General features: G+C 37.6%; 5 protein-coding genes and 2 long non-coding RNA genes across 29 annotated transcripts in view; 4 read left to right on the top strand and 3 right to left on the bottom strand.

Moving 5' to 3' along the window:
* The window catches only part of LOC113718851 (probable metal-nicotianamine transporter YSL7), a 4,508-nt gene extending 4,194 nt beyond the window's left edge, over window positions 1–314 (top strand). For all 3 annotated transcript variants that reach the window (XM_072072868.1, XM_072072867.1, XM_027243774.2), the window contains exon 7: window positions 1–314. This exon is cut by the window's left edge and continues 1,034 nt beyond it. In XM_072072868.1, coding sequence (XP_071928969.1) covers window positions 1–67 — 67 coding nt within the window. In that variant the 3' untranslated portion in view covers window positions 68–314.
* A 20,063-nt stretch (window positions 315–20,377) lies between these two features.
* LOC140021624 (uncharacterized) lies at window positions 20,378–26,301 on the top strand. The gene is made up of 2 exons (XM_072072896.1): window positions 20,378–20,613; window positions 20,694–26,301. Exons 1-2 carry the CDS (start codon window positions 20,378–20,380, stop codon window positions 26,299–26,301), a joined length of 5,844 nt encoding a protein of 1,947 aa, XP_071928997.1.
* A 9,619-nt stretch (window positions 26,302–35,920) lies between these two features.
* Window positions 35,921–43,538, bottom strand: LOC140021616 (uncharacterized). 10 transcript variants are annotated; one of them, XR_011825521.1, is made up of 7 exons: window positions 43,092–43,537; window positions 42,937–43,004; window positions 41,685–42,756; window positions 40,294–40,345; window positions 39,574–40,096; window positions 38,330–38,454; window positions 35,921–36,621 (listed from the first exon to the last, which is right to left on the bottom strand). It is a non-coding gene; the product is annotated as an uncharacterized lncRNA (long non-coding RNA). The 10 variants fall into 10 exon arrangements; XR_011825522.1 differs by having other exon boundaries at window positions 42,633–42,756; window positions 43,092–43,533; XR_011825517.1 differs by having other exon boundaries at window positions 41,685–43,004.
* Window positions 43,539–44,872: 1,334 nt separating this feature from the next.
* On the top strand, window positions 44,873–83,063 carry LOC113719143 (probable inactive ATP-dependent zinc metalloprotease FTSHI 5, chloroplastic). Of its 2 annotated transcripts, none has more exons than XM_027244223.2 (19): window positions 44,873–46,213; window positions 46,947–47,418; window positions 49,902–50,102; window positions 50,214–50,507; window positions 50,632–50,901; window positions 52,117–52,206; window positions 52,304–52,435; window positions 55,723–55,896; window positions 57,117–57,238; window positions 59,647–59,848; window positions 61,610–61,738; window positions 62,349–62,531; window positions 75,129–75,248; window positions 76,337–76,522; window positions 76,603–76,677; window positions 78,884–78,943; window positions 79,579–79,686; window positions 81,533–81,613; window positions 82,662–83,063. In XM_027244223.2, the coding sequence occupies exons 1-19, from the start codon at window positions 45,120–45,122 to the stop codon at window positions 82,728–82,730; spliced, it is 4,062 nt and encodes a 1,353-aa protein (XP_027100024.1). In that variant the 5' UTR covers window positions 44,873–45,119; the 3' UTR covers window positions 82,731–83,063. The 2 variants fall into 2 exon arrangements, 1 of the variants encoding a protein (XP_027100024.1); XR_011824988.1 differs by having other exon boundaries at window positions 44,927–46,213; window positions 79,247–79,686.
* Window positions 83,064–84,998: 1,935 nt separating this feature from the next.
* On the bottom strand, window positions 84,999–87,445 carry LOC113719144 (uncharacterized). 4 transcript variants are annotated; one of them, XM_027244224.2, is made up of 3 exons: window positions 87,183–87,445; window positions 85,516–86,802; window positions 84,999–85,399 (listed from the first exon to the last, which is right to left on the bottom strand). In XM_027244224.2, exon 2 carries the CDS (start codon window positions 86,553–86,555, stop codon window positions 85,524–85,526), a length of 1,032 nt encoding a protein of 343 aa, XP_027100025.1. In that variant the 5' UTR covers window positions 86,556–86,802; window positions 87,183–87,445; the 3' UTR covers window positions 84,999–85,399; window positions 85,516–85,523. The 4 variants fall into 4 exon arrangements, with proteins under 4 accessions (XP_027100025.1, XP_071927818.1, XP_071927819.1 ...); XM_072071717.1 differs by having other exon boundaries at window positions 85,516–86,696; XM_072071718.1 differs by having other exon boundaries at window positions 85,522–86,607.
* Window positions 87,446–88,780: 1,335 nt separating this feature from the next.
* On the bottom strand, window positions 88,781–113,450 carry LOC113719145 (uncharacterized). 8 transcript variants are annotated; one of them, XR_011824986.1, is made up of 9 exons: window positions 112,960–113,450; window positions 112,224–112,601; window positions 110,951–111,010; window positions 110,459–110,856; window positions 105,451–106,750; window positions 103,412–103,503; window positions 102,559–102,688; window positions 89,524–89,599; window positions 88,781–89,357 (listed from the first exon to the last, which is right to left on the bottom strand). XR_011824986.1 is itself a non-coding variant. In XM_027244229.2 (9 exons), exons 1-9 carry the CDS (start codon window positions 113,201–113,203, stop codon window positions 94,027–94,029), a joined length of 3,042 nt encoding a protein of 1,013 aa, XP_027100030.1. In that variant the 5' UTR covers window positions 113,204–113,448; the 3' UTR covers window positions 93,860–94,026. The 8 variants fall into 8 exon arrangements, 7 of the variants coding, with proteins under 7 accessions (XP_027100030.1, XP_027100031.1, XP_027100033.1 ...); XM_027244229.2 differs by lacking the exons at window positions 88,781–89,357; window positions 89,524–89,599 and adding an exon at window positions 93,860–94,673 and having other exon boundaries at window positions 105,451–106,320; window positions 106,528–106,750; window positions 112,960–113,448; XM_027244230.2 differs by lacking the exons at window positions 88,781–89,357; window positions 89,524–89,599 and adding an exon at window positions 93,860–94,673 and having other exon boundaries at window positions 105,451–106,314; window positions 106,528–106,750; window positions 112,960–113,448.
* Window positions 113,451–130,983: 17,533 nt separating this feature from the next.
* The window catches only part of LOC140020954 (uncharacterized), a 5,764-nt gene continuing 2,379 nt past the window's right edge, over window positions 130,984–134,368 (top strand). Inside the window, exons 1-2 of the long non-coding RNA XR_011824912.1 lie at window positions 130,984–131,605; window positions 132,666–134,368. The exon at window positions 132,666–134,368 is cut by the window's right edge and continues 2,379 nt beyond it. This is a non-coding gene — a long non-coding RNA (uncharacterized lncRNA). The remainder of the gene's footprint in view (window positions 131,606–132,665) is intronic.

Raw genomic sequence — 134,368 nt, 5'->3', positions numbered from 1 at the left:
TATACTTGCTTTGGCAGGTCTCAACGCTCCTATTTGCATGAAATTTACCTCTGCTTCTGCCGCCTGAACCCTGATCAATTGGCGACAACTACTTACTACTCTAGATGAATTTGGTCAAGTTGTACATAGTTTTTCTTTTTTCTCGTCCCCATTCCTTTTAATTTCTAGGTTTCCTTGCTGGGCAAGGAGATAAGTTGAAGTTACTTTTTACTAGCTAGCTTTGGAAGCTTTATTGACTGTGAAGAGCAGTATACATTCATCTAACTATTAGCGTTATTGGTGACATAATTCAAGCAGAAATTGATGTTTAGATATGGTTTATTTCCACTCTTTTCCACATGATTTCTCAAGTTCCATCGGATTCTCCTCGGCCCTTGAATTTTCTTGAATCCTGTCACATGAAAATCGTTGAAACCACAAATTGGAGAACCAAATTGACCATAGAGCTCCAAAAAAAAGGGTTACATATCACAGGAATCTGAACCAAAACACCGGACATGGTGCCTTTGCCGTTGCCTATCGTGAATCTTTCCCTCTCTATGTCCTTTCAATCGCGGGGTCTCTCTAACTGGTTTTGTTAAATTGTGGAGGCGCTCGATTTAGTTTGAAGGAAAATAACTTCAGTAAGTGGTGGACTAGGTACAAGTAAAATATTTTCCTCAGAAATTATTGTCCTCTGAGTTCAAGGATTTATGCAGAAGTTTACCTCATTTCTGCCAGGCATGATTGGCCTTCCTACAAACATCTCCCCTAGAAGACATCCCAATGCCAACTCCATAATCAGTAGAACCCAGAAGAAGTTCTGGAGCTCTATACCATAATGTTACAACTCGGCTTGCTAGAGGCCACTTCGGTTTAGGCCGATAGAAGTTAGCAAGTCCAAAATCTGCGATTTGAAGCATTCTATCTTTATCGATTAGCAAGTTAGATGCTTTAACGTCCCTGTGGCAATGCTGTAGACCTGAGAGCAGCTGCTGCAGCATGTAACTCTTGACCTGCATCAAGAAATATTTAAGTGCCCAATTTCATGAACAAGATATTCTTAATTCTCTTAATTAGGAAGAATGAATATATCCCACTATCCCAGTCCTGTCATATTCTGTTTCACATTCTGTTTGTGTACTAGTAACTTTTTGACGAGTAATAGTCATTCATTCTTTCTGTAATACAAATTTTTTCAGAACCATGCCTTGTAAATTTTCCAAGTAATATACTGGGAGAACGTTCACTTTAAATATTAAAGTTGTTTATATGGCTCCAAAAAGCTACCCCCAAAAAAAAAAAAAAGAAGTTTCTGATGATAACTTGAGTTGCTAAATGCAGATTATCCGACCTGTGGCTCTGGAAGCCTTCCTTCGGGGCGAGATATGATTCTGGTCAAGTCTGACTGCGTGAAATCAAAGACCAAATAAAGACTATACTATATTCTTGAAGTGGCCAATCCTTCAAGCTTAATAACATTAGGGTTTGATGGTTTCTCTTGCCATAAACTTCACACTCTCTGGTTCTGATGTATCGAAACGGATCTTTTCTAGGGCAACTATTTTTCCATTGTCCCTATCTAGAGCTTTATACATGCGCAGAGGCCAAACAACGGAAAAACGTTATTCATGATCTTTTCTGCTCCTTCATAGCAATTTTGTAAACAACCATCCATCACCTTCAAAGATGAATGGGTAGATATGAACAGACCTTGTACTGTAGTACACTTTGTTTCTATTAGAAAATCATGCTTGAAGAAATATAAAATTAAAATATAGCCACACTCAAATGTCCAGGAACTAGAAAGTAACACAGTAATGCCATTTTACTTGAAGAGGACAAAAGTTAGCAACTTTACATGTAAAAGACAGCACTGTACAATAAATGAAGCTTATATTGAAGAAAAACACCATTTTAGTCTTGATTCTTGAACAAATGAAACTCAACTTCCATATTTTATTTTTCTCTGCTATACTGACCTTTGCAAGTTTATCATAAGAATCAGCACTCTATGGAACCAAGACAGCAAGGACATCTCTAGGAATGTTATCAACAAGCCATTTAGGCCATCCTTCAATGAAATCATCCCAGCAATCTGCTTAATACTAATCCTCGGCGAAATATTCCCACCATGATCACCTTCTTTCTCACCTTCTCTACTGATTTTTCTATCTTCTCCACCCTCCATTTATCCCACCAGCCACCTTCTCAGCATTGTCTTGAGGCCTCGAATCCCTCTTCAAATCCTTAATATGCACTACTTTTGAACCAACAACAATAACTCTCTGTTCGCGCCACTATTGCCAAAATAACTTCAGTAAGCGGACTAGGTAAGTTGTTTTCTATCCTTTTGAAGTAAAATATTTTCCTCAGAACTAGGTAACATATCTAATACACTAACCAGTCAACTACATCTAAAGGTTTTAGCAGGCCAGTAGCTTTTTCTTCAAGGATTATAGCATGCAGTCAATACAAAGCCAGAAAAGACCAATCAAAAACTAGATACAAACCAAGGGTAGACTCAGCTATTTATACCAATTTAACCCGATAATTAAACAGTGACAACATATAAGTCACAGCACAATTAACAATAACATGACAAGATTAAGACGAATTCAAGCTTCTAATTGTTCATTACGAGAACACCTGCCAGATCTTCAGGTGTCATGATTTCAACAGTCAAACAGAAAGGCACCGAAATAAACAAAACATGGTAGGAAAACTCTCTCAAAAAGGACAGTAGAGCTTTTTTTCTCTAAGAAAAGTGTTGTACCAACCAAGAAGAAAAATACCAAACCTTCTCAAGTGTCATGCATATCTCTGTGAAATCACCAGGAGCTATCCTTTTGGTAGATGCAAGTTTGGTTAACTCTGCAATAGCTTCCTCAATCTGTGAACAGTCTGCAAATCTCTGAAATATCAATAAATACATATAAGCCCTAATAACATTTATCTTCAATCATGTACTATAAAAGTTAGGAACGAAAACCTTAGGAGCTCTCATCCACCATCGCAGAGAAGAGTCAAATAGCTTATATGAGCTTCTCTATCATCAATGAAAAAGCTTTGAGGTATAACAACCTATAAATCAATAGTCCATACAGATGGCCCAGTGGCAGATGAACAAGGCTACTTCCAAAAATACGTTTTTGTGAACATACAATGCAGATGACCGTAGAAGTAACTACAGTATGAAAAGTCATAACCAAAAGTCACATGACATGTTTTCTTGTCCCTATTGCGGCTGTAATTGAAGTACTTGCATGAACTTCTATGATGTCGAATAGAGTTGATTTCAAAAAGTAACAATCCATACCTTATTCTGCTTCCAACTCTTTTTTTCTTAAAAAGTTACACAAAATAAACCATAAATACAAAGAGCAAAAGCTAGAAATGCTGTCTTTGACTTCTACAATGAATATATGTGCGCAAATGAACTTCATGCGACTAAAAATAGAAAGGAATTTTAAGATAGCACTTCATCTGAAGTTTGTAAAAGTAGTATCTCTGATTCTAGTTGGGATGATTTCGATGAGTATATAAGAGAATTTCACACTGTAGCACCTCAAGAATCTGAATTGCTCAACTATTTGGAAAAGGGTCCCAGATTGATGCAAATGCGCCTCAACATGATTTTGATTGTTTGGGTTGGTGAAAGAATAGCAGGATGACATAACCAATATTATCAAAGATGGCAATTGATGTCCTTGCTATTCCCATTACTACAATTGCTTCTAAGGCTACATTTAGCAATGGAACAAGAATGATCGATTCATAATTTCATATAGAGCAATGGAACAAGAATGATCGATTCATAATTTCATATAGAGCCTCACTAGCTCCTAGAAACAGTGAAAATGTTGATGTGTGTTGAAGATTGGTGCCGAAACCTTCATGGAGTCAAAAAGAAGATGAAAGTAAATTTATTTCAAGTTCAAGTTACTTATTTAATTTTTTTTAGTGTAGAAAGTGAAAACAACAAAAGAAATTTTACTTCATATCAAATGAATCTGATAGTTCAAAGGTGCATATCTTGTGTACGCTTTTAATTTGAATGTCTTGTTTTAGAATTTAGCATTTTTTGTACACTGTAACATAGCATCACTGTTATTTAATTACTTAAAATGTTCCACATTTTAGAAGCAAATTTTGAATGCATAGTTTTGGTCCTTTTGGAAAAAGATCATGCCGGAATTCTGGAAAGGTGCATGCTGTTGTTTGATTGATGAAGTTGAACTTGATTTTAAGTTTGACTGTTTCTTGACATTGACTATTGAAGACTTTAAGTTGAAACTTTGAACTAATTTTGTTTGTTTTATTTGTATAAGACCTGATGAATGATTGGTGATTCTACCATGTTTACTAGGGGGATGCGTGGGTGTTTGGTGCCTGTGTGATGCCCCCACTTCTTCTAAGAGTGAACCCAAGGGTATCCATGGAACGCCTGCCCAACTCTCGCCGGGATTCACTACAATCCGTAATCCAAAAGTTAGAAATACTTCAAATATTTTCAATATACATTGAAAGAACTCCAAAACACAATTAGTTAACCTTCAAACTTAATACAACTCAAAAAAATATGTACTACAGTCATCTGCTATACTACAACTTAAAATCTCCAAAAGAAAACAATTTAGTACTATTCGCGAACACTCTCGGTCTTGAACCCTGTTAAGGAAAACAAAAGCATGGAATGAGCTAAACAGTCTAGTGAGGTTTCAAAATACACTAGCATTTCTAATAAATCAAGTAAATTGAGTATAACGCACATATGGTTCAAGATTGCACATTGGCACATTAGAATGAAACAGTTATCATTGTACAGAAATAAACACACATTGAAAGGATACGGTGTTCACTTGGAACGATTTCAGTCCACTTCACCTTATAACTCCAGTGATCCCCTCGGTTTGTCTGGTCATCACCTTATCCCTCCAGTGGTAATACTCGAGTATACCGAAACGGTGGCCCAAGGTTCCAACCTACCCGACCAAACCCAGTCCTGGGTCGAGCAGGTTAGTAACCAAGGACAGGATCCAGTTCAGCTTAGAGCTTACAACATGCGCAAGTAATCAAGTAAATCGATAAACGGTAGTAGTTCATGATTAACGGTAAAAATTTATGGTTAAACAGTAAAAATTTGTCATTTTAGTAGGTCGAGTGAGATAAAGTACACACTTGTCTTAAAACGGTGGACAATTTCATAGTAGCAATTATAGCTAGCACTTAACACTTAAACACACAATAACTATGAAGTAAACATGTAGCAAAACTGTTCAAGTCACGTACACCTATAAGGAACACTCACCAATTCAAAATAAGGAATAAGTGCTCAAACAAGCATTTAAGCATCCGCTTTGAGATCCTCTTGAAGGTCCCCTTGAGCGTCTGAACAAATAATAATTGGCTATCACACACTATCACTTATAAACCCCTTGTCAACCAGGAAGATTGTACACTTGTACAATACCAAGAAAATGTCATGAAAGAGAGCCTTAATTACTTGAAAATCGAGACTCGAAAGTGGGGTTTAATAACACGAAAAAAATTGATTTCCTCCATGAAATCAAGTTTAAAACTTTCAATCAATATTAAAGGATAGGGAAGAGTTTCCAAAAACTCATTTCCCATCGAGTCGGAAAATTTCAGTTTTGCACATCAAATTTAGAAAAATCAGAACTTGCACTCAGTAGGTACAAAATTGAAAAATTTATACCGTTGGAATCTTGGTTCGGAGTACTAAAAGTTCGTAGAAGACACTTTTCTAAGATTCTAAACGGAAAACATCCAAATTTCAGCTCAAAGTGGCTGCTCTGAACAAGCAAGACAGTTTCAGTTATGTTTTTCGGCAAACTTTGGAAATTCGGCAAAATTCACAGAAAGTGAACTAGCCTCTGAAATTCATAGCACAATATGAATTCCAAACAAGGTTTCGAACACGAAAACGGAACTAAATTCGGAGTCATGAGTATCAAGATATAGTAGTTCAAAATCAGTAACTTTCACCATTGAAACAGTGAAATTTCCAGATTTGACAAACAAACTTTGGAACATCATTTGGGTATTAAAATAATCTTAGAATAACACCAAATTTGGTACAATTCAATTTCCATATGAGAAATACTCCTCTATCAAATTTCAAGTAAAAACTTGTACGGGAAGATAGTTAACAAACTACCAAATTTCAGGAAACTCTTAAAACAAATCTGTCTTCTTGCTTTCTTTTCCTTTTCAAACATTTTGCCCAATCAAATCAACTCCCATTCTATCCATTTTTGAAACCAAGGTTTTAAGAACACTTAATAAGCATTTGACAAGCAATGGACATCAAGATTTTCGAAACAAAACGTCCCAAATCAAATCTAACCAGTCGGCTAGCAAGAAGAAAGGGTTTTCCAGATTTGAAAAGCTATCTTTGAAGTGTTATTTAGCCATCGAAATGGCATTGAAAATACACCAAACTTGGTACACTAAACGGTGGTGAACTATATGTGATCAAATCATCTATGTGTGAACTATATCTCTATCAAATTTCACGCAAAAAATCACGTGGTAAAATGGTTAACAAATAGCCAAAGTTCGGGAAAATTTCAAAGCAAATCTGCTGTCCGTGGTTCTCTTTCCTTTTCAAAAGTTTTGTCCCACACAATCAACCTTTCGAAACAAAACATTCCAAAACAAGTTTGACCATTCGGCCAGCAAGAGAGAAGAAACTTTCCAGTTTTCCAGTTTTGCTGCAATTTAAAAATCAGGCCATATCTCACTCTATACAAGCTCAAATTAAGAATGGTTGGTGGTGTTGGAAACTCGGTTCCAAAAGCTATATTTCATCAGAAGAAATCATTTCCAAAATCAGTTCACAAGTAGTTCGAATTCAAGCCACAAGTTGCAGCTTTTCATCTCTATTCGAATGAACAAGCTGAACAGAACAGTCGACTTTATCAGTTCACTGCAGTTCACACAAAACGAACTAGACAGTGATTTTTATACTGTTTTAAAGCTAAGAATGTCTAGTTTCAAATGCCGTAAACGACACTCAATTTTGACTTTTGTACAAAGAGTTATGTTCAATCACAGATACACTGTTCAGGCCTTCGGATGACCATTTCCAGATTTCTTGCAGTTTCATAAATCCAAGTTTTGCTCAACCAAATCAAATGATTTTTGGTAGACATTTTATACACACCATGTACAACATATATCAACCAATTTCACAGCCAAATAACCAACAAAAATTTGAAATTCAAGCAAGAATAACAACAGGGCAGATTCGGCTATCTTGCTTCCTCTCACGGTTTTCTCTCTTTCTTTTTTCTCTTCTAGTTCCTTCTAGTAAAACAAATCACAAACACACTAACACACTCATAAACATCATGGCACCCCTCATTTAACCAAGGTGGGAGCTCATAGAACCCACTTCAACCAACCAAATCCAAGCAACAACAACAAGAAGGAAGCTACAAGCTTCAAAACCAAGAAATGAAACAAGAAAGTAAAAGCTTTGGTGGAGGTGTTTATACCTTCAAAGCTCAAGATGAAACCATAGATGAAACCAGAAATTTTTAGCCGAAACTCTCCAAGAAAAGTGCTCAAGATTGGTCCTTACTCCTAGATGAAGTGTTACTCCAAGTTATTTGCGATTTGGTGGAGGTTTGGTGAGTGAAATCAAGCTAAACAAATGGAGTTTTTCCTTCCCTTTTTCTTTCTTGTTGGTCTGGCCGAAAATGAGGGAGTGGGGAGAGAGAGATGAGGGTTTGTTTGTGTGATGAAACTTGGAGGGAAAGAATGAAATAGTAGCCATAAGTGTTGGGGAAAAAGTCAACTCTTAATAGTGTCCAATTGGGGTTTTGTACTACCACTTTCTCTCGGGTTTGATTCACTTGTGCACTAAACCTCCAATGTAACTCCTTTAACACTATAATTATTCACTCTTAGTATTCTAGTATTAAATGCTCAAATCTCTAATTAGTCGCGCGGTGTGACTTTCGAGAAATCTTCGACGCGCGAGCGGTAAAAGTTTACTTTAAACTCACTCACATCTAATCCCTCAATTAAATTTTCTTAGTCTACTATTGATCATTCTTAATTCTCCAAAGCTAATGTACTCTCGGATCGAATTTACCTCAAAAAACGTGTATTCGCTATTTCTCGCTAAACGAGCCATAGAAAAATTAAATTTGCTAACTAAACGTTTTAAAATTATAAAAGGGACATTTTTGCATACAAATGGACTTAAAACGGATGAAATAAATTACCTGGGGTAAATGGGTGAATAAATAATTAAATAAACTAGTAAAATAAAATAAAAATAAGAAAAATTTTGGGTCCTCACAGCCTGTGACTAAAGAGAATTTTTCAGTGGTTGAAGTGAATATTATTTCCATATTGACCAAGAAGTTATTTTTGATCAAGAACCTATCGCTATATATCATCAATATTTTTGCAAGGTGAGCAAGTGAATGAAAATAAGAGTAGGATAACAACGTATATTAAGTAATATTAATAAAATTGTTGCAGATAATAATGCATATTAACCGAATCCTACTTAATATGAGTAAAAGGAAATGCATGGATAATGGAGTTTAGAGGGCATTAAGCCTATTTTTGGAAGTCGAAAAGGGGAAAATGGATGAATGTGAAAGAGGAGGCATCGGAACAACCATAACCGACACTTGGACATTAAATCATCAACATACCTATGTTTTTGACTGTTCAATTGAGATGTAAATCGTGGTATACTGCTGGTATGGAAGCTGTTTCAAAGACGGGCTTCAGACATGGGAACTCATGCGTTGGTATTATTATGAGTTGTTTCAGACAATTGAATGAATAGTAGCAACGTCTCTTTATTTTAATTGCGCTATAATACCATTTCAATAATTACATCAACACATATGCTTATATAAGTTGTACCCAATGCACTAACGATTGCAAAATAATCCCTCATTCCAAAAATACCCAGATATCCTTATATTATATAGGGTAAAAAAAAACCCTGTGGTAAATTTAATACACTGCCTTCAAAACATACAATAAAACATACAATATGACACTTCATATTTTGAACTAAATTGTAAAGGTGACGAAATCCGTTAAACTTAACGGAAATGACTTATTAGAACCTAAAAAAAATTTTTATACCTAATTTTTAATAAATATACCTGTTATACCCCTTAACCCTTAATTCTCTCTAACTAGAGAATAAAACAAATGATTTTTTTGACATGTCTTTTGCTTAATTATATTAGGGCATTTTGGTTATTTCGTTCATTTCCGTTAAATTTAAGGGATTCCGTCACATTTACAATTTAGTTCAAAATATGGGGTGTCGTGTTGTACGTTTTGAAACCATCGGGGGAGGTTTTTTTGTGTATTAGGTTTACCACAGGGGCCTTTTTTGTTTTTTACCCTATTATATAAGAATGAGTTTTGGTCAATTTTGTCAAATGCTACTGTATGATAACATCTAACAATGGTTTCATTTGGTGCAATAGCTAATAAATTAAGTAGGCAAATATTTTACAAATTATTAGAAATTGAAGTTATTAACTTGTATAAATTAAGATTCTTTTTAAACTACTTTGGGAGCTTTGTTTTTGTTGAAATTGTAATAAAGTATTTACAAGGATCTTCAAAAGATAAGAATATGTTTGTCCGTATAAATTTTTGGTAGTACTAAATTTGCTATAGTTTCAGTCAATTGGTGATAAAACAACTCCAACTTCAATCGGATTTTGGAAATATTTATCTGGCATAATTTGTGGTGCAATACTAATAAAGTATGTATCTAAATTTTGCCAAGTTTGTCTGCTACAAGTTTTTTTTAAAAACTTTAGCTACAGTAACCTCAAAAAACTTTTCAAAGTTTTTAAACTATACACTTCAAAATATTTAAAAAAAAACACACTTCAAAAAAGTTTTAAAAAACTTCTACAGTAAGCTACAGTAAAGTTTTAGACAAACATCCAAAAAACTCACATTCCAAACAGGGCCTGAGGTTGAATTCTAATACTTTCTGAAGGAAGACAGGAATGACAGTTTTAACGAATTTTATTCAACCACTATGGACTACTTAATAACCATAAGTTTAGCAGAATATAAGAGAAAATAAACACATTATCAAACATAAGTTTAAGAGAAGCCATAAGTTTCATAGCAGAAGATCAAACTACCAAAATCAATTATTACATGATCACATAAATAAATCTACTTTATCACCATAGCAAATTAGCAGTACAAAGGTCAAACTACCACCAAATGAATTCTCAGAAATCAGACAATCATATATATAACCAAATACATAAATGAACAGCTCTATCACCAAACCAAATCAGTATCTCCAAGTACACACTAATACCAAAATCAATTCCAGAACTAACTACATGTATATCAAAAGAATTTAAAAGATTCAGCAGAAAGGATAAAATTTTGGTTATCTTATTCCAAATATTCCCTGCAAAACTTTTCCTCACACACATGAGGCTGACATTGTTAATGCCTTAGTATGACCTAATTAAATATGTTAACATGTGCATAAAAAAGCAGTTATACATATATCATAGATTATTTGCAAATTATGACAAATTTCAATGTAAAAAAATACAGTTTCAACATACCTTGGCTTGGAGATTTTGATTAGGAGATGTAACACTCTTCCTATGAATCCTGTTCCTACCACAAATACAAGCAAAGCAAAAAAAATACAATTCAAAAAGTTAAGTCAATTGATTGTTATGATTTGTCTTCAAATGGATGAAAGATGGTTCCAGACAATAATAACTTCGTTGAGCAAACCCAAAAACTGAGAAAAGGGGATGAACTGATAGCCAACACTTGACGCTTTAAATTTTCCAATAATTAGCATTAATTTTATCTTAACCATCCTGGTTCTACAATGGTTGGAAACGGTAATATAGCTACAAAAACAATCTTTTAACTTAGACCTTAAGTCAAAATATATGAAGTTGAAGCAGCAGAATTTGAATAGTAACACCTATCTAGCTAACTTCGTCCAATTATCCCTAATGATTGTGCCTAATAAATCATTTGCAGCAAACCTTTGAAGTGAATGGAATTTAGCCAGCCGAGAAGTATAATCAGTTACATCAAACCATGTTTTCCAACCTTTAATTTGCAACTCACCTTTATGTAATTACACCAAGACAAAAGCTATTATGAGTTGTACCAACTACTAAAAAGACTAGCACAACAAACTCACATTCCCAAAATACTCCTCCCTCATTAATTCCTTTCACTAATTACCTACTAAACTGATGGGGTGCATTTTAGTGGAATGTTTTGGGCATTATTGCACTATTATTTGACTAAATATTTAGATTAATTGGGTGGATTCTACTCAGATATGATTTTGGTGCCAATTGCAGGAGTTGATGCTAAAAAGTGCTTAAAATCAAAATTCAGAAGATTTATCGCACGTGGGGCACTTCAAGCAGTGGGGTCCGCTTGAGAAGCTGAAGAAACTTAATTGTAATAGACTTTATTTTATTTTTATTAGAGAGAGTCTTGTTTTAATTTTTGAAGACAATTTTTGATAAAGGGAAATCCCCTCCTTGAATTTCGGAGGGCCAAAACAGAAGGGCAAGGTATTAGACTCCAGTAGGGGGCCGACTTTGGGGGAGTTCTTTTTCTCATCTGACTTAGGGGTTTTCTTTTCGCCTTTTTTTACTTTCACTTTGGAGGGAGTTTTGGCCGTGGCTTGGAAGAAGGCAGGAGACAAAAGGCCGCAGTTGTTGACTTTGTATTTTGGCTTTTCTATCTTATGTGGATTGAATTGAAGAAAATCAAGCAAAGCAATCTCTCGTATGTTGTTTTTGTGAGGAAAGGAAGAAAGCAAAGAGGAGCCACAATTGTGGACCTTCAGCAACGCTTTTCATTCTTGCGTTGACCGAAGAAAATTGAAAGTGCATGCTCTCTGTACGATTAGCTTTGGAAGTCAATTGAAAGCAACCATAATCAATTGTTTCCTTTTCTTTCTTCGGTTGACCGAGGTGAACGAGGGCCAATTTCTTTTGTTTGGTTTGATTAAGGAATCGACGGCTTCTTCCAATTTTGCCCGCATGGCCTGTACTCTAATTATGGGGAACTAAACCCCTAATTCTAGTCAAGGGATTAACTGACGAATTGGTTCGGCAATTATTGTGAGATCTAAACCGTCTTTTAATTATTTCCTTCATTTATGGATAATTATATGTTCTCTGTTTTTAATTGCTATAGCCTTGTGTATGATTGGTTAGTGCGCAATAATTAATTATTCATATAGGCTATTCTGCTAATTAGGGGTAATTGAATCCGTAATTGTTCGTTATCTCTATCTCAGTAGCAACTGGCGTAACTGGGTTTATGTCAGGGGAACATACGATCTAGCTTAAACAAACCCTCGTAGCGTGTTTTTAGTTAGGATTGAGCCTTTCTAATTATTAGTGCAATCTAGAAATTAAATCCTACGGTCGTACTTAGGGTTGTTTTTGGATTAGAAAAATAGTTAACGGTCGTACCTTAACTATCGAGAAATTAAGGAAATGTTGGTTGTTTATCGCGTGCATGACAACTATAACTAATCTATTAATAAATGTTGGAATTATATTTGAATCGATGATCAGCTGCATGAACCATTTCTGAAGTATACCCTTGGCTAAAGTTCTCCCAATTATTTCTTTTAATTAATTATTTTCAACATTTGGTTTATTTAGTTAGCATTTAATCTTGAAAATCCCCATTTGTCTTGACTCGAAGAGAAATAAATTTCTCGCTAGTCCCTGAGGAGACGACCCTACTTGCCACTGTCTACTGGTTAGTGAAATCAGTTAAATAATTGATTCAGGTATATCGGATTAAGCAAACTCTTTGGGAACATGGTGAATCAAGTAACCCATTGCACACCTAGAGTCCCTGCTCCAGTACTCGAATTGGTTATTGACTGTTTCAGGTGATAGTTAGGTTTATTTATTATTATTGCACAGGTTCCGCACCTGTCAATTTTTGGCGCCGTTGCCGGGGACTGGCGTTTGAATATTTATTTCTTTTTTAGTTCAGTTTTTCCTTCTTTTGCTTGGTATTTTTGCTAGTTTATGCCTCGTTCTTCTCGCACATGTGAATTGATATACGATCCTGAGGTTGAGAAGGCAGCGCGTAGGCGAAGGCAAGAGACCAAGAGACGGAAAGAAGGGCACTTGTCTACTGCTAACGAGTCAGTAGAAGACGAATTTAGCATGACCAACACCCAGACATTAAGGGAGTTGGCTGCCCCGGAATTGACTCGCCAGCCTTTGTGCATCACATTCCTCACTTTGGCAGAAAATACAGCCTTCGAGTTAAAGTCGGGATTGATTCACCTCTTACCTTCTTTCCATGGTCTCGCTGGTGAAGAACCCCACAAACACGTCAAGGAGTTCGAGATGGTTTGCTCCAGTATGAAACCTCCTAGGGTCACTGAAGAGCAAATTAGACTGAGAGCCTTTTCGTTCTCTCTCAAGGATGCAGCTAAAGATTGGCTATACTACCTACCAGCAGGTAGTATTATCACATGGGCACAGTTGAAAAAGAAGTTTTTGAAAAAATTCTTCCCTGCATCCCGGGCTGCGAGTTTGAGGAAGGAGATCTGCAGCATTAAACAGTATCCCGGGGAGTCCTTGTATGAGTATTGGGAAAGGTTTAACAAGTTGTGCACTAGATGCCCGCAGTATCAAATTAGTGAACAACTGTTAATCCAATACTTCTATGAAGGGCTCCAATCAACTGATAGGAGTATCATTGACACTACGAGTGGGGGAGCACTGGCAAACAAGACACCGAAGGAAGCGTGGGAGCTTATCGAAGCCATGGCAGAGAACTCCCAACAATTTGACTTCCGTGAGAGCAACCCTACCCGTAAAGTCAACGAGGTAGAGACTTCATCCATTCAGTAGCAACTGTCAGAGTTGACGTCTGCTGTTAGGCAATTAGCCATGAGAGACACGCCGCGAGCGAAAGTATGTGGAATCTGCACGAGTATGGACCACTGTACGGATACGTACCCCATTTTGCAAGAGGACGGGACGGAACAGGTAAACATGGCCGGAGGCGTGCCCGCGCTCCGTAGGCAGTATGACCCGTACTCCAATACGTACAACCCGAGTTGGAGGGACCATCCCAATCTCAGTTATGGGAACAGGCAACAAAATTCATTCAAAAATCGTCCACCGGGATTCCACCAGCCATGGCAAACAAAATCTCAACCCGCATCCTCCAATTCAGGAAGCTCCCTGGAGGATATTGTCAAAAGCCTGGCCACGACTACTACGCAGCTTCAACAGGAGATCGAATCCTTGACCGCGAATACCGCGCAGCTCTAGCAGGACACCAAATCGGACAGGAAGGACCAAGATGCTCGAATAAGCCAACTGGCAACTGCCATCAACCGCTTGGAGTCCCATGTTTATGGGAAACTGCCATCGCAATTCGAGGTAAATCCCAAAAATGTAAGTGCCATGACGCTGAGGAGTGGCAAGGAACTGGAAGGGCCTAAAGTGGAAAACTCAAAAAGAAAAAGTGAGGAGGAGATAGAAGAGAAAATTGAAGAGGAAGGACGTATTCGCGAGGATCCTGAGGTAACCCCCACTTCTCCACCCACTACTAAATTTAACTTACCTCTTTTTCCTTGCAGGTTGGAAAAGACAAGGAAAGTAGAGAAGGAAAAAGAGTTTTTGGATGTGTTTCGAAAAGTGGAGATTAACATCCCCTTACTGGATGCAATCAAGCAGATACCTAAGTACGCCAAGTTTTTGAAAGATCTGTGCACACACAAAAGGAAGTTAAGGGGAGATGAGCGAGTGGCAGTGGGAGAAAATGTGTCAGCTATGCTTCAAAGGAAACTCCCACCAAAGTGTGGAGACCCAGGTATGTTCACAATTCCCTGCAAAATAGGGGGTACCCCGATTAGGAAAGCAATGTTGGACTTAGGGGCGTCAATCAATGTAATGCCTAAAACTATTTATACGTCTCTTAATTTTGGGCCATTAAAAGGCATGGGTATTATAATCCAACTAGCAGACCGTACCAATGCTTATTCCGGGGGGCTAGTTGAAGACGTTTTGGTACAGGTAAATGAGTTAGTTTTTCCAGCAGATTTTTATGTCCTAAATATGGGAGATGAAAGGGCATTAAACCCGTCACCTATTTTGCTAGGTAGGCCATTTTTAAGCACTGTTAGGATAAAAATAGATGTGAATGAGGGTACTTTATCGATGGAGTTTGATGGTGAAATTGTAAATTTCAATATCTTTGATGCGATGAAATACTCGGATGAGGCTAACTCTGTTTTTGCTTTGAGTGTTTTTGAGCCCCTTGTACAGGAAATATTTGAATTGGGAGGGGACGATGCGCTGGCAGTGGCATTGGTCAAACATCTTCAGTTGGGAGCAACTCTTGATGTAGAAATAAGTAACGAGCTATACTGTGCCGTTGAAGCACTGCATTCGCTTCCATCAATTTCTCCAAGGTATGAGCCTACTTCTCTCTTTGGACCAGAAATTCAGGCGAAATTGTTGTCTTCTATTGTGCAGGCACCTGAGTTGGAGCTCAAGCCTCTCCCAAAGCACTTGAAGTATGCATTTCTCGGAGACAATGAGACGCTACCAGTCATCATATCTGCCTACATGTCACCAAGACAAGAACACAACCTTATTCGTCTTCTTCGGGACCATAAGGAAGCGATTGGGTGGAGCATAGCAGATGTCAAGGAATTAGTCCCTCCTTATGCATGCATCGGATCCGATTTGAGGATGATGCGAAACTGGTTAGGCAGGCGCAACGGAGATTGAACCCACTAATAATGGAAGTGGTAAAGAAGAAAATACTTAAACTCCTTGAAGTGGGGATCATCTTCGCCATCAGTGCAAGTAGTCCCGAAAAAGGCGGGAGTAACCGTTGAAGAGAACCAAGAGGGTGAGATGGTCCCGGTGAGGAAACCCACAGGATGGCGCCAATGTATTGATTACCGGCGTCTGAATGCTGTGACAAAGAAGGATCACTTCCCTCTCCCTTTTATTGATCAGATGATAGAGAGGTTAGCTGGTCGTGTCTATTACTGTTTTCTTGATGGTTTTTCAGGTTATTTTCAGATCGCGATAGCACCGGAGGACCAGGAGAAAACTACATTCACTTGCCCATTTGGCACGTTTGCCTATCGAAGGATGCCTTTCGGCCTCTGCAATGCTCCAACAACTTTTCAGAGGTGTATGGTAAGTATATTCCCTGAATATGTAGAAAAGATTATTGAAGTGTTTATGGATGATTTTAGCGTATATGAAGATAGTTTTGTTGAATGTCTTGATAATTTAGCCTTAATTTTGAAGAGATGCATAGAAACAAATTTGATACTTAATTGGAAAAAATGTCATTTTATGGTGGAGCATGGTATTGTCTTAGGGCATGTAGTGTCGGCTAGGGGTATAGAGGTAGACAGGGCAAAAGTCGATATTATTTCTGCTTTACCTTACCCCGTAAGTATATGGGAAGTGCGTTCCTTTTTGGGTCATGCAGGGTTCTACAGGAGATTCATCAAAGATTTCTCCAAAATTGGAGCGCCCCTGTTCAAACTGCTGCAAAAGGATGTAGCATTTGATTTCACCGAGGAGTGCAAGGGGGCATTTGACAGATTAAATGAGTCATTGACATCGCCGCCCGTTATCCAACCTCCAGACTGGAGCCTCCCATTTGAAATTATGTGTGATGCGAGTGACCATGCCGTGGGAGCTGTGTTGAGGCAAAGAGTTGGCAGGGCAGCACATGCAATCTACTATGCTTCAAAAGCGTTGAATGGAGTTCAGCTCAACTACTCTACAACAGAGAAAGAATTGCTAGCTGTGGTTTTTGCATTAGAAAAATTTAGACCTTATTTGTTAAGTGCAAAAGTAACAGTTTTCTCTGATCATGCAGCCTTGAGGTATTTGATGACGAAGAAGGACGCTAAACCAAGGCTCATCAGATGGATTCTGCTCCTGCAAGAGTTCAACCTGGAGATTAAGGATAAAAGTGGGGCATAGAATTTGGTTGCTGATCACTTGAGCCGCTTACTGACACATAAGGAAAAGCAACCATTGAGAGAGACATTTCCAGAGGAGCAACTCCTTGCCGTTGATTCATCTGCACCCTGGTATGCTGACATTGTGAATTTCTTAGTGACTAATCAATTGCTTGCAGGTTGGCCAAAGGGCAGGAGAGACAAGTTGAAAAGTGACGCCAAATACTACATTTGGGATGACCCCTACCTTTGGAGACAATGCTCGGGTCAAGTGCTAAGAAAGTGTGTAAGTGCAGGTGAATTTCACTCCATTTTAAATTTTTCCCATTCGTTTGCATGTGGAGGACATTTTGGGCCCAAGCGGACAGTTCGGAAAGTGTTGGAGAGTGGCTTTTACTGGCCCACCCTTTTTAAAGATGCTTATTTATTTTGTAAATCCTGCGATAGGTGTCAAAGGGTGGGAAATATTTTTCGTAGGGACCAAATGTTTCAAACCCCCATGTTGTTTGTTGAAATTTTTTATATTTGGGGGATAGATTTTATGGGTCCTTTTCCATCGTCTTTTGATTTCTTATATATCCAACTCGCGGTTGATTATGTTTCTAAGTGGGTGGAAACGAAAGCCACCCATACTAACGATTCTAGAGTGGTTGCAGAGTTCTTAAAATCTAATATTTTTGTCCGCTTTGGAATGCCGCGAGCTGTGGTAAGTGATCGGGGGACACATTTCTGTAATAAGACTATCACTGCCTTGTTCCGAAAGTACGGCGTACTCCACAAAGTATCCGTATCGTATCACCCGCAGACCAATGGTCAAGATGAAGTGTCAAACAGGGAGATCAAATCAATCTTGGAGAAGATGGTGCGCCCAGATAGGAAGGATTGGAGTTTAAAGTTAGAAGATGCACTGTGGGCGTACCGCACCGCGTATAAGACGCCGATTGGGATGTCCCCGTACAGACTTCAAGATGATTTTGAGGGTCACATTTGGTCGCTTGTCATCTTCCCATAGAGTTCGAACACAAGGCGTTCTGGGCAGTGAAACAGTGTAACACGAATCTTGAAGAAGCGGGGGTTCAAAGGAAATTGCAGCTACAAGAATTGGAGGAGATTAGAAATGAAGCATATGAGAATGCCACGATCTACAAAGAAAAGAGTAAAATCTTCCATGATCAACAAGTCTCAAGGAAATCTTTTGTGGTGGGGCAAAAGGTCCTCTTGTATCACTCGAGACTTAAACTTTTTCCCAGTAAGTTACGTTCTCGTTGGATTGGTCCATTTGTCGTTTCTAATGTGTTTCATTATGGTGCAGTGGAGATCCAAAGTTTAAAAACGGAGAAAAAGTTCGTGGTGAATGGCCATCGTCTCAAGCCTTATTATGAAAGATTCGCTGTTGAAGAAGGAGCAGTTGTGCACCTCAAGGATCCAAATTATCTTGCTTGAGGGTTTCGGCAATGTCTAGTCAAAGACATTAAAAAAAGGCGCTACTTGGGAGGCAACCCAAGATTATTTGTTTCAGTTTTTGTACATTTTTTAAGTTTTAGTTAAGTGTTAGTGTCATTTAATAGTTTGATGTCTGGTGGCAGGAAGTTGGCAGTTAGACGTGCCCACGCCAAGTGTTCACGTCTAAGGGAAAGAGTTGGAAGGCGACGGTCAGAAGACTCTATACCAGTTAAGCGTGCCCACGCCAGGTGGTCACGTTTAAGGGAAGGAAATTTCCGTCTGCGGTCAGAAGACTCTACAGTAGTTAGGCGTGCCCACACCAGGTGGTCACGCCTAAGGAACTCAATTTTTGGAGATTGGTTAGAAGACTCTATAGCAATTAAGCGTGCCCACGCCAGGTGGTCACGCTTGAGAATCAAAAATTTTGATGGATGGTCAGAAAATTAGAGGGCTGTTAGGCGTACCCACGCCTAAGACACAAGTTCTTTGTTGTCTATATTTAATAAAATAAAAGGAAAAGAAAAAGAAAAGAGTGCAATAGACGAGATTGCCCTCAATTTAAAAGCAAGAAAAAAGTGAGAGAGAGAGAAAAAAAATAGATTGCCCTCAATTGACCTACTTCCTTTCTCCCTTCTTTTCTTTTTCTTTCTTCTTCCCTTTCTTTTTCTTCTTCCTTCTTTTCTCTTTGTCCGCCGCCGCACCTTATCTTACTGCCCGCCGCTCGATCTCCACCAGCCTGCGCGCCCCCCTCTTCTCGCGCCACACAGCAGCGCGCTGCCCAACCCGTGCGCCACGCCAGTCGCGCGACCAGCCCGCAACGCCCGATCTCAGGCGCGACCCATCGCTCGAACAGCAGCAGCAACGCACGCCCGAGCTCCTCTTCCGCACCACCACCGCACACATCTCGCACCAGGCGCGCAGCTCCCTCAGCTCGCGCAAGCCACCAGCTCAAGCCAACCAAGGGAGTCGCCGCAGCTCTCGCGCGACCAATCCCAGGCGCGCTCCAGCGCAACCCAGGCGCCCTCCAGCTCGCGTGAGCCCGAGCAGGCACCAGCGCGCCATCCTCTGTTCAGCTGCACGCCCGGTCACCGGCGGCCACAGCAGCCGCCATCTCCAACGCGCATGCCTGTCACGCGCCTTCCTCCACTCCGGTGGCCGCCCTGCTCTCTTCACTGTCACCCACTGCATACTCCAAACCTCCGGTGATTTCTTTCTTTATTTTTCTGTCACTAAGTAGTTGAGGCCAGATTATTAGTTCTCTATTAGCTGATGCCTGTGACGACCCCACTTTCCCCTAAGGCGAACCAGAGGGTTGGAGGGCCGTCTGCCTAGCTCTCGCCAGGACTCACGCAAGCAATCTAGCCCAAAACCTTCCGAAGAATAAACTAAATCCTCATTAACTTCAAAGATAACAACATTTAAGATAGCCAATCGACGGCTCTTAAACACTTCGCGCGTTACTTACAAGGATTAAAGCCATACCACACAAATACATATATACAAGCCAGATACCAGACTTAGGGTTACACTTTTCCAGGTTCAAGTGGCAATCCAAAATGAAAGATACAATGCTTAACTTGGAATTCATTACACACCGAAGTTTAAATTCAAGTTGTTCAATTACATTCATAGGAAATATAAGCAACTCAAATTCTTTCAAACTTCACAACCTGTAAGGAAAACAAACGAACGTGGGGTGAGCTAAAACTCAATGGTGCCCCAAAACATGCAATCAAATAAACAAATAGCAAGTACTGATTTCGATTAACGTAAACTGAGGATGCTCACCTCGGTCATCCTGCGTGTCCGAGGTGAACTCACCTCGTCCCTTATCAGAGCTCATCCGTATCTTGGGCATAACCCCTGAGCTCGGCCACTTCCCTAGCCTACCGTGTAGGTGACCTCGGCACCACCCACTTCGGCCGCACGCTGATGAGGTCACGGCCCCTGACATCACCCAGGTCCAGTGCTTTATCTGAAAAGCACTGGAGACTCTTAATGGAACCTGCTCAATACTCTCCGTCATCACACTCAGGCGGCTACAGTGTCAGAGTCAGGCCTCCTGACACGGGACAGAGCCGTAATGACCAGAGAATGGGTCCCACCAGTATGAGCTCTCCGCTCTGTCCTCTACCCTCCTATAAATACCCCACATACACTCCTAGCAAGTAAGCATACACTGTTCATTTGCTCAGACTCTAGCATATTTCTCGTTCTCATACTAACTTGATCGTCGGAGTGATCCCAGGGGTGAAGCCCCGCCATTCACTTCGAACAAGGAGGTTGACTTCGGATCCAGGGGTTCACCTCACCTCATCTCAGAGAGGACTGATTCAGGTCGGTTCAGCTACCAACCAAAAATCGCCTCTTCAATTGGCGCCGTCTGTGGGAACGAGATAGCTATTAAAATGAGATCCACGCGCTCCAGAAGCGGAAGAGTTCCCTCAACTGGGGTTGGGCAGACCTCGGGTGCCCAGCAAGACCGCATATCTGAAGAGCCAGGGTCCCAAAGGACCCAGCCCAACAATGAGGACGCCATCGCCAAGATGGCCGAGTTTGTATCAGACAACCCTAACATTTTTGAAGAGCTAGGAAGGTACCTCAAAAGGCAGGGAAAAGAAAAAGCCGAGTCTTCCAAGAGGAGACCGACGAAATCCCCTGAAGTGCCCTCAGGCGAGGACTCCGAAGATGGGCGTCTATCTCGAAGCACCTCCAGGCGAGCCTCATCCAAGGCAACCTCCAAGATTGCCTCCATCTCCCGAGCGTTTTCTCGGGGACTACTGGGAAAACGAGCCGAGGACCCACCTCGGCGTCCCGGAGGCCTAGCTTCTGATTACATGAGGGCTCCGCCCTTCACTGATGACATCAACGGGGAAATGGTGCCCCCGAACTTTAAGCTTCCAAATTTGCACACCTATGACGGCCGAGGTGACCCCGAGGATCACCTCCGCGCCTTCATCTCCGCATTCCGACTCTACTGCGTCCCCGACACCGTGATCTGTCGGGCTTTCCCCATCTTCCTGCACGGGACCGCCCGGAAGTGGTTCTGGAGTTTAGAACCGGGGAGCATTTCCTCCCTGGATGAGCTGATAGACCGGTTCATCCACCGCTTTGTGTCGTCTCGACCAATAACAAAGACTTCAGCTTACCTCTTGAACCTGCAACAGGGTCAGGGCGAGTCACTTCGCTCGTACGCCCAAAGGTTCAACGGGGAGAATGTACAGATACCTGACCAGAACGAGCAGGTAACTATTGCTGCCTTCACCAACGGGTTAGTAGCAGGGATCTTTAACACCGAAATCCATCGGCAGTACCCCCGTACACTCCGGGAGCTCTGGGAAAGAATTGACCAGGGAATCCGAAGTGAAGATGTAAATCGCATGAAGCGAGAAGCCCAAGCATCTCGTACGGGGCAAGATCCCCGGAGGAGGAAAGACACTGGCCGAGGTGAACCAGGCCCAAGTGGCACTTCAAACCAACCCCGAGACCGCCGAAGTGTCTTCGACCGGATCGTGAAAGGCAGATCGTCCACCTCGGACGCCGAGCTGACGCCCCTCAATTCGAGCCGGACCCACGTCCTGGCTGTGATGAGGCAGAATCACCTCGGCCGCAACCCTCCCGAAATTCCGGGGAGGAGAGATAAGAGGAACTCGAACCTCTACTGTGCCTACCACCGTGATGTAGGGCACGAGACTGAAGACTGCAATGACCTGAAGCGGGAAATCGAAAATTTGATCCGGCAGGGATACCTGAAGCAATTCGTCCGCAAGGATGGAGGCTTCAACCGAAGCGTCTCCCACCGGGAGAACCGAGGCCCCCGCCGAGACGACCGACGGGACACGAACATGCATTGCCGAGGTCCCGAAGACCGTAGGGAGGACAAGCAGCCCCCACGCGATGGCTCACCGGGCTACGGCCCCAACATCGCTGGGGTGATCAACACCATCGCGGGAGGACCAACGGGAGGAGACAGCCAGAACTCCCGGAAGCGGACCTACCGCCAGGCCGAGATGGAGGTGGCCGAGCCGAGCTCTCGGCTGTCCGAGGTCATCACCTACGGTCCCGCTGACCCCGTTCCTGCGGCCTCCAGCAATCATGAAGCTCTTGTGATTGAAGTCCTCACCAACAACTACGTAGTCAAAAAGGTCTACGTAGACCCCGGAAGCTCGGTAGACGTCTTGTACTACCGGACTTTCGAAAGTTTGAAACTGACCAGGGAGCAACTCACTCCTGTCAGGACTCCCCTCGTGGGATTCGGGGGACACGTCGTCCACCCGGAAGGCATGTTGACCCTGGTGGTAACAATCGGGCGTCATCCACGCTGCCGAACTGTGCCTGTCAGTTTTGCGGTGGTCAAAGCAGACTCCCCCTACAATATGCTGATAGGCCGGCCCACGCTCAATGCCTTGAGAGCCGTATACTCCACCTACCACCTGAGCTTTAAATTCCCAACATCTGCGGGGGTGGCCGAGGTAAGCAGCGATGTGGGCGCCGCCCGGGAGTGCTACCTCGCCACCATTCAAGCAGCAGTCACCCCCCGGCCCTCACCGAGGTCAGAAGAAAAGAGGCCAGCGGTCCTCTCCATAGACTGCATCGACCCTCAGAAGGCAGAAGAGCCCAACAGGCTGGAGCCCGGGGATGAGGTGGAACTGGTGGTAGTGGATGAAGCGAAACCTGACCAAGTGGTCCAAGTAGGGGCTGGACTACCCTCACCCCTGAAAGAAGAAATGATCTCCCTGATCAAAGACCACCGAGACGTCTTCGCGTGGTCCGCGGATGAAGTGGTCGGAGTGCCACCCGAGCTCATGACTCACCAACTCAACGTTGACCCACAGGCCCGACCTGTGCGACAGAAACGAAGGCACTTCGGCCCCGAACGTAGTCAGGCCATATCGGATGAGGTCGACAAGCTCTTGCCGGCCAAGATGATCCACGAAGTCCAATATCCCGCCTGGCTGTCCAATCCAGTCATGGTCAAAAAGGACACCGGTGGATGGAGAATGTGTGTCGACTTCACCGACCTCAACAAGGCCTGCCCCAAAGATTGCTATCCTCTGCCGAGAATAGACGCCCTCGTCGACGCGGCGATGGGGTATGAAATCCTCTGCTTCCTAGATGCCTTCAAAGGGTACCATCAAATAGGAATGAGTGAGGAGGACCAAGAGAAAACGGCGTTCTACACCGACCGAGGTACTTATTGTTACACCACCATGCCCTTCGGGCTAAAGAACGCCGGGGCAACCTACCAAAGGCTGATCAACCGACTCTTCCAGAATCAGATCGGCCGCAATGTGGAGGCCTATGTGGATGACATCCTCGTTAAAAGCCTCGCCACTTCATCCTTTCTGTCAGACGTGAGGGAAGTCTTTGGTGTCCTGCGAGACTCGAGAATGAAGCTGAATCCCAAGAAGTGCGTCTTCGGCGTCACCTCGGGAAAATTCTTGGGGTATCTGGTTTCCCACCGGGGAATCGAGGCCAACCCCGACAAGGTGAAGGCCATTCAGGACATGTCCCCACCTCGGAACATCCGAGAAGTCCAACGGCTGAATGGACGCCTGGCCGCGCTGAATCGCTTCCTGTCCCAATCAGCCGAGAAAGCTCTGCCTTTCTTTAAGGTGCTGAAAAATGCTGACCAGTTCGCCTGGACTGAGGAGTGTCAGGCTGCTTTCGACCAGCTGAAGCAGTACTTGCATCACCTACCAACTCTCGCTTCACCTCGGCCCGAGGAGAAGCTCTACCTCTACCTCTCCGCAGCCGACGAGGCTGTCAGCGCTGTGCTCATCCGAGATGAGGGCACCCAAGTGCCGGTCTACTACGTCAGCCGAGCCCTCCGCGGGCCGGAGACCCGATACACGCAAGTGGAAAAACTTGTGCTGGGGCTCGTCCACGCAGCTCGGCGGTTGAAACCCTACTTCTTAGCCCATCCCATCTCGGTCAGGACCGACCAGCCCATTCGGCAAATATTGGTGCGACCCGAAGCTTCTGGTCGCCTCACCAAGTGGGCTGTCGAATTGGGAGAATATGACTTGTCCTACGAGCCACGCACCGCCATAAAAGCTCAAGCTTTAGCTGACTTCCTTGCTGAGCTCACCTTCACGGAAGGTCCGGAGTCCACCTCAGCCTTACCCGAGGTGTCCACCTCATCCCTGTGGACATTGTATGTCGATGGATCCTCTAATGGAGACGGCTGCGGAGCCGGACTGCTCCTGGAAGGACCTCAGGGGGAGGTTTGCTCTTACGCCCTCCGCTTTGACTTCCCGGCCACCAACAATGAAGCCGAGTACGAGGCTCTAATCGCTGGACTCCAGCTAGCCCGCAAGCTCGGCGCCCAGCAAATCCACGTCCGCAGTGACTCCCAGCTCGTGGTACGCCAAGTTATTGGTGAGTACGAGGCCAAGGATGAGACCATGCAACGGTACCTCTCCAAAGTTCACCAACTCACCGCGTACTTCAAGTCATTCGAAATCCAAAGGATCCCTCGGTCCCAGAATAAGCGAGCCGACGCCTTATCCCGGCTGGCTTCCACTTCATTCTCTGACCTCAACAAAACCGTCTTGGTGGAGGTCCTGAGTGAACCAGGGTACGTGGAAGAGGTGGCCTGCCCCGTGCACTCTGAAGAAACTTGGATGACCCCGTTCATCCTTTTCTTGGGTCAAGGAGTCCTTCCCGAAGACCGAGCTGAAGCAAGGAAGATACAACGCAAAGCCGCTCGGTATGCACTCCGCGATGGAGAACTATATAAGCGCTCCTACCTCGGCCCATGGTTGAGGTGTGTCACCCCCGAGGCAGGACGCGAGGTCCTCCACGAGATCCACGAGGGCCTATGTGGGGCTCACATCGGCCACAGGATGCTAGCTAAGAAAGCTATGCTCCTGGGATATTTCTGGCCATCACTTCGGCAAGACTCCCAGGACCTCGTTCTCGGCTGCCCTTCCTGCCAAGTCCACGCACCCGAGCGCCACCAGCCTTCAAACTTCATGGTCCCCATCACTTCACCCTGGCCGTTTGAGCAATGGGGGACAGACATCATAGGTCCCTTCCCCAAAGCCGTCGGGGGTTATACATTCTTAGTAACCGCTGTGGATTACTTCACCAAGTGGGTCGAGGCCGAGCCACTTCGGACCATCTCAGGGCTGGCCATTCAAAAATTCTTTTGGAAGTGCATTATCTGCCGCTTCGGCATACCGCGGGTCATCATCTCGGACAATGGGAGACAGTTTGCCGAGAACCCGTTCAAGACTTGGTGCGAGAACCTCGGCATCAAACAACACTTCACTTCGGTAGGCCACCCCCAGGCCAATGGTCAAGCAGAAAACTTCAACCGGACTCTCCTACATGGTCTCAAGACCCGACTACACCGAGCTGGGTCATCTTGGGTGGAGGAACTCCCCAGTGTCCTGTGGTCGTATCGGACCACGCCGAGGTCAGCGACGCAAGAGACCCCATTCTCCCTGACCTACGGCGCCGAGGCGGTCATCCCGGCTGAGATCCTTACCCCCAGCCCTCGGCTGGCAGCCTATGCCGCCGAGGTGAACGACGAAGAGAGGCAGCTGGACCTCGACCTCGTCGAAGAACGAAGGAACCTCGCCTCAGCCCGGATAGCTTCTTACAAGAACACACTGGCACACTACTACAATGCCCGCGTGAGACATCGTAGATTCCAGCCTGGAGACTTGGTTCTTAGAAAAAACTCAGTCAGCCGAGCTGAACCGCAAGGGAAATTATGCCCGAAATGGGAAGGCCCTTACCGAGTTGTGGAATCTGACCCTAAGGGGTATTGTAAACTGAGTTACCGAGATGGCTCATTAGTGCCGAGGTCTTGGCACGCCGAGAACCTCAGATTGTATTACGCCTGAATTTTTAATCAAGTAATGACTTCAGCTATTATGTTATTCTTCAATATCGTTGTTACGCTATTAAAAAATAAGGGGGACAAGCAAGGGATGAAGTCAAAGCAAGAAATTAAAGCACTGAGACGAGAAGAAATATGCTTTCATTCAATAAGAAAGAGCGTTACAAAAGTACAAGGCCGAGTACAAGGCCGAGGTCCGAATGCTACTAAGCACTCTCCACCTCGGCCACCCCCTTAAAGCCGCGAGCCTAGACCCCCGTCTCGGCTCCATCCCCGGTCTTGGCTCCCTCCTGGGCATCCTTCTCTTCGGCCTCTTTTCCGCCGGGGTGAACTTCATCTCCATGCTCTTTGCCGACGTCCCCTCCGGCTTCGTCTCCCTCAGCGTCCTCTCCTCCAGCTTCTTCCACTTCCACGTCCTCGAACACTTCGTCGAGTTCGGACAGCCACTTGTTGAACTCGACCTGGACTTCGGCCAAATTCCTTCCTGCCTGAATGCCTTCGGCCATCCGATCGCATAACTCCTTGGAGTCCTCATTGTAGCTGGTATGGTTTTTTAAGGACTCCAAGGCCTCGGAGGAGAGGTGAGCTGCGGCCTCGTCAACGGCCGATGTGAAGCCAAACATGAAGTTAGGCGTAAGTAGTTGGCCGAGGTCCTTGATGAAGGCCTCGGACTTCCGAAAAGCGTCTACGGCCGAGGCTCCGGCACCCTCGAGAGCTTGCTCGTGGGACGCCTTCACCTCGTCCCCCCTCTTCTGCTCCTCTTCGAGGGCCGATCGGAGACTGTTGATAGTAGCCACGGCCTCCTCATCCTTCACCTCGGCCTCCTTAAGCCGCCTTTCAAGCTCGGCCTTCTCAGACTCGGACACCAACAGTTTTTTCTCCAACTTGGAGATTTGATTCTGCAACTTGCCGGTGTCCTGTTCCTCGACCAGAGCACAGTAGCGGTGTGCCATCTCGGCCACAAAGGCCGAGGTGGAAGCTGTGGACACCATGAGACTTTGAACCATCTCGGCCGGGCTCAGCTTCTTCATGAACTCCAAGTCCCTCGGCAAGGGGGAGTGCATCACTAGTTCTTGGGCAACCCGAGGATGCTGGCACCTGTCGTTGACCGAAATTTTCCAGTCCGGACACCAATGCCCGCCGGGGTGCGTCTTATCGTCTCCGGGAAACACTGGGGGGCTATGGAAACGATTCCATAGCGAGGTCCCCGACACCGGATTAACTGGAGGCTTCAGCTGCTTGCCTCGGTCAGAAGGAGGTGTGACTGTTGTAACAACTCCAAGGGGAACTCCCTCTAGCACAGACGAGGTGGACCCAGTAGCCGCCGTGGCCGAGCTGCTCTGGCCAACCTTGGTGGGAGTGCCTTTAGACGCCGAAGTCTTAGCGGCTGGTCCTTGTGACTTCTTCTTCTTTGGCGGAGGTGCCGATGTCTCGTCATTGCTCTTCCTCTTCTGCCTCTTGGCCACTTCGGACGAGCCAGAGACGACGAGGTCGGACAGTTTAGTCACTGCACAAAAATAAATATTATCATATGCCTTAACCGAAGTGAAAGCAAAGCTACGAAAGAAAAATTACAAGGTATCTCAAGTTCAGTGGAAAAGAAGGGAGGCTTGGTAGTATTGATCACGACTCGACTTATCCCCCCATCCACGAGCACGGCTTCGGGGTAGTCATGGCTGAACAGCCGAAGTCCCGACTTCATCAACTTCTGGAAGGATTCCTCTTCGGCATCCCCCGCAGAGGGGTCGGCCTTCGCCTTAATTGGCCTCCACCAAAAACCCCTCGGGAAGTCCACTCCGGACACGAAGAAGTAGTCGCGCTTCCAGTTCTTGATCGAGTTGGGAGCACCGATCACCAAATTCGGGATAGCATTGTTTCGATTGCCAACATAAAACCATCCTTTATCCGTCCCGTGTGCCTTGAGAGTATAGCATCGGCGGAAGAGGTCGACGGAGGGAGTCACCTCCTGATGTCGGCACAGCATCTCGAACCCCACAATGATGCGGACCGCATTCGGGGCAAGCTGGGTGATCCTCACGTGGAAGTGACGAAGTAAGTCCCGGAGGAACTTCGACGTCGGCATCCTCAGCCCGGCCTCCAGCTGTTGAACGTAGACAGCCACCATGCCGAAGGGGGGGTTCGCGGCTGTGTCATTCGCCTCGGGCGGCAGAATTTCGTACCTCGACCGGAAAGGGTACCTGTTTATCACCTTCGTGGCCCTATCCCTTCCTATACGACTTCTAAACTTCGGCATCTGACCGAAGTCGATGTTGTCCACGTCCTTTGGAGCGACTGGCTCCAGGACACCCTCGTCATGAGGTATCTCGGTCCCGAGCTCGGTATCGTATTCGACCTCGGAACCACCCTCGCTGATCCCGGACGACTCCAACTCCGAGCCCGTCACGTCGGCTCTCACCTCGGCTGATCCTTCCTCAGAACCCTGCGTCGACCCCTCAGAGCTGGACGTCGTCGTTTCTTCCTCAGGATTCGGCCTCACCTCGGTCTGGTAGCTCGGGGTCACCGTTTCTTTATGGGTCTTAGCGGTTTTGGCCATGAGTGAAAGACGATATGAAGAGAAAGAAAGATACTTACTATTGACTACGATCTCGGACGAAGACGATGACTTCGGCTGTGATCTCGGCTAATGGATTGACTTCGGCTACACTCGCGAATTTCGTAAGTTACAAGCGAAGAAAGAGAGTGATGGGCCATACGATGAAAGGGACCCCCTATTTATAGGGGAGAGCCAGAACCCGAAGAGGCAGCCAGAATACAAAAAGGCGGCAACGATTCGAATTCAGGATACCGTGTACCTGCCCTTCTGTCCATCTCTCCTCATTAATGCCCGTCCTTTCGGCTGACACCCTCTGCACGAAACGTCCCACCACTTCACGACGCGACGGTTACCTCTGACCACGTCCTGTCAACTGACTCGACCACGTGTCAAGTCCCCGCATCTTCCGGAGCAGTCTCAGGACCCCGACTCTTCATGACTTCGGCACAAGGAAGCCTCGGCACCTCTCAGTCCCGGAGCACCCGAGGCTTGGGGGGCTTATTGAGGATGCTCACCTCGGCCATCCTGCGTGTCCGAGGTGAACTCACCTCGTCCCTTATCAGAGCTCATCCGTATCTTGGGCATAACCCCTGAGCTCGGCCACTTCCCTAGCCTACCGTGTAGGTGACCTCGGCACCACCCACTTCGGCCGCACGCTGATGAGGTCACGGCCCCTGACATCACCCAGGTCCAGTGCTTTATCTGAAAAGCACTGGAGACTCTTAATGGAACCTGCTCAATACTCTCCGTCATCATACTCAGGCGGCTACAGTGTCAGAGTCAGGCCTCCTGACACGGGACAGAGCCGTAATGACCAGAGAATGGGTCCCACCAGCATGAGCTCTCCGCTCTGTCCTCTACCCTCCTATAAATACCCCACATACACTCCTAGCAAGTAAGCATACACTGTTCATTTGCTCAGACTCTAGCATATTTCTCGTTCTCATACTAACTTGATCGTCGGAGTGATCCCAGGGGTGAAGCCCCGCCATTCACTTCGAACAAGGAGGTTCACTTCGGATCCAGGAGTTCACCTCACCTCATCTCAGAGAGGACTGATTCAGGTCGGTTCAGCTACCAACCAAAAATCGCCTCTTCATAAACAAATAGGAAAGCGAATAACAGCACAAGGTATGATACAGGGGCTCTCAGGAGCCATTTTCCTCGCTTGATCACCATTCATCGTAGTTGACCCTCCGTCAACTTTCACTACTTATAGTCCATGTAGATCCTCTCATTTTTACCCCTAACCCGTCACCGTACGTACCCCTGTCCCGGGCCCGAACACCGACTAAGGAAACAGTATACTCGAGATATACCCTTAGAAAATTGGGAGCAGTATACTTGAGTATACCCTCAGGAAATTGGTCGAGAGATTCACCCAGCGACATTTCCGTAGTTGGATTCAGAAGTCGAGGGATTCACCCAACGACGCAACTACATTTTGATTCACGGATTCATGAGAAAAATGTTTCACGCAAGTCACCACTCGAACGGCTAGTGCGATAAAGTACACACTGCTCACTTCGATGGATCTAAACTAGTTTTGCAATTTATCACATATTGAGTCAAGAAAGCACTTAAATCAGGTAGGAATAGAACAAGTAGGGACACTCACCAAGAGTGAAGTTACTGATCAAGCTGGGAATCAAAATCTGCATCCTCGCTAAACCCTAAAATACCAAATTTTAACTATAAGTGGGCTATACTAGTTCTAGGATTACGTAGGAAAATTATTCGTAGTATAGCTAGTTTATTTGCTTGGAATAAGTCAACAAACCATGTAGTATTAAAACTAGTAAAATACTTTGCAAAGTTTCCTTAATATTACTTTTCTTGAAAAAGTGTTACTCGAACTAGTTTACGTGAAATAGTGTTTCTTGCCGAACAAGTTTTCTGCACGTTTAGTTAAAATCGCTAAAATCTCGTGTTTTGAAAATTTCCTCTAGAAAACTAGCAAGGAACAGGTCTTAAAGAAAGAAAAGGAAATGAAACAAAACTTAGGGTTTTAAAAGCTAGAAAAATTATTTTCTATAACTATCAAGGCTAGTTTAAGCTAAAGAAAAATTGTCGGTAGGCAAAATTTAAGGCAAAATACTAATTACTGAATTTTATCGTTTGCTACTAGCGAGAAGAAAAATTATTTTTGATTAGCTCGATCAAAATTGCTCGAGTTCACAGGGTCGAAACGACTTTCACAATTTCGATCCCATTTCGAAATCCTATTATGGTTCAAATTTGCCAGCAAATCGAAATCACATTTTAATGGAAAATCCCTAGGGCTTCGTCAATCATTAGCCCTGGGTTTTCAATAGATTCACTTCTGATCAAAATGGAATAAATGATCAAGGTTTCGTCAATCATTAGCTCTTGGTTTTGGCAAGTTCATATCACCTCACAGTTGAAGCAAAATAAATATAAAGTCTTCAAGTAATTCTAGCAATTAATTTCATCACACTTTGACACTTGTATAAAATCATTCAAATGGCCAAGGCCTTCATCAATCATTAGCCCTTAGCATCCAACAATTATTTCTCACAGCAATTAAAGCTAGCCTTTCAAGCGCTTAAGATCACTAACCGGTATATGGACGTAAGGCAGGATTGGTGACAATATTTTCATCCAAGACCTCAACAAAATCTCATTACACATAATCGAATGCAGATTAAACATTTCACCAAAGTTATTTTCCAAAATTTTCTATTCCAATACCGATCACTTTATCACAATATTATAGTCATAATAAAATCAAATTGTCACTCCAAAATGCACAAGTAAGACCCTCTTAATATAGTTTCAAGTGGAATCAATGAACATAAGATATTTTACAACTCAAAACAGCATTTTTAGGACTAAAATTCGCCACAAGAAATCTGGAAAATTCCTTTACTACTTCTATCCATTCACTTGAAAATTTTCCAGGTCTACACTTCCACATTCTTAGTTCAAACTTCCATCATATCAAATGATTCATAGTTAAACGACTTATGCAGCTTAAAACACATATTTCTGATGCATTTCAGAACCATGACACTCTAAGGAAAAATCCAGAAACAGATTAAAATTCCAAAAAAAACAAACTGAAATTTCTGCTCAAGCCTCTCGGCTATCAAGAATTTTTTTTTCCAGCACTTAGGTGTTTATAAATCCATCTTTTCCTCGGTTACAACATGGTTCTAGGTTCTCAAATTTTCCATGCGTCAACTTATCTAACCAATTAACATTTCCAGTTCAACATCGAGTTCAAACAACAGTCATAAACTTCAAAATTTCCAGGTTCAAACCTTGCGGCAGTTCACAAAATTTTCCAGCAATAAGATGTTCTTAATCCAGCTTTTTCCTTGGCTAAAGCAGAGTGTTAAGGGCTCAAATTCAACATGCCATCACTAAGCTAGTTAATTAGCATATCTAGCACAGAAATTAAGTTCGATTAGCGATAAAAGTCCTCCAAAATTTCCAGAAATTTCTGGCTAGCCTCGGTTTCAGCTGCATGAAAACTGATTGCATTTTTGTTTTTATTTTCTGTACTAACTCAACTAATTAACTTCATGCAAAGCCCCATTATCTTGTTATTAACTAGTTAGTTATGGTTATAAGCTCAAAGCAACAAAATTAAACCAAATGAAGCTGCATAATTCAAGACAAGCTCTCGGCAGGAACAATTCCTCAAAACAGAGTTTCTTGTGCTTCTTAATACATCATCTGTATGCACAAAGTTATCATGCAAGGCTCTAACCATATTAATCGTCCAAGCTTTAGTTAGCTAAACATAATAACAGTTCCGGATTATCACAAGAAGGCAGGTTTAATCCAACATTTCTTAATCAACTCTCGGCCGGATTATTTCTTCCCAAAACAGGTTTTCCTCATGCTTCAAATTCATCATCCGGATGCATAAATCGACATGCATGGTCTTAAACATCATGTCTTAGGTTAAGTAATCACATATATAAGCTCAGGTTACCTCAGGGAAACAAAATTAAAGCTGCATTTCCAATTCAGCTTCTCGGCAGAACCATATTCTTCCAAAACAGATTTCTCATTCATTCATTTTTTTTTTATCATCTGACTACATAAACAACACAAGCATGCTCTGATATAACTTCATCTACTAGTACTTAACTTAAATTTAGCCCAGAAATTACCTCAGAAACCAGCTAAGCCTACGCGCAAGAAATTTGAAATTTCTTTCTTCCTCTCGGCTCTCACGCACAGGTTTGGTTCTGGGTTTGGTAGCTGCGAGGTTGCGGCTGGAACTGATGAGATGCAGCTTGGTTGAAGTTGAAAATGGTCACAGCTAGAAGAGAGAGGGGTGTAGGTCGATTGTTCTCACGCGGAGGTCTCCTGATTTCTTCCCTCAGCTCGCGGACAGAGCAGTAATAGAATTGCAGCTCTCGGTTTCTTTCCTTGCTCTCGGCTATATGGTGCAGCTCAGTCTCTCACTCTCTCTCAGTCGATACTCACGAGGTGAAGTCTGGAGAAGGAGTGTTTGTGGGTGTGGTCTGAGACGAAGTGGTGCTGAGGAGATGGAATTGGTGGTGCTCGGTTGAGTGTTGGTGAGGTTTGAGTGTTGGATTGGAAAAGATTTTCACTGGCCGAATGAAGAGGTTGGCCATAATGCTGTCCGAGAATGTTTTGGGTTTGCATGGTGGTTTTGTGATATGGTGAAGGGTAGTTAAGACATTTCACATTGCCCTACTAATCCTTACTTGAGTCCTTGATTTCAACTTAATACCAAAAGTTTAATCCAAAGCAAACTAACCTCCTAATGATACACTAATCTCACAAGGTTCAATTATCGAAATTTTTACGTCCTATACGTATTTAGTATACTTATATTGTTTTTACCTAAAATTTATCGGCTTCGTCCAGTCGTGAGAATTTTTGATAGTATTTAACGTTATTCACTGGTTAGGATTAATTATTGGACTTCAGGTGATTATTTTAAGATAGTAAAATTAATCCACTCAGATGATATTAATTTAGCAAAATAAAACTAAGTACTTTAGTATTTTATGTTGAGGTGCTAAAATTTATTCTAACTCTAAAAGTATTAATTTAGTCTAGCAAAACCGAGAAATTTCATATCTTAGAAAAATTACATTATTCCTTTCATGAAAAGTGTTTTTACGCACTTATTTTGAAACAAGTGAAAATAATGCTAGTATTTACTAATGAATTAAAAGTGCAAATGAAATATGAGATGATATTTGTATATATATTTTCATGGTTCTCACAATGCCAGAATTTTACTTTCTTAGTTGAGGCTAGATTGTCAATTTCTTGCTTGATTTTGGTGCTGTGTTTGTCTAATTAATTGGTTTTTGGGCTGAATTGATAGTTTTTGGGGAATATTTTGCTATTCACAGGATTACTAGTTTTTGGGGTGTGTTCATAGCCCGTTTCTGCACTTGTTTGTGATTAGGAGCTATGACTGGGGATCATTTGCTTTGTTGGCTGTTTGTTGACATATTTTGAACACCATTACCTCGCCTTTGCCTTGTCCACGGATATCCAATGACCAAACCCAAAAACAAAGGCAAGAGCAAACCTTCCACCTCCACCCCACAGCCTACGGTCCCCTTGAGTGGACCTGCCTCATCGACTGGGCCGAGAGGGCCCCGTACCCGCCTTGGACGGAATAGGGAGGTTCATATCTCCTCTCCGGCCTTGTGTATGATTGGTTAGTATGCAATAATTAATTATTCATATAGGCTATTCTGCTAATTAGGGGTAATTGAATCCGTAATTGTTCGTTATCTCTATCTCAGTAGCAACTGGTGTAACTGGGTTTATGTCAGGGGGACATACGATCTAGTTTAAACAAACCCTCGTAGCGTGTTTGTTAGTTAGGATTGGGCCTTTCTAATTATTAGTGCAATCTAGAAATTAAATCCTACGGTCGTACCTAGGGTTGTTTTTGGATTAGAGAAATAGTTAAAGGTCGTACCTTAACTATCGAGAAATTAAGGAAAGGTTGGTTGTTTATCGCGTGCATGACAACTATAACTAATCTATTAATAAATGTTAGAATTATATTTGAATCGATGATCAGCTGCATGAACCATTTCTGAAGTATACCCTTGGCTAGAGTTCTCCCAATTATTTCTTTTAATTAATTATTTTCTGCATTTGGTTTATTTAGTTAGCATTTAATCTTGAAAATCCCCATTTGTCTTGACTCGAAGAGAAATAAATTTCTCGCTAGTCCCTGAGGAGACGACCCTACTTGCCACTGTCTACTGGTTAGTGAAATCAGTTAAATAATTGATTTAGGTATATCGTATTAAGCAAACTCTTCAGGAACAGGGTGAATCAAGTAACCCATTGCGCACCTAGAGTCCCTGCTCCAGTACTCGAATTGGTTATTGACTGTTTCAGGTGGTAGTTAGATTTTATTTATTATTATTGCACAGGTTCGGCACCTGTCATAAATCACATTCTCCCCAATTTAATTAGAGACTAAGGACGTTTAGGTAATTACAACCAGACAAAAGGCGATTATCACTTATACCCACAACTAAAAAGACAACCAAAATAATCATACATTCCCAAAATACCCATAAAAAGACACAACCCATTTCTGGAAATGAATGACAAAAGAATTCACCATAAATTATACTACGTGTTGTACCTACAATACAAACTTTAAATGTACAAATATGAGGGCATCTCTGTAAATATACCCAAACACATGCTGCCACGAGTTGTAGCAAAAGCTTTAAAAAAATAAAACATTATTTCACATTTTGAAAATGCCCCTACTCATACGGTTGAAATTCAAAATCCCCTTTGACCAAGACTCATTCTTATATAGTACCAGGAGGTTTTCGACTGTGCCTAGACCCCCTATAATCTGTTGTCATTTATTTTCATATAAGATAAGATTAACAGTAATGTTTGTGAAATAGCATTCTTAAAATCATAAATTACCAATCAAGCATGCGGCAAACAATATAAGACTAAACAAAACCAAAAAACCATCAACATTGCAAAAGATAAGAGAAGATGACAAAAGATTGGCAAGTAGTTTTACAAACAGCTTGATATCTTCAAGTGCAAGTTAGTCTTACAAAAACGGGAGATGACATGTTGAATACTTCATATAAAGTGCAATGATAGGCTCCAATTACAAAATATCACATATTGAGAACCATTAAGTTACACAAAAGAACAATTTCTTAATAGATGTCAATATTGTGTCAAAAGATGCAAGATTAGCAATTTAGCTGTAAAGTGCTTCAAGATTAGCAAGATTAGCAATTCAAAAGGCTTTAAGTAAGTTCAGAGTTCATCATCACGCTGCTTTTTCAAGGGACTTCCAGGTGCAAGATTAGTTGGAGTGAAAGTTGAGAGTGTATTGGTGGGCAGTGAGGCAGGTGTATTAGCTTCAGTAGAATTCGAACCAATTTCAGAAGGCACAGTTCCAAAAATCAAGGCCCTCTTTGCTGTGGTTACTGGAGGTGGCACCTTGTTTGCAGTAGCAGAAGATTCAGCAATGTTATCAAGCAATTTTTTGGTTGATGGACTGAAAAATTCATTTTTCTTAGCAGACTGCAGGACAGTAGCATGAAGGTCTGGAATTTTTTCATTCATTTCTGCAGTCGTGATTGCCATTGGAATGTGAGCTGATTCCTCAGTAGTGTATGCCTTGACAATATTATACTTGCCTTCCTTCTGGCCTTGATAATTTGCCTCATAGTAGCGAATGAAACACACAATCGAATGTTTTCCGATTGTAGATGCTAGTTCAGCAGAAAAGTTAAGTTCCTGCAATTTTTGTTTTAAAGTATAAATAATTAGCAAGTGTATCCTAAAATATTAGCTATTTCTTTGGAAGTAGAAATGATATTCAAATTGTGAGCAACTTCATATTGTGCAAAAAGAATTGGATCCCAATCATAAGTTATGGAAGGAAACAAAACATATTATACCCAAGACATTATGGAATTACTGTCGATGATGGCAAAACCAAATAATGTTTTGTTTCATGTAATCATTACACTTTTACATAGTGAGAGCAGTATTTATACCCAAGAAAAGAAGCATAAAAATCAGACTATTCGGTAATTACTTGTTCTAATACTCAAACAATGATATAAGAATAGATACTCGTACTTTGTTGATAAAGTTAGGCCAATGCTAGCATTTAGCATGGTGATAAACCTATTGCTTATAATTGTATCTTGTTTGATAATATTCATGAACACTAGAGCTCCGTCAGTAATAAACTTTAAACTACTTATGACAGTAAGAACTGTCTTAGCTTCACCACAAGATATACAAGTATGGACAATTCACAAAGCACAATTGCAGAGCAAGTAAAGACTAATTCAATTGGGCATCCATAGTGGATTCCTTACTTGTTTTATTTATTTATTTTTTTGTATACAAACCCATAATGTTTTCAATCAAGTACGTAGTATTGCCAAGAATTCATGCAACCCAACATGTAGTGCAAGTTATATCAATGCAAATGAATAGGCTGTTTGATAAAGTATGATAAAAGATCAATAATCTAGTCTAACTTTTCTACTTTTCATGCAAATTAAATGCAAGTGCAAACTTGGATAGCAAAGGAAGAAATTGGAAAAAGCTGAGACAGTGAACGAGATCTAAGAAAGCCAAATTTCTAATAATCACGTTTAGGCTGTAATGTTGGTTCTGAGTCTGTTCCAATTATTTGACTCATTCTGGATATGTAGTCCCAATTCGATTGAGATTGGATCCAGATGTGGATACGGTTTGGATATATCCAATCCTTAAAGCCTAATGTCATGTGAAGAATGTCTAATGCTCCAATTTTCCAATTGTGCACAAACTTTATTAGTATAAAATATATAGTTCCTAAGGGGTTAGTAACATTTATAATGGACATATATGTATCTATTTACTTATTTATCAAAACTAATCAAATCTAGCAAAGAAGGGGCTGGAAGAGGTAACTCGATATCTCATTTATACGGTAGGTCAATTAAAAAATGTATCTATTGATAGCCAGCATTGCTTTTTTTTGAATAGCACCACCCTCCTCCTTTTGCTTTATGGGTTTTTTACAACTAAATTTCTAGTAAATTGTCCTCAGACAACAGCAAGAATTTGACAGTTTGTGGCCTCAGTAACTAACAGAAAAGACTACAAGCATGAAAGTTCAAATCAGCAGGCAAACCAATTGCCTGAGTATCACACACAAAAACAACTGAAAAATGGAAAACAAAAATGAAACTGGCAATTCCACCAGAAATATAGCCACATGATATATAGGAAACTTTCAAGTTAGCAAAAATATAGAAAACTATAATGGCCAGCAGAAATATAGGCATATGAAATTCATGGTAGTTGAAGGGCAAAAAGATGAAGTCTATGAAGGGAAAAAGAATCGACAATATTAAGCAAAATGTGTCAAGCTGGTAGTTGTATTATCATGCAAGAGTTAAACTTGTAGCAGAAATTTTTGTTGGCAAGATTGTTAGCTTACCTCATTATGAGCTTCCCAGAATTGAAGAGCTAGTTATAAATGGGATAAGCTTTTCAGCATCAAGGCCAAAGATAACAGTGTTTATGGAGCCTGTACCATCATCCACAGTAATTCCAATTCGGGTCCTATTACACATTGGAAACAAAATATTATATTCTAATTTTTCTTCACAGGAGAGCGAAACTGAATTTGGTAATTACCTTGCTCTATATACAATATCCTTAAAGAAGTAACCATCAGGTTTTTCATTGCCCTAGACAAGTTTAGACTAAATGAAACAACAAACAAGGCACACACTATGTAATCAATTAGAAACAAGAAGCACAAAGTCTTAAGTTGCTTAACCAATAGCCACTCAGATGACTAAACAAGCTTTACCAATAACAGCCTCTCTGTATTGATCTTAAAATTCTCTAAAAAATAGATAATCACTCCTATTCCTCATTTAGAACAACAACAGGTCACATATCTCAGATATGTATATTGTAAGAAAAACTATCTTAGATTCTGCATAACTTCTCATTTTTATGTGTTACCAAATTGTCCATTGTGATTAAAGAGAAAAGCACCAGTAGCAGGAGGTCGCAATTAGTTAAAAAGGAACTTGTCATGTAATAGTAACTTTAGCATAGTAGCCACAACTCCAAAATCAGCACAAGCAAAAGTTTGTCTCACAAAATATATTGTGCTAATGACTTTGGCTCACAAAATCTGTTATTAATGTCCATTACTACAATCTTTTTTCTAGTGTATATAGCAATTTATCTGTCTAATAGAACATTGATTATATGCAAACCAATAGGTTAGCTAAGTTGGCCAGAATCACATCAACAAATAGATCTCTCCTTTTTGTAGGCATGCCACTAATAATATATTGCTTCAGGAATTCACCAAATTTAAAAATAAGGATTATTGAATTGGGAGCTGGATTGGTATCTTCACTTTTGACTTGTTTTTTTAGGTGAATGGGTAGCTGAATGGGTTGCAACAGCACAATTCCAAGTGTATGGGTGAGCAACATTTAGACAGGTTCATTGGACTCTTAAAAATGTTATCAACCACTGGAGTTTGGAGTGGATAATCAGGAATGTTTACATCAAACTTTAAGGTTTTACCAATTTTCTCCTTTATTTATTGCTCTTTATTTGCAAAAATAGTATGACTGTTGAGGATGGTCATCCCAGCTCGGGATGATTCGAAGCGGTATTCCAGTCTATGGTACTAGGTTTAACCACAACGTTTACCTCAGCTACCTTGTGCTCCCTTGATAACCGAAGTGAACTTGACATCCGCTGTCACCTCGGAACGGAGTGATAATGCACACCATAGCCGAGGTCGTGTCTCATGATTTGACAACTGAAAAGTAATGGATATAACCCCTGACATACTGATCATTATTCTGACACACTGCCCATTGCCCAGAGTGGTCAAGTCAAAGAGATATGATGCCTTAATCAAATGTCTAGGCACTTGTACTGCATGGTCTTTCCCTCCAAATTGTCCCCTATAAATATGGGAATCCCCCACTGAGGAAGGGGACGAATCTTTGGTAACCAAAGCTTACTCTCTCCAACATAATTCTTTCATATCTTACCCCGAGCTAATTTAATCTTCGGAGGAAAACTGGGGGATCTAGCCCCACTTCTAGCAATCCAAGCAGGTGATCCTGGTGCAATTACCTTTTCAAGTAAGAGTACGCTCCAGCTATCTGAGGCAACTTGTCGGTTCAGAAATCACCTCTTCAACTGTCAATATTAACACAATCACCTGCTCAAATAAATAGCCATTTGTTTCACAAAGAATCTCACAAAATAAATAGCACCAGTAAACTTAAAAATAAATGAAGCAGAAACTGAAGAAAAACTACTAAAAAGAAAAGGGAAAGGTGAAATGTCACTTATGAAAATATAGTCACATAAATGAAGAAAAGCTGCTCATAAATTCAAGAAAGATAACAAACTGACCTTCAAGTTAAAGGATTCCTCGATTGATGATATGAACTGCAGCAAAAGGAACCTATCAATTGAAGCACATGTGTATATTAGAACTAGGGAGGGATAGCCCGCGCGACGCGCGGGAATTTGGTGCTTGTGATTCAAGATAATTAATAATTATTGTTTAATATTTTGTAGTATAAGAACTGAAGTATGATGATTGTATCATGTGATTTTAATAGAAAAATCATAAGTTACATAGTGAGTCAATAAAAATAATGTGCAATGAGACATCCTTATCGTTATACTATATAAGAATCCGTTGCGATCAAAGGTTATGTTTGAATTTCAACTGCAAAGATAAGGATAGTTTGAAAATGTAAAAATGTTTGAAGTGCAATTGAAAAGCATCCAAAGGTCTCTTCTAAAACTTATCCAAGATGATAAAACATTTTAAAGTATCAATTGGACCCTTCATCTCTTGAATATATATATGTTCGTGAAAGATCCCTCAAGCAATGCTTATGATTTCTCCCTTGACTTAAGCTCAACCTGAATTATCAAGTCAAGTTTATCCATCAATCACTTTGCATCCAATCTAATCTAAAATAATTTTATTTTTGACTAACTATTTATATAATTTGGTGGGCATAATACGACTTAATCACATGTTTTTTTACAAAGATAATAATGCCCAAAAATGATAGATAGATAAGAAACTTAAGTGGTCTTTTTCAAAATTTTGTAGAAACTATTCAAATTTGGTGTTTTTGGCTAGGGGCATTTCTTTATAATCTCATAAATAAGTTCAAATCTGCATAATTGTTAAAGATCTGAATTGAAACTATCTTGATTATAAACAATTGGTGCAAATAATATTTTCTAAATTTGAAATTGTAGAAAATGGTAACTAAAATCAGAAAAAATTCCTCATATGAATTCGAATTGCAAACTATAGGTAGAAACTGCTTAATGATTTTTCAATGTTTACTTATATAAGCATCCAATATAACATTTCTACTTAATTGACTCGTTTGAACTATGGATAATAGTTGCTTCAATCAAATCAAGAAACATTATTTATCATTGTACAACATACAATTATGAGTAAATGAATTAATACAATGCAATCAAAATGGTGCTGTAGCTAAAGCATTTAAACTCATCAAGATTCACTACAAATTCTTTTAGATAGCATAAAAAAGCAAATTTTTTGTATTTGAAACTATATAAACAGTATAATACAAGAACGAGATCATAACATGGAAAGCAAATAGAGTGCAAATGACATCTTAATACTATGTAGCATGATTAATTTTCTTTTTTAGTTTCAATGAAGTACAAAATTCTAAGTTAATAAATTTTATAATCATAAAATTTCCAATTAAAATAAACACAAGCTGGATTCCAAATCATATTACATGAAAAAATAACTACTTGAACCATAACTGCTGGAATGTAGTCAACAGATCCCTGGAGTCAAGAACAATATGAGAAAGTTCATGAGAAATAAGGTTATTTGACTTAAATAAGGAGATAATACCTTGGCCGAGGAGGAGAAGATGATAAAATTGCTTTTCTGATTATTTTAAAAAGTGACAACATTATCTCAAATTGTACTTTGACCAGAGACAGAATCTCTGAGATCTACTAAGGAAAACAATACAATTAGTCAGTTTTTGGAATTAGAAGTATCAAAAGGCAAACTATATGGAGTTCTTGAATAAACCAATCATCAGAAAAAAAAAACTACAATCGAAGAAGACAAATCCAAAGAACTCACCTCAATTTAAAGGAAAAGCTATGCATTCCACCAAATATTTAATAACCATAATAAAACCAAAGAGGTGAAACCGAAAAAGAAGAAAGGGTATCGGCTAAACATGGGGACATAAATATGATAATGATTGTTTAGATAATAATTAAGTTAATTAATTGTAATTAAAATCCAATTATGTAAACATCCAATTAATTTCTTAACGGATGAGATAGGTTTCAGGAAATTGGAAGGCTTGGATGTTAGTATAATAAATGATTAAAAGGACTTTTATGTAATTCTATCAAAACACAAGCTTTATTCAGTTGTACTTGATACTCAACTTGGTACCAAACATTGTAACATACCAAACCTGCCCCTAACCTTAAATGTCTGAAAGGTTATATAAGTAATTATAGTGAAATTAAAGCTATAATGACTTGTACTCAATGTTCCAATTACTCTTTAAACACTCTCACATTCCCAAAATAGCCTCACCCTTGCGGTTGAAATCTAGTCCTAAACTCGTTCTTATGTAGTATAAGGATTTATTAATCTGTCTATCATTCATACGTTGAGAATTTGACAAAAAAATGGAAAGATTTTTTCTTACCAAAGAGACTCCAAAGAAGAAGGTATAAAGACCAGGATGCTTCTTCTTGCAGTTTACAAGGCAGAGGAGCCAACACCATGCACTGATAAAATATCTCTATTCCATTTTTTGATTTCCTAATTCACTGGAAAAGTTACAGGCTAAATGAATAGGAAACCTATTTCTTATCATAACTAGAATAAGGGAAAAATCATATCTGAAAAGATATATCTCATCATAATCGTACGGCTAATGAGAATTGAATAGAAAGCATGATTTGGGAGGAAAATTGAATGGCAAAGCTGATGAGAATAGAATGGCATACCTAATCTAACAAAAAGTTCCCAATTTCGCTCCTTTGAAGTTCAATTATCACGTGAGCGCCCAACAATTCTTGCAACATGAAATCAGTATAGAAATGGGTTAATTTGATATTAGAGAAAGAGGAAAACACGGCAAGTGTAAGCAAGAGTAGTTCACCTGTTCCCAATTTTCCTCCTTTGAAGTACAAACACCATGTGAGTGACCAGCAATCCCTGCAACATGAAATCAAGTGTCTGCAGGAGTAACAGTTGACCTACTGGCTTGAAGAAGGAACTCACAAAACCCATCTCCCAAATCATGTAAAAATTCAAACTTTTTGGTTAGAATAGACGTTTCGAATTGGGTTTGGTAGAATAGGTGCTTGGAATTGGATTTGCTCAGAATAGGCGCACCAAATTTTTGCTCAGAATAGCTGTCTGGTAGAGAGAAAGGAAGAAAAGGCTTCAACGGCAAATGAAGAAAACGGCTTCAATGGCAAAAGAAAGAAAAGGCTTCAGACAATTTGCAAGAAGTATTTGACTTTGCCACTTGTCAGAAAATTAAGAAGCCATGTGACAAAAGAGAAGGAAAACACTAATGAGAAAGAAACGATTCAATATCAAAAGACAGAGAAGGTTTCAGACAATTTGCAAGAAATATTTGACATTGCCATTTGTCAAATAATTAAGAAGCCACTTGGCAAAAGAAAAGGAAAGCACTAAACCTTCATCCTTTTTTATATACAAGGTAGATAAGGATGTTAGTGGAATTTTTGCAATTTTTTTTAAGGTTTTGATAGTTTGACATTTCAAATATGTTTGGTTCGTTTGGAATATATGAAATATTTATTAATGTAAGAGAATCAAATTTCAATGCAGAACAGACGTGTAAAATGACTAGATTTCAATATAACAATTCGAACTTCAACTCAAATTTGAATTTAGATCAGTTTGAAGCATTTGAATTTGAGTTCTATAAATGATCAAACTTCATTATAACAATTCGAGCTTCAAATTAAATTCAAATTTAGGATTAATTTGAGTTCGAGTTTAAATTCAAGCGAATTTAAACACGAGCTCGACTTTCCATGATTAATACAAATTAATATCGAACGCTAGAAATTTGTATTCGTTGAGTACTAGCTCTAAGCAAATATTTTCGAACTCAAACGTATCAGTGTTTGGTAGGGGTGGGCAAAATTATCCGCTAACCCGAAAATCCGTCATATCCGATCCGATCCGATTCGAAAATTAGGATATCCGATTTTTATTATTTGATCGGATCAAAAGAGGGTCGGGTATTCGCTAAGATGCGGGACGGGTTAGGGTCACATAATTAAAAATCCGCAGGTACCCGATCCGCCCCGCATATATATATTTTATTTTTATTTTTATACACACACTATAAAATAATAAGTTATAACTAAATAAGTAATTTTATTGAACAAATTGCATTACAAATATGAGAGACTATAGTTTATTTACAAGATTCATTTGTAAAAGCCATGATCTTATATTTTATAGAAAAAAGTTTAATTAATGTGGAACATATATATTAAAAATTATGTTACTTATTTCAAACTTTTATTGATTTTGAATTCTTTTAATTTTTTTCCTTTATCTTATATTCTCTTCATATGCTTGTTTCTTGGTGGGAAACCTTTTTTTAGAAAAAAAAAGTATTAAATCTTAGATGAATGTGTAAAATATAAAATTAAATTGGTATAAATTTTTTTTTAAAAAAAAAAATTAAATGATAAACGGGACGGGTCGGGTACCCGCTGATCCAACCCTATCTCAGCGGATACCCGTTATAGGGTACCCGCTGATATGCAGGGCGGGTAAGGGTCAGAAAATGGCTGACCCGCAAGATACGGGTCGGATCAGCCAAATGATAAATGGGACGGGTACCCGACCCGCGCCCACCCCTAATGTTTGGGTTCGAATCAATTCGCTGACACTAAGTAATACCCAAAACCCCTACAAAACTCAGAAATCGGAACGGCGAAGAACGTACAGAGTATAAGAAATGAAAATTTGAAAGAATAAATAATTACGTCACTCGTCTTCTTCTTCTTATGATTCTCCTCCACCATGGCCGTCGGCTTCTCCTCCTCTTCCACCCATTGGTTAAGGTAATCCCCCATCACCATCATCATCATCCGCCCAAAAGCTGTGTCAAATTTACAGAAAATCAACCCACAGAATGTTTGGCATTTTAATCCCCCAAACCCAAACGCCTTTGCACTTCTCACCACCCCACTGCAACACCACCCATATTCTCTGCCGCCACCGCCCCCGCCCCCGCCGCCGCTTTAAAAGGAACAAGACAAGAGAAGTCTTTCTCAACAATAAACCTCCTACCACCTTCTCCTCATTCCCAATTCCCTTCTTCACTACTGCTACTAGTGCTGCTGCTATTGCCACAGCCAACTCTTCAGCTGCTGCTGCTTCTTCTTGTCTTCCTTATCTTAAGGATGGTGATGATAGCAAGGATGATGACAATGCTCTACCGCTTCCTCTTCCCAAATCTGATGCTTCGAAAAACAACAAGCCCCTTCTCTCCTCTGCTCTTTTCTGGCTGCTTGTAGCTGTTTTTACTTCTTCTTCTTCGTTCCGAATCCTGGGGAGCCCACATGCTGCTGCCATGGCTGCCGTGGTCACTACTACTACTACTACTGAGGTAACTAGGAAGAAGACCAACCCTACTGCCGCTACAAACACCGAGCAGCAGGACATCCGACGTGATAAGCCCCGCCACCAGTATTCACATTCTACCCAGAGATTGTTAGACATTGTCTCCCAGCGATTGCTTAGAAAAATGGAGGATGTAAAAAATGGCAAAGACACCGTCCATAGTGTTGAGGAGGCCTTGAAAGATGTCAAATTCAAGAAAAAAGAATTGCAAGACGAGATTATGAGTGGGCTCTATGCAGACTTGAGAGTTTTTAGAGCAGAAAAAACTGTTTTGCTCAAGCGCTCCGAGGATATACTTGACGCTGTTTTGAAGGCTAAGAGGGAGGAGGAGATCCTCAGTAGGAGCAGCAGCAACAACAACAGGGCTGGAGACTTAGCAGTAGCAGTAAAGGATAAGATTGTCAAGTTGGAGGAGGAAATGAGGAATGGTGAAACTCAATACAACGAAATGTGGGACAGGGTAGCCGAAATTGATGATCAGATTTTGAGGAGGGAGACCGTGGCCTTGAGCATTGGCGTGAGGGAGCTTTCATTTATCGAGCGCGAGTGTGAGCAGTTGGTTCAAGGGTTCTTGAGGGATATGAGGCGGACCAATGTTGAAAGGTGAGACAGACCAAAAACAAGGAAAACTGATATTTTTGGTTTCTGATATTTTATGAACTCATGTATTCTTAGCAGGAATATTGCTGTTGCAATGTGAAAGGGTTAATGAACTTACGTCAAAAGATCTCTTGATGATTGATTTGTCTGATAGATCTTAGTTCCAGTCCTTTTGTGCTTCCGCTTCTGCAATTGCTGCTTGTCATACGGGCGAAGTTTAAAAATAGACTTTGATAGAATAGTTTAAAACATGTTATTTGTATTTCTTAAGCCTTCGGTGCTTTTGCTATTAGAAAGTATCAAGTGGGAAGAGAGATGGTAAATGATTTGGAGAGTAGGTGCTGCAAAGATACAAGTTTTTGTGAGCTGTGCATTATTCAAAAACTTGTCTTGCTGGTAGCTCTCCTTGATTAGGTTTCCTTATCTTTATGTTTCTGCCTGATATGCTTTGGTTTCTGACACTCATTATTCAATCAACTATCGGGTTTACTCATATGGAATTTACTTTATGTGATGTATCTGTTAAAAATCAACCTACTTGTCATACTTGTACTGAATCTTGTGAGTTGTTCAGAAGTTGAAAAGCAATGCTTGATGTGATTCTTGAATTTCCTCTTTTCGGTTTATAACTTTTATGTTGGAGAGTAGTGTGTTCTGCCATTCCATTGTTACATATTGTAGCTTTTGGTCTTTTAATGGGAATTTCCTTTTGAACAAGACACTTTTGTGCTTGCAGTGTGCAAAATAATTCTGTTACCAAGCTGTCCATATCTGAGATTAAGGATCAACTGCAAAGTGCACATAGACAATTCTTGGAGCAGATTGCTCTCCGTAATGTTTCAGTAGGTGAGGATCATGATTATGAGTATAATGCAGAATCACTTGCATTTGCTCAACGCATAAAACATGCACTAAGTGCTTCAAAGGATATGCAGAAGAATCTGGAGGATCATTTAAGAAAAAGGATGAAGAAATATGGTGATGAAAAACGTTTTGTTGTGAGCACTCCAGTAGATGAAGTTGTGAAGGGTTTTCCAGAATTTGAGTTGAAGTGGATGTTTGGAAGTAAGGAGGTCGTAGTTCCAAAATCTGTTGGCCTTCATTTATTTCACGGTTGGAAAAGATGGCGTGAAGAAGTGAAAGCCAATTTCAAACGAGATTTGCTGGAAAATGTTGAACTTCGTAAAAAGTATGTGGCCGAGAGACAGGTAAATATGCTGATATTACGTATATTACACCAATTAGGTGATATATTGCAACAAATGTCTTGGCATATGTAATTAAATATGTCTTCTTTCACTTATATTGTATCTACCACTTCAGTGGCTTTTACGTAATTCTGTGTGGTGTGGACACTATTTCTAGCCTTTTCTTAATTTTGTGTGTAATATTTATTGTAAGAGCTGCTTTTATTTAGTACATGCTAAAATTCTCTTCCTTCCCTGTAATTAGTAGTTAGATCTCCCTTTTATTGTTTTGTGCCTAATCTGGTATTAATGGGACAGCTTCTTTGTACTTTGTCTTATGGATAAGGAACCTTGATGCCTCTGATATGGCTGACAAATAACTTAAGTCAATCTTTGTACCCATTTATTCTATTCGCTATTATTCTCTTAATTGTTGGTCAGTAGTGGGTTTCCGATTGAATGGCCAAAAGTGGCATACCTCTTGAGTCAACTAAGAAGTCGCGCTATTATTCCTTTATTTCTGGTTTAATTACTCATTCGAATGGCTATATTATGGTTATCCTTCCTTTTGTTCACTTAAAATTTTACTTGCTCTATATTTCAGTTGTTATGATACTTGTTTTCCAGTTGAATTTTGTTGAACTTTGACATAGAAATAAAGGAAGTGGGAAATTTCTTTCCCCAAAATCCACCATGGATCCTTCAGTCCACATCAAAACTTGAATCCTTTAAGAAATTTTTATTGATTTCTTTTATTTACACACTCATGTCGGTCATTTTTCAGTTGGCCCATTAATCTTAACTTAATTTTTTATATTTCTCTTCTTACAAAAGAGTCCTGATCTTAATTTTTGAAGAAGCTTTTAAGAATTTTGTGGACTTGAAGATACAAAAGGAATATTTCTTTTGGCATCAAACTAGGAAATATCTCACTAGATAATTATTGTTTCTATGATCAGCAGATGTAGAAGATTTTTAAATATCTTCAACAACTGTTCCTCCGCCCTCCCCCCCCACCAAAAAAAAAAAAGGAAAAAGCAGAGAATATTTAAGATTCTGATTTGACAATATCAGGCAACTAATAAAAGAAAGGTTTTTCTGGAGTTTCTTAGTAGACCCTGTGTTTTGCAGCAGGATATAATTGAGAAATTCTTGCTTAAAGTGGCATAAGATAGTCCTGGCCCTTGTGATGGCATGACGAAAAGGAAAAGTGAAAAGGGTTAGAGAGGAATTTTGTAACTAGTTGGGCCAGATAAGAATAACTTTGTGACTGAGTTGAAATGCAGAGTGCTGAATAAAACTCCGGTGTAGTTTGGCTAAAATGGGAAACAAAAATAGATGGATGAGGTATTATTGTTGTTGCAAATTTTTGTAAATGACGAGTCTGTTAGTACTGTTTCCCTGCAGATCTATGAATTTTTAAATTTTTGTGAATGAGAAGTTTGTTAATATTGTTTCCCTGTGGATCTATGGATTTTTCTTCAATTTGCCGGAAGTTTGTCCATCTTCATTATTTGCAATTTCATATGGGTGAAACTGCCCTTCTTTCCTAATAATGCATTCTTACATCTCATAAAGAGAAACACTGTAGATTACACTTTACCTTCTTCTACTGTTACATACAGAGAGTGGTTTTAGATAAGAAGTTACAAGATTTTAATTCTCGCATCTTATTCTGCAATTTGACCAAAAAAGTAACCTCTTGATTCTCAAGCACTTTCCATGTTATTTATTAAATGCTTTTATTATTTATTTTTTATTCATGGCTGATTTCACTTCTATATGTAAGGGATTTTTGGACTTCCTTTAAGTGCTGTATGTGCTTATACTTTATTTTTACCCCCTTTTCTTTTGGTCCAATATTTTTCCTTGATGGTCTTCTTTTCCTTGTAAATGAAAACTCTCCAAATCTATGACCAACCATTCCTTCAATAGTGTGAAATGAATAAAAGTTTTTCCATTGCAAATTCAGGCAAAGTATTTCCTGATAAAAGGAAAATCTTTTCTTTCCGATTTTTTCTCTTTTCTGCCTGAATGATGACACACTTCTCTGAATTGTTTCTTTTTCTTTTTTTCTTATCTGACTAATTTCGTGTTTTTACAGCTTTCTGAATATCAGCATGGACCCCTTCTTATTGGTTGCAGAGTACTAGATGCTAAAGTTTGTAATAAGATACAACTTGGATTTCTGTTGGAATTGGTCTGCTTGCCTCAGTTGTTAACTTTATTTTGTTTGTATGGTGGGGGGTGTGCCGCTAGCTTCAGGAGATATCATATTGCTTCCGCTCAAAATTTTCCAAATTGAGCATGTCTGGGTCTAATTAACACTTTAACACTTATTGGCGTTAAACTCAGTCTTGCTGCTGCTTTGATACACAAAATCACTTTTCATACATCGTAAAATGTACCCACTTAAATGCCTCATAAGTTGATCTTCTTTTCTGGTTTAATAATCATTATATGGACTACATGTATCTTTTGGATGCTTGAACTTATTGTTGCAGGAAAAAATTCTATTGGATCGGGACAGAGTAATGTCAAGGACTTGGTACAATGAAGAAAGAAATATGTGGGAAATGGACCCTATAGCTGTTCCTTATGCTGTGTCCAAGAAACTTATCCAGAGTGCTCGAATAAGGCATGATTGGGCTGCAATGTATATTACGCTTAAGGGAGATGAGAGAGAATATTATGTTGATGTGAAGGTAGTTATATATCCTGTGTTTCAAAATTCATTTCTCTTTCAGAGCATGAAAAGCTCAACCAAATCTTTAAATATGCCTATGTTGGTTTTCACCTCTACTGTCTCATTACAGGAATTTGAAATGCTGTTTGAAGATTTTGGAGGGTTTGATGGGCTGTATTTGAGAATGCTTGCCTACGGTGTTCCAACTGTGGTTCAGCTTATGTGGATTCCTTTCTCAGAATTAGACTTTGGTCAACAGTTTCTCTTAGTAATGAGACTTTGCCATCAGTGCTTGACTGGATTATGGAATACTACTGTTGTCTCGCGTGCAAGAGGCTGGATCATTGATAAAATTAGAAATATAAATGATGACTTAATGATGATGATTGTTTTCCCCACTGTGGAGTTCATTATTCCTTACTCGGTACTAATTTAAGCAGTTCATCTTTTAACCCTTATCAAATGACTTCTGGTTGTGGTTTTTCCTAGAAGGCAATTAATTTTTTAAACTTATTCTAATGTCTTGATAAATTCTCATCTTTCTATAGATTAGAATGAGATTAGGAATGGCTTGGCCAGAGTATGTTGATCAATCTGTGGGTTCAACTTGGTACTTGAAGTGGCAGTCCGAGGCTGAAATGAACTTTAGATCAAGGAAAACAGATGGATTACAGTGGTATCTTTGGTTTCTACTTAGATCTGTCGTATATGGATTTGTGTTGCTTCATGTCTTCCGGTTCATGAGGAGAAAAATTCCAGGACTTCTTGGTTATGGGCCTCTAAGGAGAGATCCAAATTTAAGGAAGTTACAGAGAGTGGTAAGATAATTTTCTTTCAACTACATTAGTTTTATGTTTCTTTGGACTTTTGATAGTTTAAATTTTCAAAACTTTGAAAGTGTTTTTTCACACTTTCAAACTTCCAATGTATCTTTGTGACGAGTGTTTTGTCTCAGGGAGTTGAAACTCTGATGCTCAAAAGCCAGTCAGGCTTTTATGGCCCTTGGATGAGTGTTTCAAGACAAGTTTGTAGACATGATCAGTACCTTAGATGGGTTGTCTTTTTAGCAATTTTATCCATATGAATTTTTGAATTGTGGATATTTAACAAAGATATCAATAACAGGGTGCAGATCCTTGAATCTAATTGTTACAGTTCTCTCCAGAGAAAAGATATAAAACTTTACAATAGATAGGCATACACTGTATTCGTCATGATAGTTTTGCCAAGGGTAGATATTTTTATACTGAAACCGTGAATCTTTTGATAGTTGTTGTTGAGTCCTATAATATAGCTATTACTTTTGGGAATGCCAAACTTTTGGACAATGTATTATAGGAAACTGTTATTGTTCTATGCTTGTGCTGCTTTAAGCTCTTTTTTTTTGGCAGCAAATGTGTAGTATGGATTTCTTAAGGTCATAAAGCGGCAATACTCATTTCTGATTTTGACCTCCTTTGGTGTAATGAACATACTTTAATGTCCTTTTCAAACTTGTTTCTGTGCCTTGGAGAGTAGAGTGCATTTTCTTATCTTTACAACTGGACTTGATACCTTCTGTAACTTTGAAGCTGCTCTGTATTTGTTTTCTGTTCTTATTTTTTCATATTTCTTTAGTCACTTATCTTTTTTCCCCTCTCCAGAATTACCACTTAATATGGGGGCATGGACCCTTATCATTTTATTAGCAATTTAAATAAAGTACAGTGATGGATGCTAATCCCAATTCCCAGACATCATACTTATAACCCATACTTGGAACATCTTAATGTATCTAAACTGGCTGTACAAGTAATTTTGGAACGGAAACTTCAATTTCTTTGTGAATCATGGAAGGGTAATATGTAAACTTGAAAACTTTTGTTACCGCTGCAATAATGTTTATCTTCCAGTACAAGGTGCTACAATTATGGAAACAATGTGAACCATCTACTTGTTTTCAATCTTTTGTTGTTTACCAAAATTACTAACCAATTCAACATAGAATTGTGGGTTCATGATGAATTAATGTCGTTATTGATATTCTGCTGCAGAAATATTATTTTAAGTCTAGGTTGAGGAGTATAAAGCAAAAGAAGAGGGATGGTGTTGACCCTATAAGTACAGCTTTCGATCAAATGAAGGTTGTATTGTGATTGCATATTATCTTGGTTTGCAGGATCCAATCTACTTTTACTTATAAATGGAATCCACGTTATTTATTTATTTGTTTATTTTCAGAGAGTTAAGAATCCTCCTATAAGGTTGAAAGATTTTGCAAGTGTTGACTCTATGAGAGAAGAAATTAACGAAGTTGTGGCGTTTCTACAAAATCCTCGTGCATTTCAAGACATGGGAGCTCGTGCCCCTAGGGTATGTTCATTTTCGAGATTCGATGTTTATGTTTATTCCAAAAAGTGAGGGCCTCTGTCTCCCAGGTACTTTCATTTAAGGGATTTGATGTGTATGTGAAATGCTGATCCTATTATATAATTATAGGAAGAAAACTAAGAGTAAAACATGTTTGCCTCCATTTGTGACATTAGAGAGAGGTTATCATATCAATTGGCAAATTAAGTACCAGGATATATGCTTAAACGCCATTGATGTAGAATTCTTGTCTAAGATTTGCTAGAGTATATGTATGTGATTGCTGTTCTGTATGGTAAAGTCATTTTTGGCAGAAAAGAATGGTTAGTAACTTTTCAGAGGAGACATTTTTAATATGTTCATGGCTATCAGGTGATACCCAGAAAACAACATATTACTAAATGCATGAAAATGAGCTCTTCACTGAGAACTTCATAGGTAATCGATGCAAAAAATTATTGACTTCAGATTATTTATTAAAAGTGAACTCAGCATATAGGGTAGATATGGATAATTGCTTTTAGTTTGTAGATTACTGATAATTTTTGCAGGTCCAAATCCTTTAACTTAATTTCAATTGAATGCTTAATAATGTTGTTTGGTAGCTTAACAAGTACTTGACATGATTTATAGTTTTTAGCTAAATATTTCCCTAAATCATTTGTTAGCCCATTTATTTGTTTATATGGTCATTTTTTTTTTTGTAAGAGTTTATATGGTCATGTTACTTTGATATATTAAGGTGCCCAAAATCTCTTTTTTTTTTTGAATGTCTTGTTATCCATACTAGAAAATGGTCGATTGAAAGATGACCTTGTGGGAGATATGAATATTATGAATTATGATATTCAACAACAAACCCTAATGTACTGAAAAAGAAAACTGATTGGAAAAGTTCTCCCTGCTGGAAATGGATACTAATAATTTTTTTTATACAATAGAAATTTGGAAACAACTCGAAGGATATTTCTCAGATGATAATCAAGTTGTTTTGCAAAATAATAGTCTGTCTTGATGCAGGCTGGCAGACTCTATTAGTCGTTTCGTAGTTCCCTCATGATCTTTATCACTCAAGCTTATGGTAGTTAACCAGAAAACAGCTGAAGAGAAGGGTCCCTAAATTAGGTGATGCAAATGGAAATATGGTAGGACTTAAAGGATACTGCAAGAGCAGTGGAAACTCAAGATATGTATCATGTAAAATCCTTTCTTCGTGGACTTTGGCGCATTTTTAGATATCTCAAGATACATAGTGGACTCAAAAAGAAAAAAAAGACTAACCCCACTAATTGCAAATTTAGTCTTTGATATGTTCCTGGGTCACCAATTGTATGATAACTAGTTTTGGACCCGAATGCATCGGGTAGGAGTTTGGATTGGTGAGGTTATTATTTGATTGAGTTGTTACTTTTTAAGTGAGTTGATTTTTGAGTAGGATTCATATCAAGAGGAGTTGAGCAATGAGATATAACATGAATGAACTTATAGTTAAAATGTGGCATGGATTTTAACTTCATTAGACTTGGATTGGGTGGCAATCAAGTAGTTTTAAATTTTTGATTCTCCTATAATATGCAAGAGTAGACAGTCAAAAGATGGTATGCAATAAGGGGGTGGTCGGAGCACGGGCTTTTTATTAGTAACTGATATATTAGATAACGAATTCATGCTCCAATTGCCTTGTAAATAACCTTTGGAGATCGATTTTGGAATCCAAGAGAAAAACTCAAGCGAATATGATATGATGTTCTTTTGGCTCAAGAGCTATGAGGGAAAGAGAAAAGCTCCAGAAACTATTGTAGATGACACAAAAGTTAATGGTGCTTCATAACCATTGAGTTCAAACTCTATCAGAACACTGCTGAACTAGCCAAACTAAGGTCTAGGAGGTTCTTTTAAGTCATAAAAAGATTTCTTTAAATGGAGACACTTACCTTGAACTCTTCTCTGAGCAATAAATGTAGGAGGTTGCTCCATATATGCATCTTCCTCCCAGTCTCCGTGCTGCCTAGGAGATAAGTTGACTATAGCCTATCTCACAGACTTTGGATATACTTAACCCATGAGTCACCTTCAATCTTTCAACCGAATATTTTGGGATTAACTTTACTATTATGTACCCATTAACAACCAATGACATTTTTTTACCCTATGGAGGGGATATAAGCTACCTTATCTCATACTGCCGTAATGCAAATGACTTCTCTTTTATGGTTACTTTCTTACCAAGTTGACGTATAGCATCAGTGACAAAATAGGTAATTGGATGAGATTTCAGTCTACAAAAGATTGATATGAAGGATATGCATGGCCATCACATAGGAAGTTGGAGATGGGATGAGAAATGCAATATCTCTTACCTTTCCTTAAGTGATGGGGAGATCAAGGTCAAAAAGAGATGTTACAATTTAGTTAAGTAGCTGAATGGAATTAGTGGATTGGGGGATTGGGAAGATATATCAACCTTATGACTTGAGTAATCCTGAAGGTGAAGGTGAAATAAACCATTACTTGAGTGAGAGGCAATATGAGGGATGAGTACTACCTCATTTGGCCATGAAACAAATGAATGGATTTGAAAGATATTCTTTTGTATTATACAGCAGAGGATCCACAGAGTTTCAGCTACTCCTTTTTTCAGAGGCAATGCATAGAATATGCAACATATGTCAGATAATTTTTCATAGCATAAAGTAACTCTACGAAAGTCATCAACAAATGCTACAAAATACTTTTTTGTTTCTAAAAAAAGGGCTAGAGGATTGTCAAACCCTAATTTGGAGGTGACATGATTTTGACACCAAAGGGAATGAACTGACTTAAATGTTGGAGGTACAGTTTCTTTACTTGGAGCAAATAACACTATGATGGTTGTCTAAGTGACATGGATCACTTTCTAAAGAAGAGGACTATTTTGTTTAGATTTTGCAAGGATAAATAGTCCAAACGGCAATGAATATCAAGAAGAGATAAAATTGCACGCAATCCAATTGTTTGATCAAAGTATTATCAAATTTGTTCTCATTTCCTCTTCCATTTATCTTCTTAAGTACATCAGAACAGTTGCAGTTTTGTATAGTTTTGTTGCTGAAAATCATATGTACTCCAGTTCTAGAGGATAATTTTTTCAAAAGATTTTAGACTAAGTTTGAATATATATTCTATTTCATTGCATTGATTTTGACTCTGGGATCCCTTCTGATGTAAATTTAAATCATCTGCATGCAGCAATGGTGAATACCATTTACATTTTCAACTTTCTTTCTCTGAGTTGTATGCATATATCGCAGGGGGTACTAATTGTTGGTGAGAGGGGAACAGGGAAGACTTCCCTAGCATTGGCTATTGCTGCTGAAGCAAAGGTGCCTGTTGTTGAAGTTAAAGCCCAGCAGTTGGAGGCTGGTCTTTGGGTTGGTCAAAGTGCATCAAATGTTAGAGAACTGTTTCAAACCGCTAGGGATCTGGTATCTCTTTCTTTTTTGTTTCTGTTTCTGTCTTAGTGTGCAAGAGGTCTTTAAATAGATAAGGTGATGAAGACCATCTTACCTCCAATGTGAGAAGAAATCTCTTAGGCATTGGATTAAGCCCTTGGAGTTTCAAGTGGCTTTAGAAAAATTTATTCCTTAAAATTCTGGATTATCAGGCTTAGAGAAACTTCCATAGATCATAAGAACCTGAAGTTTGTTTTATCTGTTTTCTTGGAGTAGGTCGTTAGTTCAGACTATGAATGATCTTTTCTTGAATGATGGAATCAACATTTTGCCAAAACAAAAAAAATCAACACTTTTTCAGAAAATAAACAAATAAGTAATCTTAGATTAAAGTAAAAGCTAAGGTGTTTAAACATATTCTTAAAGTTCAAACTGAAAATTACGTTGATGAAGTTTAATGCACAGTTGCAGCTTTTTATCTCTTTAGTTGTGCTGGAAAGTTGATGGTGTATTGAATCCTTTTATCAGTTTTTAATCACTACTACTTATCCTTGTATTTAATTTTGAGATGCCACCAATTGTAATGCATGAATTGAAATACAGTATTCAGTGAACTTTCACCAACCCCTCTTCTCTGTTGAAAAACAATTTATTTCTCTACACATTTTTATTCTAAGATCTCCGACCTCGAAGTTTTGGTATCTATTTTGCTTCAATCATGATGTTCTGTATATGTAAGTGTAGTATAATATAATTACAACAACTCTTTTTTTAAACTTATAGAGCACATTAAGATATTGGATAGATAAGTGATCTTCAGAAGAGCTAAAGAAGATTATATGTGCATAAACAAGTTGTACCTAAATCCAAGATCACATGTAATTGAATTGACCTTATTTATCTTGTAAAGAAGAGCTTGCACTTTGAAAAGCTTGAACTTTGAGTGTGAGATTGCAATGTTCAAGCTTGAGTCTGATATTGAATCCAAGCTTGAAATTCTGAAGTCGGACTGGCTTGTTTTTTTCACAACTTTAATGCGGTTGAAAAGAATAGAATGTCTGAATGTTCCACTGCTTTTATAAAGCTTCATTTGCCACTATTAACCTACATATGTGATGTTGTAAGTTTGTTTTTCCCATTTGCTCATGTTTACCCTTTTCTTTATGGGCCATAGATGAACTGCTTGTGCTATCACTGTCCTTGCTCTTTAACCTCTGTTTTCCAAATTTAAATGCAATTAATTTCTTGCCCAGGCTCCAGTGATCATATTTGTGGAAGATTTTGACCTCTTTGCTGGTGTGCGAGGGAAGTTTATTCACACCAAGAAGCAGGATCATGAGGCTTTTATCAATCAACTGCTTGTGGAGCTTGATGGGTAGGTAATTTTTGGTGTTCATGGCACAACTAACTCAGTTGAATTTACTTGGTGTTCAATTTAAATTATTTCTCACTTTGGATCTCTATTTTATACTTCTAATGATCATCATCTTCTCATTTTTGCTTCTTGCTAGCTCCTTTATAGTTGATACCCTTGGTATCTTCCGTTCCAGATGTAGAATTCAAAACTCCAATTGATTCTCTGATCGCCTTTCAGCATGGGAGAAGCAAGGGGGAGCTGGAGGGGGCAGCTGCCTCCCGCCCTCTTCCCCTCTGAAAAAGAAAGAGATCTTAAATACTGCATTACATCTCCCTTATAAAAATTAAAACTTCAGCTAGATCCTTGTAAAACTATGTTTCGCCCTCTCAACTATTTATGAAATGTAGTATTGGCTAAACTAAAAGTATGCTCATAGGATAGTGAACCCCGCCTTCCTTGAAGCAACCATAGCATCTTATCCTACCATTTTTGAGGGCATGAACGCAGTATTTGTAAAACAGCTTTAGCAGTTGATAGGATAAAATAATTAAAATGGCAATGCAGTAATTATCCAAATGTCTGGAGCAAGTTCTTGGAAGTGCTAGAAGAGGACAAGAAACTTGAATTTTATAGCAACAGTGATCATTGATAAGGTTCCTGATTTGGAGCTGATCTAGGGTTTCAAACTAAGGTTTGTTTTTGTTAATTGGCATACATTTAGTTGTAATATACTTCAGTGATTTTGTTTATTAATATTCTTAGGTCGCCTCTGCTGTAGGATTTTTTTTTTTTTTGGGTTGTTCAGTAGTAACATAGACTTTTTGCACCATATTTGCTTGGAGATCAAGAGATCAAGGCTAATAAATATCGTTCTTCTTTGCTAGTTTCTGCAGTAATTCTCCTTACTATTAGCCATCTAACACCTCCTCTTAATCCACAACCTTTCCCTATCCTCCCAGTGAAGCTTAAGACTCTCTGCCTATTAAACCAACTTCTCTAAATTCTAAGTGACCTTAAATAGACCAAAACAGGTAATGCTTAGCCTAATCTGGGGCTGAAAGTATGCTGCATTAAATAAACTACTGTAAGTTGTTCACTGGCCAACTTGAAGCTAAGAATGGGGTATCCATTTATCCTAGATAACTATTTAGATAGATCTATGCATGCTTTCCAAATGAAAGAGAAGAAACAAACTTTTAGAAGTGCTTGTATTTTCCCAGCACACAAGGGTTACCTGAGTGAATGGTTTTGTGAAATTCAAAGATAAATTCAAGGGCATTTCTGGATTTCACATTGTCATGTCTGAAGATAAACTCGATTAATTATGATCAGTTAGTTGTAGTATCATGTGTATTAGAACTTAAGGTTTGAAGGGCATATCTTAAAATTGGCAAATGCTGAAGTTGGTCATTGTTAGGCCAGCCATGGTAATTTTTTGGAGTCCTTTTTGGAGTCCAGTCAGACTCTATATTTAAAGTCAGTTTGGCTGCCTTATCCTAATTTAAACAAGGTATTTCTTTGAAAGTGTGGGAAAATGAGGAAAAGTCAGTTTTGTTTCCCTTTGCTGTGTTTGGTATACAGGATAATTGCAACACTACAAGCAATTTTTCTGCATGTGGATGCTGCAAAATTTACGGGATTCTGGAAGGAAAAGGATAAGTTACAGAGAAGAATTTCAATTTGTAGTGCTGTCACTTTGCGCTGAAGTCTTTTCTCGCGAACTAACATGCTCAAAACATTGATTTTCCACTTTTCTTTAACTTACTTTACTGCGCATCACTTGTCTCACATAGCATTCCTTCTAGTTACCAAAGCTTTTAAGTGTTCGCTTTAATTTGACTTTTTTTCCCGTATGTCTTAGTTCCTAGCTTTTAACTTTACTGAGAACTTAATACCACTTCCAGTTTTGTTTCCGACAAATCTGAGTTTTAATAACCGTATGAAGCGGATGAAATAAATAAAATTATGTTTCATTGAGTCCACGATCTTCCATTGGGCTTTGTTTGAGAATTTTTAGAAACCACACTGTGGGATGTCAGTCTAAGGAAATTCAGGTGTAATTCCTATTTTGCTTTCTTGCTAAAGACTTCTGTTTAGTCTTTTCCTGTTATCAGATCCTAAAACGAACTGGTGTCTGAAATCTTTTCTGATTTACCATTGATTCTTTGCCTCTTCATCAGAATCTGGATCTTTGGCTGTTATTTTGTGAAGCAGTCCATTATGGTATACAAATCAGCGGCATTCCCTGATTTGAAATGCACCCAAAAGATAGATTTTTTAGAATAATGATAATGAAAAGATAAAGTAAAACAAGATTGAAGGCATGCTGGTTTTCATTGCTAATATTATTGCTTTGTTGCACTTAAATTCAAAGTTTCTATCATCTTTTGTTGATTAAACTGAATGAATTTGAATTATGTTTGCAGGTTTGAAAAACAAGATGGTGTTGTTTTGATGGCTACTACCCGAAACCTTAAACAAATTGACGAGGCATTACAGCGCCCTGGTAGGATGGATAGAATATTTCATCTTCAGCGGCCAACACAAAGAGAAATGGAGAGGATACTTCATATAGCTGCAAAAGAAACTATGGATGAGGAACTGATTGATTTGGTGGATTGGAGAAAGGTATCTATGGTTTCTTTTGATTTTTTGTTTGTTTTGAATATGAGATTTTTTGTGCTTGTTGCATGTTCCTCAAACAGCTCATATGTGGTGTACAAAGTCATTAATGCTTTTGTTCTTGGTGTTTGTCTTCTTGGAAATACTTGTTGATGACCATCCTTATCCTCTTTATTTTTGCTTTCTCTGGAACCAATTTTCATTTTAATGTCTTTTACATTAATGTTAAAAGATGCATGATGGTTCTTAAGGCTTTTCATTAGTTTGGCTGTTCATCTGTTACTAACTAAGGCAAGCTTGTTCTCTTCAATTTGCCTGCATGAGTATTGAATTTCTTGCTCCAAAGTTTGTTCAGCAGTTTCAGTTATCCTATTGATTTTGCTTGTTGATTATGTCCTACTATTTGTTTCTAACTAGTATGTACAAATGATTGAGGCTTTCTTTCCAATGTTACAATTTCTTATGGATGACCTAATAAGCCGTGTAGAGCTTTCTGCTCTGCAAGTTGATGCATAATTTTATTTGTACCATTCTATATGTGCTTGTTGATAATATCCTACTGTTTACTTTTAGATGGTCCAAAATCATCTGTGTGTTTATGTTGATGTACTTGAGGCCTTTTCTTTTTTCTCTCCATAGAATGCTTCATGGATGATGATATGTGATTTAGAGCTATTGAAGCTTTTTTGATGATGAAATTTTTTGAGAAGCATGTTTCTGGTACTTAGGAGTCGGCTTCGCATGCACAGGGTCTCTTTAATGGTTTAATTGTCAAAATAAACTGGATATTGTTGCCGCAGTTTTTTCTGACATGAGGTATCAATCAATTTAGGTTCTAGAGAGTCCAAGTTGGAGGTCTTACAGGCCTTAGAAGTAACAAACTTAAAGCAACTTGGTATTTACTGGGGCCAATTTGAAGACAGCAGCTGCTGTTATTCATGTAAAGTATAATTTGATTACTTGGTTTTAACTCACAAAACAATAATGCTTGCACAATTTTTCTTTGATGAGATTATTAGAATATTCATTTTCCACAAAAGATCAACTGCTATCATTTTTGGAACATTCACGTTTCATGTGGGTTAAAAAAATCCAATCCAATAGTATGGATACATCCAGTCTACCTCTTGAGGTTTCATTGACCTGAGTATGCGCCCTTTGGACTTAAATAATAGTGTGATATTTCCCTCTCTGATGATGCTAAGCTGTTATAAGTGATACCATGATTTTATTCTGTCTCAGTTTACTTATCTTCTAACGGAAACCTAGGTAAAAGAAGGGAAATTAGATGGAAAAATAATAAAAGAAAAGGTAAACTGAAAAATGTTAAACAGAATTTTTTTTATTTGTACTTTTTAATCTTTTTGTCACTGCTGCTCTTGTGAATTTATCTTTATTCTCCACTCTTGATTCCACTAATGTATAATGTTCTTAATTGCTAAAGTAGTCAAGGTTAAGTTTCAGCATCCCAGAAATAGTGTTAGTGTAATTTCTTGTTAATGATATGTTTGTCTTTTACAAGCCAAAGTACTTGTTGGTTTTATCTAAAACCCATTTTAGGGAAAAATTGCCTGATATCTAAACTAGATAGGTGAATTAACATTAATGAAACCTAGGAAAACAATCCACAAGTTAGCGTGTATGTTTGGAAGTCTGATGATTGCTTTGCATGTTCTATTTGTGCATGGTTTGTTGATTACTAAACTTTGTTTAACCACTTATTATGGTTGGTTCAAATTGACAATATTGTTAATACTGTTCATGCAGGTTGCTGAAAAAACTGCCCTTTTGCGTCCAATAGAGCTAAAACTTGTTCCTATGGCACTGGAAAGTAGTGCTTTTAGAAGCAAATTTCTTGACACAGATGAACTTCTAAGCTATTGCAGCTGGCTTGCTGTAAGTACAGTTGCTATTGAAGTTGTATTGAAACTTGGTTGTTACTAGCTAGCTTGAATTTCAATGGCGTTGCTTGGGAAGAATTTGTTTCTTTACTGAATGTATTCACCTGTTTCAGATTTGTTGGAGAAATTGTTTCAGTTATTGTTGGTGGGTCATGCTCCATTTAATTATGCGGTAAAAGTCATAGGATCAGTATCAATAGCAGTCACTTCTGTTGAGCAGATATATTAGTTGTTGACTCCTTTCAGTATATTTTTCCTTAATATTATGTGAGTAATTGCAACTGTAGTAGTTTTTGCAGTTATGTGCAGTCAATCATTATATTTTTCTTGTTGGTTTGCTGGAAAACCAAGAGTAAATTCAGCTGCAGCCCTGTTACTTGAGAATCATGATGAGCATATGACGAACCTATTAAGTTGAATAATCCAACAATGTTATAGAACTGATTCACTTTGGTAGTTGATGAAACATTGAACAAGCATATGTTTAAATGCTCCATTGAAGGCCAGATTTTTAGGGGAAAAGAATTGATCTTCATTTTGTGTGCACTCCTAATTTTTTTTTCTCCTTGAGATGTAAGTCTGACTTGATATCTACTGTCATACAGACGTTCAGTGGATTTGTCCCCAATTGGGTGAGAAAAACCAAAACAGTGGGGAAATTGGCCAAGATATTGGTTAATCATCTTGGATTGACATTGACTAAGGAGGACTTACAGAATGTGGTTGACCTAATGGAACCGTATGGCCAAATAAGCAATGGGATTGAACTATTAAATCCCCCTTATGAGGTAAGCAAGCATTTTCTCTAGGTTTTATTAACAAAAAGTTGCTTTGAATCCCCCTTATGAGGTAAGCAAGCATTTTCTCTAGGTTTTATTAACAAAAAGTTGCTTTGAATCCTTCATAATTAGTTTACCCTGGTTTCCTTAGAAATTTTGTTCTGGACCTAATCAATTGTTGATTATCTATTTGCTACGATCATCTACTATCACTTGGGTTACATTCATGCTAGATACGAAGGAATATGCAGTATTATATTCATGCTAGAAACAAGGGATATGCAGTATCTCGATTCCTGTTTTGTGCACGTCTGATTTTGTACACATGTTTGATCTCATAATCATCAATGTCGGAGTTGCATTTGTATTGTTTTGTATTGTTTTTTCTGGTTTGCCTGGGCAAAGGGGGCAAAATCATTTTGGTGATAGACCTTTTTATTTAATTAAGGCCACATTGTGGGGCCATTTTTTCCATCATTTTACTTTCTGTAAACCTTTCCCACATTAAGCTTATCATACTCCATATTGATCCTGAAAACTAAAAAAGGGAGAGAAAATACTCTTTTTCATTATTCTTTTAGACTACACAATGTACAAATATATACACAAGTGTAACCTAATTTAGATCCTAAAATTATGCTAATCTAAATCAATCTATTACCTGATTAATATTTGATACTATAATCAAATCAAATCAAATCTAATCTTTCCTAATATCTACAATATCAAATCAAATCATATATTTATGATTTCTATAATATCAGATCACATATCTTCAACACTCCCCCTCAAGATGGATCATAGATGTTAATCATGCCCATCTTGCCACAAATATAATCAATTATCGGATCATTTGGAGGCTTAGTGAAAATATCAGCTAACTGCTCTCCAGTTCTCACATGATTGGTTGAGATCAGGTTTTGCTGAATTTTTTCATGAACAAAGTGGCAATCAATTTCGATATGCTTTGTTTTCTCATGAAAAATTGGATTTGATGCTATATGAAGGGTAGCTTGATTGTCACACCATAACTTCATTGGAAGTGAATTATTGATTCCCACCTCACACAATAATTGATGTATCCATATAAGCTCAAAAGTGGATTGTGCCATAGACCAGTATTCAGACTTTGCACTGAGTAAGATACTACATTTTGTTTCTTACTTTTTCATGATACCAAATTACTTCCAACGAAGACACAATATCTAGTTGTAGATCTTCGATCAATTTTAGAACCTGCCCAATCCATATCTGAGAAGCATTCAACATGAGAATGATTACCATATAGTATACTACATCCTGGAGCTCCTTTAAGGTAACATAAGATTTTTTCTAAAACTGCCCAATGTGTGGTTTTTGGTGAGGACATAAATTGACTCACAATACTAATCGGATATGCAATGTTCGGACAAGTCATAGTAAGATAATTCAACTTCCCCACTAATCTTCGATACATTTCAGGATCTGAGAATAACTCCCTATCATCTGCTGTAAGTTGCATGTTGGGAATCATTGGTGCACTACATGGCTTAGCATCTAACTTTCCTATTGCTTTCAAAAGATCAAGGACATATTTCCTTTGGCGTAAGGAGATACCTTGTTTACACCTTGTAACCTCAATGCCTAAAAAGTATTTCAATATACCTAAATCCTTTGTCTGGAAGCAAAATTTTTTAAGAGTTGCAATACCTGCATTGTTACTATCAGTAATAACAATATCATCAATATAAATAACTAATAGAATAATACCAACTTCAGATTGTTGATAAAAGACAGAATGATCAGAATTACACTTATTCATGTGAAACTCTTGAACCACTTCACTGAATCTCCCAAACCAAGCACGAGGACTCTGTTTTAAGTCATATAATGACTTTTGGAGTCTACAAACCTTACTAGACTCCCCCGAGCAACAAATCCAGGTGGTTGTTCCATATAAACTTCCTCTTGCAAATCTCTATGAAGGAATGCATTCTTAACATCTAACTGGTACAAAGGCCAATTATTAGTAGCAGCAAGGGAAATAAATAATCGAACAGAGGTGAGTTTTGATATGGGAGAAAACGTGTCTGAGTAATTCGTCTCATATGTCTGAACATACTTTTTTGCAACAAGACGAGTTTTGAGGCAAGCAACAAAACCATCAGGATTGACTTTAGCAAACACCCATTTACAATCAATAGGTTTCTTACCTGTTGGTAGATGAACCAAGTCTCAGGTACCATTATTGTCTAGAGCCATTATTTCTTTCTCTATAGCAGCCCGCCAATCAGGATGTTCCAAAGCCTTAGATAAGTGTTGAGGAAGAGATATTGAATCTAAAGAAGCAGTAAAACAACGCAAGGAGGGAGACAAATGGTCATATGAAACAAATGATGAAACGGGATAAGTGCACTGTCTTTTATCTTTTCTTAAAGTGATAGGCAAATCAAGACTAGAATTTGGAAACTGAGGAAGCGGTGGATCAAGACTCGGATCTATAGATGGAGAAGGTGGTAGAGGATGTGAGTCTGTGTTGAGGACGACGAGAATACACTTGAGTGATTGGTGGTCTTGTAGGAACAGTTGTTGTAACAATGTAGACTAGAATATCATCTTCCTCCCCCTTACTATTGTAGACATTAGATTCAAGAAAAATAGATGTGTCTTAAAAAATGTAACATCAGCAAAGACTAAATAACGATCTAAAATTGGAGAATAACATTTATACCCTTTTGGAAGAGGTGAATTACCCAAAAACACTCACTTGAGAGATTTGGGATCTAATTTAGACACCTGAGGACGGGTATCACGAACAAAACAAGTACACCCAAATATACGTGGCTCAATGGAGAATAAAGATTGGGTTGGAAACAAAATTGAATAAGGAATCTCACCAGCAAGCACAGAAGATGGCATGCGATTAATTAAGAAACAGGCTATTGAAAAAGCATTTGCTCAAAATTGTTTAGAAACTTTCATGTGAAAGAGGAGGGCTCTAGCAACTTCTATTAACTGCCTATTTTTCCTTTCAGCAACACCATTTTATGGTGGTGTGTCTGGACATGAAGATTGGTGAAGGATTCTATTTTCTGTCATACATGAATTAAAGAGTTTAGAAAAGTACTCTTTTGCATTATCATTTCGCAAAATACGGACAAGCACATTGAATTGTATATTTATTTCAGTACAAAAGGAACAAAAGATACTAAATAAATTTGAATGACTTCTTATTAAATATAATCAAGTAACATGAGAGTAGTCATCAACAAAGGTAACAAAATACTTAAAACCAGACTTAGATACTATTGGACAAGGGTCCCATATATCAGAGTGCACTAATTGAACGGAAGATGTAACCCGTTTATTGACTTTAGGCAAGGCAAATGATGATGCTTGGCAAATTGGCATGACTCAAATTTTAAATGGGATAAATTCTGAAAATTTGGAAACAACTTCTTCAAGGTGGGTAGAGATGGATGACTCAAACGACAGTGAATTTCAAGCGGAGTCAAGATGGAGGAAAATGCGACAGGTTTCGGCACTTTCATTGAAGGGGTTTTAAGTGTATACAGGCCGTTAGACTCACGTCCTTTACCAATAATCTTCCCCGTCATAAGATTCTGAAAAACACAGTACTCGGAAAAAATGAGACACAAACTTGAGAGTTTTTGTAATTTTACTAACTGAGAGTAGATTAAAAGAAAAATAAGGTAAGCATAAGGTTGAAGATAAAGGGATAGATGACATAGGAATTGCTACACCAGAAACCACAACTGAAACACATGATCCATCAGCCAAAGTAACATTCGGATGATCTTTGTTAGAATTAAAAAAGGAGAGGATACCTTTATTATCGGTCATATGATCTGTTGCACTAGAATCGATGATGCATTTGTTAGAAGATGACACAAGGCATGTAGTAGGTTTACCTGAGTGATCAATAGAAAGATGATTGGTACTAGAATATGGGTTAGTAGATTTTTTTGAGGCCTGAAACTCAGTAAAGCAAGCAAACTCATCAGCAGAGATGAGTATGGATTTGCCAGAGAGCACATAATTGTTTTCCTGGGTTGCGAAATTTGCAAACGGGGATGTTGTTGAGGTCTACCATGAAGGTTCCGACACATACGTATGGTATGACCTGGTTTCTTACAGTGATAATAGACTCGTTGATTTGAGTTGTATTGTCCATGACCAGCAATCCGATCAGTCCCATTTTTGCCATTGTTTCTACTATTATTTCCTCGACCAGCTCCACTTCGACTCATGAGAGCACTAATAACATTAGAAGTAGACAAAGATCCCTCGGTTCTCAACACTCATGTGAAAGTGTCATAAAGGGAAATAATCTCTGAGTTAGAGAGAATTTGTGTTCGAGCAACATCAAACTCAATTGGTAATCCTGCAAGAAAACTCATTACACCCATTTGTTTCCGTTGAAATTGTTAAGTTTTTACATCAGTATTAAAAGGGAGGAGAAAATTCAATTCTTCATATACTCGTTTGAAATCCATAAAATATTCTGAAAGAGATCTTTGCTGTTTTTTTCAGACGGTAAAATTCCTTGCAAACATCATATATATGATTCAAATTACCCTTACCAGAATACAAGAAAGCCAAATAATCCATAAGATCTTTAACAAATTCACAATGATTGATGAGATTGACTATCATATTATCAATAGAGTTTCAGATCTGCAAAAATAGTTTTGCATCTTTTTGTAGTCAAACCTTCTTTTCTTCCCCATCAACGTGTGGGTCATCAGTGAGATGATCATCTCTGTTGATGCTGCACGATATATTCAAATAGTTTTACTCCAATCCAAAAAATTTTTTTCACTCAATTTGTGTTCAGTAATTTTTGATGTTGTAGGAATAACATCAAAAATTATTGTTTTCATCTCTTTACTAATACTTTTCATGTCTGTCATTAGAATTCATCCAAGAAAGAACTAAAAGTGACTCAATAGGGTTACGTCAAAAGACAAACTGATAACAAAGTTTAAAGTTCTGATACCATGAAAACTAAAAAAGGCAGAGAAAACACTCTTCTTCATTATTCTTTTGGACTACACAATGTATAAATATATACACAAGTGTAACCTAATTTAGATCCTAAAATCATGTTAATCTAAATCAATTTATTACCTATTTAATGTCTGATACTATAATCAAAATAAATCTAATCTAATCTTTCCTAATATTTACAATATCAAATCAAATTATATATTTATGATTTCTATAATATCAGATCACATATCTTCAACAAATCCCATTAAGCTTTAGAATCATTTTATGTGAATCTCTAGCTAACCAACTACATTTCTGAAACCAAATTGTGTGCCCATTTCCAGTGACACTAGTATATGCCCAAAATGGCTTGGATAGCATTTGTTGAGCTCTAAAGCAACAGGCTATTTTGAGCTAGATTAGTCTTTGGAGGTATAAGCAATTTTTTTGATGTGTTTGGGACTTGTATAGGATATACTTCGGAAGTTGTATTAGCCACATTTCTGGACAAGTAACAGAGCAGCTTTTATAGATGCTATTGTGAACCTAACAAATGCTCTTTTAAGTGGATATCGTAGTCCAATCGCATTTTAGGGAAGATTTTGCGTCACTTTTTGAGAGGAGAGTGCATGTTCTTAATCTAATTTATCTTGGCAACAGGTTGTATAATAGCAAGTGCTGGGTGCATATAGTCAACATGTGATAGTTAACTCTTGTGAGATATAGGTTTTACAATACTTAATATAACTGCACTTGTTATCCATTGAAACAGGCCTTAGCTTTTTTTCTTATAGTATGTGGATGTACATAGCACCAGAACTAGTCTTTGGCGACTTTAGCCATGCATAGTTGGACACGGAAAATTTTGACTAATATGCTTCAGCCAAGTTCTCTTTGTATTCCGATCTTCAGAGTGGCTGGGAGCTTAGTACCATGAGTAGTCAGCACAATCTCATCTTTTTATATGGAATTGTTGGTCATTAGGTGTGATAACATGTATTTTGGAAGAAAAACGTCTAGCCTCTGTATTATAAGTGATCAATTAGTATTTATAGTAGTACAAACCTAACAATTTATTTATAAGAATACCCTTACTAATTTATTATTAACAAGAGTGCTTATATTCTTTTAACACTCCTCAAGTTAGAGCATATAGATCATAAGCGACTAATTTGTTACAAATGTATTTCACTCTAGAGCCACCTAAAATCTTAGTAAACAAATCAGCCAATTGACCTACAGATGGTACATGAGATGTCTTGATGACTCTATCAAGCAATTTCTCTCGAATGAAATGACAATCAATTTCAATATGTTTTGTCCTTTCATGAAATATTGGGTTAGACGCAATATGAACTGCCACTTGATTATAACACACTAAATTTATTGGCTATTTGTGCTCAAACCCAATTTCAAGTAACATGCTTTTCAACCAAATCAACTCACACACAGTGTGAGGCATAGCACGGTATTCAGATTTTGCACTTGATCTGGAGACAATTGTTTGCTTCTTACTCTTTCATGACACTAAATTACCACCAATAAACATACTATCTTGTGGTCAATTTTTGATCCGAGGCAGAAGCTGGCCAATCTGCATCATTGTATTCTTCAACCTACATAACTGCATCACTGCATCACTCACGACACTCACTGCAAGCGAAATGTGAGGCCTCGTTATAGTGAGAATTTAATTTACCCACAAGTTTTCGATATTACCCAGGATCATCTAGTAATGCATCTTGATCTCCAACTAATTTCACATTAGGACCCATAGGAGTATCCATAGGTCGGCAACCTAACATTTCAACTTCACTCAGCATATCGAGTACATATTTTTTTTAACATAAATAAATTCCATATTTAGATCGAACTACCTCAATATCCAAAAAATACTGTAAGTGACCTAAATCTTTTGTCTGAAAGTTTGCCTGCAGATTGGGTTTAAGCTTCTGGATCTCCATAACATCATTACCTGCAATCACAATATCATTCACATAAATAGCTAATAAAATCTTACAAACATTAGAATTGCAATAAAACACAAAGTGATCTACTACACATCTTGTTAGACTGAACTCCATGATAACATTACTAAATTGGCCAAACTAAGCCCTAGGAGATTGTTTCGATCCATATAAGAATTTTTTAAGACGACAAATCAACTGCGAATTCTCCCCCTGAACAACCCCAAGGGGTTGTTCCTTATATACCTCTTCTTCCAAATCTCCATGTAAAAACGTATTTTTCACATCCAACTGATGCAATGGCCGATTATAAGTTGCTGCTAAAGAGATAAGAAGACAAATAGAGGTAATCTTTGTAACAGGAGAAAATGTTTTTAAGTAGTCTATTCCATACACCTGAATATATCCTTTAATTACCAGATGAGTTTTTAATCTATCAATAGAACTATTTGGCTGCACTTTTATAGTGTACAACTATTTACAACTAACAACAGACTTACCAAAAGGAAGAGGGACAAGATCCCAAGTACCATTTTTCTTCAAAGCAAACATCTCTTTTTACATGGCTAATCTCCGATCAAGATGATTGAGAGCATGTGTAATAGATTTATGAATGGATGCAGAATCAAGTGAAACAACAAAAGAAGAATATGATGGAGAGATATGAGAATAAAAATCAAAATTAGAAATAGAATTAGAAGTACAGTGCCTCTTACCTTTGCGTAAAACAATAGGAAGATCTAACTTACAGAAGGGTGTCATACCTGGATTTGAAGATTGAGAGTTAATTGGTGAAGCACATGGTGTATTAGGAGCTTTCACAACTACGGAATGACGAGAATAAACTTGAAAATTAGGACGAGATAACCGAGTTGTGAAATCTAGTGGACTGTATGACTCAGGTAATAAAGATGAAGGGACTGGTAAAACAGGAGAAGAAAAAGAGGAACACTATTCTAACTCATTAGGCATACTTTGTTTCCATAAAATAAGGAGTGGACTCAAAGAAAGTAACATCAACACAGGTAAAAAATCGATTTAAATCTTGACTGTAACATTTATATCATTTCTGCGCTCATGCGTATCTTAAAAAAATACACTTAATAGCACGAGAATCTAATTTATCCACCTCGGGAGCCAGCTGATGAACAAAATACACACATTCAAAAATACGAGGAGGTAATTTTAATATAGGTTCACGAGAAAAAATAATGTAGTGAGTTAATTGGCCTCCAAAAATATTAGATGGCAAGCGATTAATTAATTAAAATACAGTTAAAACTGCATCACTCCAAACCTATTTTGGCACATGCATGTGCAACAAAAGTGTTCGAGCAACTTCGATTAAATGTCCAATTTTTCTTTCAGCAACTTCATTCTATTGTGGAGTGTGACGACAAGAAGACGAATGAATAATACTGGGCTTAGACATAAAAGTATCAAAAGGAGCGAAAAAAATATTCTTTCGCATTATCACTGTGAATTGTACGTATAGGTACACCAAATTGATTCTTTATTTCTGTAACAAATGCATAAAAAATGGAATATAGTTCTGAACGATTTTTCATTAAATAAACCCTTGTAATTCTGGAAAAGTCATCAACAAAGATTACAAAATATTTAAAGCCTAACTTGAAAATGATGTGACTAGGATCCCAAGTATCAGAATGAACTAACAAAAACGGTTCAGAAACCCGTTTGTTAACTCTAGGGATAAAAGAAACATGATGATGCTTTTCTAACTGACAAGACTCACATTCTAATGAAGACAACTGATTCAAAGTAAGAACCAACTCCTTCAAATTTTGTAGAGACGGATGACTCAAACGACAGCGAATTTCAAGAGGAGAAACAGTAACGGGACACGCAATCATACCATTGGAGTTTAGAAAAAAAAGATCACTATGCTCATGCCCTCCACCAATTGTCCTCTTTGTCTTCAAATCTTGAATGACAACAAAATCAGGAGAAAAAATAACTGAACACTGTAGAAATTTAGTAAGCTTACTAACGGGTATTAGATTAAAAGGCAAATTGGATACATAAAGAACCGAAGATAGCGGAAGAGATGGGTTAATTTCTAAATTGCCTAGTCCATTAGTTTTAGTTGTAGATCCATCAGGTAAAGTACCATGAGCAAAGCAAGTAGACTCTTGAATATTAGAAAAATATCTAGAGGTACTTGACATATGCCCCGGAGTCGATAACCCATGAGTCAGAATTAGAGGATGTGGAGAGACAAATCATAGCATTACCTTTTTGTGCTAAAGAAGCAGAGGGAAGAGATGCGTGATTTGCAGTTTGGTGCTGCAGGAATTTAACATAATCTGTCTCGGATATGGTAAAAGTCTTCTGGGACCCTTATGTTGAAGAACCGGATTCAGCTTGATTAGTGGTAACTGTATTAGCAAATTGAGGAGGTTTTCCAACTAAATCCCAACAAGTATTATGAGTGTGATTTTTCAAACCACAATGAGTACACTCATGGGTGCCTCGATCTCCACGACCTCTCTACTTCTTCCTCCACGAGAGTCACATCCAAAACTAAGTTGCTCACATCCAGGACTAAGTTTCTCTTTCGATTGTTGTTAGCAACTAATGTAGACTTGTCATTAATTAGAGCACCATCACCCTATTTATTATCCTTAGATGTAGAACATAAGACACGAGCATACGCCTCTATAAAGGATGGTAATTGTTCACCTGCTAAAATTTGATATTTGATTAGTTCAAATTCTGGCCCAAGGCCGGCCAAGAATTTGAGCACAAGCATTTGTTCTCTTTGCCTTTGCATAACTGTAACATCACTCGAGAGAGGCATTACAATATTTAATTCTTCTAAAATTCGCTTGAAATCGGCAAAGAATTCAGTTACTGTCTTGTTATCTTGTTGCAACTAAAAATACTCCAAAGAAATATCATACATCCATGAAAGATTACTGCAGTATAATAACTGGACATAATCCTGAACTTCTTTTGTTGTCTCATAATAAGAACATATGTAAGCAATTCGTGACTCCATAGAATTCCATAGTGCTCCAAGAATTTGGGCATCCTCTTGAATCCACATTAGTCTCTTGTTATCCTCCGTAGGAGAGTCATCTGTGAGATGTCGTTGTTTTCCTAAGCCTGTTAGATAAATCTTAACAGCTTTTGATCATTGTTGATAATTAGGGTCGTTCAACTTCCAATTTGTGATTTGAGGCGTCACCATTGTCATAACATTAGTGGATGCCACGACACTTTTTGATGAACTTTCAGCCATAACGAATAGCACTTCAAACCATGGTTGGTAATATAGACTTAATCAACTCTGGTACTCTGGGACAATCTCACCTTTATCCTGATGGTAACTGCTAGTTATGACAGAGTATGTTGCAAGCATGAACCCATAAAATCTTTGGCAAAAATATCAACTAATCTTTCTGTAGAATTTAAAAAGATGTTCTTATAACTTTTTTCTAGCAATTTCTGTTGAATGAATGAAATCAACTTCAAGATTATCTTGCTGTACACAGGACTCTGTATAGTGTAAACCATAGTTGATAAGCATTTTTGGATTCACTGCTCCGCAATGCTTGTTGACTAGAATTCACAGCTTTTGTATTTTTAATTGAACTACTATTTTGAAACTTTAGCTGTTGTCATCATTGCTGTTATAAGGGTTATAAATTTTTCTGAATACTGATTGAATCAGAGAAGACTCGACTAGAAAGGTAAACTGCTCCATGACACAATGGAACTTCATATATGTGGTGATGAAAAAGATGTAAAATAGTCATTTAATGCTTTTTCTTTTTTGGCGAAATGGTAAAGTTTAATGCATGTTACAGGGGACAAGTTATTGCTTTAATTTTATTTTATTTTTCTTGGTCCTGAAAGCTTATATGGGACACCAAATTATTTCAATCGACTACTTTTGGTAATTAAAGTAGTTCAGTTTTCAAATCACTAATTTAACTTTTAAAAGTGTCATAGGTAAGGCCATTCCATTAATTTTAGCCGTCAACTCCACTATCTCCCTCGAGTTTAGGGGAAAGTGGATGATGTATAGAACCTTGAGGGGGAGGAAAGAATTCACCGCTTGTCTTTTCCTTTTCCCCTTTTCTTGTTTGTGTGTTTTTCTCTGTCCATTATAATGTCCTTATCTGACATCTCTGCCCTCACACTAGTTCCCTTCGTGCTCCCTCAAGTTGACCCAAGGCCTCAAGACTGAATTCCCACTTCCTGTCTAGAGTCTTCATTCCCATTCTCCACACCTTAGTTTCTCCCACTTTCCCTTAGTTTCGTGTCTGCCAGTTTGACAGCATATAATCATTGAAATGAACACCATATTTTGTGGCATTAAAGAAGTCTGACCAGCCTGTTGGTGATGTCACTTTCTAATAGGATGGCATAGTGATGAAGTTGGCAAACTATTGGCTATTATACAGAAGTAGTTGACTGTCCAATTACCTTTATGTTTTGCTTCTGCACTATCATAAATTTAGTCCGATGGTGATGTACTCTGTCTTTTTCTGGTAATGAACTTCTTAATGCCAAGACTGATTAAGTGATGCCAGAGAAGAGACTTGAAAGATGACACCAAAGATGGGGCTGAAGAAATTATGAACAAGAAGAATGACAGACATACACATTGATGAAGAAGATGAGACAAAGAAGGGGATGTCTTTCTCTATGCTTCTTGATTTTAGATAACATAAATAGCCTTAAACTTGATGAGTGGAATCATTGATAACTTTTGAATTTCACAGTGCCTAAACTATATCGCTTACCAATTGACTGGGTGAAACACGAAATAGTTGAATGGCCAAAAGCAGACCAGGCCATTTATGTTCGTTGCCCCCTTTTTATCTATTCATTTTTAAGAACCAACTCTAATAGTGACTAGATCTAGAATCGGATGTCTTTTCACATTGAGAAGTACGCGATGAACAATAATCTGAAGTTTGAGTTGATATGCTAATGGTTATGATTGTATCTTTTCTTGTGCAAAACTTTACTTCCTTATCATTTGAATTATGTTGGGAGAATCTAAATGTCACAAGAGTTAATGACCTGCCTGTTATTTGTGACAGAATAAAAAATGTATTATCTAAAAGAACATGCTGAGTCATCTTTTCATTTTTTTAGTGATGAAAGACGCTTAATACTGATGAGAAAGGTGTAGATTCTCATTCCCTTGGTCCTATTTTATATGTCATGGCAACCTTTGCAGACAGTTTTAGAAAATCTAAATTTGACTAAGACACTTAATTTTGCAATAGTAAGTTTACATCGATGCCCCTATACTAAAATGGTTATTTGTTGTTCTATTGTTTATTTCTTGCTGTAAGATTATTGTTTGCAAATTGTATATGAGGCATAGAATGAGAAAGCTTTGGTATTTTCTTTGACTCGTTAAACCATGACTTATTCTGGGGACATAAATTGGACAAGAAGAATAAGATGGGAGGGAGTACTTAAAGTTGTTTTTATCTATATCGGTTCATTGTGACGTAACAAACACCTCCCTGTTTTTGAGTTATTGGGTGCTCACTGTTCTAAGAAGCTTGGTTTTTAATGACTAGAGCATGTCCTACCAGTTTATTCTTCAGGATCTGGAAATATATTTAATATAATTTCTATTTTTTTGTTCATGTTGTAGTGGACCAGGGAAACGAAGTTACCGCATGCTGTTTGGGCTGCTGGTCGTGGGCTGCTTGCTTTTCTTTTGCCAAACTTTGATGTCATTGATAATCTATGGCTCGAACCTTTCTCTTGGGAGGTAGCTTATTTGGTTTCATATTCATTCGTATATGGGAGAAGAATGAGCATAATTCTCCCACAGAACAAGAAATCAATATGTCCAGTCTCCTTTTTATGTCGTATGTATGGTGGCATTCTGTTTTCTAGTTCTGGTAATGGAAGTTTGAGTCTTACAACCTTGAAACTACCATGCACAGACTTCTTGAGTAATGAAGTTTTCTAAACTATGTCAATTATCTGAGTTGAGGGGGAAAAATAGATAATCACGTTTAGGCATTTGTGTGAGTCTCATTGGTGTAATGCCTGGTGCTTGGTGCACTTACGTTATCTTAGGCCTCTGTAAGAGTCAGCATCATAATCAGCTGTCAGTTAATAAGTAATAGTTTTATCCAGTATTGGTTTTTGGAAAGTGCAGCATCTTTCTGATCTTTAGTGCCAGGGCTTGTGTACTAGCCTTGCTTTTCATGATCCAACAATTAATTACACTCTAAAAAACATGAAAATTACCTATTTTTTCCCCTCTTTATCTCTTTTTTCTTTTTTTTTTGGGTCAAGTCTGTCAATGCTAGCTGAACCGGTTATTATCCACTTCTAGATTTACAATTTTGATAAACTTTTTAATGTCAAACCTTTTTGGCTTTCTTCTAGATATTTCATACATGGTACCTGTTAGGAGAATATTAGTATTCTTGTAAATAGTCCGTTAGGTTTGTACTCCTATAAATATTAGTTGGTCACTCATAATACTGTGACTAGATGTTTTCCTCCCAAGATATCTGTTTACAGTACCTATTCCAATTTTTCTGTATATCAAACACAATGCAAGACCAATCTTTAATTTCTTTCCTTGATGATTGATGAACATTAAGGATGTCACTTGTGTCAAATTGTAAAAAGTAGATGCGGAATTTTATGGATTATTGTTTCCTTTGACATATCTTTACTAGGTGATGGCATCTGAGACATTTTTTATGTTTTTGTACTTTTAGTTTAAGACCATTATCATTGTTATTAGTAATATTTGGTAAAGCACACACCCAAGTGGAAAACTATCTGATCTTGAAGTCTTTATTACAATTCCGAAAACATCAGTGCTTATTCATGCAGGGAATTGGGTGCACAAAAATTACTAAAGCTAGAAGTGAAGGTTCCCTGAATGGGAATGTGGAATCAAGAGCTTATCTTGAAAAGAAACTTGTATTTTGCTTTGGTTCATATATAGCCTCTCAGCTGCTATTGCCATTTGGGGAAGAAAATATACTGTCTTCATCGGAGTTGAAAAAAGCTCAAGAGGTAGTGTTCCTGTCTACTTTAATATATTCCTTTCATGAATAACAGAATGAAGTTTGTATCTAATTGCTCATTTTCAACAGATAGCTACACGGATGGTGATCCAGTATGGGTGGGGGCCAGATGACAGTCCAATGATTTACCATCATGGCAATGCGGTATATTCCATCTTCTCCATCTGTTTTCTTCACTTTTCTCTTTTCCTTCCTTTCTTCAGCCAAGTCAGGAAATATATAAACAATATAGATTTGTCTCTTTATCTGAAAAGAAGAGTGGTAAACAATATATATTCTTTTGCCTTCCCGTACACTCATTTTCTTTTCTGTTATCAGTTGACAAGGATAGTCAATTTTTGTATATCTGCTGTCAATCCTCTAAGACTGGAAGCATTTAGGAGAATAAGACATTGGTTGTGTCAATTTGAAATGTGAGGGACCGATATCAGATTATGTCCAAAGAAGGGGACTAAATATCTATTGTCTGAGTTGTTCTTTTGCATTTAGCTAAGCTCTTAAAATTTTAGAAGATGCGCATGTTATAACCAATAATTTAGATGGACAAGTTATTACTCTTTTGCCCCAATGATCTAAACATGTGGAAAAGCTTTAAATGAGTACGTAAAAATATGCAAGAAAAGTTAAAAAAATGAAAATTTTGTCTTAGATTTTGCTCTGGTATGATACACCATAGGAATTCTGTCTAAATACCTTAATATTGATGAGATTTATGTGATACTAATTGCACTTGAAGAGTAATGCTTCTGAGTCTGGTAGTTGGTTACAGTATGTAATTGACAATTTTCTATAATGAGTAATGACAATCTATTGAGCAAATGAAAGCCAGCTCCTTAATTCTTTTATATTCAAGGATTAGAAAGAACCAATGATTTCGTTGAGCCAATTGTGTTTTATGATGATATTTTCGTCTGCAAAGTCCTACAAGGTTAGGTTTGCTGAAAATGTCATTACATCTACCTCCCCTGCATTGAGTATATCAGGGCAGACATTTAGCCGTAGCACATAATGCATACGATGGAGTGAGTAAGCATGGAAAGGTTGGTGCAGAATTTTAATTAGCCTCTCCAATCTTAGCCTCTGGAGCTTTGAAGCCTTCGAGGATCTTGACTCAATAGTCCAAGCTCTTGGAAATGCAGTTGTAATGGGCTATTTTAAAAGGCTGTATTGACATTAGACTGCCTACAAGCTTTGGAAGGTGGAAATTGCTTTCAGGCAGTCTCAAGATATTGCCACGATTTTGCTTTCGGTTAGACTTTGGACATGGGGCTTTTGCACCTGGCATGTACAATAATTGCCAAGCAGGGTTAGAATTTATATTATGATATTTATTGGGAATGTAAAAGTTGAGTGCGTCTTTCTTTTCATTGTTATTTACGCTTATCTTCCCTCACATGATTACTTGTGCTGCTAAGGAGTGCCATTACACTCAAAAGGTAACGTTTTAATGCCAGTTGGGCAAAGTGGACGGCATTGAAGTGTAGGGTCCAAATTGTCACAGAGAGCAGGAGCTAAGTGGTACAAGCCTAACTTTTCCGGGTGCAACATGTTAGTACCCCAACAAATGTAGAAGAAGCTCTGGATTTCACCTCTCTCTCTCTCTCTCTCTGGTGTCTCTGCTTCACATCACTAGTTCTCAACCATCTAAAGGAGAGAGGGAAAAGGGAAAAGCACAAAAAATGAAAGAGAGAAAAGTTTCATTGACATATGCTGTTCCTCTTCCCTGTCACTCTTGTTCAGTTCTGACTTCCAAGAGAAAGCAAAAATGTTGACTTTTTACCAAAATGTTCCTTGTGGAAAAATTGATCAAAACACCTGTAACAAGTAGTGCCTGTATCCTCCCATTTTAGAGATACAAGAAGAAAAAGGTTAAGATCAATCAGTTTTACTATTTCTATATCGTAAAAGCAGAAGTTTGTTTTACTAGGATCGCTGTTTTCACAGCATGTCAAATTATTCCTTAGAAATATTTGGTTTCTGATACTGATGCCAATGACGCCTATAGAGTCATGAGTATGACATAGAAAGGAAAAAAAGTTTAGCTGTGACATGCAAACCTCAAACCATGTGCACTATTGGTACCTGAACATGTGTGGTAGGATATAAGACTGCTTGATATTTGCTTGCTTTTGTCACTTTTGACATTTTCAAGAGTCTCCTTGACTTTAAAGGTGGAACCTTCATTCACCAAAGTTTAACTAGATTTCATCCTCAAGTCTCTACTTTGCAATAGGAAAAAAAAAAAAAAAGCCTCTACTTTACAGGAAAAATACATTTAACAAAATTCATTTACTTTTTGTATAATGACTAACTGCTGCAGATCTTGATTATTTTCTGTTTAATATTATAGGTGACAGCATTGAGTATGGGTAACAACTATGAATATGAAATGGCTGCTAAAGTTGAGAAGGTATGCTAACTGGTCGTTGAAAGTTTTCAGCTTGCTCTTTATACATGAATGGCTTTAGCAGTTGGTGAAAAACTTGATATTTGGAGTTCCAGTAGATGTGTTTGTGTTTTTTATCCTGTTACCTAACTGAAATTCACTAATATTCTCACAAATGAAGAACAATGAAACTAGAAGTCAAGGCTGAGAAGATCACGCTAAGGAGTAGTTTTTTAGGGCCAACTAATACGAGGCATGGAGATAAATGGTTTTGCCTGATGCTTAGCTAGTTGAATTTGAAACTGTGTCCATTTAACATGCTCTCAGATGGATCCTGGCCTGACAAAATGAGCTCAAGCATGACATGAGAATTTGAGCTGCTTGACCTTTAAAACATTGAAGACTGCATCAATGCTAGTTAAGTATTTGCAGCAAATGTCAATGCAGCTTTTCCATTTTGCACCTTGAAACCATGAAGACACTTCTCATGTCAACAAAGGATGCTAGAAAGGCCTTATGCAAAATTCTAAATGCTATATTACCTGATTATCCAATTGATTTTGTTTCACGGCGTAACTTATTGTCTTGTTAAGTTCCCTTTTTTCCTTTTGTCATGCCTGATATCATTGGAGGGAGACACTGTATTTTTTTTTTTGCAGATCTATTACTTAGCATATGACAAAGCAAAATCAGTGCTACAAAAAAATCGCAAAGTGATGGAGAAAATTGTGGAGGAATTGCTTGAATATGAGATCTTGACTGGAAAGGTAAGGTACCTGGTTATTTGCTTGCGAACATCGATTTTAGGTATACAATTACATTATCCTTTTGTATGTCTTAGAAAATCTGCTTTAAGAAATTGTTAGGAACCATTTGGTAGTCTGTTACCTTCTAGCACTTGTTTGTGAGCATGTGAGCAGGTTCTTTCCTTTCATTTTTATGCATGCATGTTGAAACCTACAACCATGGGCTAGTTAGTGCCACTCAATAAGGTTAAAAATCCTTATGCTGTATTCATGATCGAATGTGCTTGATGAAGCTGTTAGATATACCTGTTTTGTTGTTCATGAGGTTCCTACTCTTATGGTGGTCATTTCGTTTCTGACTGACTTGCTTTATGTTTATGCTTGTCAGTTTTCATGCCTAGACCAAGCTGCCATGTGTAGATATGGATCTTGTTCAAAATTTTAAGTGAATGCATATGTATCAGCTCACCTGAATGAGACCCAAGTCCAATTTGCATTTTATTTTGGTTGACATATCTTGGCCTGAATGTGATTGTGCCAATCTGATTTTGGAAATGTTTAAACTGCTGTTTTGTGTCTGTTGTTTCCTATCTGAAGGCTACATGTGTTCATCAACCTCCTAAACAACAAAGAAATGCAGATATCCTAGACCTGTATAGTGCCAATCTGATTTTGGAAATGTTTAAACTGCTGTTTTGTGTCTGCTGTTTCCTATCTGAAGACTATATGTGTTCATCAACCTCCTAAACAACAAAGAAATGCAGATATTCTAGACCTGTATAGTGGAGCTTATATATTCTTTAAGTATTTGGTGCCCTAAAATGAGGCCTTCAAATTGGTTAATGGTACAATCTGCTACTTCAGTTATACTGTTCTTAATTTTTTTAAGGCACCAAGTATGCCTGATAGCAATTGAATACTTCAGGGGCTACTAAATCTTTTTTGTTTCTCCTGTAGCTATTGAATTTTTTGAGTATGCATATTTTTGTATGAAGAAATACCTACTTGCGTATGGTTTTATGATGTATGTGTGTTTGTGTCTGTGCCTCGTGTGTATAACATATGTTGTATGCATATATGCATGTCTCTCTGTGTGGTTGTATACTTGATATCTCATTGCACAACTATGACATGCTTGTCAACATGGTGGTACGGAAATCACTGATAATAATTAAGGCATAATTTTGAGTTTTGATAACTTATCTTTGGGTCTGTGATATGAGAAGTGATTTTTGTATTGGAAGCTCATTGTTCTGGGTAGAAAACATTGTGGTTTTGTATTTCAGCAACAAGGTCATTGTAGAATGTCCAATAATTTGGGTCACTTCTGAAGTGTGAGTTTTTCATACAGTCTGCAGATTATGTTGTTGCTAATGTCCCCCACAAACACACCCCCCCCCCCCTTTTTCTTTTTAAATTTACATGTGGACCAAGACTATGTTGGGACATTTACATATGGTTCCACTAGAGTAAGCTGCAACGTGAATTTTTGAGTTTTCAAATCACATAGGGGGAGTCTGTTTGGATGGCCTCTTTTTGGCCTGATTGGGTGCTCTTTAGGGTGTTATTGGGGTGTTTTGGACAACTACCAGTATTTACCTAAACAACTACAGTGAGCTAGACAAACGCCCAAAAATCACACCATTCAAGCAGAACAGATCAATCAATGTAATGACAATTGAGGATGAAATTTGAAACCAACCTCTTCGGACTGCTGAGAGAGGGCTTCCCCAACTCTGACCAAAATATCCTGATAGAGGGACTAGTTTGCTTCAGTGACCTGTTTAGGTTTCCTGGAGCTACTTGATTTTGTAATTAAAATCTTTTTCTCTCTCTAACACTGTTTGACTTATCTATATCTTACCAGGATTTGGAGAGAATTTTTGAGGACAATGGTGGGATTCGGGAAGAAGAACCATTTTCACTTTCAAGTGCAAGTGGAGAAGAGGTAAAATTTTTCCATTATGTTGTGGGTTTACTGGAGTGAATATTATCGAACAAACATGGGTTGACAAGCCACCCTTGCCAGGCCATAGGCCAGGGTTTTGCTTGTCCTTGCCATTGATAGTGCACATTCTCCCGTTCTTGTTTGTGTCCTTATGAGCATGGCACATTTCTGAATGTCATGGTAGAGTAGTAGATGCCTTGTGAAATGTAACAAATATTTTTTCCATATTATCTAATGACTAACAAGTTGAGATCGATGGCGGAAGGTTTTGTGTCATTTTTCATGTTAAAATTAGATATTGAAGTTAGCTGCTGTCTTTTGTTGATATACATGACTGTTCTTCAAGACATCATTCTTAGAGGAAGTAACTCAATTATGCATGTGTTAAATGCCTCCGACTTCTTACTTTACTCGTATAGGCAAACAATGCAGGAGAAGATTCTAGTTTGTAGATTATTCTTATAGTCCTTATATTCTTATCATTCTTCGAGGCAATTTCCAGCTTCAATATCATGTTGTCGAACTATTGTGATGTATGGAATTTTGGGCATACATATTTTTTAGCTGTTGAAACTTTGTCTAAATGAACCGACTCTGTGACTTAGAAACTTCAACCTAACGTTTAACTAAGTGTTGCTCCGTGTCCATTTTTTATTTATTCTTTTGTTGTCAATCTTCATACAGCCAACTGATGCTAACATTCACATCTTGGCCTTTTTAACCATAGATGGAACTCTCACTTTAGACTAAAACTATATCAATCTCAGAAACCCTAGAATTTCATGATTAATGGATTCTCTGTGTTTCCATGTCTTAGAACTTGAGTCAGAAATAGTAGAATTCTTTTCAGTTGCAAATTGAGAATAATCAGTTTTTTATAGTTGCGAGTTACTTGTGTTTCAGTTAATTTAGCTCGTATATGTTGGTTGGATGTGAAATTGTTGATAAATACGTTAGCCAATGAAATACTGCAACTTTATTTGTTCCATAGCATCTTCATTTGGAATGTCTATGAAAGCTCGATAAAATTTCGATGTTTGCTTTTCAGCCCATCTTTAAGAGCTTTCATGAAAATGGCAATGCGTTGGGAAGTTCTCTTCTCACTACATCAAGCTAGCAATGAAACCATGAACTTTTGGGATGCAAGTTGTCGAGGCTAATCGTGTGTCAGGCAGGTATATGACAAAAGTACACAGAATGGGATATTTGCAGTCTGAAAGTCGTAGTCTCTAGCTGAGAAAAGGCCTTCTTCATTTTTTTCCCCCTATCTACCTTCATTGAGGTTATTATTTTAATAGTAGTGGAAAACTTAGGCGAGTCTCTTTCCATTTTTCGGCTCTTGATAGGCTTCGCTGTGTAAATTTTGCAAAATTTTAAGCGAATGAGCATGTCAATGTCCTGCTTCTTTATCTGTGAAAAAAATATTGGGTTGTTTGTTTGTTTTTTACTATATTCTTTCCACAATGCATTGAGTTGCTGATAACCAGAAATAGATTTTGCTTATCCGTGGCATACTTTTGCTTTTAATCGCACAAGTGGTAGACAAAACTACTCTTGCACTTTGCCACATGTTGTGCATATTTCAAAGATTAAGAGCATTAATCGACGCAATGTTCACAAGTGCACCGGTTAGTTAGTTTAGCGGTCAACTTGTGAAGAAAATTTGTTTGAAAGGCCAAAACTTGACTAGACCAATAGTTTAGCTGTCGCTCAAGTTTTTTGTCCAAAAATGATTGGTCACAAGAAAAATTTTTAGATTACATAAGTGGAATTGTACAAGGAGATGTTTTAAATTGGTTAAGAGTTTGGGAGAAAAATACAGATTAGCTTGACAGTCAAAAAAGGCTAAAATCATAGTAAAATAATGATTCTAAAACTATCTTTGACAGAATTCGCTAGTTAAATAAGAGAAGGATTTGGAGGTGCTATTTCAATTGAAAAGCATTATGAATAAATAAAATTAGCCTAAAATAAAAGCAAAATATGTGACGTCAATAAATACATTGATTTTGTAAAATTCTATTAGAAGTATTTATGGCAATTAAGGTCACAACTCATGGCTCATTGGGCAGAACAAATTTTTCATAAACTACCTTTGCCATGGAGAGAAATTTATGAATGACAATATGCGGACCATTTAAAAAAAATTGTGACAAAGTTCTTTATGAATCTTAGGAAATAGGATATGATTCATGAAGCCCCTACCAAAAAAAAAAAGGGCACCTTAGGTTTAGAAAAAGGGAAAAAAGAAGCATTTTTGTACCAAACAAAGAAATATGTTAGGAAGAAAATTTTTTAGGAATAACCTTAGGATAAATTGTACTTGTTATTTTAGCAATGAAAAAGGTTATATAGCATCTGAATGTCTTGAGAAAACTCCTAGGGTAATAATGTTGGAAATTGTGCCTCAAATTTAAGTGTTTTCGAATGTCCATTCATTTTTCCCCTAGGGTTGCATTCACTTCCCTCCTAGATTCATTACTATATTCATGTACGTCTTGAAATTTATGGAACTAAATTCATGTACTTGTAATTCTAATGGTACATGCATCTATATCCTTATGTTCCTATAAATAGAGGACTTGAATTTTCAGTTAAATAGTGAATTCTATTTTCGTTCTTCCTTCCTACTCTGTAATATACTCCCTCCGTCCCATTGTTAATGTCATATTTCCACTTTTTACTTGTCCCAAAATTTGAGTCACTTTAAAAAAGTCAAACTACTTTTAAAATTACTTTCCAATTATACCCTTCTATTGAAAAGTCAAAATTGCACTAAACAATTATGATGGGCCCTGCCATAACACATTTAGCTCCTTGCGTTTCTTTTTATTTCCGTTACTTTTCTTGGACTTCAAATCTTTGTTATTTCTTTTTTCTTCTTTTTCCTTGCTTTTTTTTTGTGTTTTTCATTTCCATTTCTTTTCTTGCACTTCAAATCTTTGTTTTTTTTTTCCTTTTTTCTTTTTTTTCCTTGTTTTTCATTTTTTTCTTTTCTTTACTCTTTTCAAGCTACACAAGTGTTTGCAGATGCAATGAAAGTTTCGTTTCTTGTCTTTCTATCTTTTTTTTTTTAACAAAAGAACAAATTTCTTACAATAATACAAATCAAGTTTTTTTTTTGGATAAACAAATAAAGAATGCTAGATGCATTCCTTACCCTTTTGTTTATCACTATTTAATTTTTTTAATGTAAAGGTGAAAAAAGAAAAGGTAAAATTTGTCCTATAACTTGTGTTCTTGCTCTTAAATTTGCCTCTAGTATCAAACTAACAAATAAATAGAGTGAAAAAAATATCAAAGAAAAAATAAAATGATCAACTAGTGCGTATTACGTTGAAATCCTAAACATCCAAGCAAGGCATTAATTTGAAAGCACCAAGACTAAAATAACATTTACTGCTCATTGCTTCCAAGAGTTCATGGTTGTCTATACAAATCAACAAAATACAAAATCTATGCCCCTAAAATAGATTCGAGTGACAACCAAATCTTATAAGCAACCCTCAAAAATAACTTAGGACCAAAAGTCAAGCCCCCTGTTTTGCACAAAAGCATTAGTAGCAAAGTCTAGCAAAAGCCAAGTCGTACAAAAGCATTAGTACCAAAAGTCTAGCAAAAGTCAAGTCCCCTGTTTTGTACAAAAGCATTAGTAGCAAAAGTCTAGCAAAAGTCAAGTCTCCTGTTTTGTACAAAAGCATTAATAGCAAAAGTCAAGTCCCTTGTTCTGCACAAAAAGCGTTAGCATAATCCAAGTCCAGAAACTTGATCCATGACTTGATATACCTTCAAAACAAAATAGAGAAAAAGAAATCAATCATAAGTTAGATAGCATTATCACTACCTTTATCATAATTTAGAAGTTAGCAAAGTTTAAATAATATGGAAATTCTAACCAATACCAGTACATTCATGCTTGTAGATAATGGATGATTTTGTCAATAAGCTCCTTATCACATCCAATTTGCAAAGGAAGATTTCCATCTCTTATCAACCGTTGCTTCCCAATATGTGGAACTTTGTAATTATTCCCTCCACAATTCTTCATCACCTCAAGCATACATAGTTGTAAGGTTAAGAACACATTGTTGAGACTTTCAGATGATAATTCATCGAAAGACTTTTCAACAGCAGAAATTAGTTCGTCAATAGAGTTAGGTGCTTCTTGATGCTGGAGTGATTGAATGGCTCTAAAATACCCAAGATCAAGAACATTCATATCAGGGCTATTAGGTGGTTGAAATGATAAACGAATATCAAAACCTTCTCTTGTGGCAGCTTCTATGAACTCAACATCCATTGGATCAATATGTGGTTTTGCATTATCTTGTTGGATGAAGATAGGGCTGATAACATCACTTTGTGGCCATTTAGCACGAATTGCAGGCAAAACATTATCAATTAAGCACCTTCTATACACTTCCTTGGTCACTGATAGGATAGGCTTTGTTTCTAGAGTACCAGCAACACGATTTTTGCTATTCCTTTTAGCTGGTTCTTTGAAGGCAAAAGGAAATATTCCAATTTTCCCATCAAAGTGCTTGTTTCTAGAACAATCAAAGCGAGGTCGAGCAACTGCAGCTAGAAACATAACCTTAACAATAAACTTTTTACTCCTACAAGTCCTCATAGGGTGTTCTTCTTCAGGATGTAGGTAGTATTTCTCAGACTCCTTAGTCATGTAGAACCACTTTTCATCGATATGAACCATATTGAACATGTTTTCGAAAATAGGTGCATCATTAAGACTCTCTTGTTGAAGCATTGACAAACAAAATTTGAGTCTTACCAATTTATTGTCATCAGTAAGGTGAGGCTTTAATGCATTTGAATGTGCTTTGATAACACCTTCTTTTATTCGTCGATGAAGAGTGGACTTGGCAACTTTCATTTTGGTTGATAGAGAACGAATATTTGTTCGACACCGTAGAGGTATTTCCATGATAGTGCTGAAGTCTATCTCTAACCTTTTGCGTCCTGCCCTCTTAGGAAACCTGCGAGAGATGTCAACCGAGCCTCCATTAATGATTGAAGACTTTGCTCTTTCCCAAATTCTTTGTACTGTCCTCGTGCTAATTTTGAACTGTGTTGCAATAACTTTGGTTAATCCTCTTTCTAGTTGTCCACCATAACTATATTGCAATAATGCTTCAAATATGGCTTGCCTTTGCTGATTTGTCAACTTTTTCCTAGAGATTTCATAATTTTGAAAACTATGATTATCCATGTTCACTGGGGAATATTATCAAACAGAATTTGTGCAATAGACGAATCTCTCTATAATCTCATTATATAGAGAATAAAGGCATCAGAATTATCAGCTTCCAAAATCTATTTATAAGAAACGTGAGAAACAAAAAGCTTAAAAAAATGCATCTACAAATTTTCAATGAACCGCCAAATTTCAAGAAAAAAAGGGAAAAACAACAAATGGCGCCAAATAAAAGATTAGCTAAATTATGTTAAGTCTCAAGATTATCTACTTCAAATTGATCAAAAGATCATAAAACAAAATGAAAATAAAAAAAAAGCACCAACAAAGTGATAAACGGAATTGTAGAAATCTTACCTTTTTCCATTGTCAATCTTCTGTAACTGATCTTGTTGATTTTATGAAACCCAAGTATACAGAGGAATAGCTAGAGTTGGAAACGGATGTTTGCTTTACTTTAACTTGTCTGCCTTTTAGTCAAATGTCTTAATGGCCAGTGGTCCCCAACACCCAATAGCTTGTTATTTTACTCCACGGACAACAAAGGGCACGATTGGAATAATCAGATAAATGTGTCCCATTATGCTACTGTACATAAAAAGTGTGTTTCCCAAAAAGCGACCCAAATTTTGGGACGGAGGGAGTATTGAGTAATCCATTACAGGTTCAAAGTCTTAACTTGCGAATGCATGCGATCGAGACTAACCACCAAGGACATGTTCCTAGAGCACTTTCAAAGGCAATAGAATATCCTACATTTCGACTTTCCTTCTGCCATCGATTATCCTATTTCTTTGAGTTCTTGTTCAAGAGTTAGAGCACTCGTATTGCACCTTTGTTTTCTTTTTACTGAATTTGAAATTATCTCATATTTTAATTTAGCTATTTATACCATTGTTTTCTTTTTACTCAAGTAATAGCACTAGTGAAATTTTTTTTTTTTTGGTGTAAAAATTTATACTTTGATGCCTTGTATCATTATTAGTGAGATTTTTCCATCATTTTTTATTTATAAATATGTCAACATCTATTTGCTATTACTTGGTATGTGAAAGGACAAATAGAACTTGATTTTTAGTTTATGCTCCTATTAAAATAATGTCCTAACTCTTGGTCTAAATAGTTTAGATAAAATTTCTATCTGTAATATTCAACGAGAAAAAGATTGTATAATGATCTTAGAAACTCGTAAAGACAGGGCCAAAAGAAAGATACTTCTACAATTTGGTCTCTCTACCTCACCATGCGTTCTGCCCTTTCCACTGTTATTTACTTTGTAAATATTTTTAGTTTCCTTTCCCATCTCTCTTTGAAAATCGATTTCTGTACAATTTAGCATAGCCGCTTTCGATGTCGGGTAGCATTGAGTGCATAGAGAAATCTTCTCCAATTATTTACTTATATCTCTTCTCTAAGTGTTGAAAAGTTCTTTCTTTTTGCACAGCAAATATCTATCAGTTGGCACTGCAAATCTCTCTATTGTTCTTCTGTTTCTCCTATTGTCAACCAATAAAAGCAAAGCTTTATTGGAGAAAGGCAACAAAGTCTTCAGTTAACTAACTCTAGAAAGGCTAGTTCAAGAATATGGGTAATTCAAAATTCCTAAGTTATACTGAACTACCCTAAACGGGAAGGAAGACACATCTGTCAGTTTAGATAATGACAGTACATGCATGCATGCATGCATGCGTTGATATAAGTTCAAAAATTTTGATTGAATTATATATTATGATTCAACAAACATGGAAAGCTTGTCTAGTCTAACTCTAACCAACCATCTAAGAAGGTAGTTCATAATGGCCGAGGCAATTGTAGCTTATCCAGCAGTCAAACTGTGAAATTGCAAGGAAAACTTGCAAGTGGCAGTTATGTGAATCTCGCCAAGGAAAACATGGACATGTCAGGAAATGGAGAAGAATCCGCAGATTACATGAACTGTATATACAATACAGTTATTAACCGTTAAAAACATGTCTAGAGTTGTATCTCTTCAAATGATAGTTGAAACCTGAAAAGTTGCGAATGGAACGTAGAAATCTACTTCTAGTTAGTGGTTTTGGTGGTTTTCCTAGCCTGGAGTTCGAGACATCCAAACAAGGATGCCCTGTGGCTATGGCTACACCCTCAGTCATATGTGAGGTTTGGTTTTCACTTCCTGCATTCTGGATCAAATTCCAAAGATTTTCCCTATCAACCGCTCCACAGACCTTGAGGTTCTACGCGATAAATTTGATTTAGCATCGCCATCCAATCCCTACTGGACGTTCTGACCTACCAATCAATCCGGACAAAGAACCACCACAAGTCACTGCAAATACCATTTATCGATCCTGGGGGCTGATTATCCTGTAGAGAAGCTTGCTTGTCATGTTTCAGATGATGCCAGTGCACTCCTCACCTTTGAAGCAATGGCAGAGGCTGTTAGCTTTGCCAACTTGTGGGTTCCATTCTGTAGGAAACATGACGTCGAGCCTAGGAACCCAGAATCCTACTTCAATACAAGGCGCCATCCAACTAAGAACAAGAAGACATCTGATTTTGTCAAGGATAGAAGAAAGGTTAAAAGGGAATACGATGAATTGAAAGTAAGGATTAATGGATTGCATGATTCGATAAGGAGGAGATCAGATGCTTTTAATGTTAGAGAGGAAATGAAAATACTAAAGCACACGAGAAAGCGGGGTGGATTTTGTGGAACCTGTTACGGTCCAAAAGGACCCATTGGCCTGGCAGTTGGGCTGTTCCAAGCGAAGACCATGCTGAAGGAGATCACGCTGGAATTTTGCAGGTAAATGAGCACTTTCAGCTACTAGTAACTAAGTTCAATTGCTATAAAATTATATAAAGTGCATAATCCTCAGCATCGTCTAGTGCCAATTGAAAACACGGTGTTAACATTTTATTTTTTTTTGGGCAAATATGAATCTTTATTGATCAAGAAATAAGCGAGTACACAGGAATCAAACAATTCCTACTTACATAAATCCTATCACTATTACAGTAATACAAACTCAATCTTGCTGGAAACACACATGAGATGATCCGAGCTCCATACTTAGCTCCCAATTGGCTTTGGTCAATGGGACTCCTCTCCAACTCACAACAGCATTCCTAACTGATTCAAGGACCATAGATACAATGGTCACGGCAGAGAAACATTTTCGTTGAAATATGATTTGGTTCCTTACGCACCATATCTAATAAATTGCAGTTGAAAACACCAACCTACTGATTTGATCAATAAATGAGTTTGAGTTGCAATGATTACAATACCATTTTAACTCAGCATCCCAAGGTAACCTGCTCTTAACTATGGCACACAAGTACTGTAGCTTCTCCCATACTGTGTTGGATAGAGTTCAATCAAAGAAAATATGCCTCACGGACTCCTCAGCACTATTACATAGGACACACTGATCGGACTCCAAAGCCACTCCCCAGGCTTTTAAACGGTCTCTGGTAGGTAATCTTCCTCTACAAAGCATCCAAGCAATGAAAGAATAACGTGGTACAGTACCTTTCCCCCATACCAGCTTGTACTATGGCACTGGAGCTCCACAAACTCTTTTAAGTTTTGACATTGCTAACTGGACTGTAAATTGGCCGGAAGCACTACCATACCAGTATACTTCATCAGCAACATGTGTATTAGGCAAAAATAAATGCGGGGTCTCCCGTATTAGTTTACATATCTCCCCCGTTCTTCTTCTCCCTTGGGGCCATTTCCACATACTCCCTTGAATACAGCTAGAGACTCTTGAAGCTTTTGTAAGTCCAAAGTTGAGCAACAAATTTTTAGAAAAATATTTATATGAAGGACACATAGGGTGCCAGTAATCGTACCAAAAATATGTATCAGCACCATTTCCAATCAATGTCTAACGAAAGGCTGAGCTTCTTCCCTTAACAACAATATTTTCCTCTATACCCAAGAACTATTAACAGGAATCTTTGCTGCCCAAAACGAACACCCTTTCAAGTTGTTGGTATGAACCCATTTAACCCAAAGGGTATCCTTTTTACAGCAAATATGCCATATTTGCTTCATGATTAGACATTTTTCCAAAGTTCTAAATCAAACAGCCCCAACCCTCCCTTCTTCCTAGGCATACATATATCAGTCCACTTAACTTTTGCACAATAATGAGTTCTAATCTCACCAACCCATAAAAAGGAAGTTAGCATACTACAAATCTTCTTGATGACAGATTTGGGCAGAATAAAAGCACTAGACCAAAAAACCTGAATCCCACTTAATATAGATTTTATCAATTGTAATCTGCCTCCATATGAAATTTTTTACTGGCCCAACTATGAATTCTTTGTTCTGTCTTATTGAAAATAGGTCGACTATCCATGAATCTCAGTCTAGATATCAATGGCAAGCCCAAATACCTAACAGGGAGTGAGCCTAAAGGCATCTGCAGTAGGTTGCAAATTTAGATCTGCATATCCTCATTCACACCAGCCATATATATATGACACTTGTGTAGATTTGGCTTGAGGCCGGACATTTCCCCAAATTCATGCAATGTTTTCTGAATCAACTGAAATGATCTCCTTGTAGCAGCAGTAAGTATAAAAAGGTCATCAGCAAAAGATAAATGGGATATTTAAGTTCTTGACACTTGGGTGATAGTCGAATCCATTCTTATCAATGTTCCAATTCAGCAATTTTGTGAATATCTCCATAGCAATTAGAAACAGATATGGGGATTTAGGATCCCCCTGTCTCACTCCCCTTTCGTTTCTGAAGTATCCTACCATTGATCCATTTAGGTTAAGCGAAATGGAGACCATGGTCACACAATTATCCACTAAAGCAACGAATTCAGCAGGTAAGCCCAATAGCTTCATAGCAGCAAATAGGAAATCCCAATTAAGGGGGTTGTAGGCTTTCATAGTATCAATCTTTATGACAGCTCTTGGTGATCCATCTTTCCTGTGATAACCCCTCACCACCTCATGCATCAAGAGAACATTATCAAGAATGTGTTTGCCTTTTACAAAGGCACTCTGTGTGTTACTGATAATTTCAGGAATAACCTTCTTTAGCCTATTGATCAAGATGACAGAATAGCACTTATAAAGTGTATTGCAGCACGCTATGGGCCTAAAGTTCTTCATGTGCATAGCATTTTCTACTTTTGGCACCAACGTGAGGACAGTACTATTAAGCGGATAATCCATGAAACAATTTGTAAAACAGTATTGAATAGCATCGATCACATCATTTCCAGCTACATTCCAATTCAATTTGAAGAATTCAGCCAGATATCCATCAGGTCCAGGTGCTTTGCCATCCTTCAATTGAAAGTTTGAAACATGACTCTTTTGATTTCTTCAGGAGTAACTCTAGCAGTTAAGTATACACATTGCTCACTGCTAAGTACAGGATTAATAAATTGCCGCATTCTATTTTCATAGTCGGCATCCCAGAGATAATCCAGAGAAAAAAGCTTTTGATAAAATCCAATAGCCAACTCCTCCACTTCAGCATAGTCTGTGATCTTTACATCCTCATCATCAGATACTGCCAATATCCTGTTCCTCGCTATATATGCTTTCATCTTTCTATGAAAAAGGAGGTGTTTTTTTCTCCCTTGTTTAACCACAGCACTCTGGGTTTTGCTTTGTATAAGGTCTCCTCTGCTTGTAATAGTTCAGCATATTCTTTGATAAGAGTTCTTTCCAGTGTGATTAGCTCAGAGTCAAAAGGCCTAGACTGCATCATAAGCTGAACCAACTGATCCTTTTTTGCACAACTCTGCCACTAATATTGCTGAAAAACCTATTATTTAACTCCTTCAAACCGTTCTTTAGGTCCTTGAGTTTGTGGGATAGAGAAATCACAGGATTACCATGCGAAATGTTAGTCTATCTCTCTAATAAAATACTTTGAAAATCCCTATGTTTCATCCAGAACTTCTGAAATATGTTGGGTCCAAAAGACACATTCTCACAAATTTCAACAGAAATGGAGGAGTGATCAGAAATTCCAGGCCCCAAAATTTCCACCTCTGTGACAGGAAAGTAAGAAAACCACGCCTCATTTGTGAAAATCCAATCAATTCTACTGTATATTTTGTCTTCCACTTCCCTCTTGTTACACCAAGTGAAAAGGCACCCCTTGCTAGGATATTCAATTACATCTAGTGCATCCAGACAATTATTGAAATCTTCCATGGCCCCAAGGTCAAAGTCTGAGCTGCCAATTCCTTCAGTGCTGGTCCTTATTGCATTAAAATCCTCAAAGATAAGCCAAGGGGAGTTGCCCCAGATTTGTCTTAGATCTTGAACCACATAACCCTAACACTGACAACTTTATGTCAGAAACAAGCAGTTTTGATGGATATCAAATTCCTTCTTCTTGGATCTCTCAGGAACCATAGATTCCAAAACAAGCACTCCATCCTTATTATCAAAAATGTTTGGACATTTTGGAGAAGGAAGCAAAGAAGTTCATATGAAGGATCAATTTTAAATCCTTTTGGAACAAATCCAGAATTCCCCTTATCTATTCTTCCTACAAGATCAATAAAGTAAATAGTGCGTGCGCGTGTGTTTTGTTGTTGTCATTATTTTTGCTGCTCATAAAAGAAAAGGAAACTCCATGATTAACATTATTAACATCCAAGATCTTACAAAGAAGAATGCGTGGAGAAAATAAAAAAGCTACATCTTAGCTCTTCCCGGCCAAAACGTCATGGGAACAAAGAAATTTTAGTCCAGTTATGCAAACCTAACCCAGTTCTGATGAATCATGAAATAGATGAACGCTCGTTAGAGCTATCACCTGAACATCACACCTGCTGCTGATTTCATGGCAGAATTCCTTTTAATGACCTCAGTAAATTTGCGGAAAACTCACGGGGAGGGTCTGATTTGCATCAAGAAAGAATTAAGGACTAAAGATGAAAGAAACGGACGAGAAGAGGAAGGAATATAGTGATAAAAGACACGAAATGCAACTGGCAAAGAAGCTTAAGGGGCAAAGGGGAGATCCAGTTAAAGGTTGATGGAAACAGGTGGTCTTCTCAACAAGTAAAAAAACAATGCCTTACCCTCATTATAAAACAATTTTACAAGTTATATTCCTTGATCTTAATGGGTCCTATTTGAATTCCTCAACTGTTTGCCAAATTTTTTACTAACGTACGTACCCCATATCTCCACTATATCACAACAATATTACAGTGTACTAGAAGATCTCAGGCCAATCTAAATGTTCAACATTTCCTTTACTAACATGCCAAGCTCCCTCAGCAATCTCGTGAAACAACTGTTCCCAACCCCAGCTTGAAAACCCCAAGAAAAACCAGTGACCACGAACGGATTTATTCCCCAACTTCAGTTCATCCATTAGTCGAAGTGTTGCCCATTGATCAAGAAAATACACATCCGGTAGCACTTCTGGGTGCTTATCATCCACAAATTTCTGTGCTAAAGCAACAAGGGGCATTCCTTGTTTCATAACAGGACCACCATAAGAAAGAGGAGCACCCTTTAGCTTTTGTAGACCTTCTTCAAGTTCTTCAAGTGACTCCCAATTGATATGTTTGTTAACAATCAAACCTTCAAATCCTGTGGCTTGATTCACTTTCACGATAAGAATTTTGGATTCATCAAAGGGCTGTACATTCAGGAGCTTGTCTGTTGCAGTTAAAATGCATCCAGGAACTACTAAAGGGGTTGATTCATGTGAGCTGCTCCAAGATTGAACTCTGAATTGAGTAGCTGCAACTTCTCTCTTCTGGTCCTCCAGGAAAACTTCATAGTATGTGCTCTGGGACAGAGGAGCAGTTATAGAAAAACCTCCACCTTCTTTGATCTCACCCCATGAAATATCTAAAAAAAGAAAAAAGGTTGAATGCTACAAGGACAAATTACAAAACAAATACCCATAATTAAGCATCATGATTTAGATACTTAATTTCAGTTAATTACTAGCTTTTTGGGCTCCAATAGCTGGCATCACCTAACAATTAGAGTTCTCATTCGTCGTTATCAAACTACTAAATTGGTGTCTAGCCCCAAGACTACAAATCCAGCCAAACCACCCAAATCAAGGAGTATACAAATGGATCCACAAGCTCTTCCAGAAATTCATGGCCTTACTCAATCAACACACAAAGAATCCACTCCCTAGGTTTGTTACGAACACCATCCAAATCTTTGATTTGGCTAATAGCACTAAAACTATTCTGAAATTCCATGTGTTCATATGTGATTCAAGTGAATATACATGTATCCAAATATTTACTGCTCATGTGTCCTTCCATGGCTTGACCATTTTTGACTGTATGGGCATGTTTACATGTGTTCTGATCCGTCCATCAGTTTGGTTTTCACATGTTCGAGTATGTGCTGTGAAAGAGAATGTAGCAGGAGCAAGCAGGAAGAAGGGTAGACAACTTGCATAGAATTTAGGTCTGTCATGCATGCAATTTGTCCTGCTCATTCTTATCTGTGGAGATCTCAAGGAAAATGAAGATGGTTAAGAGATAACGAGGAAGAAGAAGGTAAGATGAAGGATGTGGTTCCTAAGATTTAGCATGACTACAAGCGAAACCCTAATAAAAGTGTGTCCATGCCATAGGTGTGTGGTAGACCTGAGCATGGGATGCATATGATCTGTGTTCACTGACATCTCACTCTCGTATTATCTTCTTATGCTTCCAATTTTTCTCCAAAGATACTAAGAACTCTTTTGCCATTGTATTAGTTCCAGCAAAGGGATTAAAATGAAGTATAACCAAAGATTGAATTGAATGTGGTTTGGTGAAATCCTAAGGGGCTTGGTTTCGCCAAACCCTGAAGGGAGCACATACACAGAACCCAGTGTAAGCATAATTAGAAAAACACACCAAACCTAAAACTTGGCCCTTGTCCGCTGCCCCAGCCTTTTTTTTTTTTAATCTTCAAAAGCACCACTTTTCATTCAAAGAGTAATTACTCTTGTTTGATATCTTCATAGATTCTTCCCAGAAAACCAACTTATTTTTCATTTTGGTTGTCTCCCATTTGAGTTCAGCTCATTATTTGTAGTTGCAGACACTATGCTATGCTTGAACTAAAGGAAAAATTGTCCAGGACAGGACCTTTGGTTACCAGCTCTATAGTTTTATATTAATCCTACTAGTGGATCCATATAGAGTTCTTTTCAGTAGGGAAGGGGACCGAGAGCGGAACAATTCCAGTAACCTTTTACATTCTCCCCTGCTGTGCTACCTTCCCACATAGAACAGATCTATTTTTTTTGTTGTCCCAGTTTTACATCCATCTTGACAATTGACGCGGAATGTTCAGGTCTTTTGATCATAAATGAAATCTAACTACAAGCCCATTGGGTGTTTCTTGTTCAATTTGATTACCTAGAGCGTTCTTGGAGGAGTAACTAGCATGGTTAGGATGCTTTTAGTCAAATAATTAGAACAGTGTTGGTCTTACAATTAAGTGGCCAATCTAATCTAACCAAGCAAATAACTTACAGTAAATAAATATCAACCAGTGCAAAATACAACGTACACCTCACTATAAATGACATCAGTCACAGCACAGGAGGATACTGCAGAATGTTTGCCTAGTTATTTGGTGAAAAACCATCTCTTGCATGATTTCCAGAAAAGATCGTGACTGAAAGAGAGCAGATTTTCTTCCTTTTCGAATTTCCAGATGAGGTAAAATAGGCGAATGAGAAGTGGAAAAGTAGGCAAAAAGTTCTAAATGACTTCAGAATTGTCTGGCTGATTGAATCCCTAGGCAATCCTCCTCGCTTTGTGCACCGGGAAGGAGCCCCAAACTGAAATTCTCTCAAATCCCTTCATATATGTCCGGGTGCTCAGCACCTTCTTGTAATATTATTAGCAGTTAAAAGGCTAAAGCTAAATGATGTAGAATAAAGTCAATCAGATATTAAGGATAAGAATACAAGCACAGGGAAGGTATTAGATTAGGACCATAAGGGTTAGGATGATATTTGAACTAAATTAGACTTCATTTTGTAGCTGGATTTCTTCAAATATGCAGCTTTAGCTTGTATTCTAACACCATTTTGATATGTACGAAATATCATCGTTTAGCTTGATTTCTTCAAGTGGAACTAATAAGAATGTTTTCTACATTAGCTGGTTTCCCCCAATAACCATAACTTTGATCATGAATCAAAGTAACTTTATCTCGGGCTTCTGCCAGTGTCTGTTTGTATCAAAGCCAATGCCAACCAGTGATGTGGCAGTTAGTAATGGAAGAAGTCAAGAGACAGCAAGACTGGCTATAGCAAGCTTCATCAACGCATGAAATAGGAAAATTTCGAAGTTGGTTACAGGATTCAAGATGGAATTTGAAATTCTGCAATCAAACCGGAAGTAGGGAAAACTTTTGCTGATGACACAGATATGGATAATTTGGGAAACAAAAACGTAATATTGGAACTCATTTATGGCGTTTACATGGATGACTATTATATTCATCTCAGTTCTCAACAAACAGTTTTGTAAAGATTATGTTCATCTTAATTCTCGGATTTAGAAGATTTTATTCACTTCAGTTCTCTACCGACATTTTAGAACTCAAGAATTTAGGAAATTTTAAAAACTACCAAGCCACTTGATGGTCTTGCAATCCAAAGTTCTTGGCCTGACCCAGTAACTTTTGGACCCAAGTTATTAGTAGCTCATTGCCCTTGAGCATACAAACTGTTCCCTTTCCATGCAATTTCCAAATGTGGGTCGGGGTCTCACTTTCACCCACCTTAGGGGCTTTGCATCCTCATGTCCAATCATAATCTGAACAATCCAGAGACCACATGATGCCAATTGTAACACCCAGGGTTCTTGGGCTAGCCCAATAATTTTTGGACCAAAACCACAAGTCCAAAATGGTTAATCCAAGTTATTAGTAGCCCATGGACCTTAAGCTTATAAACCAACCTTTTTCCATACGATTTTCCCATGTTGGGCAGTGTCTCACAATTCTCTTCTCACTTGCATTTATGTTGCTTCTAATTTAATTCTTGGCTGCTTCCACTTATGGTACCCCTCCCAGATAAACGATTGTCTAAGATTAATAATCCTTCTAAATACTCAATTATATAGAATTACTCCCTAAATGGCTTGGCTGCAAAACCTCTTGATTGGGAAATGCTAAAACACATTTCCTCAAACCCAAGGAGATCTGCATTAGATTAGGAATTTAGCATGACAGGTTGAAGAAAGTAATAGACTAATATAAGGTATTAATTAGATTAGGATCCTAGTTTATAGCTGCATTTCCATAGATATTCAGGTGTAACTTGTATCACTTATACAGTTTTCCTTGTGCTAAAATTAACCCCAAATCAGGTATATTAGTGGTCCTCCCTTGAAGCTATAACTTTACTAAAGGCAGGGGCATTGAAGTGCCCAAAGGCTACTAGATTGTGAATATTCTCTTATTCTCAGAGCGTCACAAAACCGCTGCCGTATCTGTGCTGTTCAAAAACTTTAGAAAAGATTGTACCACTGAACCTGAAGAAAATGCCCCCCCGTGAAATTTTCATAAAGCCATTATTTGAAGCAAAAGATGTTTCAATGAAGGAAGATATCTAGAGGTTTGTCCTACTGTGACAAGGACAGTCCATTTATCTTCCAGATTGTATTCTCATGTAACAAACAGATAAAAGGGCATTTTAATAGTCCAGGAATATTAGAGGAAAAATCTGTAGCCCTTACACATTAAAAAGATAGCAGCCATCGAAATATGAGATTGTCAGATTGCTTCATCTATTTGTGAGATGAAGCAATAGTTTCAGTACCAAAAATGACACTGATGAAAGCATCATTAATTGTTTTTTTGACTATCAAGCACTAGAAGTTAAAAAACATAATAGAAAAGGAAAAGATAAGCAACAAAAGTATGTAGCTTATTCACGTATTGACGAATCAGCATACATCATTGAGTGTACTTAACAAAACTAGCATAAGAGAACGTGCTCTGCATGTTGCCTGGTATCTTGCTTAGGGTTAAGTTTATAATTTAATAGTTATTAATTTGCAAGACTATTTTATATGTACAAATTCTCAGGAAATGCAAAAAGAGATACTTGAATTATAAATTCTATTTGATAACAAAAAAGGCAAAAATAAATGAAGTGTGATTAGCTAATCTGGTTTGTTTTCTCAACTAACTATATTTTTTAAAGAAAACATATATGCAGGTATTGTGCATGAATTGAGTTATAGAAAAATTTCAGTAAACCAAAAGAAAGTTATGGTTATGCTATAAATGTTATGTACGTATTAAGTTGGATCTTGTCTCTCCTTGATTTTATATTATTAAAAATGATAAAGAGTATTAGCAGAAATAATTTTGTAAGATCGAGATTTTATTATGATTTAACAATCTATCAAATAAGTGTACGGGTAAAGAATTAATATTCTCATGTTAGTCTACTCGTTTAATTCTTATTTTAGAATTTAGGCTACAGTTTGTTTTGAGGGACAATGTTATTCATTTTGTAACCTATATCTGTCAAATGTAATTATATTTTTAATTAGATATTTGTTTCATAATCCTACTATGCATGTTAAAACCAAACAATCAAAAGAACTAAACTTCAATTTTGTTAAAAGTCATACATTAAAGATTTAGATGTCAAGCTATAAGTCATACCAAATTATAAGTTAGGATATTAAAAGATAGTGTCTTCATATACCATTCTTTCCTAGAGATTAAAAGATATTTCTACTTGAAATATTCTTTCTTATAGCATTTTTTTTTTTGGGGGGGGTTCTTTGTTGCTTAAAAAGTACAGCTAGATATTTTACCCAAATTTAATCTAGGCTCAACATCCTTACCAACTTCAATCTACTAAATACCTATTTCGTACTTTTATTTGATGCATTTATTGCTGATAGGTTTCACTACCATATTTAATTCCCAAAGCCTAAAGAATATTCATTCATTTAAGAATCTTTAAAAAACTCAGTATCGATTATTAAGGAATTAAGAGTTTCTTATTTTGAACCTGAGTGGTCTTTTTTCTTTTAAATACTTTTTTCGAATTATTCTTTTGTCATGACTGTACTATTACTAAATAATTGCTATTGATTTACATTAATAGCTAGTGGCCTGTGTCATGGATCATAGAAATAACTTTTTTCAAACTTATAATTTGATAAAGTATTTGATCAATGATGGACAAGTGCATATGAATGGCTTAGCTTGTTCTTAAGGAAACTTTTTAAATATTATTGTTTAATTTCTAAAGCTTGTAGTAAGAAATTACTTTCGTAGTTGTTTTGTTTTCAAAAGTCATTACATTTGAAATTTATTCCACATCAATTTTTTGTATAAAAATGTTTTAATAAAATTATATTTCTGAAATATATCTCAAAGTATTTTTTTGGAGCAAATCTATTGCAAAGTTGGTATTACCTTGCGGGAAAAGCCCGAAGAAATCATTCCAAATATGCGCTCCCTTTGTGTATTTCAAGGGAGTTAAACTTATTTCGTGAAAGATTAGATTTCTTTCCAATTCATCTTATAGAAATTCAAAGGAATCTAGCTGTTTACAATAAATTGATTTTCTGTCACAATTGCATATTTCCTTTCTAAACCAAATTCTATTGGAGTGAGCTTACTTTAATAGAATTTTATTCCTAACTAAAACATCAAAGTCGATATTACAAGATATCACATCGTAATTAATCGCAATTAAGAGTATATGGCAAGGGAATTGTTGGAAAAAAAAAAAACCTAAATCACTAAATTACCAAATCATATTGGTGATTAGTTCAATCTGTCTTTTTTTGTCAATTTTTTTTATTTTTTCTCTTTTTCTTTGTTGCTCCACAATTGGCACCTATTTCTTCCATGTAAAACTAAATTACATAAATTTTGTTTTCCAATTCATGTTTAGTTTCTAAATTACACAGCTAAAGTTTTTTTTTTTCTTGTTCTTCACTAATTCTGCAATCTAATTTTAAGACAAGATGAAAATTTACACCAGCAAGTTCAATTTCCTCGATGAAAATTTAAAGTCTGATATTATATGAATAAGCGCAAAAAAAAAAAATAGAAAAGGACCTTGGGAATATAATGTAGTCATTAATGGGTCACTTATTCTGTTAATTTTAATATAGAATTAGGTATACGTCAGCAATGTGCACCTTTGGAAATCAGTAATATCACGGAAAAGAAAAACAAAATATGATTCTGAGGGGCTTGAACTAAATTCAGCCATGTCTACGTTCTTTGTATAACTATCTTATGCCCTCGAATATGCATCCACTAATATAGTGATATGCACCTTGTTTAATGTACGGTATGTAATGAGCCATTGAATTTATAAAAGTTTCTAATCAACTTGGCTGAAATTAATATAAGTACAAGAAAACTGACATACAAGAAGTTAGTCAAGATTTTTAAGATTATGGCATAACTAATGCCCCGTCATCAAATTTTAACGGAAAATTTTTTCAAATAAATTAAACTATAACCTATTACCTTTCCAAATCAATTTCTATTCCATAAGGGATTCTACTTCTAAAACAAAACCTAAAGGTTGATAGTACGTAAAAGGCCCCAGTAATCCTTAGAATTACATTTATGTTTGGAAATAGATTAAAAATCATTAATATTACTAATAAGGACATTTTAGGAAAGAAAAATTAAATCACCAAATCATATTGGTGCTTTTAATTTAGTATAGACATTATTTAATAGAGAGTTGAAAACCTAACATGTCCATATCAACTCAATGCATTATGCTTTACAAGACAGAAATCCAAAAGGGATGAACTATCAAGGTTACTTTTATGACTAGGATGATTCTAATCATAATTCTTCCAGTAAACTGGAGATTAAGACATTACATACTAAATCCTAAATGCGATTCCTATGTTTCCCTTATCATATCCCGATTTCCTGCTACATCTATTAAACAAAGCCTAAACTCGTATCACAAATACACCAAAGTTACAAATTCTATCCCCAAGCAACCCAACAATGAATACTTACTAAAATGACTAAATAATTAAAAAGAAGAGAAACGAAACTACTTTTCTACCAGAAAAAATCATATAAAATAGCTCAATTTAAACACATTGCCAACAAGATAATAGCTTGTTTCCACTCCCTCCCCCACCAGGCCCCCATCCACCCTTCCAGAAAAATATAAACAGGAATTCTCCTCGCTACAAGTAGGGCAAACTTGTCTCAAGCCCGAACAGACAGAAATTCATTTGCTCCTTCAACTATGGTTTTACCTGTCTATCCAAGCTTGAAAGCTTTATGCACCACACTTTCCAATCTAGTAGATGTAACATTTTCTACTTTAATCACCATCACCTGGGTGATATTGTTATTGTAACTCAACTAAATAGTTACAGGAACTTAATACCTGTAATTTTGTGGAAGCATCTATAATTCAAAACTTTGTAATTTAAAATGGCTCCCGAGTAGTTCTTATAAGAACCTATTGATCACGAAACAAATTTTCCTCAAGTACTTGCCATTTTAGAGCAATCCAGGTTTACTAGCAACTTGTCATCGTAATAATTTTCTAGAAAATTCTATTGGATGACTTCCACGACTTCCCAAAATGATTTTCCCACTTACTTTTAGTTTTTCATATTTTGAACATCCCACAAATCTAGATATTAGTATGACTAGTACTACAAGTAAGAGGAGTACGTTCATCAGATTTCAATGTGGTTAGTCACCATGACTGTCTAAGGCTAGCACAATTTACCTTTCTCATTGACCAGAGTTCCATGATCAGACAAAAATCTTATGACATCATAAACTGCTACATCTCCTTCGTAACTAATCACATCCTTCCTGCCAGCTGGAAATAGTAACAGAGATGGATAAATTTCCCTCTGCAAATTAGGACCAGAATACAGAATTAGTAGCTCATCTTTAAACATTTATAGGACAAAGAAGAATTATTTACATTTGATCAATACATAAATTGTAAGAAAGAGGGACAGAAATTTGGTCGAATCTTTTGACAGACAAGAAAGCATCTTGTGCTCAGAAATACCACAAGGTTTAGTTATTTCCTTGATACTTTAACACAGTAATCTTGACATCAAACTAAAAAAACTCATGCCAAAGTACTCTTCTCCGTGATCTATGTTCAAAACGCTATTTATTGGCCATTTCCCTGTCCTTAATGAAGAAATCTATTTAATTGCTATATAATATAACAAAATAATGGTTTGCTCCAGCCAAAAAAAAAAAAACTAACTGATATTGTTTGTCTCTAGCTTCCATTTAGTTTTTACAAAATAATGGTTTGCTCCAGCCAAAAAAAAATAACTAACTGATATTGTTTGTCTCTAGCTTCCATTTAGTTTTTTACAAACTCTAAATTGCTGGAGAAATCAGTAGAAGAATTAAGTAACACACAGAGGCCTGGACCCTATATAGTCATTAACCTGACCTCATTTCTTTTCACCATTTCAGGAAGCTTTCAGAATAAAGATAGTACTACAGTAATAAAACTGCAAAATCTAGTAACGTACTAAAGGAGGTAGAGACATGATAGTGGTCAATTTATTGTACATGAAGAATCAACCATAAGTATTCAAAATTCACACCTGAACCACAGATTTCAAAATCCAGCTGCAGTCATTCAGCGTGCAATCCATCAAATAAATGAGTGGCACCTTTGTGGAACTCCTAATGTTATCTGCACATATCTGACCACATATTAATGGTAGAAACAAAACAGAATCATTTTTATTTGAAAAGACATGGAGTTTGTTTGGATAAGAGTTTATTTGCATGATTTATTTGAGATAATTACTGTAGCACTTTTTGTGATGTGATGTATGTGAGATAAAAAGGTGGCTGGGAAGATAAAAATGTGGTTGAAATTTGTGAAGTAAATTTTTTTATTTGAAATCAAGCCAATCCAAACAAACCCCATGGTCATTTTCTGCAATGTTAAAGCAACCAAGAGAAGAGAAAACAAAAGGAGAGACACACAGAGAAAAGGAAAACGCATCCTTCTTGCTAATAATCTGCGATGTGCATGCATCTGTGATGTTGAAGATAAGAGACAGATGAAGAAGTTTATTGACCATGATAAAAAATTTAAAAAAAAAAATTTGCAGACCATGCTAGAGTCCTAAGAACTATATAGCCCAGCATATGCCATCATTCACTCCAAAAACTGGCATCCAACTGATTTGCATGAAATATTATCCTCTCACTTGACTTGACAAAGCACAAGAAAATTAAAAATTAAAAGGAAAAAAAAAAGCAAATTTGTGACAAAAACAAAATGTTGGAACGAGGTGCTCAATTAACATTATCTCCCCTGCATAACAACAACATCTATTACTTCTCTTTACATCAAATGTTGTAGTTTCCTTACTGCTACTAATGTGTAGAATCATCCAATGTTTTGCATGAATTAAATTATGGTTGTTGGATGAGTAATATTTTACAAAAACATGTGTTACACAAATATGTAAACATGTAATGTAACACATGCAAGGCACATTAGTTCAACATGCTACCAAATTGAGCAGCATCCAGGTATAAAAATGCTACATAAAGAGTGTGCTACATCTCATGTAACAAAATTAACAAACTATCAAGTCAGCAAGAGCTGTATAACCTTCATGTATAAGGTAGTGCAAAGCATCATTCCATGTCATCGATAATGTAAAGGACAAATTTATTGTCCTCCCAACTGTTCTTAATAATTTCTCAGAAAATTTGTTGAGTTTCCACACATTTGACCGCAAGCTATAAGATCACATTTGCTCACTTTTTTCAATTTCAACATCACCCGTTTTCAGACTGTATGTAATCATAAAGCAAGAACCATAGTTTTGCACAAAATTTCATGTGGAATTATCCAGATCTTATAGAATTCCTTCACTATATTTCGCATAGCCGTTTCTCATGAACTCGAGCTTGAGCAAAGCATTTGCACCCCTAGTTGGGAGTGTGAAATTGAAACAGTAAGAAAATAACGGGTGGGGCACCAGCCGACCCAACCCCAATTCAATTGAATTAAAAAGAAAAAAAGAAAGAAGTAAAGTCAAATATTTTGACATAGCAAAGTCATACAAAATCAAAGAGGAATAAATCTGTTAAGGTTTATGGTACAAAAATTAGCCTCAAGAATAAACTTCCAGTCATATAAACAGCATGAAAAATTCGATCCCTTTAACAATCAAGCAACATACATGAGGTTACATAAGCTTAAACAACCCAAAAATAGATAACGTAGTTAAGTTTAACTAGCTTTTTCTTCTCCAAGCGACTCACATTACATTTTCATTCTCTTGCATCAAAAGCATGATTAGCATTATCAGGAAAGAGAATACATTAGAGATCATACTTGCAGTATCATTCCCATATAACTTGCTAATGCATCATATAGGTAGCATAAATTAACCACACTGTAACTTGCTAATACATCATTCACATATAACTTGCTAATACATCAAGGATTTCATTCAAATATGGAACTGCTCAAAAAAGCTGTTAACACTACAACATGCTCCAAAGTAGCAGAAACTACCTCGATAAGCATTCAGGGTAAAAGCAAAAGTACTTATAGGCATATATGTCTGAGTAACAAAAAAGACCATTGACTCCAAGTAATTGGACTTGTTACCTTTTGTCAATAAAGAATTCTTGCTACTTGATCTATCATAACCTTGAATTGCTCTAAATACTTCACGAACAACCATTTCCATCCGCTGGCAAAATCCACACCAGCTGTTGCTTAATAGAACCAACGCATCTTTGTCCCGAGGATTACCATCGTTCACAGAATCAGACTGATTACCAAGGACCAGCTCAGAAAATGTATGGGCTGTAACTCGAGGAATAGATTCAGTCTCATGAAAATCTAGATTGACAAATGGAGGAACTGGAGCCTCCCTAGGGCTCTGAAGAACAGTTTCAGATTGTCGATATGGAGAAAGACTTTGATTTAGAAACCCATCAAGAAAATCAGATAATGAGGAATAACTCAAAGTAGCCGTCTCAGGTAAGATAAAATGTTTCTGCATAATGGGATCGATTATCACCACTGATGGAATCTTTAAGCTAGAAGCAGTGAGTGCTCCAAGCAATCTAGAGTGACCATCACAAAAGAAAAATGAACCACTAAATCCTTTGTGTCGTGTCTGCTCATGCACTCCTGCAAGTCTTTCCTCCTCGGGCGTCCTCTCTTGACCATCACCAACTCCTTTAGTTGTATGAATACGAGTGTATTCAGCAGATGATTCCTCATTCTTCCCAATGGGATCACTCTGATGACCTAGATAAGAAGATGTGGCATCAGTCATTCTGGATTCTTCATCAGTCACTGGTTTGAAACTAACATGGTTTTGGAGCTTAGTGTCCCTGTCCAGACCCAAAGTATCTTCAATATCATCTTTTTGAGAAAACTCCAAATTAGGCTGAAATTCTGGCTGGACAGGTAGAGGTTCAGCATCTTTAATTTCAAAATCTTCAGACAAAAGTTGAAATCCTGCATCTTTTGCAAGGGAGCTTAACTTTAATTCTTTCTTTTTCTGGAGCAAATTTTCCAGGATCTCATGCAAGGAACTACCCTGTAAATCTGAAATAAATTTTTCTAGCGAAATTTGCGTCTGATCATTCATAAGCACTACAGACATCTTATCCTTCACATTTAACTTCTGAAATGCTGGAAAGCGCTCTAGTTTAGGGACTACTGACGTACCATGTCCTCGAGCAGTTTCATCAGATGACTTTGTCAATTTAATAGTGCTTCCTCCAGGCATATGCTTTGAGATGTTATGGTGCATTGCTAATTGTCTGAAAGCATCAAGAGCTTCCTTGCTGTCTTTCCTGATAGATAAGGAATCAGATGATCTGTCAATGAAAAGAAGTATTGACGCCCTATTCGCAGGTAAAGTGGATGCATCATACATGTCATCTGTCAACTGCACAAAAGAACAAAGACATTTGATCACCAGAATAGCAGGAAAAAGCAAGCAATTGAAAGTATTGTAAATATATAGTACTTAATTGCAGGATTAGATAGAAGACAGATTTAGATAGCATCTAGATAGCTTGATTTAAGGATGTACATTGATTAGCTAAATTTCAGAATCTAGATTATTCTACACACGTATATGTACGGATCTTTTGTACTCTTGATAAGAGTAAGATAAAACAAGATATGCTCCTCTCAGTGTTTCTCTGTTATATTTTTCTTTTTGTGGCATGACCCTGAGGAATCCAAGTCATCTCCTCCTATTGTTACAAATGCCCTTGTGAGACAAAAAAACTCAATGAGGCTGGTCAAGGAAACAGCAAGAGCGACGGTAGTTGAGATGGACATGGTTTTCAAGGTGGTGGGAGTGTTGATCATAGACAATATGACCTAAACCAATACATCTAAAAGTATTTTCTATCACTCTTTGCCCTTATAACCATTCTGTATCTAAACTGTTTTTATCTTATTGGTTGTTTGTGCTGATAACATTGCAGGTAATGATAGTAATAGAGAGGCATTATAAAGGCCTTGGATATGTTAAAGTATTTCTAAAGCATTGAGGTTACAAGGTGTACAAAGGTACCTTGTTATCTCAAAGAAAGTCTATTCTTGACCTTTTGATTGTGGCAGGGAACTTGGGTGCTAAATCTTGTAGTGCACCAATAATTACCAACGTGTAACTTACGTGAGAAAACACTTTCAAATCCTAAGATATGGCAGACAATAGTTGGGAAACTAAACCATCTTAGACTGACTCATCCTAACATTGCATATCCTATTGTCATCGTGTACCAGTTCATCTTCAAAAACAACTCAATGGGAAGCTTTAGAGCAAATTTATTGTCATCACAAGGAGCTCCAGGACATGATAGACTATACGGTAATCATGATTACTCTCGTTTTGAGTCTCTTAGCTACAAATGGGGCACATTCTAAGATTGATTGGAGATCCACCAACGGGTGTTATGTTTTTGTTGGGAGTAATTCAGTTTAAAGGAAAGTAAGACCTAAAACCAGTGCAGAATCAGAATATAGAGCAGTAGCAAATCCACTTGTGAGCTTATGTAAATATCGACTCTCAAGCAATATTAGTTTCACTGCCTAAGAAATTATGGTGTGATAATCAAGCTGCTCTTCCCATTGTCAAAATGATTTTTTCATTGAAGAGCCAATCACAATGAAGTTGAGTGCCTTTCTTTTGGTAAAAAGATTAGGAAAATCTTGAGCTTTGTTGGCATGCTTGTTTTTCAGCCTATTTTTATGTAACTTTTATTATTGCCATTTTATTGGAAAGAGTGTATGTGAGATAAATAAGGTGGTTAGAGAACATCAAAAGGTTTAAGAATAGAGTGTTTTGTAGACAAACCATCAAAACAAAGCCATAATTTCAACTAGTCACGCGAAAACTGGAGAGCAGTTAGCTGACTTTTTAGCTGAAGCATTGAGTGGTTCAAGGATTGGTTATATCTGTAACAAGATGGGCATGATTAACATCTATGCTCCGAGTGTTTTGTAGAACCTAGATAGCTTAATTTAAGGATGTGATTTATTCTAGATTTGTAACTTCTGAACCCTTGCTAAAGAAGTGAGCAGCAAAAGATTTTATTCTTTCCAGTTACAAAAGCCTAAAAAAGCATAACCAACCAGAATTGCATTGTTTTCCAAGGACTGATGAAATTGAGCTTCATTACTTGTCAAAACCTTGCCAAAAAGATTGATCTAAAAGTAATCAACATTCTGACATTCAAAGTGTTATGTTACAACCCAAGCATGAGTTTAAAAAAATGGCAAGAGTAAGAAGAAAAAGAATGAGGCATCTTAGGAGCATCATAGGACTGTTTTTAGGACTGAAAATTCAAAAATGGAGGATTAAAGGAATTCAACTGAGTAAAATATATGCATCAACTAAGAATTATCATTATTTAATAACATGTAACAGGGACAAAAACAATAAGTGTTTCTTCATTTAGATTTGCCAGGACTCTAAGGATTAACAGGTTGTGACTTAAGCTATCTTAATTGGAATACCATGGCAGGGAGAAACTCACCCAGAGAGCTAAATGGAGAAAGTAACAATCAGAAAATTATGACAAGATAAAGAAGGTTCAATTAATATCTCCATGGCTTCACAAAATATGGAACCCTCAAAGCTAAGTTGCTTGCAACACAAAGGAAACTTGTAAGCCCCTAAATCATTGCATAAATTAACTGTCCTTATCCACAGTGGAAGAAAGAAGTGCATAAACATTTACTTGAGAAATCCTTTAACTTTGAATTTCAGGAGGAAATAAAATTCCTGGCTAAGTAATTTAAAAATACCTAAATACTCTGCACAACTCAACACCAACACAATCAGAGAGAAACATACTTTCAGATCTGTTACAAATCAACAAGTACCTAAGCTTATACAAAGCACATCACTGCATCAACATCTTATGGATAATTACACAGACAACCAAGTTAAGCCACAAAACTACATTCAAACAGAAAAGAGGATTCAAACTAATAGCATGTGAACGGCCTGCTTGTAAACCTAACTGAATTTCGAAAATCTGCCATGCAATCAATCTTAGTTCTTCTTATGTTTTTTATAAAATGCATCACCAAATAAAGGCTATATAAGCAGTATATAAGCAGGAGAGATGAGAGCATACAAAGATAGCAGACCAAGTGGTGTGTCATCACCCGTCATTATTATAACAAACATATCAACTAAACTAATTCAGAGAAGTTCCCCCCTCCCTTTCTGGAGAGGGAGGGAGAGAGAGAGAGAGCACTAAAAGAAGTCTCCTTCAACATAATCACATGTCCAACACAATGAGAAGATTTCTTCGATTTAAACAATACATAAAGCAAAGGAGGCCCATGGTGCAATGTGATTAACGAAATCCTCGTAACTATTCTAATATTTTCTTTTCATTGCATGTCAGGGGAAAAAAGATACTTTAAAGGGAGCCTACTTAATTTACCTAATACCCATTCCAAACAAGTGAATAAATTAAATGTGAAGACATGATTTGTAGGAATTTAGAAACTCACAAATGAGTAGTCTTGCATGGAAAATTAAGTAGAGACCCATTCAAAACAAGTGTATAAATTAAATGCTAAGACATGATTTGTAGGAATTTAGAAACTCGCAAATGAATAGTCTTGCATGGAAAATTAATTAGAGACCAAACTGAACAAGTATAACATTCTAAAGAATTCATGATTATTGATTCTATCAAACACCAAAAAATATATCTCAGCAGGATCCACATTTGGGAAAAACATTAAGTTTCAAACAACAGAATCAAATAATAATTTTCAAACCATTAAGTGCCATTTTAGAACCTAAAGCACAAACCATGACAGAAATCAGTAGGATTACTAACTAATAATCAAGAAGGATAACCATATGCTGCACTAAAAGCCAGAGCAAGCACCTAATATATCTCGATATGAATGTGTGAGCAGGACAGCCAAGACTACGTCCAATTATAGTCTGCAGAAATTATTTACACATTAAACTAAAACAAATTCGATAGTCTGCTTAACTCATAGTTTTCTTCTATATCTTCAAAGGCGAATTTCAACGGGATCAGTGAAACATAACCAAAGCAAAGAATTATCACATATGAGAAGTAAATAGAAAAATACTATGCCAGCTTGCCTCTGTGACAACAGACTTTTGAGTCTGTAATATGGCTTTGAGATCATCACCTTCCGTAAGAACCTTTGAACAAGTTGGGCAACCAGCAGAATATAGTTTCATCAACCAGGGAGCAGCAGAAGCCTCAATATCTAGCTCAGAAAGCAATGATTTCTCAGAAACCAATCCAAATCCTAGCCTTTCAGGAGGAAGGAAGAAATCCCTTGCAAACTTCATTAACTTTGGCAAGAAAGATTTAAGAAGCTGAAGTTCATCAACTGTACATGAAAAACCATCTGTATGCGTAATCTTATCTGCCTCTGACAAATTGCCATCATTCCCCAAGGTAAGCTTAGTAAGCCAAGGAAATTGATTAAGCCCCTTATCAGCACTGCAACTCATTTTGGGGCCTTGAATGCCTGTTGAACCAACATTACGAATAACAAATTGCAATCAATCCATCAGTTATTTTGGGTCAAATCATCAACATGATAATGGTGAGCAAGGAAATACCATCCACCTTCGGCTGCTTCTCCTCCTGCACAAGTGTTCCGTTGGTCTCTTCACTCAAACCTTTTCGAAAATTAAGAAAAAATTATCACCGGTGTCACTGTAAGGAAACGCTTGCTCGCATTTTGCAACTTTGAAAGTAGAGAAGGTTCATCATCTACAAACAAGAAAATGTGACTGACAATCCAAGAAATATAAACCATGCAAAATTGACTTCCAGCATGATTAATGATGTATGATCAAGGCTAACCAGCTGTCTGAAAGTTTATTGTTACACCACCACTATGGTAGATGTACATTAAGCCTATAGCAATGGAGAAAAAGACAATGCCTGCATTGCCTACACCTCTTCTATAATACGGCTTATGATTAAATTTCACAAAGGCCATTAGAATTGTGGCATTTTAAAATTATGAAGACCATTTTTCACTACACTAGAACCAAAATCCAGAATGATTAATGCTCCACCAATGGGGCAAAGATTGTAGTCAATACACCTAACAAAAGAGTAGACAGATAGACAATAGTTAATTATATTGAAGCCCACCAGAAATTTAATATAATCCAACATTCGTTTTACTGAAGCATGTCTATCTGAATCGTGCAAATCTCAACCACTAGCTTATTGAGCAAAATTCTCAGACAAGTAATGCAGACATTTCCACTGTGCCTAATAATATTTGAGTTACATGAAGCATCTCAATTCCATTTCTGAAAGTAACAATTACTTCAATTGCTCCCCTTGGAAAGACTATCTTATGCTCTCACCCATTTTTCATCCTTAAAACAGAGTGTCCAGAAAAAGTTCATAATTTTATTGCTCATGATGACCACACAGGCATGCAAGGGGACAATCACCTTTCACAAAAGCGCACCAGCTAATGGAGGAAAAGCAATCATTAAATGTTCTTTTGCAAGCAGTAGTGCGCTACTAAGCATGCTAAAACAGAAGCGATAACTGTTGGAAGGATAACTTCTGCCGAATGACAAAAATATTAGTAATACTAGTTGTCATAGAGAGATAAATGTTCCACTCGCTCCATAAGAAGATTGGAATGCAAGGGCTAATTAAGATTGAAGTTCAAGACTTCAAAATATTCAAGGGAAGTGCCTCAATCATTTTTGCAAATCTTTATCCTTGGTCATCAATTATTTATTTGGAAGCTTTAAGAGGAAACCATTTTCTTCTACACAAGGCAAGGGCTAAAACATGCGACATTGCAGAAGCACATAAGCAAGTAAATCATAGGAAATGAGACTTGAAGTCGTGCTTTACCCCTAGCAAGCAGCCCGGGAGTCCATCCGCAAAAATCCAGAAGAAGCAAAGTGTTGTCAGTTGAATCAAGGAAATTCCTCAACTCGTGTGATGTGCGTAAGAGTCTTAAGGGAAGGTGTTCAGGCAAGAGAGACATGACATGATGAACAGAAGATAGGATGTTTTGCACTCGAAGTGTTCCGCGGTACTTGTAAGACAAGGAATGGTGGAAGTAGATAATAGTTACTGCATCGCCAGACTCGGAGACGCCAAGTGCATTTGCCAGCATTCTCTCAGTATTTCTGTACAATAACATCAGCTTTAGGGAACCGAATCTCTCTTGCTGAGTTGTGACAGCATTTGCTAACTGCTTCTCAAGGGACCGCGACTCTCCACACCCTTTTTTTTAATGTTGGGGGTTTTGTTTGTGGTGGGGGGGGGGGGGGGCGGCGCCAGAAGGGAGGAAAAAGTTACCTCATCAGACAATTAATAATTAATTAAGAAACATGAATATGTACTTTTTTTTTTCTCTTTTAATCTCAAAGATTATTGCCAATCCATCATCATCATCCTGAGATCAGTATAACAAGAGAACAAAACAAAACGATAGTGACTTTGCTCTTTGATAGACAACTCCTCCTCTCTGGCTTTCATAGGAGAAAATGTTCTCATTTTCAATCATCTGATCTGATCAAATGTGTGTGTGTGTGTGTGTGAGAGGGAGAAGGAAAAGAGGATGGCGGGTGGCGTAGCTTACATGGTAGGGTGATCATGAGAAGGAGATTGGGATGGCGACGGATTTCTGAGGAGTAGTTGAGTTTGGTGAGAATTTGCCATTCCACTCCTTTTCTTCTGCTGCTGCCGTCCGACGCTCCTGAATCGACGCTCTGGATAGAATGACCTAGCACCAGTAGGAACAGCAGCAAGTAGAAGAGAGATTGCGTATTACTATTACGAATGGGGATCAGCCTTAATGGAAAGGGTTTCTCTGAATTTCCCATCACTCTTCGGAGGACTCTACACTGCACTTCCAGTTCCACTCTACTCTACACTCCGATCTCCACACTTTTTGTAACTACTCAACCAAAAAAAGATAATTAGGGCTGGCAATTAGATCCAAAATCCAATAACCCCCGGTTTTAAGAGTTGGTAATTAAATCCAAACTTCAATAACCTGTCCACTAATTTTAAAGATTGTGCTGTATCAATTGGGCGATGAGTTTTGGCGACTGATAAAAGAACTCGCGGAAACCAAACAACAAAAAGTTTCTCGTATATTGATTTTGGGGCAAATTATCCATTTCGCCCTTGAACTTTTTGTCTAGGTAAAATTAAGCCCCTTAACTATTTTTGGTCAACTTTGAGCCCTCAAACTTGTAAAATTGGGCACCCGTGACCCTTTTGGCCAGTTTATCCGGTTTTGCAACCGGTAAGCAAATTCACACAAATGCCAGTGTGCTTTGAAGAAGGGCATTTTTGTCCGCATATTCTAAGCAAAAAGGGAACAACTCCTCATTCATCCCTCCATTTTCCTAACCCGTCCAAACAAGTCGAACCACACCGCATTTTCCTTACCCCTTTTCATCCAAACAAGTCGAACCCTAATGTAATACCCAAATCCAAGTTAAACAATAAAAAAGTTCCAACTTTTAATCAAATGTTGATTATTCGTAAATCCCTATTCGTTTTGGGGAAGCGTTAAACCTCCGTTGGGTGCGGCAGCTTCGAATTTGGGAGCAGAAGCCCAATTAGACCTGACCCGCTTGGTGGGGGGCTTCTTGGTCTTGGTCCTTTTAGTGCCGAAGTCGAAGGCGTAACTGTTGGTGTTATTGTGGTGATAGCTGCGGTCGGGGCGAGGGCAGGGGGCGGCGCCGTTGACGAGATTGGTTAAAGGTCGGGTCTTGGAGGTTTTGGCAGCGAGAAAAGGGTCTCTGTGGAAGCGCCAAGTTTTGGAGGGGCGGCGAGGGTGGTGGGAATGATTTTCGAAAGATTGGTGGCCGATTTCACCTAATCAAACATTGGGGCGGCCTTGTCTCTTAGGGGCTAAAACAGTTAGAGGGGGGCGATAGTGGTAGGGAAATTAGGGAGATGGGAGGGGGGCAGGGGAGGTGGTGGAGGAGGAGGAGAAGCAGCAAAAGAGGAGGGGGCAGGAGGGGTGGAGATGGGTGGTGCAGAGTCAGCTGAAGAAATAGTTATAGGGGGGATGATATCGGGAGGCTAGAGGTCAGCCATGTGAGATGTTTCAAACAAGTGAGTGAGAGAATAGTAGAAAATAGTAGAGTGGAAGAAGGAGGAGGAGGAGGAGAGCAGAGCAGAAGTTTGCGGGAGGGAATCTAGTGGCGTGGCTACTATCACTGCCTGGGCGCTGTGTTGTGCTATTGAAAGTGGTTCTCCGGTCCGGTTGTCCTTCTAACCCTTTTACCCCCCTTCCTATCGTAGTTCGACATGTTTGGGCGGGTAAAATGGAGGGAAGAATGAGGAGTTGTTCCCTTTTTGCTTAGAATATGTGGACAAAAATGCCCTTCTTCAAAGCACACTGGCATTCGTGTGTATTGGCTTTCCGGTAGCAAAACCGAATAAACTGGCCAAAAGGATCACGAGTACCCAATTTTACAAGTTTGAGGGCTCAAAGTTGACCAAAAATAGTTAAGAGGTTTAATTATACCTAGACAAAAGTTCAAGGGCCAAATGGATAATTTGCCCTTGATTTTACTAGTAAGGTCTAGTTGTACTATGCACAGCCAATGCCCACCCAAAATTACCCTCAAATCCGAAAATTCGCAATTTTCTATTTAATTCAATCCAAAAATTAGGATATCCGAATGGTATTGTTTGATCGGATCAAAAGAGGGTCGGGTACCAGCTTAGATACGAGATAAGTTAGGGTTACATAATTAAAAGCCTGCGGGTACTCCACCCATTCCGCATATATATTTTTTATTTTTATACACATACTATAAAATAATATTTTTAGAACTAAATAAGCAATTTCATTGAACAAATTGCATTACAAATATGAGAGTCTATAGTTTATTTACAAACTTCATGTATAAAAGTCATGATCTTCAATGTCTTCTTACCAATGCAATAGACTTAACTACAAGGCATTTATTTAAAAAAATGTGCTACTCATTTTAAATTTTTATTGATTTTGAATTCTTTTAATTTTTTTCCTTTTCCTTGTATTTTTTTCGCATGCTTATTTCTTGGTGGGAGACTTTTTTTGAGAAAAAAACCTTTATTAAATCTTAGATGAATGTGTAAAATACAAAATTAAATTTAGTACAGATTATTTTTTAAAAAAATTAAATGATAAGTGGGGAGGGACAGGTACCCGTTGACCTGACTCTATCTCAGCGGGTATCCGCTTATAGGGTACCCGCTGATATGCGGGGCGGATCAGGGTTAAAAATGGCTGACCCGCAAGGTGCGGATTGAGTCAGCCAAATAACAAAATTTGAATGATTGTTTATGAGTTGAGTATCATGTGTAAATATATTATAAAGAGTATCTTAATGCATTACTGGTTAATAAAGGGAAAAAATTCGTTGCAATAAAAAGCAAATATTAACACATAAATAAAATAAAATAAAATAGATAGAAAAAGTGTATATTATGTTTGGTGGCAATTCCAGTTGGTTTATACAGGTTTAACTGGTGCTAAATAAAATAAGTAAAGTGACAGGCAAAGCAAAAATCTTGAGTATTGAAAGTAATGGTGCAAAAGGAAAACACAAAACACATAAAAGAAATTATATGTTACTACAGTAATAAATAAATGCATAGATTTGTTGAAGTAAAAAATAAGACAAATTGTATTATCAAACGTGAGAAAACAAGAAAGTGGAGGAAGCTTTCTCTCTGCTATGTGAGAACGAGAAGGAAATAAAATAGGAAGGAAATGAAGCACAACAAAGGTTGGTAGTGTATGTAAGGGTGTGTACTATACTATTCAAGATTAGTTTGTTGATAATAATTTCATCTAAAAAAAATCTATGAAAGCTAAATTAGGCTAGAACTTTGTCTTTCAATCTATTGGTTATAAACGATGAAATAAAATTGATAATTCATCAAAAGGTTGATTTTCTTGTGAAGGACAACCTAATTTTGAAGAAAAATGTAAATATCTAATCTGGTTAGGTAATTGAGAAAAAGTTGAGTAGTTGAAGAATAATTGTATTATTTGACTTATGACTTATTTCAAGCAAAGCAAAGGAAAAATAAGAGAACCAAGCAATCTATAAGCTAGCTTGTTGAATAATCTAATAATGCAATAAGGTTAGAAAAACGTTTTTCTCTCCAAATTAGAACTTATAATAAATAAGCTTTATTGAATAATTTAATAATTTGACGGTATAGAAAATAAGAAAAAAAAATGCAAATCTAATGGTTGCCATGAAAACAACAACAAAGAGCATTTTAATGAAATATAATAGAGATACACATATTTTTTGTCATTAAGTCGTTAATGCATTCGTTTGATTAAGAAGGAAAAAATTAATTGTAATAAAAAACACATATTAAGGTATAAATGAATTAAAATAGAATTGATAACAAAAATATATGATCATAAAGTCAAATGCTATCAAATATTTTAATATGAACAAATTAAAATAAATTTGAAACAGAAAAATGCACATAACATTAAGCAGTGGTAATAATATTTTTCTTTATAATAAGATGAAATTTGTTTAAATAATCTTTTTTGTTACATTAACAAAATAAAAAAATGTCAAAGAATATAACAATTTGAAAAAATCCATGCAATTTGACGAATTTTAACAAAGGCAACTTAATTTGTCAAATATAACTTTAAATGATAATTCATATTGAAATAAATATAAATATAAATTCAAATAATAATGATAATAATGTTGTAATCTGTAAGGCCCAAAGACAACCTAAGAGGGGGGGTGAATTAGGTTGATTAAAATCTTAATCAAATTTATGCAATTTTTCTTTAATAAAAATTTACCTTCTTTTCTAGTAATGATCAACCAAGTAGATTAGAAGAAGAGAGCAATGTTGATTAGAAAGACAGGTATAGATAAGCAATGAGAATTTTATTAAACAAAAAGAATAAGATAGAATATCAAACCGATTGTCTACCAAGCTTTCCTCAAACTTGAAGACCAATCACTAGGTTGAGCAACTTCTCTTTGATGAAAGATGATCAACTAGATGTACAATGGAGGGAGCACTTCCTCCTTGCCCTAAGCCCCACTTAGACAAGCTAAGAAGTTTTACAATCACTCAGATAACCCTCAACAAAGCTACACTAATGAAACTTTCAACCACAAGAGAAATGCTCACAAGAAATTCACACCACTTGGAGAACAAATCTAGCTTTGGAGACTATTTTCTAGCTAAAATATCTCTTGAGATCTTGTAAACAAAGTGTGCAAAAGTCCTTGTCTGATAAGGAATCGTTTGTATTTAAAGGGAACCAAAAATAGGTTTCATTAATACTTTCAACGGATAGAAGGCAGATGAAGAGTCAGCTAGCCGTTGGGGCTGTCGGACGTCCGACAGCTTAGTCATCGTTCGATCCCATCGTCCGAAAATCAGTCAAGTTGTTGTTCGGACGTCCGATGGGATTTTATCGTCCGAGCTTCTGTGTCCGAACGTCGTCCAGAGAGTTATCAAAGCTTCGTGGAATTTTTAGGACGTCCGATGAGATTGATGTGCGTCCGAAGCATGCGTCCGATCCTTCAGGACGTCCGATGCTTCCTTACGAGCGTCCGACAGAGTTTCCTTCTTGATGTTCTTCATCCTTTCGGACGTCTGACAGATTCCTTCGGACGTCCGACATGAGTGTCCTGTTTTTGCTTCTTCTTTTAGTTGATTTTCATTTCTTGACATATTCGTACCTGATTCTTTGATAGGCAAAAAATACTTATATTTGAAGAGAGTTAGATAAACATTTCAAAGTACTTTGTGATCATCAAAACCAAGAATAACATTCTCCCCCTTTTTGATGATGACAAAACAATGGTTTGAAATGAGATTTGATGATTGCAATATAAGCTCCCCCTTTCTCAATTGACAAAAACTCCCCCTTACTTAGTGGATCATAGAGCAAAAATTTGAAAAACTCCCCCTCACTTGACTACCCTACTGAATTAATCAATCATCCAAAAAATATAACAATTAAGCAGCCAACATCCAACATTTTACCAATTCAATCCATCAAGACAATTCAATTTCAATTAAATCATCAATCAATCCAATCCAGTCCTCTCCCCCTTTTTGTCATCACAAACGCCCAATCAATCACATATATCACGGAGAACCAATAACATTCATCATGATCCACACATTCATCATTCAAAATACTTAAACATCCATCCACATATCCATAACCATTACAGCCATAATCATCCATCAAAAAGTACTAAACGAACACAACATAAACATAAGCATTATATCTACATATCCATTGTTGAACACCACAAACACTAGAAACATATGAAATAGTCAAACAAAATGTAAATGACCCTATGTGATCCTAAATGATGAACTAGGTGGATCCAGGTGTCCTTCGAGAAAGTTGATATTGGGAGAGGTCCTCCTCTTCAGTTTCTTCATCATCTTCAGCAGCTTCTTCAACTGGTGCCTTGCCTTTGTCTGATGTGGAAGGGCCATGAGGAGTCACGGAAGTTGATGAACTCGGGTTTGGAATTGATAAACTTGGATCAGTGGGGCGTGGCTCTTTGCCATGGGAAACTTCCTCAACCACAGGTGGGGGAAAAAGAAGGTTCTTTTTGTCTAGGTAGGCTGTTTGTTGCTCAGAGGACATGGTGAGCATTAGACCATGTTCCAGAAGAAGAACATGCTGTTTGAGTTCACGAAAGAGCTCAATCACTTCATTATTGGAGGAGGAAGATGCCTTAGTGACAGACTTCCTGGGATGAATGGAAGTGAGTACAACAGATGAAGGAGTGTGTAGTGGATCATGTGCAGCCTTAGACCTAGGTTCACTAGATGATGCCCCCTTATAAGCCCATAGATTATCCTTAAAGACAAGATTTTTCCTTTCAAAATATCCTTTGGTAAAGGCATAAGAAGATGCTTCTTTGGGACAAACACCTAGAATTGGTACTTTGTAAAACTCAAAATTCTTTTGAAGAAATTTTCCATAAGATAATTTTCTGCGAGAATCAGTGGCATAGTGAAGTAAAAACTTGCACATGACAAAACCAAAATCAATACGAATCTTTTCTCGAAAACAGTAAAAGAGATACAACTCCATTTTGTTTGCATCTGTTCTATGGCCATCAGTAGGCACAAGCAGGTTTGAAATGATTGAAAAGGCAATTAGATTCACAGGGGCAAGATCATTCAGTTTAGCATCAGCAGGGGCAGAAAAACTCCTTTTAAAATAAGTCAACATCTTAGCCCCATCAAAATGATTATCAGCAGTAGGATGCTCTTCATAGGAAAAGAAATTTGCAATTTTACTCTTGCATCCAGGTTCAATAGTAGTTTTTAAAATATCATTCACAATTTCAGAATCAAAAACTAAGTCTACCCCATTAACCCTGGACATAATCTCAGTTTGATCAGTGCCTTTCCTAAGATTGGCAAAGAATTGAAACATCATTTCAGGATAATAGACATTAGGCATAGAAATGAGATGTGACATTTCTGGAAAGCAAATAGACTCAGAATTGATTCTAAACCTATTTGGTGAAATTCAGAAGGATTTACGGTGCGTTGAGGGATGACACCTTTCTGGGATATCCAGGAGTGTTTGTCTTTTGCAGCATCATCAAAGAATGTAGGGACTGTGGTTGATTTTGGAGGCGGTTGAGATGAGGTTCCCTGTCCAGATTCAGGCTGAGGGGTAAGTTGTGGTGTAGGCTGTGACATTTGACCCTTTACAGCTCCCCTCTTGACGCGTTTGGATGATCGTTTGACCGTAGGAACATCATCATCCTCATCCCTGAGTGGATACTTGCGTCCGGCAGTGACATTCCCTCCTCTTAGATTCACCATTGTGCGAAATGTGTGGAATGAAGGATGCAAATGATGCACACAGTAGTATGGAAGTGAATCACACAGAAATTTTGGGACAAAAAGGCCTTGAAGAAGATTGGACAGAGCAGTTATGAGAAAATAAGGTTTTGAGGGAAATTTGAGAATTTGCGAAATGTTATGCGATTCGGTGAAATGATCAGGAGAAACGAATTGCAATCAATCAGGAAAAGTTTTGGTTGAGTCAATTTGGGAATGAGAGCTTCAGAATGGTACGAATTTGAGAGTGAGAAACGAGAGAGTTTTCGTTCGAGAGGAAATAGAAGAAGAAGAGTTTGAAGCAAATGAGGAAGAAAGTTACTTTAAAAAGTGTACCGTTGCACTGTCGGACGGCCGAACGAAGTCGTGCGTCCGACAGCTTCGTCCGAACAGGTGTTTTCTGGAAAAAAATAGCTGAAGAACATTATCAGACGTCCGTTCATCTTCTTTCGGACGTCCGAAGGCTTTGAAAAATTTTAAGATGATTTTTCGATTATCCCTAATTTTGATCTTAGATGAATGAACTGATCTAATGGCAAAGCTTTTGTAAAAATATCAGCAAATTGATCTTTAGAACAAACATAATTTACACATACTTCACCTTTTTGAACAAGATCGCGAATAAAGTGGTGCTTTATATCTATATGCTTTGTCCTAGAATGTTGAATTGGATTTTTGGTCAAATTGATAGCACTAGTATTATCACAGAATATAGGCATGCAGTCATATGACAATCCAAAATCATTCAAGGTATGCTTCATCCATAAAAGTTGAGCACAACATGCACTAGCTGCAATATATTCCGCTTCGGTTGTAGACAAAGAGATTGCATTTTGTTTCTTGCTAAACCAAGAGACTAAGCAATTACCAAGAAAGTGACAAGTTCCACTAGTACTCTTTCTATCCACACGACAACCTCCAAAATCAGCATCCGAATATCCATATAGTGCAAACTCACTAGATCTAGCATACCAAAGACCATAGTCTAATGTACCTTTCAAATACCTAAAAATCCTTTTAACAGCATTCAAATGTGATTCTTTTGGATAAGATTGAAATCTAGCACACAAGCAAACAGCAAACATAATATCGGGTCTACTTGCGGTTAAATAAAGTAAGCTTCCAATCATACCTCTATAGTGCTTTTCATCCACATGTTTACCTTCTTCATCTTTGTCAAGTTTTGTTGAAGTGCACATTGGAGTTCCAACTTGCTTTGAGTCCTCCATGCCAAATCTTTTCAGCAATTCCTTAGTGTATTTTGCTTGATTTATGAAAATGCCCTCTATGGCTTGATGTATTTGAAGTCCAAGGAAGAAATTTAATTCTCCCATCATACTTATTTCAACTTCACTTTGCATAATGGTGGAAAAATCCTTGCATAGATACTCATTAGTAGCACCAAAAATAATATCATCTACATATATTTGCACAATAAGGAGTTCATTTTGCACTTGCTTAGTAAATAGTGTGGTGTCCACAACTCCTCTTTTGAAATTATTTTCAATCAAGAAACCACTCAATCTTTCATACCAAGCTCTTGGAGCTTGTTTTAGCCCATACAATGCTTTTGAGAGTTTAAACACATGATTTGGAAATTTTGAATTTTCAAAACCGGGGGGTTGTTCCACATATATTTCTTGATCAATAAAACCGTTTAAGAAGGCACTTTTAACATCCATTTGAAACAGTTTAAAACCCTTGAAGCAAGCAAAAGCAAGAAGCATTCTAATTGATTCTAATCTAGCTACGGGAGCAAATGTTTCATCAAAATCAATACCTTCTTCTTGAGCATACCCTTTTGCAACTAATCTAGCTTTATTTCTTACAACTACACCTTTATCATCCAGCTTATTTCTAAATACCCACTTAGTGCCAATGATAGGGTGATTTAGAGGTCTATCAACTAGTGTCCAAACCTCATTTCTTTCAAATTGATTGAGTTCCTCTTGCATTGCCAAAATCCAGTTTTCATCCTTTAAGGCATCATTGATATTTTTAGGTTCAAAAAGAGAAACTAAAGCAAAATTGTCTATCAATTTCTTAGATGAGGAACGAGTGTTTACCTTCTCGGATGGATCACCAATTATAAGTTCTTTTGGATGATTTTGGCTAAATTTCCAAGTCTTGGGAAGATTTTTGAATGAATCATCATTTTTGTCCTCATCTTCCCTTTCTTGATCTTCATGAGCTTCATTCTCCATTTCCTTTGCTTCCGGTTTAGAGTTTCCTCCATCTCCAATTTTTAGCTTTTCCATTCCTTCACGAACACCTACATCATCATCCTCACACGAACTTTTGGAATTATCATCATTAGTTTCATCAAATGTTATGTGTATGGCTTCTTCTATCACAAGAGTCCTTCTATTAAAGACTCTATATCCTCTTTTGTTCTCACAATATCCCAAAAATATTCCTTCATCAGATTTTTTCTCAAACTTACCAAGATGTTCCTTTAAATTTAAAATAAAACATTTACAACCAAAGACTTTGAAATATCCAACCGTAGGTTTCTTATCAAAAATCAGTTCATAAGATGTTTTATTCAAAATGGGTCTCAAAAGGATTCTGTTCATCACATAACATGCAGTGTTTACCGCTTCAGCCCAAAGGTATTTTGGTAAACTACATTCACTTAACATAGTTCTAGCAGCCTCTTGTAGTGTCCTATTTTTCCTTTCTACAATACCATTTTGTTGTGGAGTTCTTGTAATTGAAAACTCATGTGTTATGCCATTATGATCACAAAAATCTGGAAAATCACAATACTTGAATTCCGTTCCATTATCATTTCTAATCCTAACAATTTTTAACCCAAGCAGATTTTGCACTTTAGCAAACAATGAAGTGAAATTCTTGAAGGCATCATCCTTATGAGCAAGAAATATCACCCAAGTATATCTAGAATAATCATCCACAATCACAAAACAGTATTTCTTACCTCCCAAGCTAGTGATTTGAGTAGGACCAAATAAGTCAAGATGCAAGAGTTCTAAAGGTTTAGAAGTTGATACACACTTCTTTGGTTTAAAAGAAACTTTTGTTTGCTTTCCAAATTGACATGCATCACAAATGTTATACTTTTCAAAACAGATTTTTGGCAAGCCTTTAACCAGCTCCTTTTTCGAAATTTCCTTTAGTAAATCCATGTTAAAATGACAAAGTCTCCTATGCCACAACCAAGGATCTTCATTTGAAGCTTTAAGACATTTGAAGCTAGAAGAATCAATTTTATCAAGAACCACAATATATATGTCGTTAAACCTCTTACCTTTGAACACAACATTATATTTGGAATCAAGCACAATGCATTCATGCTTTTTAAACAACGCATTCAAGTCTTTATCACACAATTGACTAACACTTAGCAAGTTATAACCTAAATTATCAACTAAGAGCACATTATGAACAAAAGTTTCACCATCCTTACCAACATCACCTATTCCAATTGTCTTAGCTTTCACATCATCACCAAATGTCACCTTTCCACTTGATTTTGATTTTAGCTTTATGAACAAGGAGGGATCACCGGTCATATGCCTTGAGCAGCCACTATCAATAAACCATTTGGACTTGTTTGAGCCTTTTTCCTGAAAAGAGAAAGTGTTTGGTATCCTTTTTAATTTTTGGGTCCACAATAGTTAGCATTGTGTCTAACTAACCACATGCATCTCATCCCTTTGTTCAGATTTCTTTTCACATAGCAATCTCCTTTCAAGTGCCCTTTTTGACAACAAAAACCACACATAATGGAAGAGTCCTTAACATGTAATGGTTTGACATATCTCAAACAACTTCTTCTATGTGTTGTGAAACCATGTGCATTTTTGTTGTATGCTAATGTTCTTTAATGAGCAGTGAGAAAGGTAGATGACATGTTTTTTTTGAGAAAATCTTGCTTTCTTGCTTTCAAAGTCTCATCCAAGTTGTCCATTCTTTTCTTCAAATCACCATGTCTTTCCTTCAGCATTTCACAAATACTTGTCTTTCTATCAAGCTCATTTTGAACATCAAATCCGGCTCTTACAAGACATTCATTGTCAGTCTTTAGTTGTTTGTTTTGTTGAAGAAGACTTGCATTTTCATGAATGAGAAAAGCAATTTTCTGTTTTAACTGCTTGTTTTTATCATAAGATTCCTTCAAAGCATTATGCAGTTTTTCAACAAAGGATTCAAGATCATCATCTTCTTCATCATCACTTTCAGATTGAGAGTGTATGGAAGTTACCTCATTATCTCCAATAGCCATGAAGGCCATTTGAGCTGATTCTTCCTCTTCTTCAACTTTCCCTTCGGAGTTGCATTCATTCCAAGTAATCTGGAAGTTGTTGAATCTTGGCTTTCGATCAGCTTTCCCATCTTTCATTTTCTTCATGGGACATTCGTTTGCATAGTGTCCAGGCCGTCTACATTCATAGCATTTGTCCACTTGCTTCTTGTTGAATTCCTGTTTTCCTTTGTTCCTTGCATTTGATGAATAATTTTGGAATTGATTGCTAGGTCCTCCCCTTCTAAACTTCCTTTTATTCAAGATTCTCTTGAAACCCCTTGTGATGAGAGCAAGATCATTATCATCACCATCCGAGTCTTCATCATCCAAGTGAGTTGGATCATCTTCACCTTGAGTAGTCTTTAGAGCAATGTTTCTCTTTGCTCTAGCATCCTCTTCCTCCTGCACTTTAGATTTCAACTTCAACTCATAAGAGGTTAGTGAGTTAATGAGAGATTCAATAGGCACAAAATTTAGATCCTTAGCCTCCTCTATTGCAGTCACTTTATTTTCCCATTCTTTGCCCAATGCATTGAGAATTTTCCTGTTCTTCTCTCCCAAGGTGTACTCTTTGCCCAACACCTCGAGATCTTTAATCAAGTCATTGAACCTGCAATACATTTTGTCAATATCCTCAAGAGATTCAATTTTAAATGATTCATACTTTGTGACCAAGATAGCCTTTTTCTGTTCTCTCACGTTGTCACCACCCTCATGGATTTCTCTTAGCTTATCCCACATTTCTTTGGCCGATTTACAGCCTTTTACTCTAATTGATTCATTTGAATCTAAGGCACTGTAAAGAACATTCATGGCTTTGGCATTCAATGTGAGATTAGTCCTATCTTGAGCATTCATTTCAGCTCTCGTTTTTGGCCGAAGCAAACCTGTATCTGCATCAAGAAAGTTAGCTTCATGCGGTCCTTCACTCACAATAAACCATAGCTCAATATCAATAGATTGCAAAAAGATAATCATCCTTTTTTTCTAGCTAACATAATTGGAGCCACTAAACATGGGAGGCCTAGTAACAGATTGCCCCTCAACAAACATAGCATGACTGGTTGTCATCTTTACTCCAAGCCGCTTGAGCTTAATCTCTAGGAGACCAAGCTCTGATACCAATTGTAAGGCCCAAAGACAACCTAAGAGGGGGGTGAATTAGGTTGATTAAAATCTTAATCAAATTTATGCAATTTTTCTTTAATAAAAATTTACCTTCTTTTCTAGTAATGATCAACCAAGTAGATTAGAAGAAGAGAGCAATGTTGATTAGAAAGACAGGTATAGATAAGCAATGAGAATTTTATTAAACAAAAAGAGAAAGATAGAATATCAAACCGATTGTCTACCAAGCTTTCCTCAAACTTGAAGACCAATCACTAGGTTGAGCAACTTCTCTTCGATGAAAGATGATCAACTAGATGTACAATGGAGGGAGCACTTCCTCCTTGCCCTAAGCCCCACTTAGACAAGCTAAGAAGTTTTACAATCACTCAGATAACCCTCAACAAAGTTACACTAATGAAACTTTCAACCACAAGAGAAATGCTCACAAGAAATTCACACCACTTGGAGAACAAATCTAGCTTTGGAGACTATTTTCTAGCTAAAATATCTCTTGAGATCTTGTAAACAAAGTGTGCAAAAGTCATTGTCTGATTCAGAATCGTTTGTATTTAAAGGGAACCAAAAATGGGTTTCATTAATACTTCCAACGGATAGAAGGCAGATGAAGAGTCAGCTAACCGTTGGGGCTGTCGGACGTCCGACAGCTTAGTCATCGTCCGATCCCATCGTCCGAAAATCAGTCAAGTTGTTGTTCGGACGTCCGATGGGATTTTATCGTCCGAGCTTCTGTGTCCGAACGTCGTACAGAGAGTTATCAAAGCTTCGTGGAATTTTTAGGACGTCCGATGAGATTGATGTGCATCCGAAGCATGCGTCCTATCCTTCAGGACGTCCGATGCTTCCTTACGAGCGTCCGACAGAGTTTCCTTCTTGATGTTCTTCATCCTTTCGGACGTCCGACAGATTCCTTCGGACGTCCGACATAGTGTCCTGTTTTTGCTTCTTCTTTTGGTTGATTTTCATTTCTTGACATATTCGTACCTGATTCTTTGATAGGCAAAAAACACTTATATTTGAAAAGAGTTAGATAAACATTTCAAAGTACTTTGTGATCATCAAAACTAAGAATAACATAATCTGATTAAAACTTAAGTTAATTTGTTAAATATAAGTTGGAATGATCATGTAATCCAATTAAATTATATCTCTCCAAAATTTAGAGTTTGAAAAATCTATTAAAAATATTTCAACCTTATAATCGTAGACAGAGGACTTATTCCCTTAGTCAACCTTATAAAATAATGCCAAATCCATAGAAAAAGCTCAAAATTCATCCATAATGCCGCGTGTCAGCAAGGAAAGTTGCTGAAGTAACTTTGGACCTTTGCTTATATTATAGTAAGATAAGATATCTTTTTGCGTTCACATTTGAAACAATCATACTCCACATATTAATTCTACACCTTTTACATCTCTTGCAGCTAGTTTGGGAGTTTGAAACAGAAAAGAAAAGAAGAGAAAGCTTAAATTAGAAAAGAAAGAGAAAAAGAGATTGTAATATCTCTTTGTGCTGTTTGAGAGTTTTCAGAGAGAAAGATAATGAAATAATTTTCCTTTATTGGAAGTAATGAAAAGCCAAAGGAAAAGATTATATTTTACATAAGTGACCTTGAAGTTTGAAATTCACATAATATAAGAAAACGTTATATTATAATCTTTATAAGGGCAAAATTGGTATGTTAAAATATTTACTTACTCACTTTCCTTTCTCGCGCTTTCCATCCAATTTTGGGCTAACGGTTTTCGTAGCTTGAAAAGGATGTGAGATCCCTTCCTTTCTTTCCATTTCTTTCCTAGTAAAACTCCTAAATGCCAGAAAAATTTCACTTTCTCTCTTAGTCCTTTCTTTTCTCACCAAATCCGTCCTCCCAAATTGGCTATTAATGTCACAAGTTGGCTATTGGTAGGAATGGCAATGGGGCCCTTCCCCTGTCCAGCTGCTTCTTTTGCCTCCATTACTTACTCCTCTCATCCCACAAATAAAAAATGCATATTTCAATTTGAGTCGTTCGACTCAATTTTACTTGTACTCTTGTTGGATAAAGTTCCACCCATTTTTTTGGGGATTGAGTCAAAGTTTCGACAGGTGGGAACGTTTCAATTGGGAATATTTCAATTCATTGTTTTAGTCTTATTGCATCTTAGAGATAACAATAAATGCAACCATCACAGCTTCCTTTTCCAGACATCAGACCAATACATTTTTGTTAAACCAATCAAGAAAAACTTGACCAAATAAAGTGGAATGCTCCGGCCAAAAAAGACCAAAAAAGTAGAATGCAATGTCTTGTCATCTTTGTAGGTCTAGTAGCATAAAGTATGTAGTACTAAGTACCAATAAGCTAGATTTCCTTTTTTGTTTCGAAAACGATTAATTTGTATTGATGGGCAAAATATGTACACTTATATGAGCAAAGGCTCAATTGATTCTATACAAAAGTGCTAAACACACTGAAGATTAATCGATTCCTCATCTTGAAAAATGCCTAAAGCATAATCACTAATCAATTGACATCTATCATCTATACCCCTATCAAAACAAAAGGAGCATTTCTGGAATAAGGACCTCAAGTTATTGATGTCATCAATTAATGTTGCCATTCTGCTGTCCCTGGTCTTCTTGGACATTATCTTCTTCAGCAATTGGTTGATGAGGACATGTGCTATTATTTCCTTCAACTACTTTCTTTTGGCCTTGATGATGGCCAGTTTAACAGCTTCACCAGTGTACAATAGTTGATTTCCTGAGCTTCTATCATTAAGTGCCTAGGCTATCACTACCTGGTTATGGCTGTTTGTTGCAATGATCCCCATTCCAACTCTGCTTGATTCTTTTTTCATTTGAGTTGTTACACGAATTTGAATTCCTGCATTCCCCTCAGTTACAGCTACTGATTCATCCCTTACTCAACTAGTATCAGCAGAGTTCATTCTTTCTTTCTTTTCCATGGCTATTACATGCTCCTGCAATTCCTTTTGTGCTTTTTGAATAGTTTTCATTGGATGTCTTTGTTTGGCATTGAACTCCCAGTCATTTCTATTTTTCTAGATTTGCCACAGTGTATTGGCTATCAGCTCAATATGATCCATGCCATTTATCCCGCTTGTTGCTCCTATAATGGCATTCCACCAAGTGAAAAAATTCCCTGCATGCTCTTCTATTCCATCCCATTGTACTGATGACATTTTCCATACCTCTTGAGCTTTCCTACAATGGAAGAGTACATGCTCAACAGATTCTTCTTGCTCTCTATATCCTTTATAGATTGGATCACCTTTCTATGTTCTTTTATGTATTAGTCCATTTACTGGCAAGGCACCATTGACACACCTTTAGATGAAGTGTTTTATCTTACATTTGATGTTAAGCTTCCACAGTACCTTCTATGTTTTCCAGCAGGAGTTAAGTAAGCTTGTTTCTCCCTCTGCTCCTCTTCTCTCCCACTGATCAATTGACCATTTGCATAGTTCCTTGTAGCTTGATTTGACAATGTGTATTCCATTTTCACTATGAATCCAGTAATTGCAGTTATCTCTCTCTGAAATGCTGATGGGGATTTCCAAGATTCTTTTTGCATCCATTTGGTTGAAAGTCCTTAGAACTATTGGTTTCTTCCATCTAAAGCCACCGATAAGTTCATCTACCATCATCAGGGTGCTATGCTGAGGTCTCCCAAAAGTGACTTTGACCTTCGAATTCTCAAGGATCCAATTATCCTCCCAAATTTTAGTAGCCTTGCCATTTCCCATCCTCTTCCTTGTTCCTTTTTCCACAAAGTCTCTTACTCCCATTATGCTTTGCCAGATCCAGGAAGCATTCTTAGGTATTTTGCACTTAAAAATTGATTCCCTATAGAAGTACTTTGCCCTCAGAACCTTACTGACTAAGAGGTTTGGGCTTGAGATCAGTCTCCATACTTGTTTTGCCAGTAGTGCTTTGTTGAATTTCTGAAGGGCCTTGAATTCCAAGCCTCCCCATTTTTTCTTCTTAGTCAGCTTACTCCATGAGCACCAATGCATCTTGTTTTCTCCTTCAGCTTCTCTCCACCAGTAATTGGCTAATATGGAGGTTACTTCTTTGCTAAGTTTGTTTGGTAGTTTAAAGCAGGACATTGTGTAGACATGCATAGCCATTGATACAGCTTTCAATAAAATCTCCTTCCCACCTTGACTGAGTAATTTCTTCTTCCAGCTATTCATTCTATTCTTGATGCTATCTTTGATGTAGTCAAAGACTTGCTCTTTAGATCTTATTACCAACATGGGAAGTCCCAGATATTTTCCTTGTATTGCAATCTAGATAATGCAAAGGCATTGTCTTACTTTCTCTCTTATCTGTTGGCTCACATTTTTACTAAAGAAAACAGAAGACTTTTCCAAATTAGTGGATTGTCCTGAACCTCTCTCATATTTCCTCAAAAGATGTTTTAGTTCAGTGGCTTGCTCACTATCAGCTTTATAAAATATTAGGAAGTCATCTGCAAAGAAAGATAAGTCATGTTTGGCCCATTCCTACTTATCTTCATCCTTGAAGTCCTTTTTGTCCAATTCTGCCTGTTTAAGGAGGTTAGAGAATCCTTCTGAACATAATAGGAACAAGTATGGTGATAAGGGATCACCTTGTCTGATCCTCCTTCCAGGGGGCATAAACTCCTTTGGTACTCCATTAATGCTAAAAGAGTATGTAACTGAAGAGATATAATTCATAATCCACTTCCTCCAAATAGCAGGGAAGCCCATCTTGTCCATCATGGTAGGAGTGGGCACGGGTCGAGTATCCGTCCCAAACGGCAAATGGCGGACCCAACCCTAATGTAGACACCAAATTTTGAATAATTTTATGTAGCATCTATTTCATGATTTTCATTTTAGATTGCTTGCATTTTAGTTCGTTGTTGTGTGTTTTGCACTATTAGTTGTTATGATATTTTAGTTTTATTCATTTTCGCCCTTTTAGTTGACCTATTTCATTTGCTATTTATTCTTGTTTACTTTTAGTTTTAGTTTTTAGTTTTAGCTTTTAAGTTTAAAATTAGCATAGAGTTTTTAGAAAAAAGAAAAGGAAAACATCAAAAATATGTCTTAGTTGTTTGTAACTTAAATTCAATGCTTTCTTGGAAGGAAAAAAGTGAAAAATGATGAAAATGGAAATTGAAAAATCACAACTTTGTTGTTTATTATTATTTTTTGATTGTTTGTTTTTGTTTGATATTACTTGAATTGTTGTTTTTGTTTTAATTTTATTTGTAATTAAATTACTAATTTCAAAAAAAAAAAAAAAAAGGAAAAAAGGAAAAGTAGCCAATACGCGGCATAAAAGCTGCGTTTTTGCCGCAGCTTGAAAACGAGATTTCAGGAGGTCCTTCGGGGGGTAAATTTTAGCATAAGAGGCCAGGTGTCTAGGACACCTGGAGGAGAGGATGAATCTAGAAGGGGTTTTGGCTAGGTTTTAGCTGAGAAGGAGAAAGAGAGAGGTAAGGGAGGTTGACGGCCGCAAGTTGGTGAAACAAAAAGAAAGAAAACTGAGCAAGCTTCTGGGAGAGGGCTAGGAAAAAACCAGAGGGAGAGTTTAGAGAGGATAGTGGACGGCAGGGAGCTTCGGTGAAAAGAAAAACCAAGAAATAGAGAGAGCTGAGGTTGGCGGCTGGGCTAAAAAAAAGAAAACAGAAGAAACGAGAGCAAGAGGGAGAATGCAAGCTGCGTTTTTCCTTGGAAAAGGCTGATCATCCAGCTTTCTTGAGCAAAGATTTTCTCCATCGAGGCATCATTCACCAAGCTGTTAGCTTCTGCATACTCTGTGACATCAGGAGAGAGATTTCCGTTCAGAGATCTTGGAGAAATAACATCAGGAGATCCCTCGAATTTGGACTTGAAGTCGTTGATCCCATCTCCCTGTTCCATGTCAAAAGCTGCAACGAATCAGCTCCAAACGACTCCTTTGCGCGTTTCTTGTTTGGATTTCGATTCAACAAAAAGCCTTCATCAGGTACCATCCCAAAATAATGTCCCAACTCATCTCGCTTTTTTTTTTTTTTTTTTTTTTTGTTCCTGGGTTTTGTTTCTTTTAGTGTTCCTGCGGCTTTTTCTTTTCTTCCAAAGCCTGCAATCTGTCCATTTGTTTTGCAATCTGTCTTGTCGGAATTCCTTGCATAATATTGGATTGGCTTTGTCGGCGATTTGGGTATATGTGTATCGTGCACTTGGGTTTGAAATCTTGAGGTGATGTCGCTAAGTTGCCGTAGAAATTACAGCAGGAAAAAACTAACAAAGAAGAAGAAGATGCATCGTGAGCTGGTATGAAAATGTTTAACAAATCACGTTTTGACCCCCAAATCTTTGAGTAATTTCACTAAGGCCCGAAAACTTCTGTAAAATAATCATTTTTACCCCCTTTCAAGCTTAATTATTATTATTATTTTTTTGTTGTTTTAAGTATGCTTTTAAAATAATTAATCCCGGATTTTGGAATGAAATTAGACCTATTAGCTTTGTTGGGTTTTTGGTAAAACAAAAGAGGAATTGGGTTTGGCTATTTGTTTGGGCTACTTGGAACTGGGTTTGGTTTTCTTTCATTTGGGTTCGTCCTGGGCTGGAGGATTAAAGCCCACCAGTTTGTTGGTTTATTTTTGGGGTCAGAATAGTGGACTAGCCCATTCCATTTGCCCTTGGATTTTCTATTGGATTTGATAAGTCTTGGCCCACGAAATAAATACAAAGGCCCAATGGTTTGGTCCATTAAGAAACCAGAAAACGATTTTGCAAATCAGTCCCTGAATTTTTCCTTGACTGTACTGTGGCCCTGGATATTTTCAACTTCTCTCAATTCGGTCCTTAATTTAATTGCAAATAGGTCCCTGAACTTTATTTTCCTTTAATTTTGACCCCAAAACTTTGTTTATTTTTGCAATCAAGTCCTTTCTTCTTTTGACTTCTTGAATGTTGTTTGCTTACATGATTCAATTGATTCAATTTCAAGTTTGCCATTTTATTTTTTATGATTATTTGATAAATAAATTGGTACCTTGACTCATTTATTATTTTTGGAGGGTAAATAAGTGGTTTCACTCAATTTAAGGCATCAACTCAAGGGAGGTACAATTTCTTTTATCCCTTTTTGTCTCTCCTATGTGATCTTACGTGTTATGTGAATATGCCTGTCTACTTCGCTTTCCTTACCTCCTTGCATGCATTTACTTGCTTTTACCTTTATTTAAGTTTTATGGGGTATGTGTACACCTCTTGGCTTGTAATAGATAGGGCTCGGAGAGCATCTGGTCCATTTCCCTTTCCCCTTTTATGTTTTTATGGGGTATGTGTACACCTCTTGGCTTGTAATAGATAGGGCTCGGAGAGCATCTGGTCCATTTCCCCTTCCCCTTGGTTGCTTGCTTTTGTTGCTACATGTTTAATTGCTTTATTAGGTTCTTGCATCTAGTCGAGCATGCTAAGTGCTACGTGTTATGTGTTTACGAGCGTTTTGGCATGTCTACTTGCTTTCATAACCATGAATGAATGGAATGGATGAATGTACGTTTCCGCTAGTCCAACGCTAGTCGGAATTCATAGAATGGGCTAGTCCAACGCTAGACCCTTAGGGATTTCCCCTCGTTAGCACATCATTTGCTTGCTCACTACATTTTCATGCATTTTTTCTTAGTTTTTATCATTTAGCATGCTCCTCTAGTCCCTTCCCTCTCACTTTAGATTTTTGCATTTCATGCTAGTTATAGGGTTCATTTTGCTTGAGTGCCCCCTTCTGATAAGGGAGACGAGCGAGTGTGGCTATTCGATAGCCTTAGCACGCTAGTTTTGCCTTCTAATCAAAGGGAAAATCAAAGTCGAAAGTTAGGAGTCAACCCCCGTACCCGTCTTGCTTGCATTCCCTAGGCTCATGCATTCTACATTCACTCTATCATTCTATACCCTCATTACACTTTTATTTTCTCCTCCTACTTTCACACATGCACCTTCATATCCCTTCCCTTGCACACAAACACTTGGATTTTTCACACAATTTCACACGAGCACCTTTTCATACATCTGCACACAAACATTTGGATTTTTTTTACAATTTCACACAAGCACCTTTATACAATTTCGCACACTTGCACTTACATTTCTTGCATCTTTCATACACTTGCACACTTGCACACATTTGCATTAATCGACCTCTATGAGGTTTTCCTTTGTTGGCCGCCACAATTCATGTGGTTTGGGACCAAAAGCCTCACGAGAGACATCGTAGAATTTAGGATTGCATTTTCCTTTTCGTTTTGCATTCATATAGTCATATCCAACGTGCGAACATACATTGGGTAGAAAACTAGGAAAGGTAGGGTTCAGTCACGCGACTAGCCTTGGCTAGGTCGAAGGGGTGCCTTGGATTTTTATCTTTGCCTTCCCCTTCGTCAAATGTGACCCCCGATCCCTCTTTTGGTTACGTAGACCCAAAAGTTCTCAAAAAGGGTTTATTCACTTTTTTCATTCAAAAACAAAAATCATTTTTGGGTGACTTGGTACACCCTAACTCTATACCAAGTGGCGACTCCATTTTTATTAAAAAACCCTTTTTGAACTTCACTTGGCCAAATCGTCGCATTCCTAAGTCCCATGGCCTTTCATCGTTTTCACTTTCACACGTTCACATTTCATACACACACTCACATCTCACACCACACACAACATCATCAAAAAGTGGGGCGCGACAGTTGGCGACTCCACTGGGGACTTCCTAAGTGGATCCAAGCTT

The sequence above is a fragment of the Coffea arabica genome, chromosome 11e, assembly GCF_036785885.1.
Source record: "Coffea arabica cultivar ET-39 chromosome 11e, Coffea Arabica ET-39 HiFi, whole genome shotgun sequence".
Lineage (NCBI taxonomy): Eukaryota > Viridiplantae > Streptophyta > Magnoliopsida > Gentianales > Rubiaceae > Coffea > Coffea arabica.
This window is presented reverse-complemented; position numbering and strand designations above follow the sequence as displayed.

Coding starts and splice junctions, on each gene's coding strand:
- LOC140021624 (XM_072072896.1), top strand. CDS start 20,378: ATGAGGTCACGGCCCCTGACATCACCCAGGTCCAGTGCTTTATCTGAA. Junction 20,614..20,693: donor CCCACATACACTCCTAGCAA/GTAAGCATACAC, acceptor GAGTGATCCCAG/GGGTGAAGCCCCGCCATTCA.
- LOC113719143 (XM_027244223.2), top strand. CDS start 45,120: ATGTTTGGCATTTTAATCCCCCAAACCCAAACGCCTTTGCACTTCTCA. Junction 52,436..55,722: donor TGGGAGCTCGTGCCCCTAGG/GTATGTTCATTT, acceptor CATATATCGCAG/GGGGTACTAATTGTTGGTGA. Junction 81,614..82,661: donor CAAGTGCAAGTGGAGAAGAG/GTAAAATTTTTC, acceptor TTTGCTTTTCAG/CCCATCTTTAAGAGCTTTCA.
- LOC113719144 (XM_027244224.2), bottom strand. CDS start 86,555: ATGGAAATACCTCTACGGTGTCGAACAAATATTCGTTCTCTATCAACC.
- LOC113719145 (XM_027244227.2), bottom strand. CDS start 113,203: ATGGGAAATTCAGAGAAACCCTTTCCATTAAGGCTGATCCCCATTCGT. Junction 111,011..112,223: donor TCCCGGGCTGCTTGCTAGGG/GTAAAGCACGAC, acceptor ATTTTCGAAAAG/GTTTGAGTGAAGAGACCAAC. Junction 103,504..105,450: donor GAATTCTTTATTGACAAAAG/GTAACAAGTCCA, acceptor AGATATGTGCAG/ATAACATTAGGAGTTCCACA.